This window comes from Pagrus pagrus (assembly GCF_965226575.1).
Source record: "Pagrus pagrus genome assembly, chromosome: 11".
In the NCBI taxonomy this organism is placed as follows: Eukaryota; Metazoa; Chordata; class Actinopteri; order Spariformes; family Sparidae; genus Pagrus; species Pagrus pagrus.
This window is the reverse complement of record NC_140195.1, coordinates 31141919-31286097: the sequence shown is the minus strand read 5'-3', so window position 1 is coordinate 31286097 and position 144179 is coordinate 31141919. Positions and strand designations below refer to the sequence as shown.

Here is a 144179-nt window from a genome sequence, read left to right as displayed (position 1 = left end):
AAACGAATAACTAAGCACATAAAAAACACCTTTGGAGAGTGCATTTAATTTTAAAGGCATACAAACAGATAAGAACAGAAAGCAGAAGAAAGGGGGCAGTTAGCATGTGCAGTGTACAGGACAATGATGTCATAGCGCATGAGATACTGCTTGAGGAATGATTCCTTGGAAGATCTGCTGCTTTGCCACAAAGATGTCACCACAATATAAAAAAACAAAAACAGAAACAGTCAAATAACGACCACGTCAGGACAAATGTTTGTCTTGCTGGTGAGTGAGCAGCACCCTGCTGAGAGTCTGATGGTGAGCATGTATCTGCTGTATCTACATCTACTGAAAGGAACTGTCCAACATGTATGAGCTTTAGAGTAGTACATTCCTGCTAGCGTCACATATTGTTGGAGTGTGTGGTGATAACGTGTCACAGCAATATATCACACAACTTTAAAGCCTCTTTGTTCCCTGGCCTCCCCCACACACACCCACACTCCCCCCTGTACAGACCCATTATCCTGGGCAGCTGGTTTTGGGACCGCCTGGCTGGAGAGGAAGCTGAAAGTAGAGTCTAATTCACTTATTGATTCCTGTCCTGTGTTGCAGGATACTTCCCAGCTTTAATCAGTGGGTGGTTTAGGGTTGGGGTTGGTACTGGGCCACCAGATGTACTTTTTGCAGGTGGGTCACAACAAGTTTGCATTGTTTTCTTGGAGCTGTGTGCTATATTTACTCACAATCTTTGTGTAATGCTACAGCCACTACTTAAAATAAATTATTAATGAACTGATTTCTTTAAAAAAACAAGTATCAGTCATTTGTTTTGGGACTAGCACTGTTTGTTTTTGTTTTTTCTCTTCAGTTAACAAATCACATGAAAAGACCAAAACCAACAATTAATTCATTTTTCCCCTTACTCTTTCTGACTTTCCTTCCTTGTCCTTGTCCATTGGTTCTTTCCAAACAGCCAAGTCGCCAGGATAAAATGCTGGCAGTCAACAATTCTGCAACCACTCTCAAATTCACCTTTGTGTCATATGATAAGTACTATGTTGACATTTCTATAAAAGTATCACTGACGTTTTCAGCAAACGTTACTCAAACAGAAGAAAGCAGTGCATTAGCTTGGGACTCTTTTCAACCACAGATGCACACACATAGTAAGTATTTACAGTAGCAGGACATCGTGTGAGGGGTTGAGTCAAATTAACTGCAGTGTGCGTGTTAATGGGAAGACAAGAACATTCAACCATTCAGTGCAATAGTGTGGGTCACTGATGTGTTTTTAATATTTTTTGGACAACACTGGAGCTTTGTAGCACAGAGGAAGAAGGAATACAGACCAGTAATGATAAAAATACAGAACATTGCCAGATTCTTTTAGGCTTTTGCATGCACCTCAGACCCAGACTGTGGACTGAGTTGTATCAGATATTACAAGTCACTGCTGAATAATCTAAGCTATTTACTATTCACTCAATGCAGGACTCATGGATTTATTAATCTTCAATTACAATGCTGAGAGGATGTCAGATAAAAAGAAGAGCAGGAAACAGAAAGGAACATGCTGTGCAGCTACTGGATAAGAGACACAGCTGGGGAAATCACCTGGGAACATCGACATAACACTGCCTTCTGATTTTCTGTGATGTAGAACTCCGGATTCAAAGGTGACAGTATGTGATGTGCTCTGTAATCGCAGCACTGAGATCAGAAAGGACGCCAAACTAAAACTCTGATATTTGGTCATGTTTGGTCCAATTTACCAGTAGATTTCTGTGTGTATTCTGCTGGTTTAACATTAAAATGAACAGATTAGATTATTAGCTTCAGGTATTGCCTCCCATAAAAAACACACAATCTACATTCATCTAAATAAGAAAAACACACTACCTGCTCACACAGCCTCCCCAGCCTCTCTTTACTGACTTTAGTCTATTCTCATCTGAAAAAAGTCTTCATTTTAACATCCATTTTAAATATTGAACACATTTGTATTGGCTCCACAGGATCCTCAGGACATGCAATATCATGTTTCCATGTTTGTCAATATGTTGTCATTGACTTTCTTTTCATGGTTTTCTGTGTTCTGCCAAGAAAACAAATGTTCCTCAACTGGTAAATAAAGGACTAAGGCAAAACGAGTGCCAACTCTAAGAACTGAAATAACAAAATAGCAAATGAGATTTTACATAGCATTGCTGCCAAAATATTATTTGTTTGGATTTAGAACAAATGTGTAAAACAATGATTCCAGCAGAATATTGAGACTTGTTCCTGTTTAATATAATCTGAGATTAGGGGACCAAACCCACACAACATCCACCACTTCAAAACTCGCGTGCTGTCTGTCTGTGCAAAGGCTTTAAATTAAAACAGAGCATCCAGGTCGGCCCCCAGCAGGACGAAGTCATTCACTGGACACTCAGCACTCACACACACCCCATGACCTCTGAACCCTGCAGCCTCTAATCCCAGAGTTCAACCCTTCAACAGTCATCATTTTATTGATCAAGCGCATGCTGAAAAGACAGATTAACAGGAGAAGAATAGAAGAGAACTGATTAAAATAGAATAGTCATTACCAAGAAGTGTTTTTGTTGTTGCTGGGTTTTTTTTATTATAATACCATTTCTTTATTCCCCTTGACAGAGAAGAGAAGAGAAGAGAAGAGAAGAGAAGAGAAGAGAAGAGAAGAGAAGAGAAGAGGGGTGAATAAATGATAGAAGAAAAAAGCAGAACAGAGGCAGGAAATTGAAACTGTGAATTCAGTTAAATATGCAGCTGAATGTGTACACATCTGCACACACGCACACGCACACGCACACACACACACACACACACACACATGCAACGAAAAGTGTCACAATGTATTCACATACATGAAATCACGATGCAAATCCTCCCCAGCTACACAACAATTTCCCCTCCAGCTCACTTTAGTTTTCAGCATGCAAAGTATTTTGACCGCAGCTCAATCTTCACACCACTCCGACTGGCTCTCATTGATTTCCATGGTGTTAGGTAGAGTGGCAGGGCCTGTGTGGGCCAATGAAAAGAAGGTACACATGTGAAAGACTTGTTATGGCACAAATTATCTCCCCCTGACACACACACAGGCCAACCAACACAGCTGGAGAGAGGCTCCGGCTATAATGGCACCTGAATCCATATGTGGATACACGTGCGTTATGACACAAATGTACACCTGTGTCTCTCTTTCTTGCACTAAATCTAGAATAATTCCAGTTCTCACAAGCTCCACCTAACACACACACACAAACACACACACACACACAAGTATGCAATCAGAGAAATGCAAATCTGATTGTGTGAGCTAACAGCTATATGCAGGTGCGCAAATACCAACATATAATTGACAAATAGTGACACAGACTGACAGTGACACACAATCCCAGCACACATTTACTACAACACACAACAGCTACTGAACTAACAGGTTATAGCTTGCCCCATGCATCAGTAAGTGTGTTATTTTATCGCCTCTTTTCATCCTCTCCCCTCCCATTCTGCTCGGTGACAGGGGGGATATGTGCACCCTACTTTGTTGCCATGGATACCACAAACACCCCACATAGAAAATTCTACACAGAATAACAAGTGGCCAATTGCGTCTGTTTGCTCTCCAACAAACCTGAGGATTAGAGGCATTTTCTTGTCAGAGGCATAAACTATTTTTATGTTTGCAGGGAAAGAGAGCGAGGGGGAGGAGAGGAGAGGAGAAACAGGAAGAAAAAAAGAGGCAAGAGGCACAGATATGAAAAGAGCATACTAATGCTGTGTGGTGACAGGTTTCTCCCTGCTCAGTGAGATGAGAGAGCTCAAGAACAGAGAAGAGAGAAAAAAGGAGGGGAAAAGAGATGCTCTTAAAGAAACTCAGGTGCTCAGGGCACCCTTAACAAATGAAGGGGAACATGACAGAGAGAGGCAGAGAAAGAGGGGGGCACATCATTTCAAGTCCAGTTAACTGGGAGCGCTGACATTTGTAACAGCGGTGAAAAGCAGGGAGATGTTTAGTGGGACAAATTGAAGCTAAATGTTTTGAAAAGCTCTCTGGGTTTTTATTTTTTTGTGTCTCTTTTAGATTAATTGACAAACACTCATCTGATGCCTCCTCCTAATTTCTTCCTCCTGCTCCAAGCCTCGGAGAACATAACCCCAGTGTGCGATGATGTCATTATGATACCATCTGTTTGCTGCAATGGCAGACGCAACATACACACACACACACACACACACACACACACACACACACACACACAAAGACACAAAATAGCCATGGCTCAGATAACATGTAGAGAAAGGGAACCTATGACATTTGCACTGTGTATCAGCCATACACATGTCAGATTCCTGCTGAATGTTTAATGCAGGCTTATTGTAAAGGTGATTGTTGGTACACTACAGGTAGCTCTACATCTCTGATCCAAGTGGAAAGTCCTGCTGTCTCTGTTCGTGCAGTCAGGGGACAGAACTGTCCAAAGACCACATGCTGGAATAACCGTACTATAACACCAGTCTGTCAAGGTCACGACGGGAGGTGCTTCATGTGGATGTCTGTCAATCCCATCCCCCATCTAGACAAGGACTCTGCCTCCCCCCACTACAGTTTTTACAGGTTTATCATTTACTGTTGAGGCCAGCTTGTGCTAGATCCTATATATGACAGAGAATAGTTAAAGCTTGAGAATGGTTAACATGGCAGCTTTATACAGGGCCATAGGTTTGTTTTGTTTTTGTCAGCACATTGTTGCATGTAAGCACTCTTTTTCTATGGAATACGCATACAAACACATGCATCAACAAAAAGCTTCATTTTGCAAAACTGCTGCTTTATGATATATGTAACCAGTAACTAAAACTAATATTCACCCTGTTTATACTCTGTTTTGACCAACTGTCCGCTCTTCTTAGAAAACAACCCAGGATCCTCTATCTTCGTCTTTTGCGGAGGATTATTTGCTGAAAAGAAAATTCAACATTTTCGGGAATATGTGTCTTTGCTTCTTCTTTGAGACTCAGGTGAAGAGATTTAAAAGCACTGTAATGTCTGCACGCTAGGGGCCCAGACACACCAAACCGACATCAAAGAAATAGTGGCGACATTGCGTCGCCTCACATTGCCTGTTTCTCAGCCAGAAATCTTGAATACACTACAAAGACTACAGTCGATGGCATACTAGTTTGTATGTTCTGCACCTGCGTGAGAGGAAATAACTCTATACCACAAGGTGGTGGTAGTCTGTATTCATCATTAAAAAGGCAAACCGGAACTGCTAATCACTAATCACTTATCACTAATACAGCTACTTCTAATCAAGAATATGTCTGACAAAAAGTAAAAAAATATAGAGAAACTGCATTAAATGGGTGAAATCTTGGAAACAACAGTGACAGCCTCAATGGGCTTCACTTCAATTTCTGTTTCTCTTCGTGTGCGCTGATTTGCTGAGCTGAACAGCCAATCAAAGCAATTTCTCTCACTGACAGGCTCCGCCTCAGGCTCTACTTGCTCAATCCACCAAAAAGCGGGCCAACAGTGCGTAACACACCGCAACAACGAGAGCTACAGACACTCATCAAGGGCCGACCTTGTTAGGACCCTTGTCAGGGTGTGTGTCAGCAGGGAGTGTGTGTTCTTCTTTTGTTGAATGGAGATTCCTTAGTGTTTATTTTCATAGGTGTCAATTACATTACCTAGTAAATATAATAAAGATATTGCCAGCAGTCTGCTAACTTAGCTTAGCACAAACACTGGAAACAAGTGGAAACCAGAACCTCTAAAGCTCACTGATAAACACATTGTATCTCATTTGTTTAATCCAGACAGAAAAACAATGGGGCAGTATGTACCAGGCTATTTCCTGGTCAGGACAAGCAACTTCATGAACTTTCTGCATTGGTTGCCTAGCAACTGGTCAAGACCATGAAATAGTCTGGTCCATAATGTAAATCTTTATTAAAAAAGAACCATTTTTTAATGGAAATTCTGCATTATGCCTATGTAATGGGTAATTTTGCTAGGGCCTGAAAATCAGTCTATCCCAGCCATCTGTATCCAAAGCTATGTCTTGGTATCACAAAACAAAACAAAATTATATGCACAAGTAACATGCATGACCAGTATGTACAGGTCATGATGAAGCAATGTTGATTCTGAATTAAATCATGATCAACATTATAAGATCCAATATTGTAATTTAACACGTGTACTGCTGCTCTTACCCGTGTCAGACTAACCGTTTTGGCTTATGCATTACATGTAGACTAACAGCAGGTACAAGTAAAGCCACATGGGCAGAGTGGCGTGCGGCGCATGCATGAGCAGGCAGAACCAACGTAACAAATGAATTTGGAGGGGCGTAATGAGAGACGGCACTGGGCTCTGGCCCGATTTCACAGCCACATCATTAGGGTGAGGCGGCCCAGCCCTTGAATGAACACACATGCTCACACACACACCACTCAGCACAGCGGCCCTGGGAAAGACGAACAAGGTCAGTCGCCATGCTGCAATCTAATGAGAGGTGACAGGTGAGAAGAGACGCTCCAGACTTTACCCATTAAACTTACATTTTTAGGGAGTGTTTGTGTGTTTGTGTGCATGTGCACGCATGTGTTTCTGAATCATAACCATATTATAGATACTGCACACACACACACACACACAAACATACGCAATACCCTCGATGTGACCTTCATGTACTTCCTGGCAGGCAGGTGTTAAGGCTGTAGGGGCTGAGTTGAGTGGCCAACAGGAGATGGTGTTGGGTTATTTATTAGCATTTCCAGGTGTCATAAATGACTCTGTTCACTGCAGGTAACTCAGCACACACACACTGCTGCAGCTTTGTCTGTATTTCTAGTGGAGATAGTGTTAATGTCACGTGTTTTGTTCAGTGATTCAGTGAAGTCCAACTGAAATTAAAAGCATCATCTCTTTTTGAGGTCAAAAGCTGTGTCAAAGGATTCTCCACATTAAATATCTTTGGGCAGATATATGAAATGCTCGAGTCAGTGGGCTGACCCCTGGTAAGGGAACAGACAGACAAAGAAAAAATGGCCTGCAAGCTGTCTAAACTGCAAAGTGACGTTAGCAGTGCACCTTCCCCTGGTGCATGTTTGATGGCTCATTCAACAAGCTAAGGTGCAGGACAAGTTAGAAGTTAGAATAAGAAGCAGACTTTTGGAGTCTGTTGATCTCATCTGGTTATGATGGCAAATTGTCTCACACACATTAATGCATGAGCAGGCTTGGTCTGTGTCCAGATGGCTAACCTTAAAGACAGCAATCCACAGCTGTCCTCTCTGTCGTAACTCTCTTGATGACTAGTAACACGGGACGCATCTGACATTTCTGGTGACAGCCTCGAGCTTTACGAAGAAGCAGGGACGCTTGATAATCACCACTGTGACACCATTAAGGCGACGTTTAGGGACCTCCCTCAGACATATATCTGAAGACGAAAGAGATGAGTGAAAACCCACATCATCATTTTATCTCTGCAGCTAACTGTCATTGTAAAGCTGCCGTCATCGTGGTCACTTACTGTAAGCTGGTTGCAGGAGTATCACTGTCTTCCTAAACAGACACTGACTTACTGCTGTTACTGTCATTGTCCTTTCTCTTTCTCAGCAGAATATCCATAAGTGAAGTCATCCTCTCTTTTTACTCATATCTGACTCATTTCAGATGTTTCTGTTCACACACACAAAGCACCATGCCAGAATAGACTTACTGTGGATCTATGCTTCATAGGTCTCTAAAGAGCTTTTATTATGTGACATTCTCAATTTCAACACTCAAATATGTCCGAGTATAATGATACAATATGTGATGTCCTTGAGGTTCACTCCTCTATGTGAACAGAAATTCTGCACAAAAATCAACCCTGCCTTCCTCTGTTATACGTAGAGTAGTAAAGCAGAACTGTCATAAAAAATCATTTTTAAAGAAAAAATGGGAAATCATGCATGTATGGAGGCTTTAAACAGGGAGGCAATAATATAACACTGTTTTACCAGAGGTGCCCCTGAGTCACTTTCTTATCCTGTTAGTCACTGTTGTAACATCATGTTCCTTTACTAAATTAAATTAAATCAATCACAACATGATCATCAGTTGTCTTAGTGTTTTCAGCCGTCCACTTTTCTATTTCCAACTGAGCCCATAACTATATTAATAACTTATTAAATTGGATTATTACATTACGGGGATGCGTGCATTTATATATGTGAGCACATCATCTTCTCTCTGTTGGATTTGCCCTGCAAATCAAGTTAATCACAGCACTGAAAGCAATAATGAGTGTGGCATGCTACTCAACAAACTAACAAACCCATTAGCTAGTCTGCCTGTCTCCAAATCCAAAACCTTACATTCATTAGACAGTAATTCAGAGCAGAAAATGAGATTGAGATCCTTGATGCTACAGAAAAAGACACCACCATCCAAAAAACCACAACACTGTGATGGCCAAGACAAGATCGAAAAATTTCTAATTTTGTCCATGAAGTGAAATAAGAGTTGATAATTAGTCTGGCATAAGAGGGAGATGCTACAGACACACATAGCAGAATCAGTTTTCAATCCATTCCTCTATCCATCCAATTTAACACAGCTGCAGGAGACTATAGTGCTGTGCACTACTGTATGTGCTTATGTAACTCCAGGAAGCTTGGGTGTAAAAAATGCTGTCATGAATCCATTCTGCAGATTTCTACTCTTTGCTTTGGGGATTTAGGGCACTTTTCCAGTATAACACATCATCATGATCCCTTCCTACAGGTACATGTGACAAAGGAGGCCATCTTAAAGCCACAATGGTGTAAAGTGTCTATAAATCTGTTTTTCTACAGATGTTGTGTGTTTGGAAGCATGCCTAGTACATTCGCTGTATGACATGTGGTTGTCTCCTCACAAATATCAGAGACAACCAGCGCTCCAGACATCCGCGGGAATCAGCAACAGTCATCTCGTCGCACCACTCCATCACTTACTCCACAGCCAACTCCCCCACCACCATCTCCCACTCTACCGTTTTAACTGTCAATCCTTCTCTCCATCAACCCACGCCTCCCTGTCTCCATCAGTCTGTCTGCACTGTTAAACCTTTCAAGCTATCTCGTCATCTCTTCGTGTACCACATTTCTACATCTTTCTTCTCCATCTCTTCTCTTCTCTGCTTTCCTGGCCAGTGGAGGCTGGAGGATGAGGTGAGGGAGGCTGAGAGAGGGCTAAGCAGTTTGGGAGGAGAGGGGTGAAAGAGGAAGTGGGGCAGTGTGACGGTGAATTAGGAGAGGTTTCAATGCCCAAATGTCTCCGAGGGCCATTTCACCAAACTGTAATAACTGTAATGGCCGGGGGTTATGGTAATTTTTCAATTAATCCAAATGAAATGTAATAGGAGCTGTGTAGGCTTGTATGGCGAGAAGCTTACTGGACTTAAAGGGATTTGAATGAAAGAAATAAATAACTATAATACTAATAATCATCAGCATTAATGTCAGCCTAATGAGCATCATCCTCATCTCCATCAAATTAGCACTATAGTTAGAAGGTATTTGATGGAAAGCTGGAATTGAATTTGAACATATTTAACCACTAGGCTGTCCATGGCAGTGCACAGCTTTGGATGTTTTATATTCTCCCTAACCCTAACTTCACCCTGACCCTAACCCTTTTTTTGGCAAAATTTAAATATGACTGAATTTACAGCATTGAAACAAACTCAGTAACCACTTTATCAGGCACACCTGTACAATCTATTGCAGTTCACTAAAACAGCTCTGCCATAAAGTTCACAGAAGAATGAAAATGCAGTAATTATCTGCTCACCCTCATGTTGATGTAAAGTCAGTTCCAAGTGTCTAGAAGCCCCGATATTCCAAATTGATTTGAAAAAACATTATTTACTCCCTTTTTAAAGCAGAATTCCTCACCGTAGCTGCTAGGGTAAAAGCGTTAGCACACACCTTGTCTGAAGTGGGTGCACAAGCTCAACTGGCACGTTGAGGGTGTAAATAATGTCTTTTCAAATCAGATTCGGATCTCAGGGCTTCTGGAGACTCAGATTACACCGGACGAGCTGTATGGAGCCATTTTATGTTATTATTCTAGTTTATATTTATGAATTTAATTTGATAAGTATTGATGTCAGAGTTAAAGGCAGTGTTGTACTGGACTACACTGTACTGTATGTAGCGGTGTTTCCAATTTTGTCTTCCCTATTTACACACATGAAGGGGGCAGAATAACACTATGAAAGAAGCCTGAGGTCTGTTTGCAGAGTAACCTTCAATGAAGGGCTGTTTGAACCGAAAAGTGTAAAATGTTGTGTAATATTTTACAGTTTAACACCCATTACATTCGTATGAGAATTTTTCCTTTTTTTTAAAAAATGTTTCCAGCTTTACATTTGTGTGTTTGTACGGACATTTGTCAGTGTCAGAGGTGCAATATTGTTGTCGTCTTTTTCATAGAAAACATAGAATTTGATTTTAAAAACACCTCTATAACAGTGAAAAATAGGCATTAGACTTCATGGCAGAACAGTTGTATTTGAATTGCAATAGATTCTACAGATCAGTAACTACTAAAGTGGCCACTAAATTAATTTTACTTTGAAATCTTTTTAACGTCCGTCAGTCAAGATCCACTTTTGTACGTCTCATGGACAGTCAGAACAGGTTTAATATTTGGACGTCTGACTAGGACCCCTTTTGGACGTCTGTGAATGTGCAACACAGGTTCGATATTTAAACATCTGGCTAGTGAAACACTTGGACATCTGTGGACATTCAAAATAAGTTTGGTATGTGAACATCTAACTGGGGCCTGTCTTGGACGAGCAACACAGGTAAATATTTAAATGTCTGACTAGGGAACCTATGGGTCAAACATCTGAACATCTGGCCAGGGACCTTCTTGCACATCTGTAGACATGTTCAACAGGTTAACCATCTGAACTTCTACAGCATCTAAAACAGGTTCAACAGCTGAACCAGTCTTATTGCCATTATTGTAAACTAAAACAATGTTTGACAACTAGTAATGTGAAATACATGTTGAATAAAGATAAATAATTAAATTATAGTGAAAATGGCAATTGTGAAATAAAATGGCTATTTGATATTATGCTATTATAGGTTTTACATGAGGGTTGCAAAAAGGCAGACTTTACCAGAAATTTTCCAAGGAATCAGGCATATTTGTTCAATTCCAATAAAAGATTGTAGCTCATACAACCTGGATTATAAAAACTTTAATTTTGAACCCTGTAAGGATGTCACTAGGATGTCAAAAGTGAATGTTAAATAGAGGTCTAAAAAAGAACGTAAAGAATTGGAACTGTCCACAAACAGAGGGGAGATGAGTTTACAGGGAGGTGAAGGGACAGTCAAGGAGAGAGAGAGATGATTCTGAGTGATTGAGAATGCTCTAAAAATAAATGTAAATAAATAATGATCAGTTTGTAAAGGCAGTTTTAGTTTTGTTATTTATTATTTATTAAGCACTGATTCCAATTCAAGTGTGCAGTAGTCAAACATTATTCAGGTTGTTCAAATGTGGATAAAAAAGTCCTAGTCAGATCCCAAAATAAGATAATAGAATGGAAACCTTGGATGCTGAATATTTGTCTTTTTTTAATTACACCACTTGAAAAAAACACAAATTGAGATGCTTCAGTTATATTTCATTTTCAAAGTTAAAAATGTAGTGGTTATATTTCTCAATTAGTTTAGTGTTAGTCTATATAGTTGATTATTAAAATTCTAATAACAACAGCCTTCTTTCCTTCCATAAAATGTTGTCTTTCGCCAGCATGCTCTCTGGTCAGAAGGAGCTCCATCTTTATTGTACATTCACACTCTGCCATAACTCTGACATTCTGCTTGACATTCAGGTAGCATAGCAACATGACAACATGCCCCTACAGCCTGGTGTGAGAATATAGATGCTTTTTGAAAAGGTTGACAAGAGAGAAAGAGAGAGAGCGAGAGAGAAGAGAGGAGGAGGAGGAGGAGGAGGAGGAGGAGGGGTGAAGAAAGAAGCCCTCCACAGATAGGGAGGGCCCTCTGAGCCCTCCACATAAACAATATGTATTTGCTACTTCTTGTTTTCAACCCCACTGTAGAATCCCATTTGAAATTTAAAGCACCTTTTTTGTGTTTGAAAATACCTTAACATGCGATGCCATAAATACTGCCCAGAGGGAGAAGGCTTCAGTTCCCCCTGCCTACTTGCATGTTGTGTTAGTGTGTGTGTGTGTATATATATATATATATATATATATATATATATATATATGAGAAAGGAAAATACATTTTTGCGGTTGTAATATGTAGAGAAAAAACACATAAAGTACCCATAAAACATGTAACACTGGTCAGAGGGGTTATGTAAATGCAGTATTTTTTTCACCACAGAATCTAATTCATAATTCATAAAGATTAAAGATGAATTTCATATGAGGCTGTGCCCTGTTCGATTGGCCCTCCTCCCCATTAGAAATGCTATAGCCCAAAGAGCTTCTCCTTTCTCAATGATTAGAGGGAGACCAGATCCTGTCCCTCCTGACCAAATCAATACATCTCCTGATTTGATCCTGCCTGTTAGCCTCCATTTGCTGGAAGGAAAATCAGCTCAGGATGGAATATCACTGTCTCTGACAACACTCAAGCTCACTATTCACTTGTAAGAATTGGTGAGAAGCTCTTCCCCCTCCTAATCGTAACTATAACTACTCTATTATTACTATTTCATTTAACACTAAGTAGGGTGTATTTCTTTTTTCATTTTACATCTATTTTACAGTTTCCATGTAACAATTATGTAACTTCTGTAACTTGTAACTTGTTTTGTGCTCAATCTAAATGCAGGGTTGTGGTTATTGGTTTCAAAAAAGTGGACATCTTGGAGATGCAGTGTGTTCCAAGACTACATGTGTATGTTGAAAAGTTATCTACTACAATATGTATGTTGTAGAAAAAAATGAATTTATATATTTAAATTTGTAAATGAAAAATAACAATAACAATAAACAAATGAAATCCCCCATGTTCTCACCATGGTTAGGGACCCGTCTTTCAAATGTCTTGCTAGTTGGCTGTGCAGTATAGTTTGTATGCAGCTTCACTCAGTTCTGGATAATTACTAAGTACATTTACAAATTTACTGCAAATGTAAGGTACTTGTACTTTACTTCAGTATTTTCATTTTATCCTACTTTTTACTCTAACTTTACTGCAGATTAGTGGTGGGCAATATATATTATATATCTTTATTGTGATATGAGACTATATATCATCTTAATGACAATGTTGGATCTCGTCATATTGTGATATGTCATATGTCAAGTGTCTTTTCCCAGTTTCTGAACTTACCAGACTGTTCTACTTGTTCTTGTTCTAGTATTTTGTAAAAGTACCAGTAGTCATCCCTACGATACTGTTGCAGTATCAATATCGAAGTAGAGTCCATTTGGTCATAAATATTGTGATATTCGAAATCTTTGATTTCACGCAGTCCTAGCATTTATGAAGTGCTTTTGAGAGGATTTCATAATATAAAGGTATTTATTGTATCAGGATAAAGCCTAAAAATATTGCTCCAAAAATATGTATATAAAGCAGTAAAAATAAAGGGTTAGGACCCCCCAACTGGTCTGAAGATAAATCTGACAGCCCATTCTCAATCCAGATGCGCCAAACACAGTGGCCTGATCAGTGGCCACACTCTTTTAATTATGACGCTCACACTTTGTAGTGAACATCCTTTTTAATGAAAAACAAACAAATCTGGACAGTGGTCACAGGGATGATATGGAGGTCATGGTTCGTGGGGCAGACACCTTCCTTCTTCTGCAGGTGAGCACCTTACCTCCCCATTGTTCTTTAATTTGGAATCCATAGTATATCCACACATCCAATTCAACTTTATTTGAGGGGACACAATGGGCAAGCCTAGCCCTCAGCCATGGTGAAAGTGTAGGATTTTGGAATTACTGGAAAGCTGCATGCTCCCCCTTGTGACAATTCAAAATAAATCAAGAAGTCATAATAGGACTAAGCATTCACTCATGTGAGGATATTCATAATTATCCCAATATTCGATTATCCCAATTATGGAAATTCACCCAAATTAACTTAGTGTTTTTAACCCAATACGCGATAATATCTTTTTTTGTCCCAACCAGGGTAGTGTCCCCCTTAAGCATCATTTCTGGAAGTGCCCATCTAGTGTGGTAGTATAGAGAGTGAGTTCGAGTCTGGGGTCCAGGGTGGGTTGATGGGTCATACAAAGCACTTTCCCCCAAGAGTGGGGTTCGAGGTAAGTGTGACAGGAAAGTGAGTTACATAAATTACCTAATGTAAGTTACATCAATGAGCTTGCGTAAGTTAAATAGTTATTTTAATTTGAAGCGAGATCTTTTCCTAAACCTAACCAAGTAGTTTTTCTGCCTACGACTAAATAATTAATAACTGTCCTGATATGTAATGACAAGTGAGCTATTTGTTAGCAACCTTATTTTGAAAGTCTAACCAGATGTTGCATATGTATTATTGCTAACCTGACTGCGGAGCCATGCAAGAGTGACATTAAAGGGGTAGGTAGAGCATCACAGTTTAAAGTTAAGGCCATTGACCAAGCTGCTGTATTTGACAGGTTGGGAGTGAGAACGAATTGAATCCGAGGGCTCACAAGATGATATCAGACAAAACAACAAATCCTCCAAATCAAGTGTGAAAACACATCATGGGTCTATGCCCCACATGTATACATTGTATGTATACAAGCATCTTGTTTAAACCCCATCTTTTCCTCCTTACAAACCTGACTTAGACCTACATGTTGACTGTAAACCCATTAATGGCTTTCCCATCAAACTTACGATGAACAAAAGAAAAAAGCTAAAAGGCCACAAAAACTGCCTCATCTTCCCAGAAAAGAACAGCAGGCCACTCCAGACTTTATCACTGACTCCATGATGCAATTAGCCATCACGGTGGTGCAGCTGTGGTTCTGCTGATTATATTAAGGAATCACTGATGTCTTTCTGGACAAAACCCTAGAGATTGAGAGAGGGACACTCACACAGCTCTAAAACACAATAATGACAAGTGTCAAAACCCACAACTCTCTTTGGCTCTGCGCTTGGTAGGGTCAGCTGTGAAAAAATGAGAGGCAAGTTTTTTGTTGTTGTTGTTATTGTTGTGGGTAGTTCTTTTTTCTTGCTGTGGTTTTATGGCCCAGGGGTCGTTATCTCTCAAGCACAGGAGAAACCATGAATCGACTTCACACAATGCACATACGCACGCACCACCGCACTTGCAAAACTTCCAGAAGGGACACAGGGGATTGCTGTGAGGAAGCCCCCTGGGGATGAGGTGACTTTTGACATGGACAGCAACATATCATACCCCTGAACACACACACACACACACACACACACACACACACACACACACACACACACACAGATCAAGCGTCACAATCACCATCCTAACCCACCCCTGGGGGGCACAGAAAGACAGGCAGGCAGGGGAGATAAGTACTGAAACCCCTGCCTTTACCACCCCCACCACCACCACCACAACTATCCTTCTCCTCTTCATTCAGCACCCACCCAACCTCCACTTCCCCTTGTTCCCACTGTGTCTGCCCTGTCTAGAGAGCCTCTGCCAAGTAGAGTGTGTGTGTGTTATCTGAACGATCTGTGGTAGTGACACACGCAGAGGTAAAAGCCATTTTGGCCCCTGAAAGCCACTCCATCCACCCCCTTAAAGAGGTCGTGGCCAAAGTTTACAACAATAGGGTTAAAGTAATTAGAAGGGAAATACTCCAAAGAGAGGAAGGGAGGGGGTGAGGAGAGAGTACAAAACAGAGGGGGCCAGAATGGGGAGGTAAATGTAGAAAGGGTGACAAAGAGAGTGGCCACAGAGTTGAACTGTAGATAGACAGAGAGAAAGAATCTGAAGCAGAGAGAGAAAAGGCCCCCGGAGTACTCCTATAACCGTATCTATTCACTGCAGAGGTTGTAAAGATGGAGGAACAATCAAGGTGGAGAGACAATGAAACGATGGCCGGAGGGCAGGGGGAGATCACTCCAAGGCCATGACATGTGAGAGGAAAGGTATTAGAATATTAGATCTGAGTGAGAGCTGTCTCAACAATGGGCCTCATCCATCAGTATTCCCTGACAACTATAAAAGATGCTGCTAAAATAAATCTAATTTGGCAGTTTCTTCAAAGTTGACTTGACAGCACATGTTAAATTGAAAACTTTGAACACATAGTTCTGTGCTTTGCCAATTAACTAAGACTGCTTCTTTGACTAACGTGTTTTAAATCCATTGCCCCAGTTTGTTTTCTCTCAGTGCGACCAGCAGCCTTAGATCAGATCTAATTACAGAAGTCAATCCCAGTCCTATCAGCAGGAAGCGGCTCAGATTAGGACGGACCATATGGCTTCTTGGGGCAACTATGGTCTATGTGTAGCACTATGGGGTGACGTTAAGCACACACACACACACACACACACACTTACAGGAACTTTGGCTCACTCATACCATGAGGACGGATATGTTAGGCAATGCCATCAGCCCAAACACCCTTCACCTCACCCTTGCCTACAGCAACCATTTAAAATGCAAAAAAGTACAAAGACCCTCTCTCGAGCCTGTGTTTGGTTGAGCAGTTCTGAGCTACTGCATGACATGACAGTCCAACGTGGCGGACTCTGTGGAAGAGGACTGCTCCACCTGCAAATATAAAAGGCTAATGCTCAAAGGTAATGACAACACAAGGGTTCTAAGTTTAAGGTGATGATATATAGATAAAAACAATAACGCTTTAATTATTATTCACAATTATAAATAATACATTCCATTTCTGCCACCAGATCTCCCTAAATACTCCGTATATACTGGACCTTTAACATGCTGGTCTCATGTCTCATAAGAATCACGTCTTTGTGAAGTCACATCAGCAGTCCTACTGGGTTGAGCCTGTAACATTTCCATAATGACTACCATGTCATAAGTATGAAATGAATGCTATCAGATTAATGTAGGCCGCAGCAGCGGCCGCAACAAGGTTTACTATAGAGTGACAGATTAAATATGTGTCTTGTTCGCTTATCGAAGCTGCTATAATCAATGTTTTTTATATTAACAATGGCTCAATTGATAATGTGTAATGTGAAATGTATCACTTGTAGTGATGAATCCACAGATCAGACAGGCTGCAGTTCCTCTCAGCTCAACAAAGTTCTTCAGCCTCTTGAAGTCATTGTTTTGTTATTGCATACAGCTTTGATGGATTGGTTCTCTCTCAGCGCTCTCATATGTGTCATTCTTAGATGCAGACAGCTGTCTGTCAAAACTAATGTATACTACTTGCACAGTACAGCAGACACAAATAGTTAACAAATAGCTGGTGAACAAAGTAGAGCAAATTAGCAAATAAAGAGTTGGCATCAAAGTAAAACAAAGCTTTAAGGAGAGCAAGCTTATCAAGTCAACAACAACATGACTCCAAATAAATGCTTATGTTTCTCTGGCTGTAAACATGTACAGTTTGCTAGCATGTCAGTATAACTAGAATGGATGGTGATACAATGTTAATGTTATTTACAGCTTGATGCACTGCCTACAAGTGGCCAAAATTTCAACTACAGTGGCACTCAGTAGAGTGCATACCTTCGTCCCCAAACAGTCTGCTTTAATTCAATCAAAACTAATCCAATATCACATATAATAGCGGACAAAATGCTTGCTCCATATCTGGATCTACACCAAAAGTTAATGGGGTCTATTCTGGGCAGAGATCCATCCTCCATTCAAGCTGAAGTGTACCCGTCTGCAGCCTGCAGAAAGGGACGGAACTAAAGGTCGATTTGTGATTGGCTGGAATTCAATTGTGGGCGTGGCTAAATGTCGCTTGTGATTATTCACGCCAGCCGTCAATCAAATTCAAAAGAAGAAGAAGAAGGAGGTTTCCCGCCCGCCGTAAAAGTCATGAAAATGTCCGGGAAGGGTTTCATATATCGGACATTTTCATGAATTTATAAAACCCGCCCGGACGCCCGGGACAGCAGGCCCGTGCAGAGACCTTTGGAGGGGCAGGTGCTCAAGAAAAAGAAAAAGGCATAGAAACTATATATATATATATATATACACACACATATATATACGTATATATATATATATAGCAGTGATCATAATGATGATGAGAAAAGAAAATGAATTTAAAGTATCAGCTATGTTGGGATTCGAACCCATACTAGAGGATGGTCCTGCTTATCCAGGGAGCTGCTCTACCAGGTGAGCTATATATCAGTCATAACACTGTGATGTGTCTACCGTCTTTAAGAGTTGTCGGCGGTGAAACACCTGGCCCCAACTGACTTTCATCTTGATCGCATCAGCAGGACTGCATCTTCACGCAGCGGTCGCAGTCACCTCGGTCTGACCGTTGTGGCATTTGCCCACATCCCCCTATGGCCAGACCGTCACTACTCCCGTTTCATAGCGTAAATGCAATATTGTTGCTGTAACGTGCGATCTGTCGGATTTTGGGCCGAGCCCGTCTCTCGCTGCGGCGGGGGCACGTCGGGGCACGTCATGGTGGATGATGTTACCAAGGGGAGCCAGGTCATTTCATTTAGGCTGCATAAATTATTATTATTATTTGTTAAATGTTATTCTTTAAGGGCTACTGAGAGGCCTTCACACAAACACACACACACGCAAAAAAATGTTTTTTTAAAATAGCACTGACAAAAGGGCACTTTGGGCATCAAGGGGCAAAGGGGCAGGTGCTTCAGCACCCTCCGCCCCTCCCCCTGCACGTGCCTGCGGGACAGGATGTAAAAAGTGGACATGTCCGGGAGGCAAAAGAGGACGTTGGTCACCTAGATGTTAGCACATTAGCATCCACCAGCTTGTTTACATTTAGGGACTGACCGTGATATAGCCTGCACGTCCAACCGCCGTAATTTAACTAAGATCATAATGTGACACTTATGTTTCACATGTCGTCTTAGTACACTTCAACAGCAGCAAATCTCTTCTATTTCTTCCTCTTCTTTCTCTTTTACGCGGTCAGTCCCTAAATGTAAACAAGCTGGTGGATGCTAATGTGCTAACATCTAGGTGACCAACGTCCTCTTTTGCCCCCCGGACATGTCCACTTTTTACATCCTGTCTGGGGCGTCCAGGCGGGTTTTATAAATTCATGAAAATGTCGGGGAAGGGTTTCATTGTTTTTCATGGGACCATTAAACATACTTGACTGGCACTTTGCACAGAATAAAACTCCGGTATTTTGTTGAGTCTCGGATATAAGCCTACCGGTATGGAACGGCGAATAATATACACGAAGAAGAGCAACTTCCGGTTGGGAGTTCCGGTATGGATGAGCTATGGCGGCGCTCTTGTCCCTGCATACGGGTCATAATAGATCCATGATACGGGTCCCTCTCGCTCCAGAGGGGAGGGCTGGCCGGCCATAACCTCCTTCTTCTTCTTCTTTTGAGTTTGATTGACGGCTGGGGTGACCAATCACAAGCGACATTTGGCCATGCCCACATTCGAATTTCAGCTAATCACTGGCTATGTTGGGCCACGCCCACAATTGGACTCCAGCCAATCACAAATCGACCTTTAGTTCCGCCCCTTTCTGCAGGCTGCAGACGGGTGTACTTCTTCAAGCTTCGTGAAAATCTGCTCAGTAGTTTTTGTGTAGTCATGCTGACAAACCAACGAGCCAACAAACAAACAAGCAAACAAACAAACAAACAAACACTCAATTATAATGTCCTTTGCTTAAAGAAAACAAAATTAATTAAATGAATCAACCAATTCATTAATGTTGAAGAGATTTTTCTCAGGTCAGAGCAGTCAAAATTATTCCTCCTTGCAGTGCGAAAGGGATATATAATATTGAAAAAAAGCTAAAAAATATATAAAATATAAGGAATAAGACTGCTGGGTCTCCCTCCTTATATTTTCATAATTCTGAATATCTAGCAAACATTAAGTCAATGAAAAATAGTTCTGGGGCGTTTTTTCTTCTGCAAAGCACTTGATAACATTCAGTATCTCTCACCGAAACACATTGTGTGTATCTGCAAGGAAGTTGAACGCATTTCCTTCCACCTAAAACAAAGCCAATTCTTAAAAAAACAACAACATGGAATTCAATCCTGCATTATGTTTGCTTGCTAGCAGTCTTCTTCTTCATTGCCTTTGATGGTGCATTGGTATAGGGTTATTTGTGTGTTACCACCAACAACCAACAACTATTAATCAGCAGAATCAAATGAAAAAGCATGAAACCAGTATTACTGGATTGGTGTTATTACAAGATTCAAGATGTTTACTGTCACTCCGATTGTACAAGTACACTCGTGTGAAAATCTTTGAGCTTCGAGACTCCACTACAGAAATGGTAAATAGTAATTAGTAAATAAAATGTATATAATAATAATAATAACAATAACTTAGTTAGTTAACTGATTGGTTGAAGGTGCAGCAGCGGTGAAGGTGGCAGTAAGGTGAATGGTGTACATTCATTTGTCAGATATTGCACTGATAGTTGGATTGTGTTATTTGTTAAGGAGTCTAATGGCCTGAGGAAAAAAGCTGTTCCTCACTCTGCTGCTGTGTGTTCTGTATCTCCTCCTTGGGGGCAGCAGGGAGAACAGGCTGTTGTGGCACTGCTGGTCATAAAGTTCCTGCAGGCTGGGCAGCTCACACCCGATGATATGCTGGGCTGTTCCAACCACCCTCATCAGCACCTTGCGGTCCTTGCTGGTACAGATGCTGTTCCAGGTAATTAAGCTGCCTGTCAGCAGGCTCTCTATGGTGCCCCGGTAGAAGTCCCTGAGGATTTGGGGTCTCAGGCCAAATTATTTGAGGCACCTGAGACCGTAGAGGCGCTGCTGGGCTTTTTTGATGATGTTGGTGAAGTGGCCAGCCCATGTCAGGTGGCCATCAGGTGCAAATCACAACAGCAAATCCGAATCACAACGTCAAGTTAAAAAACACAACAAGTCAGAAAACACAACAGCAAGTCAGAAAACACAATTGCAAGAGATAAAACACAACAGCAAGTTGGAAAGTCTAATGGTGTGTTTTGGTATTCCAGCTAACTTTAAGGCCCTGCTAAATCAGTATCGTCTCAGGGGGGATGTTCCATTTGTTGACAATGAGAGGAGGGGGGAGTACGAATATTTAGTACTTTTGTAATTGTATTTAATACTCAATGATTATGTTAAATCAGTCCTAAAATTGTTCTGAATTTGTTTTCAGTACTAACAAAAAGGATTAATGTTTTATGTACCTCTAGTTTCATGTGAATATGTTGAGTATTTTTATATGTGTACCCCCCTGTCGCACTGTGGTACGTGCGCACAGGAAGCTCCACGTCAGTCTGCATTTGGAGCTGAAACAGACAAGCATGTTAACTGAGTATTCTGCCTCTAAGATGTTTAATGCACGGTACTGTGACTATGTTCTGGAAGAGCAATGTAAGACAGTTGTAATGTATAAAGAGCAAGTCTGTACTGTAAGGCGTTTTAAAGTTATCTCAAAGAGTTAGCAATGCATTGTTTTCAACTGTGTTCCTTTGAAGTGCTGCCGCCGCTTGTTTCAAGTCGCACCTTGAGACTCACAGCATTATGGGAGATGTAGTTTTCCTGTCAGATTTGTATAGAGCAAATGTGAAGTGTATTTTTACTTTGTTAATGTTGTATGTGTGGGTGTGTGAACAGACATAAAGTCATTGTGCTTACACTGTGATGGACTAAACGTGTGTGTGTTTTCTTTTATATTATTTTTTTATGCTTGTACGTTGTACATGTAGAGTTATTGTGTGTCAGAGAGCACTTTGGAGATGCAATCTCATCAACCAACCCCTTACAGGACTTCTACGAAACTATACCAAAACACTTGGAGAGTGGTTTAGATTACTGGATCAGACTCAATAAGGCTATTCATCTTGCTGATGAGTGCCTACAAAGACAGGGGAAAATAGTGGAGGATCCAGGTCATGAAGTGACCGTGATGTTCATTAAACATTGTCCCAGCATATACACAGCCCTCAGAAGTAAACTTCTCAAGAAATGGACTGTTGCAGAGGTTCAGAAACTGATCAGCAAGGGCATGTAAGATACAAAACATAGCAAAAGTTAATGATGACATGGCCCCCAATGCTTGGAGCATGGCACAACAGCCATTTAGTGCTAATCACTCCACAAACATCAACCAGCCTCTCTGAGTAAAATGATCACCCTTATGGAAAAGATTCTTGCTATGCAGGAGCAGAGCCAAAACCAAGCCCAAGCTAGAGTGCAGGTGGATGAGCCTGCTATAACCCTTAGATCGTGTTGAGTCTGTAGAGCCCCAGATCATTTGACCAAGGCCCACTGCTTCAGAGAAGGCTTATGCTTTAAGTTTTATAAAACAGGACACAAGTGAACAAAACAAATGTAACCACATCCCATGTACCAAACCCAGCTTTAAACTAGAGGGCCCACGTCTAAAGGGGGCGGTGTGGGCGCAGAACATGACACAACCACAAAGAACCCTGCAGATGTTAACACTGAAGGTGAGGCTTATTCAAAGCAGTAAGTAATCCACAAAAGAGGAACCACGCCCCAAGTGGTGGCCCCAGATGGAAAATAAATAACAAGGATGATCTTTTCTATGCCCCAGCAGTAGTTGAAGATAAGGTAGAACTCTTAGCTCTTGTAGAAGGCAGGTCCACAACCTGCACACTGAGTGAGTCTGCTGAACGCATCCTCCAGGGTGGCAACATTATTGATGGAAAATCAAGCCAGCCAACAGAAAAAGTTCTGATAGGTTGTGGGGGCAATGAAGCCAAACCTAAATATACTTATGAGTTGAACATAGATCTACTTGGTTGCAAAATGGCCATCTCTTTCCTAGTTGTTCCAGGACAAGTTGATGATATGATAGCAGGATCAATTGTAATGAGACATGTTATGAGACAACGGAAAAAAAGAGTGACTGGTTTTGATATAATGTTTCACAGCCAGCCAGAGAAGATTCTCGAGAACCCCTACTTGATCTGCTGTCCAACATGGATTGCTGGCATGGTGATAAGATACCAAAAACAGTGGGGACTGATGTGCTGAAGCCGTGACACATGCATTTACTTTGGGGAAAACTTAAGGAGGAAGTGCCTGTGTCCGTTGGAAGCACCATAATGGTTGAACCCAGTGAATCTCGGTCTGCACCAAGAAACGTGTTGGTAGCACGCACTGTCTGTCCTTTGTGGGGGGGATAAGTGGAATCCCATGATGATAATCAATCCCCTTGAGTGTCCCATCCTCCTCAACAATAACAAGTTAGTTCAGTTACACCCGTGCCTGGCCCTTGAAGCATTACAGCTTGATGTTGCCAGTGGAGGGTGTCCTGGCAAGGCAATAACAGTTTTGCAGAATGTTACCCAGGCTGAGACACTAGACTCTGAGTCCTCTGAGACGGTAAAAGAAGAGAACATGTTAAAACTGCAGGAATTAGGTTTAATTGAGATAGATGTACAGTCCTGTGAAGTGTCTGACTTCTGGAAAGCAAAACTCGTTGGCCTAGTTTCTCAGTATGAGGGAGCAAGTTGTCCATAGGATTCAACTGAAGGATGAGTGGCCCTTTCAATTGCCTTGTAGAAGGATCCCACCATCCAACTACCAGAAACTGAGCAGACTGTGGACGCAATGGAGGAGAAGGGCATTATTCAAAAATCCAACGGCTTGTGTTGGTTTGGAAACCATCAGGAGAACTCCGGATATGTACTGATTTCAGATGGTAAAACCAGAGAACAGAGAAGGATGCATACCCATTGCCACACCAGGCCAATGCCCTTGCATATTGGGTGGGAACTGCTTCTTCAGTACTACGGATTTAACGTCAGGATTTTAAAGCATTCCAATACATGAGGGTGACCACAGAATAATGTAGTCAAACTTTGGACATCAGAATGATCCCTCCCTTCTCTGTTACCTAGATGACCCCCTTGTGGTTGGAAAAAGTGAGCAAGAGGCACTGGATCGTCTGGAGATGGTATTCTCTCGCCTCAGGGAACATAACCTGAAGTTAGCATGGAAAATGTGCTATTTCCTCAGAGAGTCAGTGAAGTTTTTAGGTCACATTGTAAATGCAGAGGGCATTGCAACCGACCCAGCAAAACTATCAACCATGTGACAGCAGCAGACTTGATGGAGAATGACGGTGAAACACCTTCACCAACAAAGATAAGATCCTCCCTTGGCATGGATCATTACTATTCAACTTCATCGAAGGTCTGTCAGGCATGGCAAAACCATTGTTTGCGCTAACTGCAGGACAGGAAAAAAAGAGGACAAATGGAAAGTCATGTTCCAGCAAGCCAAGACATCTACAGCCCATGGATTGGACTACTGACTATGAGCTGGCAGTTGAGAAGATCAAGAGTGTGGTTACTCAGACTGGCCCACCAAGATTTCAAGAAACCGTTTGCCCTCTCTAACGATGTTTCAATGCATGGGTTGGGGGCAGTTCTTAGTCAAGTGCCTGATGGTGAAAAGAGACCAAGACCCATAGCCTTTGTGAATAAGACATTGTCTAAGTCACAGTCCCGCTACCTGGCTCATAGATTAGAGTTTTTTGCTCTCAAATTGGCTGTATGTGATAAATTTGCACACTGGCTAAAGGGAAACCATTTCATAGTCCTAACTGATAACAACCCCCTCACGTATATCATGACTAAGCCTGAATTAGACACCTGTGAGCAATGATGGACAACTTGCAACTTGCACCCTTTGACTTTGACTTGAAGTACATACCTGGAACACAGAACCTGCTGACCTTCTGAGCCGACAGCCATTGGCCAAAGTCTTGGACGCTGGTGTAGCCCTAGACAATGGAGCTCAGTGTGTAACCTCAGAGCGAATACAAGAGGCATTCCGGTTGTCAATGTCCAGACTAGTAACAGTTACCTGCCCAAAAACCAAGATGGAGGCCAGATTGGAATGTCCAGAGAGGGAGTTAAAGCACTCCTGGAATCCTGTTCAGAGTGGGAGAGTGGCCAGTCAGTACGCAACATCAAGTTTGCCCAGTGTTTTGGCAGTCTGCTGAAGGGGGTGTGCCTGCTCTCCCAGCCTTCTCTGCAGAAGACATTGAAAGGAGTCAAAAGACTGTGTTATAGCTGTGTGAGATTCTTCGTTGAGAGGAAGAGGAGACCCTCAAGTAGGGAGAGAAGCCATGAGACTGCACAAGTTCTAAGGATGCTAAAACATTGGGAAAAGCTTGAGATGACGAATTACATTCTCTACTGGAGATCCAAGGACAGAACTGGTAGGAAAAAGGTATCAGCTAATGTTACCCACCTCACTCATGGCTATCGCTCTCAAAGGAACTTAGGATGAAGCAGGCCATCAGGGCCAGAGTAGGATACTTCATCTGGTGCGCCAAAGATTTTTCAGGTCAGAAAATGGATGGAGAAGTTAAGAAGTATGTCTCTCACTGCAAACGCCAAGTGGTTAGCAAGACCCTTGAGCCAGAGGCCAGGGCACCATTAGAATCGATCAAGACAAGGGCAACCCTCGAGCTTGTTTGCATAGATTTTTGGTCAGCTGAAGGGAAGAACGGAGAGAGTGTCGACATACTTCACGAAGCTAGCCCTTGCATTCCCTTGTCCAAACCAGACTGCCAAGGTGGTTGCACAGAAGTTATGGAATCAGTTCTTCTGTACCTATGGCTTTCCGCTCCTGATCCATTCAGACAAGGGGGCTAATTCTGAGAGCCATTTGATCGCAGAACTGTTACAGGTGTCTGGAATCAAAAAGTCCCACACCACCCCATCTGAACCCATGGGCAAAGGGCACACAGAAAGGTTCAATCATACACATGATCCGCTTCCTTCCAGCAAGAGAAAAAGAGCAATAATATATGTATAACTTCAGTTATTATCTGTTTTTTACCATGTCCGTTACTATCAATCAAAAAGCTACTGTTATATTATTCTCCCTATGATTACTGCTCTGCTCCCTTTTTTTCTCTATTATTTTGTTTGTTGATATTTTATTTATTTCCTTTTTCTTAGTACACGATGTGTGTGTGTATGTATGTATGTGTATATGTATATCTATATGTGTTTGTGTGTATGTATGTATGTATGTATGTATATATACATATGTGTATATATTATTTCGATTATATTATACATTTCTCTTCTCTTTCTTCCACCTTCTTTTCCCCTTTTGATGAATTATTATCAATATTATTATCCTTATTCTTCCTTTTTTAATTTATCATTACTATTATTATCATTATTATTATCATATATATAAAAAGTAAATAAATAAATAAAACATATATATTTTTATTTATTTATTTACTTTTTTGTACCATCCACCCTTTTGTACTGTGGGGTTTTCTCTGGCCCCGGGGGTCTGGGGACTGGGCTAATTCGAGATCTTGAGATAATGACTGTGATATGATAGGCCTGAGATTATAGAGACGCCCGGGACCTTGTAGCTAGTCAGCTATGTAGTTAACGACGACATCAGGCTCACTTAGCTGAAGCCTTGCTAACCGTCTTTTTAGATTATGCACACTTATGTGTATATTATCTGTAATAGCAAGGCATAATGTTATTTCAACCTGTGAAATTAACTCGTTATCACGGGAAAACGGAGGAAATAAATATATGAATGCATGGCCCTTTAGGGCTTCCGTAGTTTTGCAGTAATGTGTAGAAATAGAGATGTTTAGCTGTATACTGCCATGCTTGGCTAGCAAACCTGTTGCTACTAAGCTAGTTAACATACACAGTACAATAGAAGTGCTATGAGACATGCAAAAGGGGTTTGTTTTTTTTGTTAACCACTTAGAAGATACATGAAGCAACCCTTCAGATATATGCAGATATTCTTTGGCTCTGTGTAACTGTTTTCCTGTATATTTGTGACTTATGAAGATACGTAAACAGTGACTTGTTATAATGTAGTCTGAGTAATATTGAAAGGTAATTTTGGAAGTTACTGTAAGGTTATATATTTGGGTGTTTGAGTTAACCTGTGGAAAATGTAAGTGACAGTAACCAAATGAGAGAGAATTGTTTTTGTGTTCTACTGGTCAGTATGTAATTCAAGTGCAGCTGAAAAACGAGGATGCATATGGACATTAATTTTTTTTATTTCATGGTGCTGTTGTTTTCAACACATATATGCTATGCTTTCATGTATATTATCTGAAGATATTGCAATATCTGGCATACTTGAAGATACTGCAACATACCTGATGCTACACTGAGCATACAGCTGCAGGGGTTATGAACACACCCCTCCCTGACACCCAACAGGCCAGGGGGTCAACACAGATCAGTCTCAATAACAGTGGGAAATGTGTCCATGCTGACCGGAAATTATACTAAAGAAGCAGCTTGAAGCAAGAGGGCCCATTTTCCCTCCGCCGGTTTGAACGCAATTGTGTTTGTCCTTCCAGTTTAGTGCTAGCAAGGGGATATATTCAGCAGCCACACCGTAGTTGGACCGAGTTTGCTGCATTCCTACCATAAATTTCACTATAATAACTCAATAACTTCACAAACACACATGTTGAAGCAGGAATCTCATCCGGAATTGGGGAGAATGAGCAGCATCAGCAAACAAGATCAAAGTTTTCCATGATATTTTGCTCAGTTAAATATTGCTAATGGTATTTATTTGTCCCTGTCACATAATGTTGCTTACTGTAGATTAATACTTACATACTACATAGACTCAACAGACCAACAGACTGCAGTGAAGTATCTGATGTGAGGAGCTACATAGGTAACATGTTAGCCTGTGCATTTAGCACAGCATGTAATGTAAACACACTATGTTAATTGTCAGTAAGTAATGAAACAACAGACGATGTGACACATTGATTTCTGAAATGATTTATAATTAAAAAAAAATGAAAAAGAAAAAAAGAGACACAATAAACCCACTGTAGTGACATAGTGTATATAGTGACTTATGAAGTTGAAAAACCTGCACAGTAACCTTAATATATTAATATAGCTACTATGAGGACTGTCCATGGTTTAGAGTAACTTTGATCTTTTACTTGAAGTCTTTACTTGTCAGACTATTATTACCATATTAATGTTTTAAAGTGTTTGTCGACGCTGCGGATGACATGCTTGATTTCCTTTTTAAAATACTGGAGAGAATATTGTATAACTTGTATTGTGATCTGTCAACCAAGTAATAACATTTGACTGTAAAACGTTTTGTGCTGCTTACTACCTGTATCAAAGGATAACTAGCAAAACATCTTCATAGCCAGGATTAAATGAACCAGGCCTTTTAGCCCTCCTTAATGCAACTGTTTCTAAACAGTGAAATTACATTAGACCTTTGTAAAGAACATATTTCTCTGATGTGACAGGACCCTTACTACTACATTTCAAAATGTCAAAACTTTCTTTAAAAATGAAGCACTTTATTCATAGCCAATGAAATGGAAATATAAATTATGTATATCAATTGCACAATGTATCAAAGCCACAACTTTAATGTAAATGTCCAGATCATGTCCTCCATTGAGGTGAAGGGTTTTTTCGGCTGGTAATAGAGCTCTCAGGTCACAGTGCTTGTCCTGATGCATCTTTCTGTAGATACCCAGACTTTTTCTGATGCTGGTTGTCACTTCACTGAGGCACAACACCTGCCAAGCAATAACTTCCTCCTCTGTTGGGTCCAGCAGGAACAGCTGAGCTTCACGTGGTCACTCAGATGATCTGGAAACATGAAAGATTCAGGATTACTTGTAAGATGAAGACACAGCAATATTACCGTTAGTACATCTACTTAAGGCTGCAATAGTTCATTGTAGCTCAAAGTAATCGGAACATATCAGGCCACAAACCTGCGCCTCGGCTGTGAGGCAGATGTCCAGCAGTGTGTGTCTGTGGTGGGTCACTGTCAGACAACATGCCTTGCTGCTGGTAACTGTAGGTATGTGCAGAAAGAGAAATTATACCAGTATCATCTGAAATGTGTAGTAATGGCAAAATCACCACACAGTGCAATAATGTCAATTTAACAGAACACTTGACTTCAACTGTATGTTAACTTGGGATATACCAAAAGCACATAAATAGTGTTTATAACTGTGCAAAAAGCACAATTTGTGCACCTTTGTGTTGGTTTGAATACAATGCGAGACTACAGTATGTGACCAGGAGATGTTACACTGAAACTGCGCAGTATTCAGTATTAGTATTACAGTAACGTGAAGTGTAACACTATCTGTGGAGTAGTTGTATTAGCCTTAGCCTCAAGCTAGTGGGTGTCAATCATACTCAACATTGTCAAGTTAATAAATCCTGCAGTTTGATGATTCTTCTTTCACATGTAGCTATATAGTTACTTCCAATGCCTGTCCATCAAGTACATTTACACACAGCAGCAACAAACACAAACTTACTGGCGAGGATGTGCGGCGGCGAGGCTTCTTACGGTATGCTTCTCCTTCTGTATCATTTCTGGTCAGACCGCACATTTCGGTGTCAGTAACAGGTTATTGACACTGATCTACCCAATCAGATTCAACAAGTAAAAGTCCCACCCTTGCTGGTTGACAAAATTCTGATGTGGTTTCTGGTTAATGTCGTTGTGTTTTGTGAATTTGCAATCGTGGTTTCCAACTTGCAGTTGTGTTTTCTCTCTTGCTGTTGTGTTTTTTAACTTGACGTTCGTATTTGCTGTTGTGATTTGCACCCGTCGGCCACTGTACAGGTCCTCATGGAACTCCCAGGTATTTGAAACTATCCACCCTCTCGACTCCAGTGTTGTTTATGGTTATTGGGGAGTGTGTGCTCCCCCCCTCCTATAATCCAGAATGACCTCCTTGGTCATGGAGACGTTCAAGAAGAGGTGGTTGTCCTGGCACCACTGTTCAAGGGCTGTTATCTTCTCCCTGTGGGAGTCTCATCGCTGCAGGAGATCAACCCCACAACTGCCGTGTCATCCGCAGACTTCACCATGGTGTTTGTAGCAATAATTCATATGCGTGCGAGTGAAACCTTGTGCATGTGTGCAATATCATCAAAATAGAGATCTACTTGTATAAAACTTTGCCCAATAACACTACTAGTGGACATAAAAACCCGAGAGCACCTTTAATGTCATTCTATACTTGTGCACTGTTAGTAATTAATAAAGGGCCAGCAGAACCTCCGCTCATGATGGTAATTAATTAAGACTTCAACCACAAAATAAGTTTAAAAAACCAAGACTGATGCAGTCTGTGAGAACTGCCAAATGTCACACAAGCACTGCATCTCTTTCTGTAGATGCTTGTCATGCCCAAAAAAAGGCCAAAAGGACACCTTTGCTGCCATAACTGTAACATGAAGACAGCAATGTTATGTATTCCATGTCCAAAAAGAAAGTGGATCCAACTCAGTCAGCATCTACCTGTTTGTGTTGAAAATTGACAATCTGCTAACACATCAGGATTTACAAGTCGCTCAGGCCTAATGTAAGTCTAAACAGTCTTCTAAAATGTCTTGGCGGATGTTTTTCTACCTGCAGGTTTAAGTCGTTTTTGACTTACAGAACAAGGTTTTAGTGATAAGCTGTCTCCTTTGGCAACAAGATATGGCAAGGCAGAAACATTGTTCTGCAGGAAAAGTTTGTGGCAAAAACAATGAGTAAACTCTGGCTACGCCTGTTTCAGCCCTGCATTTGCAACAAGGCTAATTAGACCTCAAGGGACTAAATCACATTTTGAGAAGAAAATGAATGATCCTGCACTAATACAATGCAGTGATAACAGAGGGAAAAAACCTAGAGTGAAATGATCAAAACAACAAAAAGACTGATGCAACAGTAGCTAATGCACTTCAGAGAGATAAAACAAGAGAATCCAGTTATTTACAGTCAATGGCAAAGTCCTCGTCATTTGCTAAATGTGTTATTGACAGGCAGTGTTTATATCAAAGAGAAACAGATGCAAAAAGACAAGATAGGAGATCTACATCAATAATAGGAGAAGGGTCGCTGACTCCACACACACGCACAAACGTACACACATATTTTGGGGACATTAGACTTATACCTCTATTACACTGGGCAAAAAACCCACTAACATCTGGCTTTTGTCTTTAATGTGAATGTGTACATGCTCTCCCATGTCAAATGACTCTGCAGTAGTCTCGTTGTTTATCAGCTCAATGAAGACATGACACCCAGGTCGACACACTAATTTGTATTGCTATTCTATGACATATGTTGAAGTCAGGCCGCTGGCTAGTTAATACTTTTCCATCCGTCTCTGTTCAAGCAGCACTTTAACATCATTCAGTCGCCACTGAGTTTGAAAGAGAGACTGAAGTTAAAGATACTTTAAAGTAACTACCGTTACAATGTCATTGGCCTTCATGTCACTGCCCGAACCTTGCCAGCTACCTGATCAGTACTGTACATGTGCAACTCTTAACAGAGATGAGAAAAAAGTGAGATGTCTCACTCCCTGCTACATCCAATGAGAAAGGACTCAATGGCCTATTTTTTGTGGGTTTACCGGATTTAAAAAAAACCTTACCAAAAGCAAACCTTGCCCTAACCCTAACCTCAGCCACTGACACACAAAATGGGGGATGTGGCTTTTGTCCCCAATTGAAAAAAGGCATCCCCAAGTGATTGGTCTAGAGTGCGGCTCAGACTCAGTCTGAACCCGACCGGGTCCCAGAAAGTAGTGGCCGAGCCCGACCCAAACTCAACAGGCATTCTGTTTACATCGACGCAGTTAATGTAGACTGAGGTACTGAGTTTGTATTAACCCGTAACACATTTATTACAATGGTTGCAGCTTGCCTGTTTACCTCTATGACAGACATGTACAGTGTATATGACTATGAAAAGCATCGTTCTATACACACATAAAATAAAAAAATACATATGTATATTTTCTATCTATGGTGATGCATGCAAAGAACTGGAGTAATATCCAGGTAGAGAATATCATTTCTATATTTTTGACCGAACCTGTTAAAACTTTTTTTTAGCCAAAAATGTATCCTTGAAACTAGCCTATGTCAGAAACAACCACATAGACGGAAGGCCAGAAAGAGAAATAGGAAATCATGCTGTGGACTACTGGTGACAATAAGACTTAACTCTAATAAAACACTGTTGTTCTGTTCAAACACTAGAGGTGTAAGTTATAAATCACTTGTTGGTTCAAATCATTTCATGAACGCATCAATTCAAATACATTTCAGTACAGACAACAGTAAGTGAACGCATCACCACTCATACCCGCGCCATGTTCAGGCTCAGTCTTCAGTTCAGTAGTTGCTCATTCAAACTATTTAGTTTAATACAAAATAAAGAGTGTGTGGAAGGCTTTTTAAGGCATGGGATCAGTTTGGAGAGGAAGCCAAGGCAACACATCACTGTAAGGCTTGGTTGCACACACACACACACACACACACACACACACACACAAATTGAAATGGATAAAGACAGGGCAACAGATCTTGCACAGATTAACTTGAAACAAATGCATACAACACAAAAGAATGAACAAACTTTACAGCCAAGTAAGACCTTCAAAATTCTTCTGTGGGTTTGACAACATCTTCTAAGTTGGTGCATTTGGCTGATTAGGCCTTATGCATAAAGTCTGGGCTCTAGACCTTTTCAATATACAGTATGTGATAATGGGATTTATTGCTTCCCCTCATTTCTCCCCTTTTTTATCTGATCCCTCCTCCTGTCCTGCACACCATCCATTTGAAAAGGAAGGCACTGCATTTAAATTATGCAGGCAGTTTACTGTAAGAGTCCACCAGGGAAATCGAAGAAGAGACAGAAAGAGAAAAGGGGAGGAGGGGGTGTTGAACAGAGTTATGGGAAATAGCATAAGTAGGAAGGCAAAGTGCGTCGAGAGATGGGGAAGATAGGGATGGTGGGAAGGCATAGTGGAGTGAGTGAGTGAGTGAGTGAGTGAGTGAGTGAGTGAGTGAGTGAGTGAGTGAGTGATGCTGAAGATGGAGAAGCCATTTGCCAACTCTCTCTCTCTCTCTATCTCTATCTCTCTCTGTCTCTCTCTCTGTCTTTCTCTCTCTCTCTGTCTCTCTCTATCTCTCTCTCTATCTCTCACTGTCTCTCTCTCTCTGTGTCTTTCTCTCTCTGTCTCTGTCTCACTCTCTCTCTCTCATGTTGTTTCTGTAGACCACTCTGACTGCCGCTCTCCTCTCACTGATGGATGACAAACAAGCCCAGGCAATCCATGAATGCTCTTTGTCATAGCCGCAGCAGAGGACTGGCGCACTTGGCTATTTACATGCAAATAGATGCTCAGCCCCCCTCCGTCCCTAACACATACACCTTCCATTGCCCCTCTCTTTTCACAATCATTTTGCCCTGCATTGTGTTTACTTTATTTTAGATGTGTACTTATTGGAGTGTGTGTGTGTGTGTGTGTGTGTGTGTGTGTGTGTGTGTGTGTGTGTGTGTGTATTTGTGAGTGAGTGAGTGAGTGAGTGAGTGAGTAAGTGAGTGAGTGAGTGAGTGAGATGGGCGAGAGCATTAAGGGGTTCCCCCTGACTGCAACCACACATTATACTGCACTGAATGATGAAGCAACCCACAGTCACTACATTATAACATGTGTATTATAATACAAACTATATAGACCCCTGTGCTTTTGCACACTTTATTTTATTATAAATTTAACTTATAGACTACAACCCATAACGGCAAAGCAAAAGCAGGTTTTTACAATTGTAATTTTTCAATTGTATTTATCAAGAAGAAAAAACTTTTATTTGATACTCTGTAGTAGAGATCCACAATGTTTGACCTGACCCAAAACAGACCAGTGGAAATCCTACCCAAACATGGAGCACGTTCATTTTAAAAAAGAGAGTCAGTATTTGAAACATGCTAATCCACCTGGATCAAGCTGTTGCGCGTGTTACGAGCTGACAGAGCGCAAAACTACAGAGGGGCGATGTCATTGATGCTTCGTGCTCACACACAGTCAAAGTTGATGGACACCATCTTGTTGCTACTCTTTACAATCCCCCCAACTCATATTTAAAAAAATGCATTACTGACTTATTTCCTTGGTAGGAATGTGTTCATGTATATGTTTGTGTAGCATGAAGGGACTACAAACTCTCATTTTGGTTATGTGGCCCTGTGTTGTATAATGGCAAATAAATGATCTTGTTACCTTGTTATGGTATCTGATATGAGCCGATATGCAAAAGAATAATAACAATTTAAATCCAGAAAAAAATGACCAAGGCAATTTACAATTATTAAATTCTGGTTTACTGCACTGTAACCTATCTTTGACATGAGTGTTTGATAAGCACAGTGGCCTTATCATTGCAAATAATGAGTGTACGTCAGCTGATATATCAGTGTCTAAATTTTTACTTCTTTATATTGAAATCTGACCCAAAAATCGAGTATAGAAAATATGAATTGTTGGCCAGTTTAATATTTGTGAACCAAATTTCGAAATGTATTTATTTAGTAAGAGTGATTTTTGTGATTTTGTGTTAGTACATGCTTTTTAACACACTTGTTTGTGTATATTCATATAGCATAAATATGATTGCACTTACAGTATACCATGTTCACAATTATTCATTAGCTGTTTATATACCAGTTATGGATGTTTCATATGATGAATAAACACTCAAAATATTGTTTATTTTTTAAAAATGATAGTGTTGTAAACAATGTTGGGAGTAACGTGTTACAAAAGTAAGTTACTTTTAGCAGTAATGGAGTAATATAACACATTACCATTAATATTTCAGTAATATATTACTACAGTTATGTCATGTAACGCATTACAATCCATGTTACCGACCAATGTGAAGCGTTTATTGTTGTTTTTTTAAGAACCCATCCACACCAACGTGATCATGTTAATATAGGCTCTGTGTGTTTAATACAGCAGAGCCTATAATTTCTTTGTTCAGTCTCTGTGTGACTGAAATGAGCCTAATGATGAAGCCTGATCCTCTGAGCGCACTTTAATCTACATTCTTTAATCACATATGTCCATGCAGTCCTTGCTCTGTAGACTAAAATAAAAAGGCATAGAAAAAGAGATTTTTGTCTCATCATGTCATTATAGGCTACATTATAGAAGGTATAGGTCTATTGTGTTTCATATGACTAAGCCTACAATTACAAATATTTATTCCCATCTCATTACATATCAGACTTTGATCCTTTTTCTGCCTGCTCATCCCTGTGTCCAAGGACATTCCTTTATTTAAACAGATCTAGGCTATTTAATTGTTCTATATAGGTTATTTGGGCATTTTGTTGAAAGTAACTTAAAAGTAGTGTAATAAGTTACTCTACGCAAAGAGTAATATTGTAACGTAATATATTACTTTAAAATGAAGGCAACTAGCAATATGTAATATATTGCACTTTGAAAGTAACTTGCCCAACACTGGTTGTAAACTATAAATGCTAAAAAGGGGTTTAAAATGAACTTCACCCAGAAGTCAGAATAAAAGCAGAATTGACGAATCCCTCATGTACAAGCAAGCCAGAGAAAGGAGGAAATAGAAAGCTGCATTCATGGAAATCATAAATGAATCACACACAGGTGTTCATGTCTCCTCCAACAGTCTAGTCTTGGCCTCATAAAAGCTACACTCTGAGCAACTAGCAGCAGCAGTTTAGTGTATCTGCGAATGTAGAGTAAGTGTGTATGCAGCCTTCTTTCCCTGAACATCCTCCTCACTCAAGTTATTTATTAGTTCTGCAACTATTAACAATGATGAAGAGCTTAAAGCAACACTAGGTAGTTTGGACTCATTACTACCCCCGGCTGGTTGAAAAGCGCAATTATCTGTTACTAGTGTCGTAAATACTGTCGCTGTATGAGCATCCCTGGGGAAAATGAATACACGTGAATTTGTTGATGGAGCCGGCGAATCACAAAGCCTCGTTTGGAAACATCAAAAACGTGAAACCTCACTCGAGTGCCAACAACAAGCTAGATTCAGAGATAGCAGTTGGTAGTTTGTTAGCATATAGGCTGCACAGCACATTAGCATGCTAGAATTATTCTCATCTCGAGTTGGTTATAGTGAATGCACCGACTAAGTTACTTCCAAAACACGACGCTTGGGCGTGAATGTGTTTAGTAACGTCTGAAATATAACAATTTTTTTGGGAGTTACTAAATACAATCACAAGTTGTGACGTTGTATTCGGAGTAATAACTACAACCAACTCGGTACGACAACAGTAAGTAGCATGCTAACGTTACCTCCCGATCACACTGTTCAACAATTACGTTGATTATCTGCATGAACTAAGAAATCCGCAACTTTTCAAGACAAGACGTTCATAGTGTTTTAGTAAGTTAGTCATCGTTTACAGTCACTACATGAAAACGTTCAAGCTATCGAAACGGACAGCATTAGCTTATCTCCCGGCTTTTTTACGGTTATAAACTGTGGACAAATAGAGCCCCAATGAACACCACATAACAACAAATCAACTCAAAGTAAAAGTCGGTAAGATAATAAATATGTATATGTAATATATGACTTACAAATCCAGTAGCATCAAGGCTAGGTCACCATCAGTTCTTTCAGCTCGCACCACTGAGTGTAAGCTGGTCCAACATTTATCCGTGTCCGGCTCATGTTATATCACTTTCTCTTTTTCTTTTCTTCACCTCCTCAGACAATACCTTCTTGGCTTTTTTAGCTGGCTTGGCCACGGCGTTGGTTTACAAAAAATCCAAGTAGCTCCTGGCTAAAGCCACCGATGAATAAACGTGTCGTAAAGCAGGTCGCACTAGACTTCTTTACGTCAGGTATGTCCCTACCCGCTCTGGGAAGTTACGCAGTGCGGTTTCTGCTGGCGCGACCCCCCTCAGGCTGCAGGGGCATCACCGTTCATCCTATTAACCGTTATTCTACCACTTAACTGAGTTTAGAAATATTATTTTAAGGTCGAAAAACTACCTAGTGTTGCTTTAACTTGTATCACTTCAGTGACATAAAGAGGGTGTCTATATCTTGCCAGGCCAAAATATAAAAATTACCATATTTTAAATTCGCTAATGACAGTGACAGTGTTACCAGTGTTACCCGACCTAGACTTCAGCATCCCTCTCTGCGAATAAGGGGCCAGACAGGGTCCGCTATTTACTGATGGTGATTATATGATGTCATTTAGAGCAAAAAACCTTTGTCAAAAAAACACGTGGAATGGTTTGTTCGGTGTGAACAAACAAAGGCGGCATAAATGCGAGCCTTTGTTGCAGCGATATTGCGGATTGATCTGTGTGAAAAGGGCTAAAGAGTGGAGAAGGGGGGAACAGCTAATCTGGCACTGCCAATGTAGTCATTTTCATAACATTTTTGAACAGATTAAGCTTGAGGGCCCTGACACACCAAGCCAACATCCAAGAAGTGGCTACAATGAAGACTGACTGTTGCATCACCTCGCATAGCCTGTGTCTTGTCCAAAAAGCTGCACTTGAACACACTGCAAAGACTACAGTCGACCCCAACTAGCTTGTAAGTTCTGGGGTCGCATGAGAGGAAATAACTTTCCATCCCACCAGGTAGCAGTAGTCTGTAGCTGTCAATCAAAAAGGGAACCCAGAAGACTCAAGATTGCAGATATATAAATCATTGTTATGATAAAGCAGCATTTTTTGACGCTTATACAGCCACTTCTAATCAAGAATATGTCTGATAAAAAATTGCAAATGGCCCTGGAGAAGAGGCAGAGGTGGAAAAAGAACGAGAAGCTGCACCGAATGGTTAAAATCATGGTTACTACAGCGACAGGCTCAAGGGGCTTTCCCTTTCTTTTTCCATTTCTGTACTGATTTGCTTAGCTGAACAGCAAATCAGAGGGATTTCTCTCACCAACAGGCCCCGCTGCCAGTTCTACAAGCTCAATTGGCCAAAAAGCCACCAAAAATGACCAACATGGGCCAACGGTGTGGGACACACCGCAACAACTACGTCTACAGACACTCACTGTCACCCCTGACATTGGCCGATGGCTGAGTGTCCGCCTGGTCTGTCAGCCTTTGAAGGTGCTGGTAGGCAGATCTTGTTACCTAGCTATTTCCACATGTTTCCAGTCATTGTGCTAAGCTAAGCTTACCAGCTGTTGCTCGCACTCTAAATGAGAAAGTGAAGTGTATTTCCAAAAATGTTAAAAAGTTAGAAATGCTGAAAAAGTGAAAACATGCAGATACAAAAACAGGAAAGAGTTAGGTCCTCTGTTGCTCCTTTCTTGCCTGCCTCTCCTCCTTCCTTCAAACCATTACTGAGGCACAAACAGGCCATTATGCCAGACAGGCAGACAAGATTTCTCTCTATTTCTCTCCCTCTCTCTCCCTCATATACACTCAAGACACAGCCGTGCTGCTTCCTCTCCCTGTGAATGAAAGAGGAAGTGCAGAGGAGACTGAAGTGTAAAGAGTCCTCTGTCTCCTCCGTCTCTCTCAGACAGGAGTGGCACCACAGCCGACAACAACAACAACAACAACGACAGTGACAAGCGCTGCTGCCGAATTATTCATGAGGGCTGAAGAATGCAACCGCAAAGGAGCTCAGTGTCTACAAAACTCACTCACTCAGCAGCCTGTGTTTTCAAAGCCATCCCGTTCATGAGTTACAACCCAAACTTACACCCTCCAAGAAGAAATTTCCCTCTCAATGGTGCCCACCTGGTCTGAGAAAGGAAGGCACCAAACTAAAGATTTGAGTATCAAAGTGTCTATTCTCTAACTTGACTGAAAAGTTTGCAGTTTGTCACAAGTGGCGCTCTGTTGCAAAACAAGACAACTTTGTGTGACACCTGAGCTCATACAAAGCGTCTGTTAAAACACTATGTGCTGGTGGGAGATGCGTTCCACATCCACAATGAGGACATAAACAAACTTTGTCTCAAGTCACTTTTGACTCTGAGACTTTGGGAAAGTTTGGAAAGAATACTTTTTCACAGAATCTGCATTTCATAAAGAGAAGCCTCTGTTCAAACAAGAACACCTCTTCTCTTTCATGTCTGAAAGACAACTTAGTGTTCCCTACTGTAAAACTGCATTTAGATAACTTGTTATTGATCTCATTATGCTTCAGTGGTGTATTTGTTTGTTGAAGAAAGGTTTCAGTGTTTTGCTGAATGTGCCTTAAAGCCTGGGGCCTTGGTGCAGTCGGCAGGGCAGGACCTTTAATGCTGGCATGTAAGGGCCCTTTTACGCCAGGGCAACGCTGTTGTTGTATACCTGTATACTGCACAGTTAGCACAAGTCAGCTCCTGGTGGCAGCTTTTTCGGCGACTGAGCATGTTGAATTGGCGGCCAAGTCCGACAGTGATTGAAATTCCCTGTTCAAAAAAAAAAATAAAAAATCGGCTGTTCTGCTAAGCAAATCAGAAGAAAAACAGAAAATGAAAGGGAAAGCCCCTTGAGTCTGTCGCTGCGATTTCTATGATTTCATCCATTTAGAGCAGTAGAGATGACATATTATTGTAGGCTAACCCTGAAGGTAGCATCACCATGGTTCTCTCCACAAAAAGTCTATGGGATTTTCGAATTGGATTTTGGGATATCATCGAAAATAAACTCTGTGACAACAAAGCTTATGAAACGTACACGTTTTATTCATCAAGATAATCTTCACCGATGAACACAACGTTTGTGTTTTTCAAAGCGTAAATTAAATCTCTAGCAGTAAAAAGCTAATGTTAGGCTATAAACAGATGACATCACGGTCACATGACTTAAACGTCACCACCACTAAGCGTCTTACTACACAAATACTATACAGGTTTTCTATAAACTGATCAATGTACAAGTTGTAAAGTCAGAGTAAGAATAGTTTGTAACTAAAGTGGGCCTGTAAAGACGGACTAGTGAGTAGATGAGTCTCCGTGTTCGCTGTGATGACGTTTAATGTCCCCGACAACCTCTGTAGTCTCAAAAACTGATTTTAGGGTTTTAGGACTCATGACTACAGCACTCTATCAAAACAGGATTTATTTCTCTTGTGGGGGTGGAGTGATTTCAATATTACCTGCACTGGTCAGAGATTTAATCATGTCCACAGCACGTGTCTGTGATCCCCAGTAATAATTACAACCCCAATTACCTGCAATTCTTCTGTGGACTCGCAGGTCATCCTTAATTCCATTAAGCGGACTTTTGAGAGACCCTGCATTTCAAAACTGTATATAAGGTATATTATAGGCATATCAACATCCAGATAGATTTGCACTAAATTTTCTACGGACAATTTATGTTTCCCAAAGGGAGCATGCTACTGACACAGGTAATCTCCTGACTGCTCTTCATTTATGGTTCTGAGAGAAATTTCTAAAGAACTATGAGATGGATTATCACTAGATTTGGTACCTATTCAAGGTTCAATGTGATTTATTTGTCATTATACAACACAGGGTTGCATAAAGAAATTTAAGTTCGTGTTGGGACCTCACCACATGGTCCTAGCAATAAAGAGGCCAGCATGTAATTTGTGAAAAACATGCGGTCTCCACACACTAGCAAAGCCTGAAAAAAAAAAGAAAAGTGCACCCAAATGCCATAGGTCCTGGTGTTGAGGTTTTTCCAGATTCAGATATCTTCTCTCCCATTGGCTGAGCCATACCTGAATGCACCGCAGTTCTGGCAAACTGCCATGAGGTCAGGGAGTTTGTAACGGCACACAACTTTTCTTTGCTTATTCCCACTGTAACACATTGGCAAAGGAAGCACAAGCTTTCAGTTACTAAAAGGAGCACACAAACGTTTGGACTCTAACTTAACCTAGGCCACGGTCTTCAACCTCCCTGGATAAGCCACAGACTGGAGAGGCTGTCAAACCCAGCCTCTCATCCTTGCAGAAAAGAGGAATTTTCCTTAGAAATAAATGGATCACCGCTTAGCCCTGCTTTCTTGCTGTTTGCCTTTCTTGGTACTCATCACAAGCTGATTTAAACTTTTCCACTGTGTTGCCTCACTTCTCACAATGTCAGTCTCTAACTTAATACCAGTCCATAGGTCCTGAATATAAATCAAACCAATCTGAGTGTCATCTCTCATTCCCTTTAAGAGCCAGGTGCACCAGAGCCTGACACACATTAAAGAGTAACACTCGTTTTCACTGAGGGACAGGGATGTTATCCTCGGCTGCTGGACCCTCTGCCTCACCATTTTTTTTTTTTTTTTTAAACCTTTATTTAATCTCGAGAATCATTGAGAGCAAGCCCTCATTTTCAATGATGTCGAGAGTACAAGTCAGATATTTACAACACAAAATACAAATAAGACAACAACAACACAGCATAAGTTAAAAGAAGGAAAGAACACAGAAGACAGTTTCATCCATTTAAAAAACAATTACATTCATAGACAGAGGAGTTTGTTATCATAGTTTTAAACTGACCCAGAGACACAAGTGTCTGTAGTTTTAATGTTAGTTGTAAATGATTCCAGGTGGATGCTGCAGAGAAACTAAAAGCAGTTCTACCAAATGAGGTGTTTGTCCGTGGAATTTTGAGTGTCAACCAGTTACTTGAGCGAGTTGAGAATGGAGTATGAGACTGATTTAGCAAAGAAGTAATATATGATGGCATTTTTCCAATTAAAGCTTTATAAATAAATAAGAGCCAATGCCTGTCCCGTCTTAAAGCTAGAGGAGCCCAGCCCACCTTCTCATATAAAACACAATGATGAGTCAAATAGCTGTTACCAGTAATGAATCTAATCGCAGAGTGGTAAATGGGGTTCAGGGCAGCAAGTGTGGAGGCAGAGGCATTCCTATAAATGACATCACCATAATCTAAAACAGATAAGAATACGGCTTCTACGATCCGTTTTCTGCTGAACAATGGGAAGTTGGTTCTGTGTCTGTAAAGGAAACCGATTTTTTGTCTTAACTTGTTTGACAGAGTATCAATGGGATATTTGAAAGTGAGTTTTTGATTTAACCAGATACCCAGATATTTATATTCAGAGACTCTTTCAATACTGTGTCCTGTGAGAGTGGTGATAAATAACCCAGGGTCATTAATGTCTTTAACTTTAGAGAATAGCATGTATTTGGTCTTATTTGAGTTGAGAACTAGTTTCAGATGAGATAAGGTATACTGCAATTGATCGAATGCTTGTTGAAGGGTTTGAATGGCTGAATGTGCAGTGTCAGCGGAACAGTACAGAATTGTATTGTCTGCATAAAGATGGGCATTGCAATTTGTTATGTTGGACGTAATGTTATTGATGTATATTGTAAACAAAACAGGTCCCAGTATTGAACCTTGTGGGACTCCCTTTGATAGTGTTAAAAATGTAGAACGGCTGTTTCCTAGAACAACACATTGCTTTCTCTGTGCCAGATAATCTTGAAACCATTTACAGGAGTCAGAGTCAAAACCCACCTCACTTAATCTCCGAAGGAGCAAGGAATGGTCGACAGTATCAAAGGCTTTTGATAGGTCTACAAACAGTGCAGCACAATATTTTTCTTTATCAAGGGAGGATACAATATCATTTGTAACAGAGGTTATAGCAGTGATGGTACTGTGATTGGTTCTGAAGCTGGATTGGCGTGGATTTAAGACCTGGTTATTGTGGAGAAACACTTTAATCTGATTATTAACAGATGATTCTAAAACTTTTGCAAGACAGGACAGTTTAGAAATAGGTCGGTAATTATTAACGTCTGATTTATCCCCACCCTTATGTAATGGGACTACATGTGCAGTTTTCCATGCTTGGGGGAAGGTCTTTGTTAAAATAGAGAGGTTGAATATATGTGTATTTCACAATCGTCTGTCCCATCAACAACTCTGTTTGACTGCATAAGAAAATGTAAACTGATATTTAACTGAGGAGGAGTCCCTCTGTGTGTGCAGATCTCAGTCTGTGGATCAGGCGGTACGGGTCATAAAAAGTATCATCCTGATCACTAACAGGTGGGATGAGAGGGTGAAATACGTCCTTAATGAGGAAAATATTAATGACATTATTTGCAGCGATCCTCCAGCAGCAGAAACCATATGTGTATCTCTACATTAACATGCGCATTTGTGCACAAGGAACAGCTGATAAACTTCATTGATTATTTAAAACTCCTGACTCGTTTCCTCTGGAGAGTTTATAACTACAGCTTTCAGTTTTGCTGATTAAATGGGCCACGATATTTGTTACAGTGACATGAGTGTGTTCATGGAAATGTTTCAAATAACTGAAAGCAACCTCTCAAATCATAAAATGAGTACATGAACGGTGTGAACCCGCCTGTGTAGACGCATCTTACTGTCTCAATAATGCACTCTTTAAATAGCAGGAAACACACTGTGCCTTTGACCTTAGACCAGCTTTTTGTTGGTCTATGATGCCGTCGCTTTCTGCTGCCTCAGGATAGCAATCCGCCATCAGTGCGCCTGACCACACCTCACTTAAAGACCAACACAACCAGGGGCGCACAGGTGGGCACAGGTACATTTGCTATTTACACAATATGGGCGCTGGGCGTGAAAATAACAACTGTGTCAGTCTGAAACTAACAATGACACTTGTGCTGCGCTGTGTGCTGAGCGTAAGATAGAGCGTATGTGTCAGTCTGCCCACCGTGTTCAGATTATGAAAAATAATCCTACATATTTATAGAGCTTTCTTATCTCACAAAAATGTAACTAAAACTTAAATTAAATTTTTATGTATGTTTTTTTTTTTTTTTGGCGGGCCAAATCAAACATCATGGTGGGCCTACTTTGGGCAGCCCTGCTTTAGAAGATATCTACTTGATTTGTCCAACAACGACTGCTGAAGCCTCAAATCAACTTTGGCTGAACTTGGAATTTGTTTGTGCACAGAGCAAGGATGGTGGATTTTGTTCCCAATTTCTTATTTTCGACTCACATTAGGAAGAGATCAATTACTAGCCAGCATGGGCAGGATGGATGACCGAAAACATTTCCATGTTCATTTGGGTGTGTGAGTATTGTACTACAATAGACTTGGAGTCTGCTGTTCCTCTGGATGGAAGGGCTGCATATCTCAGAGTCAAGACCCTGCCACTGTGCACCATGCTAGGGGCATGACTCCCCTGTAGCTCCCTGGATGCCCCATGGGGTTGAATCTGATGAATGTGGGTCACAGGGAGCTCCCTCTCTATATGTGTGTGTATGTTTGAGACAGTCCATACTCAGACAGCCTTTAGGGTAATTAGAAATTGACCTATTTCTCAAAGCAAGCAGTGGAGCGTAAAGAAGACACATAAACACATGAAACATGAACATCCAGCCACACATTAGCATGAAACAACAAACACATACACACAAGCACATGGCTAACAGTTTACATAGACATATCAAAACAGAAAAAGGAAAACAGAATCTCAATCCTCAAATGTCATAATGATTCACACTTTGGGAAAGGAAGCTGTTCCTCTTCACAGATCACGCAGCAAACACAAAAGCACACAGCATATCTAGTGCATATTGTGTAACAGTTACAGTGCCCTGCTGAGCAGCACACTTTCACTGTTTACTGTTACTAACATCCTGCCTCATGTGTCCCAGTGACTGAGCGATGAATACTGCATAGCTTTCCTGAAAGCACAGGCCCCTGTGGAACTAGCAGACAAAGTGTGCGGGTTCCTCTGCAGGTCACTGTGCCACAGTGTCTACGCTCTATATTTACTCTACATGAACCTTACTATTTGTGTGTGTGTGTGTGTGTGTGTGTGTGTGTGTGTGTGTGTGTAAGGGAGGGGAGTGTTTGGATGAGAGAGAGGTGAAATGTTTGTGTTTAAGCAGAAAGCTGATATCTGTGTATGAGTTTGCATGCGCATATTTATTTAAGAATCTGGGTGTGTGTTGATGTGCATATGGGGGGGCACACATGCAGAGTGGATGTTTTGGTGCACATGAAGGTGAACGTGTGCATATGCATGCATGCTGTTATAGGTGTGTTTATGATTGTTTTATGAACCTGGGGATTCAAGTGTATGTGTGTGTCTGTAGCAGAGGTGAAACAATACTCTTTTCCTGCTAATGTCACATGTTTGCCTGCATGAACCAATGCTCAGACTGCATGGAGAATGTATTCAGTGTACCAGAAGAATCATGATGTCTCACACTAGGCAGGGTTGGGGGAAGGGCGTGTGTGTGTGCATACATGTGAGAGAGACAAAGATGACCAAACAGTAGCTACAGACAATATGTGTGCCACATTTCCCATTTCCATGTTGTTAGGGGGGGCTGCAGCTCTTTCAGTGATAATAGCGGGGAGAGCAGACAATGGTGAAGGTGATTCAATAAACAACCCAGATGCTTCATTCTGAAACAGAAAATAAACACACATATACATGTACACACACACACACACACACACACACACACACAATATAGGTGCACAATGAAAACCTCCTTTGCAGAACTTGACATATGGCACACACAATTTCCCTCCCAATTTCAGATCCAACTCCCACAGACGTCCTCGCACGCCGGCAAATTGCCACACCTCCCCCTCAATGCTCCCTCCTCCTCCTGCTCCTCTTTTCTCATCTCCCCATCTCTTCATCCCTCCCTCCCAATTCACTCCTCTTTCTGAAAGTCATCTGCTCGCTAAGCAGTAAGCAACATCGCGGGCAGCTCACAGAAATGAGAGTATACAAATGATTTGTGGCACAGGCGTCCCACTGGCGCCAGCCTAGATGGCTGTGAGGAGGGTGGGGGGGGGTCCAGGGTTGGGGGGATAATGTCACTTTCACCTTGTGTTTCTCTAGCAGGCCCATGATGATCATTTTTCCCCATTTTCATTGCAAATTTGTTTCGGGCAACTGCTAGAGAGGGAAGAGAGAGAGCAAGAGAGCATGAGGGAGAGATGTTGGGTGAGAGCAAGTCCCTTATGTTTTCCTGAGTGGAGGCGCGGGGGTGGGGGGGTGTGGGTGGGGGGGTAAACAAGAGAGAAAGGGGAGGAGGATATATATAAGGGGGGATAGAGCAAAGATGAGAGAGGTGGGGGGCGCATCTGCACAGTGACCTTTTTCTGATCCAATCTCACTGATGAATCCTAATGAAGGATTTAATAAAATCACAGTTTACAATCTGTCTCTGCATCAAAGCGTGCAATCCAATTCAAAACACAGGCCCATCTACATTTCCAATATTGTTGCAAACCCATCAACCCCACCAAGCCCTTCCATGAAAAATAAGTGAGCACATGTTAGTGTACGTGAGTGAGAAACGGAGAGAAAGAAATTGGGCAGGCTGGAGAGTAAGCGGCTGGCACATTTGTTCCAGCTGTAGCCTAATGTCACAACTCGTCATATTCATTTGGCCTCATAATGAGACTAAAGTCAGCAAGGTGCAGCATACATGAGTGGAATGGCCACTGCGGTGAAGTAGACGAGAGTTAAAGACACAAAGGACATGATACTGGGAAAGAGTATAACATGGAAAATCATTTCAAACTTGATAATGTACAGGCTTGCTTTGAGCTCTCTCTCTCTCACACACACACACACACACACACACACACACACACACACACTCTTTCTCTTCATACACATCATCATAAGATTACAGTGACATTTCCATGAAATCAAAAGGGCACACCTGTTACACTGTCAGTAAGCCCCAAGTCTGCAGAGTAAACAAGACAGATGGATAGATCAATGCAACCATTTGGAGAGGGCCGACTGCTATAAAGCAAACCTAAAGAACTGTGGACTACAAACCTGTGAAACTCAGTAAATACTTTGCAATGGTGGCATCTGCTGGTGAGAAGTTATAACAACACTCCATCACAGCCTTCAGCAGGGACCACAGAGAGCCAAATTAACAATTCTACCAAACATGTAAAACAATTATAATTCAGCTGATGTAAAACATGTTTTAAAATGTTCCCCAATAAAAGCAAAGTCATAAACATCAACTTTAGTTTTCTTGTATCATGCAGTCTGTGAACACTGTTTAATGTCTTTGGTCCAGGAGAAGCTTTCTTTAGTCTGATAAAGTAAACTTAATAATGTTTTTTGGGTTATCTCAGTTAAGAATGGCCCTGATAGTCAAAACACAGAAAACATTTCAGAAAACAAAACAACATTTCAGGAAAAGGTGGGACAACATCTCTTGTTTGTGATTGGACCCCTAGTTCCTACCAACAGTTCAATGTCATTTTCTATCTATTGTGTGCGACAATCACTCTCAGTCCTAATTGTTTCAAGCATGCTTTCAGAGTTCCAAGGGACATTTACATTTTTGTGAAATGTGTTTTGTGAAATGTTGAGGTTAAGACTTAACACAGTATGATTTTCAACAGAAAGCCTGCATTACAGACTGGCGGTGCGAGGTTTTGTGGCAGACAGGATATAATAAAAGATGTATGTAATGTAGGATTCTTTTGCTTAACAGCAGCATAATAAGTCAGCAGTCTAATAATCTGGCTTGTCCTGCAAACTAATGATGACAACACCTTGGTGTGGTCACAATTACAACAGACTACACCAGGCCAAACTCAGCTGTTAAAGGTCAAAGAGACACTTTCTACTCATAGAGGCCAGTGCAGCTGTTTTTTCCCCCTTTTAAAAATCTCATGCAGACTTACTCCATCTAGCTCTTATGAATTTACCAACTATATGGCAAAGTGGCAACTTAACTGGCAAAATAAATCTGGAATGAAATGTTGACTCTTTTATGGCAAAGGAGGACGTAGAAAACTGGAAAGCTAACACAGTTCAAGAGTGTGTTTAAAAGATTATTCTAAGCCCACACAAACTTGGCTAGTCTGGGCTCATTAGTCAGAAAAAAAAACTGCACCACCAAGAGCTAAACATAGTAAACTTCTTCTGTTGAATAATATTGTTTGTACCAGGCTGAACTTCCCTCTGTCTGAGAAACCCTTGGCAGTCCATGTTGAAGAACACAGCTAAATTCCCCTCATTAGCATACACATCAGTACTGTCATGTCTAACCTGATCTCTAATCTCATTACTAAATTCAGTTCATCTAAGAAATTCTCTTTTGTAAAAGTTCTTGATTAGCCAAACAGGCATACAGGGAAACTACAATTGCACCGGGCAGAGATATTATTACCAAGATTACAATGCTTCACTGTTGTGATAGGTTATTGATTCCTTGAGTGCACAGGAGGAGCGAAGGCATGATGCTTGGAAACATGGAGACATTGGTTCTTTGGCTCACAAGGAACTCCACCAACACCACACAGCCTTCTTGTAACATCTGCACAATGTGTTAATGAATAACATAACTACATCTGCACTGTCTCCACAAAAATGGGACCAGAGCCATATTACCAATAGCACGGTATAGATCTGTGGTATCTCTGAGGAATAGGTGCATTGATTGGATATGAGATCTAATGTCTGACTGCAGCCTGCATCTGAACAGCTGTAATTTTGCTCTGATTAGACTTCAGATTGCAATTGCTTTCGGTATCGACAACACATGTTAATGAGACTGTTTGTGCCAGAATCCCAATCTACATGAACTGCACTGTGAGCATGTATGGTTTAATACGCATGTTTAGTTGTGGTGGTGTGTGCTGAATATTTGCAAACTGTGTGTGTGTGCGTGCATGTGTGTGCACGTGTGTGTGTGTGTGTGTGTGTGTGTGTGTGTGTGTGTGTGTGTGTGTGTGTGTGTGTGTGTGTGTGTGTGTGTGTGCGTGCGTGCGTGCGTGTGTCTCCAGAAGGCCAGAGTTGATCAGAGTGTGGAGCGACAGCTGTGCTACAAATCAGAGCCCATTTACTGGTGACAGAGTCATTAAAGCCTGCTCATCTCATAAAACACAATGCACATGGTCAAATACCATTCACTCCATTCACGCACATAACTCAGTCTACTGGGCACACACACACAATCACACACAAAGGGGAATGTGCACACACTCTCAGATGCACATGCAAACTCACAATCTCTCACAAAGCTAAACCGAGTGTGTCAATTGGAATGAGTATAGGGGGCGGGTTACTATATGTGTGTGTGTGTGTGTGTGTGTGTGTGTGTGTGTGTGTGTGTGTGTGTGTGCGTGCGTGCGTGCGTGCGTGCGTGCGTGTGTGTGTGTGTGTGTGTGTGAGTGTTGTTTGTGAATCCATAATAAGTGCAGTGATAATGACACAGAGGTAAAGATGGATATTTGCTAAAAGCACAGCAGCAGTAAACACTGTCACACTTTGTCTAAGAGTTGTTTTACGATAAGTGCAGAACACAAAACATATGCTATACCCTCTCCTCTTCCTTTATCTCTCAGTATAGCACAAATACAAAATATATGTAGATTCATGCAAACCTACTGCATGGATAAAATACACATACATTACCTCTTGTTTTTCCCCACACACACACCCCTCTGCTAAATATCTTCACAGATACACTATAATTTCTTCTAACACTGCCAAAGAACCCCCACTGTATAAAGGCCCAGCAAACACACACAGCTACTGTTGAAAAACATAATATAATGCATATTATAAGTGAAGAAGCAAAGGCAGAATGATGTTCACTCATTTCCACTCAGAGCAATGCAATGCAAAATATATTTATGTCATTGCAGTAGACATAATTAATAATTACTGGAAGTTTTTTTGACAATGGCACTATAAAAGATATTATGATATTAAAGAACCTTCTTAAAGACGAAGCACAAAAAAAGTTTTCCTCTGGTTTTTCTTCACTAACACTGACAAGTATTGTACATGATGTTGAAGGACAGCTCGGGTCAGCTTTCCCCTTCACAGATTGATACACTGTGTTAGAAAGGGCCATCTAGGGATTAATGTAGGAAGGCACTGAGGTGTATAATACCACTAAACTAAATCTGATCTGAGGTCAGCTGCTAGATACCCAGAAGGTCATCGGCCATCTGTGACCTTGCAGTAACACCTGGGTTGGGTCAATGCAGCAGTACCATATGGAGAGAAAGTTGTTACAATATTTGTGACAAATGCCTGTTTCATGATCCACAAATAAAATCAAAGTTTAAACTGTGTATGAAAGCTGGGAATACATTTTAATATTCACAAATGTGTCTTCATATCAACAAACAAAATCCCATCCAGCCCAAATAAATGTATAACAATTTTACAAATAAATACTACACAACTTAAACAAGCAATTTATAACATGATGACATGAATTGTGGTTAAAAACATTTAAAAAATGAACTAACATCGTCAACAGAGTGTGAAGAAACAACAGTGTTGACGTTCTGTTAAAGACATTTATGTACTGTTTAGCAGAGACGTCTACTGAAATCATCATGCTAACCAACAAGCCCCAGCCCATTCTGTCCTGTAATACCACTTTGTACCTAAAGAGGCAATAATTTGAAATTCTCATAGTTTCACAGGGGATATCATCAGTTAAGTAGGCTGTCCTTCAATGGGGCCATATGTGCGTACACACTGCTAAAAGCATTTGGTCACATGCGGTCTCAGACTGCCACTAATTGAGGTCTGAGAGATAGGATCTCAAATGCGTCCTCAATACGTCTTGGTGGTTTTGACACCTGTACCTAGAGCTGTCCATGGGTGTTGATCCCAGGTGTGAACAGCCTCTATGTCAGCAAAGATGTGCTAATGAATTTCACAGTGCCACCTTATGGTCTTGAATCTTTTAATCTGTGGATGGATTATGAAACACACATTTGAAACAACTATTGACACTAACTTCACTCTGTAGTGCAGCAGCTTACCATTTTACTGGTTGAGCCTGATCCACCATGAGTTGACTGTGAACAGTATGTATGCTCATAAAGGTAGAGACAAACCTTGCTTGAAATATAAAACCCTGAATGCATACAACTGTGAATTACTGATATACTTTCAGAAAACAAGCAGAGTTGGTCTTTTCTGGCAAAGAGGTAGATACCCAGGCAGTGTTCTGTTACCATAAAGCTCATTACACTTCTACAGCTACTTAGTGGGGAAATTTACAAGGGCCAGATGATGCATGTAGGAATCATTTCCGTAGATGGATGTGCACATTCTAGTTGTACAGTGGAGAAAACATTGTATGATCGCATGTAATTCACAGTAAGGCATCTGTCTTACCTTTCTCAGAGAATTCACGTTCCTTCATGGCCTGGTCACAGTCAGAGCGAGTGAGCACAGCTATTGATGACCTGTTGACCCTGAGATGAACAACTCGGCTATACATCACCATGTGTCTGGAGACAAAACTAAAAAAAATCAGGGTTTCGTTTGTCATCTGCTATTACACAAAGTCATCGCCATGCAAGAAATGGTTCTGTTCGCAATTTTTCAGAATATCAAAACAATGTTCTAGTCAATGTGACTAATGTGGTAAAACAAACTTACACTGCAAAAGTGCTTTGCAGTATTTATAAGCAGCATGAAGCTTTTAATAAATGGTTTATAACACACCATAATTGTTGTAAACGTTGTAAGCAGATATACGTGTTTATATTTATTTGTCAACAACCATAACTGCTGTGGGCACCCGTGAGTAGTGATGTAGAAACAGATAATGAATTACAGTACAGTAGAAGCTGTGACAAACAAAATGCAAAAATATGTCTTCATAGGTTCATAAGTTAAAATTGTTGACCATACATTAATAAACACCTAAATGTCCTTATATCTACTTAAGTACATTATAGTGTTTTTCAAACTATTCATTAAATAGTCATATAGCACAAAGTGTTACTGAATTATCTTGTGTTAAGTTTACATAAGTAAAAAACTTACCTCCTCTGACAAAAGCTTTGAATAAACTCCACCTACAAGTTAGAACCTGACTTCAAAAACTTGTCCCCCAAAAAGTTAAGTGCAACTTTCCTTTATATATTCAATTCAAGCTGTGACTTCCCGAAAACTTTGAAAATAACTGTAGAACTGAACACCCGCCACAATGACAGGACAACAAAAGAAAAATGTTCCTCTTTTCTTAAAGAATGCTGTCGGTGGTTTTGTTGCCACTTAATTCAGGAAGAGTACAAGTCACAATGCTCTCCTTTCAGGGGTGAGAGGGAGAACAAAACAAGGGGGTCACACAAACCCAAATATAGCTTCCGGCTTAAACTCCACTGAGCATGTGCCATGAAAAAGGACATCATACATTTTGAAAAGTAAAAACAGTTTTCTTCAGACATAGAATTAAAATGATCTTTTAGGATTTAAAATAAAAATCACTTTTGTATTGAAAGCTTTTCTTAGTTTATACTAAGACACAAAATGTCTCCTTTCTAACAGACATAACAAAACTAGCCATTGTGGTCAGGCAGGAAAAAGTTTGTTAAATGCAGAGTGTCGTTTGGCAAACTGTTGTGCTCCAGGCAACTCCAGTAGTCCTACACACAGCGCTCCATTGTCCTGCCTTGTGACTCTATAAGTGTATCTCCTCTCAGCATATTCCTTTCACAACACTGTTTTCCTCCATGAGCTGTACCGGTCACACCAAAAGCAATGCAGTGGCAAAGTGTCACAAGACCCACTTTAGGCAAGGTTCAAAATAGAAATAAAAAAGTCATTACAAATGGATATTCCCAGAAAATGTGTGAATGGAGCTATTCTGCATTCATAATGACATCAGATCCACAGCACACATTTGTTCCCAGCCTTTAAAAATACCACAGTAGTCCAGCAAGTAACCCAAATATAAACTCTCACCTGGATTTTGTCCGTTGAAGTTCGTTGGACGCTGGAAGAGGTGAAGACAGGTGGGGAGGCTGCAGTGATTTCCCTAAACAAACAGACACAGGAGAGCACCTGAAATTCAAATGCATGCCAGCATGTAAAATGAAACTCAATCATGTCTCCAAAACCTTCATTTACCTTCATTTGAATAAGGCAAAGGGATGCCAAAGTGCTCTGTGTAAGTTACTGGGGTCCTTGAATGAAATAAACAATAATACAAATAAAATGACTTATTTCATGATCAAATGTGAGTCATGATTTCATTTAACAGACTACAAATCATTCAGGCAAACGCGGCATTCTGTGCTGTTGATATGTAATGAGCAGCATAAATAGAGAACTCACTTTGCAAACATTTACAGTAAACACGAGGTGGTTCTTCTGCTTTCATTTTGACCAAGGCTCTCTCACTGTAGTAGACAATGCCTGCCCCCATGTGGACAGAGGATCTATATGCAGCATCTGGGGGAAAACGAGAAGTATGACTTAGCATCAAATCAGATGAAAGTATCAAAATGCAGAGGAAGTATTCAGATTTGTGTGCCACTGCATGGTTTTGTAGCTTGCAACAGTAACTGAACAGCTACTGAAGATCTTAATTTTTTATTTTATTTTTTCTTTCTGCTTAAAGTAACTAAATAAACTAACTCTCTTTGTTTTCATGACTGAATAAACTGAATAAGCAAACTGACCTTAAAGGACAACACAATTTCACAACCCAAAACTTTTTTTTACTTGTCCTGTGTCCTGGGACCTTATTTTCCTCTGAGAACAGCTTGTTTATTCAGTTATGGTAAAAAATACATATCTCTGAGTTTGTGTTATTACCTCATTAATATTGTAAATATGAAAATTCTTAGTTTGAATTTCTTCTCCAAAACTATGTAGTGTCCCTTTAAGTGATTAACCTAGTGTATGTCTGGATTTCTCCAGTTAATGCAATACATTACTGAGTTTTTCACTGAAACACTGAAGTCAAGTGTTTTGGATTTTTTTCCCCCTTGAAAAAAAAGGTAAAGGTAAAAGGTCAGCTAGATAAGAGTGCAGATTATATGTTACAACAAAATATGTCAGATACTATGAGACTCATTATTCAGCTTATTTGCGCTTGAGTAATCAATCAAACACGTTCTGTAGACAAAGGTTTCAGCTCTGAAATACAGACTGTGGCAAAGAATAACGAAATCATTTGCACTGGCACTGGAGCCATCTTGCCTGTACCGGTCAGGCTGGTTACAGAATTTGGTGTAAACCCAACTGGTGTTAAGACATGAGTCTGAACCCATGTCCCTCTGTTGTCGGAGGACACACCATGCAGGCTGCAGCTGCAGTCCCACAACAGCTTTGCCGATGAACTTCCCCCTGTCAGCCTGACGTTTCAAACGGATCCTCCATGTCTCGTATGTGTTCATCAGCGAGCGAGCATCCCCGAACGTAACTCCACCTTCTCCCCCTATTGGCCACTTTCGCTGCACCTGTTTGACCCACTTGCCAATCACACGCTTTGGTTGGTGTGCTCCAAGATGGCGGCTTCCAGTACTCCGCATCATACATCTTCGCATCTGAAATCTAAATATGAACATCTTCCAGTCGTGTAAACTTGTGAGGAGGCAGACCAGAAGAAGCCGAGCAGGGCTGAGCTGTAGCCAGTGAAACGCGGAAACGGTTTCTCCATGGTTCCTTCGTGCGAGCAGCCGGGTACGGTGTCAGTCTAAAGGGGCTGTGTTGTCCGAGTATGGCCACCGAGAACAGGATCAATTTTTGGAGGAGAAACGCAAAGGTTCCTGGAAGGTGAGTTTTGGTGACTTCTTTTCCTCTTTCTAAACAAAGCAGGGCTACATTTCTTTAGTAAGTCTCAGACTGGTTCTGTGAAGTATTGTTCTATTATTAACAACGGTCCGTACAGAAACATTAGAAAAATAACGTCTTTTAGCTTAAATCAACTCATGATGAAGTATATGTAGGGATAGTATCTTAAGATTGAGCTCCGTGGCTGACTTTAGCGTATAGAGTGTGTCTGTATCGAGCTCCCTCAGGAACAGTCATTGGTTGAGTGTGTTGTGGTTGTGACTCTTAATTTACTCCAGCAGTTGTGAGCTCTCACCGTGTCTGGTGGTGTGTCTTTATAATGGCCTCCAGCTGAGGCAGACACACGTCCATCTCTTCCTCTCTACGCTCAGTCTAGGTGTCAGCTATCACAGTCCGTGCATCGGACGCCATATGCTTTCTCAGTCTGTGCTGAGAGGTGGTGACTCAACAGTAGAGTAGCTGCTGGGAGAGATGAGAGTGAAGGAGACTGCACGGTCTTAATGAGGACTCCTCAAAGTCACCACTTTAGTTCGAGCACAAAGTTACTTACTGAAAAAGTTACGAGTCTACAGCAGCCAGTGAGTAAACTACAGACGTAAACTAAAGATGAACTGGACTGACTGCAACTATTTCAACCACATCTGGGCTTCCTCAGGTAAAAGTAACGAAGTGAACATACACCTCTTTGTATTTGTGATGAAATGACAAGTCATCATGTCCTTATTAGATAAAATGCATGACAATATTCCCCCTGTATCTCTCAATTGGTATCACTTAATATTACATTAGTATTGTCACACTCTTAAGTACACCAATAAGGTTTTGTTTTTGCATCATTTGCTTGTTTTCTACTATATTATATTGTGATTTGGCAAACAAATCAGAAAAGTGTGAACATATTACAATGTCCTTAAACTTTAATAAATCCAGCATAGATGTCCAAAGTCCCAGTTTCCATCACAGACAGACACACATCAGGTGTAATCGGGCTGGCAGAGGTTACTATAGGTCAGTCGGCCTGATATAGCAGCATGCACACAGTGCTTAAACATACAGACATGGAGGACTAAGTTTCAAAGAAGTATGCCAGCCTGCCAGTTTGGTAATATTTCGGGTTTAAAACGGATGAACATGGCAGGCCAAGGGATTTGTAACAGGTCAAATATCATATTTGCGGTAAGACAATGATATAGTCCATTGCAATATTTGGGCAGGACAATATAATAAAAGTGATATCAAATTTTGGATATCCCCCAGGCCTTCTTGTTTATGCTAGCTAGGAAATAATGCTGTGTTGTTTCGTCATTATCTTTCAAATACAGATGTGTTCACTTCTTCACTTTGACCTAATGGAGACATCTGATCACATCAGTCATTTCCACATGGAAAAAAGAAGCCTAGTTTGTCTTTTTTGTTTGTGAATAATTTGGTCTCTATACTTTTCTGTCTCTCTTCATCAGGCTATTATATTATGTTGTATATTACATACATTTACATCAAACATATTAGCATTAGCATAACAGACACACTTATTGCTGTCTGTTAGCTCAGTTTCAGCTCAATTCTCTGATGTCCTGTATTATGTAATATTTGCTGCTAGAGCTATTAGAAGACTGTACTGTAACTTTAGCCATGGTGCAAAAAAAAGTTACTCATGTCAATGTAACGGAGGAAATTGTAACTTGTTACTATCCACCTCTGCAAAGTAGAGTCATATATATATTTTTTTTATTTGTGTGTGTGTGTGTGTGTATGTATATATATATATATATATATATATATATACATTGTTGTCTATAATGTAGACAACAATGTAGCCCCAGTTTGTGGCTCTCATGTGTAACCATTCAGTCAATTTGAGTCACAGCGTCAGTAAGCATTTGTTTCTCTTAAAAAGAAATAATGGCTAAACCCATAAGATCATTTAACAAGACTTTATTCATTTGTGAAAGCATTTATAAAGTCCTGCCTCTTTGAATTAAGAAATATTCCAATCCTCTCTACAACAAAAAAGATTTTTCCATAAATTTGATGTGGAAAATATGAATGTGTTGTTTTTTAGAAGAAAATATGAAATAATACAAGGTAACATACAGACAAATAGAACTCATATTTCTATATACATACTGTACATACAGTATTTTTCTTTGTTCTGTTCTGGATCATATTGTGTAAATAAATGTAAATGTTTCATTTCCAGCTGCAATTTTTGTCTGGACTGTAAATGGGTTCAAAATATCTCTTGTTGTGAAGCAGACACAATTTTTTTCATCCAGATGGGTAGAAGAGTATTTTCAGATTATAGGTTAATTCAACTAATTTAACTCATTAAAATATGTTTTAAAAAGGAAGAAGAGTGTGTGGAATAAAAAAGGTGCTATCTCTTTTGATCATTTGTTTTTAAACTGTCCAGAATGAGTTCAGCACAGTTATAGAGTGCAATGCTGGAACAGTGGATTTCTTTTCAAAAGCTGGCGCCCACATTACCCACAATGCAACTTGAGCGATAACACAAGGGGGAATTTATTAGATTGCTTGCAGCTTCCTCCAGAGCCACAGAAGGCTGTACACTACTTTTTTCCACACATGTAGTAGTACTCCCCAAGGCCTATAAACACATAATATTGGTGGCTACCTATGTCCTATTCACTGTTTTTTAAGCATTGCCAGGTCAGAGTCTTACTGTGACTTGAATGTAATGGTAATATATGAGAGGAACAAGCTTGGGCTAGACTAGTCCCAGCCTGTAGAGCTTGCTCAATAGGCATGGCAATGGATTAAAATGAGCACTTAGGACCTGCAGGCATTGCCATACTCTTTTCTTTTATTCTTCTCACTCCTCACACTTTTGTGGAAAATGGAAACTAATCAGACTCCATTGATAAGACATGACCTATTCATGCTTACGTGTCTTTATTGGCCTGCATGTCTTTATGACTGTGAAGACTCTGAGTGGGTGTCCTGCCCTGACAAGAGAAACTCTAAGGAAAGGGCGTTGCTGACTTTGTCACACTTACTGATCTTAAAGTGTAGTGGATGGAAGGCTGGAAACACAAACACAAACATATATTTGAACAGGAAAGCAAGCAGCTAGCCTTGCTGCCTGTCCTTGAGCCGCTCCTGATAAAACAAGTCTGAAGTAAACAAGAGACTTTGGAACAGACAGATAATCAGCAGGCCCCGTTGTCAGCCACCAGGCTTACTGTCAGTTTATTCATACAAATGAAATGAATTATGCTGACATCTTTTAGCCTCAGGTGTGAGAGGCCACAGTTTGACAAATCCACATGCTAGGAGCGTACCGTTTGTTGATTGATGATATTCATAACATTTTCCTGCTACTTATCTTATACTTATCATGACTGGAATTTGCGCCACAAAATTTTAGATAAACAGTGATATTAGATTTAATGTTAGACCATCATTGTGGTTATGGATGGGCAATCTGGCCATATGGTTGATGTTCCATGTTATTTTAATCACCCTCTATAGAGCCTAAATACATTTGTAAAAATAAAAAATACAATTACATGTTGTTGTTTTTTTTGTAGCCTAGGTATTCAAGATTAATGCATGTCATTAATCACCTGGTGATGAACAATCTGAACAAAGTCCCCCAAAATATACACCTGCACTCGCATGCCCAGTGTATGTGAATGGTTATGTGATACACATTTCAGGTGTTTTACTCTGGATGAAGATTATATCTGAGAAGGTGCTAAAAATCTCCTTTTTGTGTTAAGACACCATTTTCAAAAGTGCCCATGTACGTTCGGACTCCAATCCTTTGATTCCAAGATTGTAACCAATATCAGATTTGTGCTGTTAACACAGGCCAAGATATGCATACTCAATTCAATTCCCACATTGTGTATCCACGATTAGAAGTGAAATTTGAATGAGCATGCATCACTTAATCCAGTAACTGTTTTTTTTGTTTTTTTTTTAAGTCTAAAAGTTTGAATAGGGTGAAGGAGGCTGCTGCTCTTGGATATCTATGATGGAAAGGAGCATTGTTAGCAATTGTGGGTCTGGCCCACATCCCATCCTACAGCTCTTGACTGTGTCTGCTTTAAGTCACCAGAGAGTTGGAAAGAAGCTGAGTATTAAGATTGTCACACCCGCTGAATGTACTGTCCACCACAGGGGGGTGATGAACTCGGCAGCTGTTTAAGCTGTCCTCTAGTTCTGTTCAATACACATTAAACTGCCCAATCTAGATTCAACAGGGTAAGGGTTATTAAATAAAAGGGAGGAACTGAGCTGTTATCTGTAAGTGGAAGGCAGAATGTGAGGCTGTTTGTGTTTCACAACATAGTCCCCACTGTGTTTCAAGTTTTGCAAAATCATTCCAAAGCACTGGTACATCATTGAGACAAGTAAATACCAAGTAAAACCACATTTTCTGGGATCCCAAAACTGGTCTTTAAATAGTCGATAGTCAATAGATGTGGCATGTACAGAGCAACAAAGTCACAATTTACAATTTGCATTGACAGATTATCTGATACAATTTATATAATAAAGTGTGTGGATCTAGGAGGATGACTGAGCAGGCCGAGGCATCGCCAAGTGGTGCCCAATCCACACAACCTCCTCTCCACCATGGAAGAGGGCACAAGATCATTAGCAGTAAAAGAGAAAACATCAGAATGAAGAGGCAACACATTTTACAGAAATACTGATATAAGGAGATAGTAAAACAGAGGAAAGCAATGTTCCAGCAGAGCCTAAGGTATGACGATCCAGATCTGTCAATATGTGAGGCGGCAGGAGCCAGGAGAGAGAGATGTTCCCAGGGATCCATGGTCCACCAGAAGGGAGCCTGAATGAAAAGATAAGATAAGAGGAGAAGGAGGAGGAGAAAGCTATAGAGAGTGGACAGTGAGAGAGTGACACAGCTTGCAGCTTGTAGGAACAGAAAACAGAAATTAGAGAAATGCAGTGTTAATCAGAATAAACACATTGTTTCTCGTCGGCAGGACAATGTGAATTTTAAAACTATAGGTAAGAGACTTATTGAGACTGAGACCGACCCACTGAAGAAGCTAGCAAAGAAAAGTACAGATGTAGTAGCTGCACCCAGTGTGACTTCACCCATAAGTGCAAGTCTTAAAGCCAGCCTCACACAGGCAACAGTTAGCCTATACATGGTGTGATCACCTGCAGATCACGTGCCTTTAATTGCCCCCTGGGGGGACACAAAGTATTTTGAATTGAATTGAGATCCACTCATCATTTACCTTATTTCCTACCTATGGGCCCACTTTTGTTGCATTCTCTTATTAGCGAGCATCACACCAGCACTTTTAAAGTATATGGAGTTGTCGCTTCTTGTCTGTATAGCCCTCTTTTTGTTCACATTGATGTTTGCCTGACAAGACACGTGACCTTAACAACTATTTAAAGACACTCCCACACAGGGTTTAAAGCCTGCAACTCCCCTCCAGTTAGTTAGAACTGAGGAAGCCTCTTGGATGAGAGGTGAAACATCTTCAAGAAACTGCAGAAAAGTCTAGTTGCCTATGAAACAGCACTTAGAATTACCATGACCTGGATAACTGAGAACCTTCATCAACATGGCAATCCAATCAAAAGTTTTTTGGTGGAGTTGGCAAATTTGAGCGTGCAGACAACCTCTCCTTTTCATTTGTATACTACTTATGTATGCAGAGCACAGTGTCTATGGCAGCCATAGCCATTTCCAACTTTGTTACTTTCTCTTCTGTGACCCCTCGTTGGCTGTGTAATAAGTGAGCTGATTTCAAGGGGATTGAGCTACATACTATGACAAATGTGTAAGAAGAGCAACCTGTTCAAGGATAGGACATTAGTCTGCCAACTTTCCTCTGACTCATAAATGACAATTAGATTTGCTGACTATGAGCCAGCTAGGTCAAACACAGTTGGAAGCTGCGTATGTTTTTCTGCACAGAGGTGACAGCATCTCACATGTCATCTTCTACAGTGTACAGCCAGTGTATGGAGCACAGCATCCACCTCTCGACCCACGATTGCGACGCACGTAAGTGCTAAACCCGACCGGACTGCATGGAAACGTGTTACTTACATGGGTGCAGTTTATTGGCTTCACTCTCTTTTTCGACCGTGTTTTGCAGCACATTGTTCCATGCTTCAAGTACTTGAACATGTGTGGATCGCATGCGCCTCTACTGTACCAGTGAGACCCAGTGTTGACATTTACGTTGTTAAACCTATCCTAGAGATTTTATGTGGTTTTTGGTTGGATTTTTAGTTTTCGCTTTTTGTTCCTTTGGTCAATATCATCTCCTAAAGTTCTGTGTATATTGGCTAGCAGTGCTGCCACAAGTGACACCATTAAATTCTGCAATTGTTCTTTTGCTCTCTTTTTCTGTCTTTTTGATCTCTCGACCGGTCCCGTTGCAGTTTTCCCAAAGACACAAATCCCAAGTTCAACAATCACAGGTCTAAAAAGGCCTCTAGCTTCCACGAGTTCGCCCGCAGCACCAACGATGCTTGGGACATCGACGATGAGGATGACGAGGATTTTCTGCCATCTGGCCTGCACTCTACATCCACACAAATCCAGGTATCTACAAGACATGATTTTATCACTGAGCATATACGTGCATTGAGTTGGACTCTAATGAAAGGAGATATTCTGATGTGTTTCCACTCAGCAACAGCAGAATCAGGCTGGTGACACAGAAACTGGGATGTCACACCGACTGGCACCTCCCAGGACAGAAGCTCAAAACTTGCAGGAGGAGGACACAGAGTACGAGCATGTCAACGGCAAGGTCATCAGGTCGAGTAGTGACGCTCACCTCAACACGTCCTCAGGTATGTGGGTTATATGCTGCTGCAGTTCATTCGCCATTAAGAACTACTGAGCAGCTTAGCGCATGATTAATAGTGAAGCTAATTACAGACTTTGTCAAAGGGACCTACCAGTCTCCTGTTAGGGCTAGAGGGATTATATCAGGCCTTTTGTATGAGCCTGACAGGACAGTTTGAAGTCCTGGAAATGTTTCTCCAAATGCTCTTATCCCCATGGGCACTAATGTATTTTTAGTGATACAGAAGGATGACTCTTGTAAAACTAATAGAGTAAAAATTTTACCCTCACACATGACTAATTACTGAGCCCCAGCATCTTTGCTGATGGGTGCCCAGTACCTTGTCATAATCAGTACTGGGCAGTTCCAGTTGGGTATCTCCAACTGCATGAAACTATGTGATCGTGAGGCAGGTTGTTGCTGAAAAACTTTTATTAATTTATAACAGTTATTTCCAGTTATGTGATGCATATACAGCACACTGGTGCATGAGCTGCAAGCATACACGCCAGTAGAACGACATAATAACTTAAAAGTCAGACTAAAGAGCGTATACACAGTGAAAAACAGATCAGAGTTTTTAAGAAGGAAAATGATAAAAAGGTAGGGGGCAATGTGACTCCATTAGAAAATGTATTAATTTAATGGATCGAAGATGCATATGCGAGTAGAAATATTTCACAGTTTTTTTAATTGTATACACTCAAATCTGGAACTAGAAGCTCATTTATTAAAAACAAAACCCTAGACTGCCAAATTCTAGCACAATTCTATTATTTCACACAAATGGACATTATAAATCACATTTTTGAAACCCCATCACTTAGCACACTTTGTTCACCTGGTCTTAGGTCTTTGGTCAACTTTGTTCTTCAAAATGCCACACCCTTATTACCAATAGTACCACTTTTACACCGAAATTAGCGAGTATACGTACGTTTTTTAAACACATGGGAACCCACTAATATTCAACAGCTAACTCCTTGGACTGTGTTTTTTCCCCTTCGGTGACCCATTCATCATAAGCCATAAACAACGGTTACTTTTTAAATATCTTTAACTTCAGTCTCTCTTTCGAACTCGGCACCGACTGAATGTTGTTCGAGCGCTGCTTGACAGAGACGGATTGAAAGATAATAACAAGCCAGCAGCCTTAAATTCATCACGTCTCAGTATTGTGCCTGAAAAGGAGAGTAAATTAGTGTGTTCTCTCAGCTGTTGTGTTCACATCACAGCCAACCGAGCCAGAGACGATAAGTAACCATGATTACTGCAGGGTTAGTTGACCTGGGAGTAAATCCTGATTGTACACGTTCATTTTTTGGCCAGTGTGAAAGGGGTATAGCTTTCATTCACTTCTCACATGTACTCAATTGGCAAAACACTTCAATCCCATCAGAGCATAAAATAGTCCTCAGGTGACCTCCACTGTGTTGCAGCATGTAGAACACAGAGGAAGAGTGAGAGTGAGAGCAAGAGAGGAGGAGGAAGAAGGCATGCTGAGCCAATATTTCTAATGAAATCCTCACAACTTTGGTTTAAACTCTTCAAACAAGTCCCCTCTGGCAGGACAATACATGCACACACCATAAGACTGAAAAACAGCTTCTTACCGAAAGCTGTCAACTGTTGAAAATGTTCTGATGTTGTGCTCCTGATGGCAAACTGCTGCATCTTGCTGCAGCCACACAGTATAGACTAGAGAGTCAAACATGCTGTCTCTTTTACAAGACATATTCCACATCGGTTCAGAGAGGAGGGAAAATGACTCCATGTTTTAACACAACTGTGAATAAACTACTGGTTATAAACCTCTTTTTAAAAATAAAATATTAAATTATGGTTTATCTTTTCAGTATCAGTTGATATATTCGCAGTATTGTGTTACAGGCTGGACACACTGGATGCCTGTGTGCTGCGTGGTGGCTGTGTTACTGAGCTGCTGCTGCTGTTGCTGCTGCTGCTCACTAGGCAGCATGGCAGCTGCGTCGCTGCAGCGTGGCTCCTGCCTGCCCTATCTGTTTACATGGAGTTTGACTTTGATAATTATTAATAAATATGATGAAGCGATTCTCCCCACCGAAAGAGCGAGAGAGCTGAAGGGGAAAAGAGAGAGAGGGAGGGAAGGAGGGAGGGAGGGAGAGAAAGTGAAAGAAAAAAGAAAGTGAAAGAAAAAAACTGCCCCTCACCTGTTGTGTGTATTCTCTTCATGTCTGTGATATATTCTACAGATACAGACATTAAAACTGTGGGTAAACACTGGTACGATGTCTATATGACTGTTTATAGGTCGTTTTCAGGTCGATTTTTGCAACGAACCGCGCACGTGTCGCGGTACAAATAGACAGAAACTCAGAATCTCTAGATGATGCAATGCAGCAGCCACACTTGACACGCGCGTGAGAAGCGTGTCTCATGCATCCAGTGTGAACCTGTTAACATGGAGGCAGAAATGAAAAGCGATTCAGTGTGTCCAGCCTGTTACAGTGTGGCAGCAGTCTTTTTACTGTATGTAACATTGCAACATATTTTGAGACACAGAAAAAACACTATAAATTACAAAAGGAGAACGTGGAAACAAGGATTTCTACATGATTTTATACATTTGAATATGTAGTTTTGCCACATGAAGCTCGAACATGAAAAAGCATTTTGATGGTAGTGTTTTAAATTGATCCCACCACTGTCTCAAGTTTTGGTGGACAGAATCAGTTTTGATATGTCAATGCAATCGTAGCTAACTTTTTTAGGAGTGGTGTAAAACATGTCTCAGTTGCAAGGTTTTGAAGGTTTAATCATTGTTTCAATATTATGGTTCTCTGTTGTTTTCATTAATCCCTTTTGTAAAATCTAAACAACAATATTATTACTATATATTTTTAGATTGTCTCATTTTTTTCTTGTGTGGCCCTCTTCAGTTCGCGCCACACTGCAGAAGCAACACACTCTCCCAGTTCGTCCCATCATCCCACTGGTGGCTCGCATCTCAGACCAGAACGCGTCAGGGGCACCACCCATGACGGTGCGGGAGAAGAGCCGGCTGGACAAATTCAAGCAGTTGCTGGCTAGTTCCAACACTGACCTAGGTAAGAGAGCAACACAGCCACACAGAGCCTGTTTACACGAGGAACCTCATTTATAACTGTTGCTTGAAATGTGTGAATGCCATTTTCTAAGCAGAAATCTGGATGTACACTTCCACTCAATATTTTGGTCATTAGAAGAAAAAAAAAAGTATTTTATTTCTGTATTCAGTTTCGCAGAGCTTCTGATAAACATCTTAACTACTTGCTATCTCCTGGGTGTTAATTGAGGAACCTGTGAGCTATCTGCTAAGCTAGAAATCTCAAACCTCAATGTTCTAGTAAGGGCAGAATAGAAGAAATGAAATTGGCTATCCATAGGCTAGTTGAGCATTGAAAGCATCAGCATATGTGGGTCTTGAAATTAAATATTAAATTAATCAAGGAGTATGGTCTAGACCTGCTCAATTTGGGGTGACTTTTGTTGTGAATTGGCACTTTACAAATACTGACTGACTGACTGTCTGACTGACAGTCCAATAATGGTAGGGCCCTATAAAATCCGTTTTATTTTTTACCAAATTCCGTTTTAATTTTTCCCAAATTCCGTTTTTTCCGTTTTCATTTTGGGGAATCCTGTTTTTTTTTACCTTTTACTCTTATTTTACAACCAAAAACAGTGTGTTTTAATGTAAATGACTAAAATGTACACAAATTACATAGAAATTAACTTAAATTTATTGAGGTGACAAACAACACATTTCCTCAATACTGTACAGTACAGTACATTAAAGTCCATCAAAAACAAGCAGCAAGTAATGAAACTTTAGTTGACTTGTCATAAAACAACCACCAAACATTTTAAACTTCTTCAAAAGTAACTTAAACAGGTTATTTAAGCTGTAGGACTAGTTAGTCCTTGTGAGCTACTCTCTCTTCAAGTTTCCCACCTATCAGAAGCCCTTTTTAGATAGAAAAGGTGGCACATTTGCTCCAAGGTAAGGGCGGCAATCTGCCGCCTTGTCTCTCTAAAAGGGAGGCGTAATATTCCTCCTTTTCCAAAAGCCGCCACTTGGCCGCCAATGGGGTAGGCGTGAACATGTGACGTGAAGTGACAACGAATTTGTCTTCAAAATAAGAGCTTTACATTGCACCCCATTGGATTTTAGAACTGGGTTCTTAGCGGGGGGCTTTTAATTTAAAAGTAGCGACCGTTCGTAGCTTGCCGCTACACACAACAAGCTGATAGCAGCTACTAGCTGTTTAGTTGTGTCTGCTAGCTAGACAGAGCCGTGGGCGGCCGCTTCGCCATGCTTACATTGTTTTGAAGGGGGAGGGGCTCAGTCTGTTGGAGGGGGCTTGTTGTGCCACACAAATTTGCTTCCCACCGTGCAGTTTTCCCCACACATACGTTCCTCTTCCACACGAAAACAGCATTTCAGTGAAATTATGTCAAATTCCGCGTTAAAGGTCAGATTCCATTTTAATCGGCCAATTCCACGATTCCGTGATCGCGGAAATCATAGGGCCCTATAATGGACTGATTGATTGAACAAAAACTACTTTGCTCTGAAACTTGTCTTACTGGCCATTCAATGGAAAAAAAATCTAAAGTCTGATGTGTTTGGATCAAATAAAATAACATTTGTGAGATGCAAAACAAATGAAAAGTTGCTGGAGGAGTGCTGACGCCATTTTTCAGCATGGTGGAGCAAATGTGATAGTCTGGGGTGCTTTGGTGCTGGGAGGGTGGGAGATTTGTACAAGGTTAAAGGGATCTTGCATAAAGAAGGGTATCACTCCAGTTTGCGACAGTATGCCATAAGCTGTGGAAGGAGCGCCAACAGGATGTTGAGACAAAGCACAACTCCAAACTATGAAAAACTATTTAGTATTGGTATTCTGTCAATAATGGAGTGGCTAGCACAGTCACCAGATCTCAACCCTATTGAGCTGTTGTGGGAGCAGCTTGACTGTATGGTATGAACAGTAAGAAGTGCCCATCAAGCCAATCTAACCTATGTTGGTGCTTCAAGAAGTATGCAGCGACATTTCTTCAGATTGCCTTAACAAATTGAATTAGAATGCCAAAAGTCTGCAAGGCTGCAAGGCTGTTACAACGAAAGCAAAGTTTGAAGGACAAAATTATTATTTCAAGTGAACCTCATTATTTCTAACCTTGTAGACATCATGACTTTATTTTCTATATATTTGGCAACTCATTTGATGGATTAAATGTTTGAGTAACATTTTTGGGTGATCCCAAACTTTTGAGCAGCAGTGTATTAAAAAAGAATTGACAAGGAAATGTGTATACATTCATGTCAATTTTGACCCAAATGTACAAATATTTTGGAGACAGGAGAAATTGGCAGATGTTGAGGTGGTGGATTGAAGCAGGGTTGTATATAATGATGCCTCTCTCACATTTAATTTCACTTTCAATCGAATGTTAATTATTATTATTTAGCCATAACTATTCCATAAACACCTTCCAATTGTAAAGGACATAAGCCAACTCTAATCTTAAATCAAAGTCTCAATACTTAATCAGCGCTGTCTCACCATCACAGAGGGGAGGGCTGGACTGTAGCTATGGTTACTAACTGATGTTTTTGTCATCATCAGTTGTAGAAATCCAAGGTTAAATCAAATAGCATTTAAGAATGGCCACGTGGAGAATTCCAAGATGATTTTGATTTTATTAAAGAAAATTGCTTGCTAGCAGGCGAAGGCAATGTTTTATATATCAGAATATTTTATGGTGTACGCACATTTACTCATTTTTATGTACGCAAACCTTGAGTGTGGATTCTAAGCAGAGTTTTATAAACCCTGGAACCCTGGAATTAACATCTGTCCTGGGTTTTCCCACCAAAAGTGTACAGCTCAAAGTTCAGGTATAAATGTCAACAAGCCGCATTGAGGACACATTTGAGTTCCGATCACTCAGACCACAGAGGTGGTGACCACATTGTTTTCATTGTTCTGGGCCACACTGAAGGACCGCCTACTCAACTGACATCCTCTGTGAAACAAGAAGAAGAAGCTAGAACCACAGGCAGAATGGATTACACTGTCATGTTTGGGCTCTCTTAAAATGTCAATGTAAGCAGCAGATGTTTGTAAAGTTACACACTGTTTCAACTAACCAATAACTAATTGAACTAGTAACCGCAATATTCCAAGACTCCTCAAATTTGAGGCATTTGAGGGTTGCTGTGTGAACAGAAACGTAAACTTTGTGTAACAGGGACGACAAATTCTAAATCATCGGTTCCTTCTTCTTAATTCAGCACTAAAACATGAAGTTGTGTGTTTCCTTATAAAAAGTGTCAGTTTGTGGCAGCTTGGCTGTACCAGCCTGTCTGCTCCTGTGTCTAAAGTGCTGAAGTCTTACCTGCCAACATTTAGCAGCTGTTTTAACACACTGTTTATACTGATTTCACCATTTACACTCAATTTACTAAAGAAGAAACATTTTATTGACGCTAAACATGTCACATTTTACAAATACAGTAAACAATAACCAGTATAGGCCACTATTTTGACACCAGTGGAGAAAGTCCCCAGACTCCCTTAAAAATGTCTCAATTTTGTTGTTGAGTTAGGAGAAACTTTATAAATGTTGTGAAACACTGACTATGACAATTCCTAATTATTTGTGCCTTTTTGTAAATTTGGCAAATGTTAAACATGAAGTTTTTTGTTTCTTTGTGTAAAAACAAGTTGTCAGATCACCAAAGGCAGAAGTGAATGCCAGCTATAAGCAGCTTTATTTTATTTATTTTTACACTTTAATAGCATAGAGATGGAGTCATGATTGGATTTGGGCAAACACTACACTCTGTGGAGGTTACAGCCAGCTGAATGTGCTGGAAGTGTCGATAATGTGTGTTTATATCTTGCTCTGTGCTGTTATAGAGGAGCTCCGGAAGCACAGCTGGTCGGGCATACCAAGGGAAGTCCGGCCAATCACATGGAGACTTCTCTCAGTAAGTCTCAGGATGACCTTCAGTTAAGCAATATCCGATGTGATACTTCAATATCTTGAGTTGTTACACAGAATTTGGTCTCAAAGCCTCTTGGAGAGTCCAGGTTAAATTTTTTAGTTTCTAAATGAAATTCCTTTGTAGCAAATGCTCCCATAATTGTCAAAGGCCTTATCCTTACAGGTAACCTGATCTTTTCTCATTTCTCAAATCACTGGCCTGTTTTGTTTTGTCCTCAGAAACGGTCATCGAAAAAAAGCTCCTCCTCACGAGCACTTTCTCCCTGTGTTTTCTCTCCTCTCCTGTGTGTATGACAGGGCTACCTGCCAGCCAACGAGGAGCGCAGAGAACTGGTGCTAAAAAGAAAACGAGAAGAATACTTTGGTTTCATAGAACAGTATTACCACTCCAGAACAGACGACCACTATAAAGACACATACAGACAGGTAATACTACAGTTAATCTAGCAAAATAAGCCTTTAGACTGCTACTACTCATCTATCAGAAATGCAGTAACTCAGTAAACAGTATATGATATTTATGATATTAAAGGAATAATATGATTGGAAACAACATACAAACATGTTATCAGCTATGATTATCCTGAGTAACAATCTTTCTTCCTGTCAGATCCACATCGACATTCCAAGAACCAACCCTCTGATCCCCTTGTTCCAGCAGCCAGTCGTACAAGAGGTGAGAACTGAACTGCTACAGAGCAGCTCAAACATTGTGTATCAGCAGTTCATCAAAAGTGCATGTGGATGAATTGTTTGCTTGTTTTCTCTGTGTGTGGGGTGGGTGTGGGTGGGTGTGGGTGGATGGGTGTGGGTGTGTGTGGGTGCACGCGCACACACTTTATAAGCGTATCTTGGTCTTGTGTCATTTGTAACTGAGAGACAACCACCAAACCACCACCAGACTTACGACTAAGGGGGGACCAAGGTGGAACCCTAACTTTGTTGCATTTAATCTTGCACTGTCAAATCAGCTAACCTACTGCTGCTGACCTATCAGTTAACTTGAAATCTGGATCTGGAAGCCCAAGGCTCCAGACTGTGACTATTTTTGGTCACATTTTGAAATCACTTTTCTAAAAAGTGCGACTACATTTCATAACTGGGTGCACTAGTATGACTTGCAAATAGGCCCCTTATGATTTCATTTTTCAAAAACATCATTGTAAATCATCTCAAACTACAGGAGCAGTGATTCCGCTGGTAACTATTTGCCACTGCCACCACAGCAATTTAAAAAAAAAATCTCAAAAAACAAAACATTCTGTGACATCTGATCTGCTTCCTCAATACATATGCTCTTACTAACTCCCTCCAGGGGTCTGTTGACCCTGATGTCTTTTACACTTGGGACACTTGGAAAAACTTCCTCCAAAATGTCTCAATGTTTTTGTGTGATATAAATCTAATAATGGACTAACACATATGCTAATAAATGGATTAAAAACAAAGCAAAAGTTTTGGAATCGGTCCAGTAGATTGCCTCAGCATGCAGCCAAGTTATCACTTGGGGCAACAAGTGCTTTTTTTTTCACGGACAGGCTGAGGTTGTTATTGTTAGTGTCTGACAACGTCACAGAAACGATTCCTTTGGAGGCAGACCTTTCTGTGAAATAAGAAGATTCTTTTTGTAACCAGAAACACTAGTCTCGCTCTGAAATCTCACAAGGTGAGTTGTTACAGTTGTTGCCTCATCTAGATTGTCAAACTCAGTTCATAGTCAGCCATGATCTTGGAATTGAATTCTTGCTAGCAGTTCCTCAAGGTGAACTCCAGAAGTCCAGAAGTCGTCTTCCTGCAACAACTCACCTGTCGCAAGATTTTAGCGAGACCTCTCCTTGAAGAAGGAGACTTGCATTTCTGGTTACAAAAAACTATTCAGCAAGAGGTCTCTCTCCATTGGAATTGTTTCTGTGATGTTGTCAGACACTTAGAATAACAACCTCAGCCTGTCAGTTACTTAAACAAGCACTTTTAGTGGATGTAACTTTGACAGTTGGAGTTGCGCCATGTGATTACATTGCAGCCATTGCAGCTGTGTCATGGCTGCCAGCTCAGGCGATCTGCTGGACTGTTTCCAAAACTTCTGGTTAGAATGAATCACTTTCACACACAAACATGTAAAAACAGGTTTAAAAATTCACCTTTAATTTCTTCATTTTAATGAATTTCTACACTAATAAACTTGGTTTGCCTTACCTTGCTTAAAGTGACAAGAAATAAAGAATAATAGACACAGGTGAGTGGAATCATTTTGCTTGTCATGATAACTATATTCAAGGTAAAATAAATGTTTTTAGTACACCCATGTGTCCAAACTGGGTTCAAAACAGAGCTTCTTTAGTTTCTTTGACAGGATTCCTGACAGTGTAGTATTCCGACATCGGTTATCTTGGATTACATAGTGCATAGAGTTTTACAACTAAGGATTGTTTTCATTATCTACACATTATTTTTATGATTCATCCTTTACTCTACACAGCCTCAATAAATTGTGAAAATGCTCATCACAATTTTGTGACATCTTAAAATTATTTTGTCAAACCCAAAACCCAAAGACCCTTCATTTACTGTCATAAATAACAAAGGTAAGCTGCTGATTCTTCATTTAACAAGCTGGAACCAGCAAATGTTTGCCATTTTGATTGAAAAAGGACTTAAACAACTAATCGATAATCAAAAGAGTTGGAAACTAATTTTCCCTCAATCAACTAAGCGATTAATCGACTAATGGTTTCAGCTTTAATTGAGACCCTGCTGTAAAAACTGAGTTAAAGCAATTGTGAAATAGTGTAACTCAAAGCAACATACTGTGTGCCACAGACGCTGGAACTGAAAATGAGGAATCACCTTGAGAATGATCTCTGTGGTGTTGGCCTTGTGATATCCTAATAAAATTGGTATACACAATAATCAACCATTTTGTGGTTGTCTTTTATTCCTCAGGTGTTTGAGCGCATCCTCTTTATCTGGGCCATCCGTCACCCAGCCAGCGGTTATGTCCAGGGAATCAATGATCTGGTCACACCCTTCTTCGTGGTCTTCCTGTCTGAGTTTGTCAGTAAGTTACTGGTGGGAAAATTCCTTCATGGAGTCTCATTATGTTCAGACTGGACTAAAATGACTGAAAATGACTGACTCCTTTGTTTTTGTATCTGGTGATCATCTGTTTTATCTTTTTGTCTGTCTGTTTTACAGTGATAACTAGGGCTGTCAGAGTCAGCACTGAAAACTTTTACTTCACTATAGATGTTTTTCATGTTTTCAACATTATAAGTGATTTCTTTTCTTCAATATACCCTACCTCTTATTAATGTGTTTGCCCAATGTGTCAGTGTCAACTCACCTGCATTACATTAATCTCATGTTTAACCTAATGACTCACGTTTTAATGCCTTTGTTCATTGTCTGTGATATGAAAACATCCTATTCCCACTTAGGAAAGTAAAAGTGTGGGTCCTGCTCAGTGCGGGTCCCACAGACGGCTGACAGCCAAATACTTGCGTTTGTTGTTTTTTTAGCCAGCTTCAGTGTCACTGAGCTCTGGAGATGAGAGCATCGGAGCAGCCAACAGACAGGAATTGTGCCCAGCGTCACAGTGTCCTCCTCTTTTTTTTTTCATGTTTTGAGAAAAGAAGCAGTTTGTCTTGCATTTTTGAATGAGACTCATCTATATGAGTCAGGCTATCTGTGTTTCATTCAATGTTACTTGTTCTAGCGGAGGATGTGGAGAACTTTGAAGTGGCAGCACTGCCTCTGGACACCCAGAGGAACATCGAAGCTGACAGCTTCTGGTGCATGAGCAAGCTGCTGGATGGCATACAGGTCTGGTCACACACATACATCTCAATAAACACTTATCCAAACTGTAAATGTGCCAGTTATTGAAAATTATAAATATTGTTTCAGGACAACTACACCTTCGCTCAGCCTGGAATCCAGAACAAAGTGAAAGCTTTAGAGGAGCTGGTCAGCAGGATAGACGGTGGGTGGAGTGTCAGTGGTCATCCATGAGGAGCTTCATGTGTCCAATTGGATTTTAGGTTGCCTGTACTCTGATGTGTGCCTTGCTCATTCCTTTGGGTTGGGCTTGTTCACTGTGAGCTCATACATGTAGAAAGTGATTGACACAATTTTAACAGCTGTCTGTCTGTCTGTTTGTGTGTCTGTCTGTCTGTCTCCAGAGGACATTCACAATCATTTCAAAAAGTATGAGGTGGAGTACCTGCAGTTTGCTTTCCGGTGGATGAACAATCTGCTGATGAGGGAGTTGCCACTTCGTTGTACTATCCGTCTCTGGGACACCTACCAGGTAGTTTACACTGTCATCAAACCTTAACAATAGAGAGTGATCCAGTACAAATTAGCCCCACCTAAACCCTGATTAGAATTCCCTACTGCTTAAAATACTGTCCATTATACAGTATTTGTTACCCCCAGATAAGTGTTGTCAAGAATATTGAAATATGGCCTCTGAATATTTGAAACGGTTTAAATACTTATTTTTTGCAGTATTGATATACCAGCTGCGTTTTTCTGTTTTTTTGCTCTCCTACCTGACAGCGAGTTGACTCATGCACCGCTGTAGTGCTCACATTGCCCCACCTCCTCCAGATGTAAATTAACTTAGATGCTGTTGTTCTTAACACACAGTGCACATATTATAATTATCCTTTAATTAAAAATAAAAAAATGTACTGCTTCAATGTTGTGTCAATTTTCCCCTGTGGTATCAAACATGCTATTGAATATACTCAGATGACATCTGGCACATCTGCATTGTGTTCTGGCAGCAGCATGCTGGAGCTGATTGGATAGATTCTAGACAATGCACGGTGCATTTCTGGAGTGTCCCACCACAGATCTGTTCCATTTCTGATGCTGTGCACAGAAGCAGTGTCACGCTGCACAGGGAGGAAGCCAGGCAGCAGAACGACATAGAGCATCCAGTCAATTTTCAAAATAAAACACCCTTTCCAAACTCAGGATATACAGCACAACAAAGTTTGAAATGACAACAATAAACAAAATTAAAACAGCCAGCAAAAAATAATTTAACTACGTAGCCTACTCACCCATGGTAGAAGCGTAAATATCAAGGAAAATTATGAGATAAACACAATCTGAGCATGTCAACAATATCACACAGGCATGATGCTCCACTTGTGAAATGCTCCTGGTGGGATATGAAGCCACACGGAGGACGTAACAAGACACATGTCATAGAGATGTGTCGAGTAGAATAAGGTATAATTGGCTGAAATATTCTTTTTCTCAGGCGGAAGCAGAGGGTTTCTCCCACTTTCACCTGTACGTCTGTGCTGCTTTCCTCATTGAGTGGCGCAAAGAAATCCTCTCCATGGTAGACTTTCAGGTACTAATGTCTTTGTAGTCATCTTCATTGTTTTCAGCAACTATGTTTATGTCCCACTTTGGTGATCCCTTAACCTTTAGTGTTGCACCATCATCAGGTCAAAATTTCAACTTGTCCAACACAAAAAACCTACAAAACTACTGACATTCTAATAAGCCTCGCCTGTACTTTTTGTTTAGTTTCTATTCAGCAAATGTTAGCAAGCTACCACACTAAATTAAGATGGTGAACATTGTGAAGTTATCATTTTGTGTGTGTGTGTGTGTGTGTGGGTGTGTGTGGGTGTGAATGGGTGAATGAATGGGTGAATGCTGCCTTGTACTGTAAAGTGCTTTGAGTGGTCGCTAAGACTAGGAATAAGACTGTATTTAAGTACAGTCCATTTAGTCCATTTAACATTCGGTATTCAGTAGTGATTAGAGCTTTTAAAGCCTGATGTCATACTGTATATATCTGTGAAATGCAATTTGTACTATATTATTAACCTCCACCTTCCATAATAATGTCCATATCAAGAAGTAACTTTCTGTTGCTCTTTAGGGCCTTCTTATGCTACTGCAGAACCTTCCTACAATCCACTGGGGTAACGAGGAGGTTGGTCTCCTCTTGGCTGAAGCTTACAGACTGAAGTACATGTTTGCAGATGCACCCAGCCACTACAAGAGATAGGCCCAAGGCTGCATCACAGGAAACATAGTATCTTTACTAGACTGTAACTGGATGGAGCCACAGCATCTGAGATGCTCAGGACATTAACTGTTGTATTTGAGGTGACATGGAAGGGACATGTTGAAGAGCAGCTCCAGCACACCTGCAGGATTTTATCTCAGATATCCAAAACTTATCCTGTGAAAATCAAGTCCAGTGGATGTCAGATTGGATTTGAGTTTGTGTTGCACCTTTAGAGCTCAGTGAAAATGAGACTATTTGCAGTCAACATACTGCACTGTATCAAAGGACTGTTACAGTAAATAAACATAGCTATGCCATCTTGGTTTACTTATATTATTTTCGGTCATGCAGTATTGTTTGTCTCTCAAGTGAAATGTACGCTCAGAAGAACTTGGTGTAGCATAACAGGATAATGATTGTTTTTGTGATCAACCTTTTGTGAAAGATGGTATCTACAGATTTTAATTTTTTTTTTTTTTTCGGGGTTGTTCTAGTTGTTGTTTTACAAGCGAAACATATTAGGCAACTACAATACTAGTCTGACACTGTCACGCTGTTATCAATAAGATTTTGATTTCGGGTTACCAAATCTGCACTGTACCATCAACTTATGTAAGTCCTTAGTTTGGCCTTCAATCAGTCAGTTCAAGTGGAACTGGTATTTTTGCTTGCATATAGGAAGGGATGCACATCGGCAAGATATTGGGAACTTTATATTATCCGCTATTTATTGTTATCTGGGAAATTAAAGCAGATAGAGACGATAATATGAGGCCAAACACTGTCCAATACAGTAGGTGATGGTATGGGTAAATGCATAGAAGAAGAAGAAGAAGAACAACAACAACAACAACAACAAGTGCAGCAGGCAGTACATGTTCTACAAGAGTTTCAAGGGAGGGAAAAGTATGGAATATCAAATCATCCGTCTTTGCTTATCACATCTTAGCCTTTCTTACCCTCAGGTGTGCATACACTACTGTGTGGAAACTATTTTTTGAAATATAAAAATGTGAAATGTATCACTTTATCACACTCTGTATGAGAAGCAGGTAATTATCAGTTATCAGTATCAACTGAAAAAAAGCCATATCGTGCACTCTTATGTTTAGGTATAAGACCCAAGTGTAGCAAATAGTAGATACTGTGTTTCATTTGGGGTTGAAAGTGGAGAAACTGATTTGAAGTCAGTTTGCCTTCTTGGTCATCATGGATGTACAATCAGTATATAGAAAATTAGAATTTTACTGCCTCAGAGTAGATGAATGGAAACCTTCTGATTAATGTAGCTTTGAAATTCCATGTTCATATGTGAGCTGAATTGGGTTCAAATTAATTTTAATAAATCGAAATTTTATTTGATTTTCGACAGCTGAATTTCTACTTTGGTTTGAGATTGTAGTGCATATTAACGCTCTTTTAATGGGTACTGAGGGACAGTTAGTCACACCATCCTACTTGAGACAGTCCTGTGGACACAGTGCAGCTCAGAATATATGACAATGCCTTGGTTATGAGCATTTGTAATGTACTCCTGTGTAATGTCTATAAATGCTTTGTTATCATTAATGCTTGGATTTTATATTTGTCTAAGGTTCAGGTTAGGTTTATATTGTGTCTGACTTCCTCAAGTCAGTGACATGATCATGACGTGTATATGTTTGTTACTACTCATCTTCATTCATGACCAGCGCTAATTATAACACAATGTTTGTTTGAATGATATGACAATCATAAGCTTTGGTTTTTTTATTTCCCTACCTTAAGAAGTGTGTCTAAGGTTTTTTATGTGGTCATCTGCTTCACATATGAAAACTGAACCATTCTGAAGTAAATGCTTTGTAAGGCTGTAGCAGAGTTTAAAAGCAGGATTAAATGTGAACTGATTCCTGTAGACTGCAATGGATTGAATGGAGAGCATCTTTCATCTTTATTTTTATTGTGTTTCTTTCTCTATGGCATGTGTTCAGTGAAGTTCCTCTTCTTAAGTTGAGACTGGGAGATAGATCATTTTTATTTTTGGAAAAATACTGACAGTGGTTAATTCATTGTCAGATAAGTCACCTATAATCTTGTGTTGAAACCCATCTGGGACATTTTGAATGTTTATTGTGAGTGTTACAGTATGCCTTTAGCCTTAATGTAGGTTTTCTGCATTCAGGTGCACCAACTGATTGTGTCACTACCGACATGTCATTGTTCAGTCCATGCTGTTTTTATCTCAAGGTCATAAGTCCTCAAAATATATTGATAACTAAAGGCTGACAAAATTTAAAACTACTTGGTTTGTTTCAGAAGTGTTCATGCTATTTTAACAATAATATGCCAAATCTTTATTGGGCCTGTACAATCTGTTTTAGAGTGCTTCAGTAGTCAGTGCTGGTTTCAACCTAAAATTAAGAATACTTCAAATTATTACAGTACCTGCTGTATGTTAACTTTTTGTTTATATTAAACGGTTGTCCTTCATTTTGACATTTGTGTGCGTGTGTACATGGGATATTATATTATCACTGATTTCATACAATGAGACATTTCAATGAAGTCTGAGACTTCATTGAAAATATCTCATGTTGTCACATAAACCTGGAAATAATCAGACAGTTTGAGGATTCAGAAAGTAACTGAAAGTGTCAGAAGTCAAGTTGTCATTCTAAGGAAACAGTGGCTTTGTCAGTGTCAAATCATGGCTAGGCTAAAGGTTTGTGATGGGGCAGTGAATGTAACTTTAAAACACTTTACAGAAACGGGATCAGATGTATCCAAAGCACGATCAGGCAGAGCCAAAGTGAGCACACCCTCAGAACATCAATACATCAAGCTTAGTTCACTGAGAGATATAGAAGCAGCTTCATCACAGAAACAGAATTTACTAAATAAACAAAGAGTCCAGTCAGCCCTGTCAGAAGAAGGCTGTCTTGTAGTGTCTCAGAGGATGAGCAGTGAGTGTTTTTGGTCACTTTACCCTCACTAAATAATTCAAATTGACTGTTCGACCATGTCAAAGGGACAAAAGAAGCAAGAAACGGGCCAGAAAACACAGAAAGACAACGTAAAGTCGCTCCAAACCACAAAGTCGGAGATTGACCACGATCATGCCATGGACACGGTCAGCGGCGGAGTGAAATGAAACCTTGATGAGATAAGTGACTCACCACCACTAACCCCATCTAAAGGAGCTCATACTAGAAAAATGGCTGAACAAAATCCAGCCGTTGCTGATGTGTTAGCGGCAATTCAAGCCCTTCACTCCAGATTTGACAAACAAGAGCAAAAGATAGCAGAGTCAAAACACAGTGATGATTGCTAAGCTCACTAAGTCAATCAAGTTCAACGCTGCAGGGGTGAAGGAATGTAAGAAGATTTCTGTTTTGGAAACCCAGGTATCCATCCTACGCAAAGAAATAAACAAGCTCACAGAGAGGTCAAGAGAACAGGACCAATACAAACGATGTTGGAATTTGAGGATAAAGGCTATAAAGGAGAAGATGGATGGAAACATCAGGCAGGATGTGATATGGCTGCTCAGGGAAATAGCTCCAGAATGGTCCAAAAAAAATGGATAATATAGTATGTGGACATTGTGCATGGCCTGGGGAGGATGGAGGACAACAGAACACGGCAGGTGATTGTACAGTTTACCAAACTTCAGCATAGAGATGGCATATGGAGGATGATCAAGAAGTCGCAGGTCTGTGAGACAGCAGGAATCTGTTTCACCAAGGATTTGACCAAGGAAGACAAGCTGGAAAGAGAGAAACTTTGGCTGCAGAATCTGTAAGTATGAAAAGGCATATTACTTCGGTCCTTTTGGCTTCATAAATGGACGCCCCATTCATGCCAAAAGTGAGAATTAATTCGTCATAGACATGGAAAGATAAAAATAAATACAACTTTAACACCTTAAAGTTGTAATATGCCTTCTCCCAATAAAAAGTGAAGTCAAATATTTAGATATTATAATCACAAAAGACAAAAAGGTTAGAGAAACATCCAATATAGAAAGTAAGATACAGAACAATAGATATATTCTTAACAGTTGGCTTCAAAGAGACTTTATTATTATTATTATTACTATTATTACTATTCTACTAACTAAAATGGAAAGTTTATCTAGACTCATTTATCAAGCCTGTTCACTGGATATACCTGACAAATTAATCAAGAAAATTAATCAAGATAACTTCAACTTTATATGGAATAAGCATCATTATATAAAGAGAAGTGATACAGTGAAATCTGTTGGGCGTCTAAACGTTATTGACTTTGACCCTATGAATGGAACCATCAACTTAAAATGGTTACAAAATGTTATTAGAAAATGTGAAAGCTTTTGGTTTGATTTTCCATCCAAAATATTCAGGAATTTTGGTAGTATAGATTTCTTACTAAGATGTGACTTCGCTTTTTCTAAACACCCTGTCAGCCTATCAGCTTTTCATCAACAAGTTCTCCATTACTGGAAACTCATATACAAGCATAACTTTACACCAACACTGTCCCAGTATGTTATAACAGAAGCATCTTAATTCAGAAAAAATATTTATTTTACAAGGAATGGATGGAGAAAGGTATCTAGTCAATTCTACATTTATTAGATAATTGTGGCATTTTTTTAACACATGATGTTTTCATTGGGAAATACAATCTGGTGTGTACCAACAGACAATATAATGCAGTAATTAAGACAATCCCACAAGCAATGGTTCTTTTTACCAAAGGCATGCTAACCTATTCTGTGGTAATTCTAGTCATAGAGAGATCTAGCTTTTTAGATAGAAAATGTAATAGTAAGTTGTTAAGAACGATCCTACGAAAAGAACATATTTTCCAAGAATTCACCAACAATGCTATGATAAAAATAAGAACTAGCTACCTCTCTGATTCAGTTCCACCTAAGGTAAAAGAAATCCGTTTTAAAGTGATGACTGAGATCTACCCATGTAATGATTTCTTACATCAAAGATTTCATTTAGATTTGAATGTCTGTATTTCAGACATCGAAACCACATCTCTTCTTCTCTTGCAGTTTAATTAGGACCTTTTGGGATGCTTTTCAGTATTGGATATCCACTTAAAAGATGTAAGATATTGGCATATTTGAAAACCAATTAGGCAGATATAATTTTCATACAGGAAACTCGCCTTAATGAGGGAGAGGAGGTCAGATTTAAAACAGGATGGATATTTTTCACAGTTCACTGTCGAGTGCACGTAATGGTGTAATGATTCTGGTTAAAAGGAATATACAGTTTGTGTTATTGAAAGAGGTTAAAGATGCAGAGGGGCGGATGGTATGTGTACAAGCATCAATAGAGGGAGTGAAGGTTATATTATGTAACATCTATGCGCCCAACAAAGGGGATCCATATTTTTTTCATGGTATAAATAAGGTCTTGGGAGACATGGATGGGCATATAATATTAGCAGGAGATTTTAATGAAGTGATGGATCCAATCCTGGATAAAAGCAGGTCTAAGGGTCCATTGAGGACCGAAGATAGAGAGGCAATTCATATGATAAAAGAAGATATGGGACTAACAGATATATGGAGGCTTACTAACCCCCATGGCAGGGAATATACCTTTTTTTCTCACTGTCACAAATCTCATTCCAGAATTGACTTGTTCTTAATTGCAAGTTCCTTGATAAATAGTGTTGTTAGTTGTTACATAAGAACTATTGCCATAACTGATCATGCAGCAGTGGAGTTATGTTTAAAGGTGGAGTTGGAAACAAGTGGGAGGCGGAGGTTGAGGTGGAGAATGAACACCTCATTACTACAGGACAAACCTTTCAAGACATTGTTGGGAGAGGATTTAAAATCTTTTTTTGAAATAAATATTTGAAGCACAGAGGAAATTAAAACTGTTTGGGAAGCATCTAAAGCCTATATAAAGGGGAAGTTGATAGCATATGCTTCTCAAAAGAAAAGAGACAGCCTTAACAAAATCAAAGAATTGGGGAAGAGAATTAAATGAAATTATCTGAGCATTATTCAGAGTCACAATATCAGGAACTTTGTAAGCTGAAATTCCAGCTGCACAAAATTTATAATAAAAAAGTAGCATATGCTCTATTTAGATTAAAAACTGACTTTTATGAGGGTGGGGAGAAAACTGGGAAAATATTAGCTAGACAAGTAAAACAGAGGGACTTTTCGAATACCATCCCAGCCATTAAACAGGGGGATACCCTAGTTACCTCAGTTACAGATGTAAATAAGTCATTTCAACAATTCTATGAGAAACTGTATACATCGACAGTGCTTAGCAGTATCGATCAAAAGGAGCAAGAAATGTTCTTTTCTAACATTGACATGTCTAAACTACTCTTTGACAATGCAGAGAAACTAGAGTCTCCGATAATTGAGGGTGAAATAAGGAAGGCAGTCTCATTAATGAAAAGCGGGAAATCACCGGGTTATAACGGTTTCCCTGCGGAATAGTAGAAAGAGTTTATAGATATTCTTGCTCCAGTTCAGCAGAAGGTTTATCAGGAGGCTTTTGAGAAGGGACAGGTGCCACCTACTTTTAACGAAGCCTTAATATATATATATATAACAGATCCACCTAATTTTTGACCTATCAGCCTGCTCAATCTGGATTGTAAAATACTAACAAAGGTGCTGGCCCTACGCTTACAACAAGTCCTGCCCAACGTTACACATCCTAACCAGGCGGGTTTTATGAAAAATAGATCCTTCACATATAGTATCAGAAAATTGTTACATTTAATGTGGTTGAGCCAGTCCAAAGATGCGCCAGTAGCTGCAATTTCCTTAGATGCCGAAAAGGCCCTTGACAGGGTGGAGTGGGGATTCCTCTTCTCCCCCCTGACGCATCTCGGGTTCGGTCCATGCTTCTCCAGGTGGGTTAAGATATAATATAAGGAGCAAAAGGCTGCAGTGATAACTAATGGGATAATATCACATTTTTTTAGCCTCTCCAGAGGGACCTGTCAAGGCTGTTCTCTGTATTCGTTACTGTTCTTACTTTTTTGGGAATCGTTAGCCGTCAGTATTAGGATGAATGATAACATTAAGGGAGTTGAGGTCAGAGGACAGGAACACAAACTATTGCTTTATGCAGATGATATTTTGGCTGTGGTGACTGACCCACTATTGAACTCAGGAGGGACTGAGATCCCTCAGTAACTGAAACATTTTTTTGCATTATTTTATTTTTCATGCCATGCACTGTAAACTGGATTTTGACTTACATGTAGACAGCCTGTCTGTATTTTTATTTTCATTTGGGTGTTTTGTCACTTGTTTGTCATATGCCATGTCTTGTGATGTCTGTGCCATGATTGGAGGGGTCAGGGGTTTGTGGATGCCATGTACCATCGATCTCTTGTTCACTTTGTTTTCCCTCTCCCATATTTGTTGCTTTTCTAAATGAGATAACACTATATCAAAGATCAATGAAAGTTTGCAAAATGAAAAAAGCCCAACATCTGTATAAATATACACATGCCCTAATTCCTGATTGTTTTTATTATTATTTTATTTCTGTTGTTCATTTTTTATTATTTCATTATCTCATAATTGGAGGTTGTAAACATGTGTATTTGTCTGTTTGTGACTCACGCACAGTTAAACTTATGTGAATATCTATGAACCCGTTCATGATGTGCCTTCTTGACTGTCTGACGTCAGTGTTCAATAAAGTTTAAAAAGAAAAAAAAGAAAAGAAAAAAAAAAGGTTTCACTTTTGCAGCCATGCTAGTGTGTTCTGTGTTAGCCAAACAAAATAATAATGGGACACACCGGCTGAATTTAGCCAGTTGGCAATATAGCCATTGTACCGCGTCTGTCTGAGTGCCAGAGCAGCTGGAAGATGAGCATTTGTAACATGTTAACGCAGCTAGCAACCAGCTAACGTTAGCAAACACGAAGCTACCCTGTGGTCGCGCAGCAAGGTGAGTAGCGTTAATCTTCCTACTACGGTAGCATCGACTGCTCACTAAATTGACCTCTTGCTGACCGGTTGAGATATAACAGCGTTTCTGTGCTGCTGTAAAATGACACCTAGCTACAAATGATTGTAAGTGTTAGCAAAGTAGAGAACAAGCTACCACGAAGGCACGCTTCCCCTTTCCAAATTAAAACTTGACTAATGCTAACTAGCTGTTGACTGTACTTCACTGTCAGGTACCATTCCGTTTAAAGACTTCTTGACAAAACACGGCTAGCCTTTTATTTCAATTCTTATATTTGTGTGATTTCCAGGTTAATGACCCAAACTTCTGCCTCAACCAAAGCAGGAGGAGCTTGGTGAAAGAGGATGGATGGAGTCAGCTGGAGCGCCACCAGGGCCCAGGAGTCGTTCAACCGCCCCACAACCGCCGCAGACACTCTGTCCAAGCTCGCCAGCTTCATTGCACGGTCTGAGACAAAACCACACACAGGAAACCAGAGGCAGCAACCATCCCACCTAGCCACATATGTTTGTCAAGAATGTGGTAAGGGCTTCCCTTATGCCACAGACCTGTTGCACCACCAGGAACAAAAACACACACTACCTAAGCCTCATCGGTGTCCCTCTTGTGGGCAGGAGTTCTCCCTGAGGTCGTCCTTACAGTTACACAAGTGTCCTGCGTGTACAACTCACACCCCAGATCCTAGCAGGCTACAGGACAAGTCACCTCACCGCCAGCCTCACCTCCTGGACAGTAGCCCTTATGCTTGTGCCCCATGTGGAAGAGGCTTCAGCCAGAAGCAGGCTTTGCTGCACCATCAGCAGGCTGGTTGTAGTGAACCACCATCCCCATCAGATATAGTTGATGCTAGTAGCCTTCCAGATGATTCTCCACCAGTATCTGAGGGAGACTCGACCCGCTCAGATTCTTCAGATACACCAGGGTCGGGCAGCAGAACTGTCAAAATGTGCCAATTCTGTTCAAGAATCTTCCGCACAGAGGCTGGACTGCAACGCCATAAACAGACCAACCACGCAGAAGAATGGGTGATGACTTCACTGGGACAAAAGACTGGTGGAGTAGTGACAAAAGGAGAGAATAGAAAGGTGTGTGTAGATCCAATTACTGGGCCAAAGTCTAAAAACAAACTTCTGAGCTGTCGCTCTTGCGACATGGTTTTCAGGAGCACCTCTAAGCTGTACCTGCACAGAAAAGAGAAGCACAGCAGGGAGAAAAATATTATGAGAGAACCAAGGCCAGTCATGAGCAAGCGCAGGAGAGGAGGCACATATCCATGTCAGGTCTGTGGAAAAGTCTTCGTCCATCATTTGTCACTTAGAGCACATTACAAACAGCACACAGACTCAAGCTTCACCATGATCAAAAATACAAGCCAGTCTGTAGGATGTACCACCAAAGACTACAAGTTATCAGAAAATAGACCAAACAAAATAAAAATCAGCCTAGCAGATAACAAGACTGTGAGGGCTGGTCCAGGGAGGCCCGGGAAAGTGGCCATGGTTACTGATCCAGAGAGATGCAGAGAATTGCCAGAAGTGGAGGAGGCAATGGTGGTTGTAGACGACGAGGAGGAGGAGGACGAAGAAGAAGAGGAGGTTGAGAGAGAGTTCCCATGCCCCTCCTGTGCAGAGGTTTTCTCTCTGCAGTCACAGCTAAGGGAGCATGTGGAGCTCCACCAGTCCGCTGTGAAGAGGAGGCAGTGCAGTGTGTGCACAAAGGAAATGGATACCTGCAAATGGCCGGGCTCAAAGAGACACAGGCTGTACCACTGTGTGCCCTGCCAGCAGGGCTTCTCAGCACTGGATTCTTTCCTAGAACACTGTCAGGAGCACCTGCGAGTCAGGGTGGAGGAGGACAGTATCACAGAGGGCTACACACATCAGGCCAGCAAAGCCTGAGATTCACTGTGAATGTCATCAGTGATTGCCTTTTTGCCTTGAAGGATTGGAGAGTGGATAGTCATGAAATCTCTGATATTCTTTTTGATGAACCAGTTCATTGATTGAAGCATTCAGAACATGTTTTTACACCTGTGCTGTTGGTTTAATGTTATCTACACCAATATAAGTGTTAAAGAGAATTGATTGTAAAAGGAGCATACCAGGGGTTTTGCTTGTTTTATATCGCCCTTGTTACTATAAATCACATATGCTTTAATGCCAACCAATTTCTATAGCATACTGTAGTTCTGTTCAGATTTTCAGATGTTCTCTACCTAGCCACCTGTTTCTGTTTCAGTACATTATGTTAATCAGTTTGTGTCCACAAACTGGGGGTGGGGGGGTGGCATGCAAAAACTGTTATGTTTCTTTGATAGAATTTGACATCACTGACACACCATGATTTTGTACAGATTACTTTGATTCCCAAAACATCTGAAGTTAAAGGGACAGTTCACCCAGTAGTCCTATTTATCCATCTAGATTGTTTATGTGCGAGTTGCCGAGTTTTAGAGGTATTGGGCTTAGAGATGTCTGCCTTCTCTCCACTGTAATGGAACTAATGGCTCTCAGCTTGTGGCGCTCAAAGCACAAACAATAGAAAACATTTGAAAAACTCAACAGCAGTGTCTCTCAAGATAATCCACAGACCTTGCTGTGAGCAGTTTCATGTAGGAACTATTTGCTTGGCTTATCACCACGCAAAACTCATTGACAAGAGGCTAGCTAACTAAGCTAGCAAAATGTTACAGCTCAGCTGAGGAGGGCACCATTAATCTTTACATCCTGCGCTGCACCAGCACGAGCCTCTCGTCCATGAGTAGATGCATGCTACTGTGCAGTGTTACAGTCTAGTTGGATAGAAAGAAAATAGTTCCTACATGGAACTGCTCACAATAAGGTCTGTGGTTTAATCATGACTAACAAGGTCATGATTAAGCCACAAGTGGATTCCCTTTCTCAACTCACACCAAAACAATCTAGATAGATAAAAAGCACTAGAGGTAAGGAAAAACGTGTATTTTTTTATTTGGGGCTGAACTCCCCTTTTAAGATGGTCTTAGCCCTTTGACTCTAGGCCATCTGCACATCCATAGCCAAAGCACTGCCAGAGATATGTTGTTAGCTAGAGTCTATTTTTACACCAGACATCTGGAATGCTCTAGCTAACATCAGAAATGTCTTCTGCTGTATTTTAGTTATTTTTCTTGCAGTTTCGGCAATAATTAGTCATAGATTGGTGGAAACTCTGGTGTGTCACTTTTTGGATTGTCACTGGACCTGGCTATCTGCACTGACTTTGTAGCACTGCTCAGAGCACTAGGTGGAAGTTAAGCTCTTTAAGTCCCACGGTATGAATAAAATTACAAGTGTGAAATGTTCTGAGCGTTTGTATGTGCTGTTGAAAACTTCCAACATGTGGTAGTGGTCAATGTCATGATATATAGAATGAACAAACTTTAAATGGCTGTCATTGATGGTAATATCTAATACAATGCCTTTCATTACGGCCTGTCTTTGTAGCTGGCATGATCGGATGATATTACCTAGCTATGCAAACAGATAAACTGGCAGCCCTTCAGTGTGTGAGATGCTTGATAAGTGTGCTTTGGTGAATGAACAAGGATCAACTAGGCTTGGGCGATATTCAACATTTTCTATCATGATATTGTCCCGCCCTAATATCGTGATAGATAGATATTATCGTTTATTGACCTGCCATGTCCTCCCGCTTTCAACCCAAAATATTACCAAACTGGCAGGCTGGCTTACTTCTTTGAAACTAAGTTCTCCATGTCTGTATGTTAAAACACTGCATGCATGCTGCTACATCAGGCCGACTGACCTATAGTAACCTCTGCCAGCCGGGTCTCCTACCTCGTCAAATATCGAAGCAAATTACCTCCACTGCCACAACAGCTCAGCGTGCATTTTCTTTTCAAAAGAAAGGCCTAAGATACAGTAATAGCTGTTCGATATTCATTATCATGAAAAGAATATTGAATATGATGGCATAATATTCAATAATATCTAATATTTGCCCAAGCCTAGGATCAACATGAGTTTTTATGTTTTTCTTTTTTCAAAAACTTTTCCGCTACTGTGAAAGTGTAGTGAAATATTAAATAGTTTTTGAAGCTTCCACTTTTTTGAGGTCTTTTGTAAATTGGTTTATGGCTCTTTATAGGTTACATAATTAAAACTTAATTCTCATGAGGTGTTGTGTAAGTTCTCTTTTTACTGATCTTGTAAATTAAGTCAAGTCATTTATACTCATAAAGTGAGCAGTAAGTTCCTGAACACTTTGTCTGAAATAGCTTTCTCTGCAAAGTTTACCATCTTCTCAGTTTACAATGCTGTTTACATTTGTCTGCTTGCTACATTTGGTAGCATGTTTACAACAATGCAGGTTCTCCCAGTGTTGTAAAAAAGTCGGACTTGAGTAAAAGTAAGATATGGTGTTAAAATATTACTTTAGTAAAAGTCATATGGAGTCATATTTCCATATGGAAAGCACTTGAGGGAACTGATATTAAATGTCAGAAATATTTTTTGCAGTAAATGTATGTATTGAAAGTACATTTAAAAACTATAGATGTTGCATTATATATACATACATATATATGTATATATGTGTGTGTGTGTGTGTGTGTGTGTGTATGTATGTGTATATATGTATATATATATATATATATATATGTGTGTATATATGTGTATATATATATATATATATATATATGTATATATATATATATATATGTATATATATATATATATGTTTATATATACGCACATATATATGTTTATATATATATATATATATATATATATATATATATATGTTTATATATACGCACATATATATGTTTATATATACATATACATACATATAAATAAAATATTCCCCGTTCATTACCAATCCATGTTGCTCTTTCCTCATCAACGTCATCACAGTCAGTTTTGTGTCATGAGTTTTTTTCTCTTGCTTCTTCGATCATGTCGACTTAAAGTTATATTTTTGTAGAAAGTAAGAAAACCTAACTGTCCTTACCTCCTCCGGCCTCGTGGCGGCGATGTGCAAACATAGCAGCATCGAATCACGATGGAAGTCCGCCGGTTAACATCCGGTCCCTCTGCGCACGTTTTCCTTCCGCGGTTCTTTCTGTGAAACCAAAATCATACGAGGAACTTTGTCGGCGTTAAGAAAATAAATACAAAATGAGCAAAGCACACCCACCCGAGCTGAAGAAGTAAGTTGAAGATGTTGTTGAAGTGAACCTGTACACTGTAGTTTGAACGTGCTTCCTATTAGAAGTACGTTCAAACTACGTACCCGTGCAGCGACTGTGCTACATTGTTTGCAGTAGAAACAAGCTAACATTAGCTAACCTGTCTGTCTAGCCAGAGAGATGTATCATCTGTAAGGATCAGTAACATGAGCTAATGTGTCTTTTCCATTTTTTCAGGTTTATGGACAAGAAGCTGTCGTGTGAGTACAGTTAAAAGTTCAAATTCAAATCCACTCTGATTAACATTGATTGTCCACGGCCTTTTTAGAGCAAACAAGAACCTGTTCGATTTCTGTGTGTTAGTACAACTCCTGTTGTACAATGTATAACTAAAACCACGTACTAAACAAAGTACAATATCCAACAACGAAGAAGAAACCATCAAATCAAATCAAAAGGGGCATTTTTCAAGTAGAAACCTCTAAGAACGATTTTTAAAAGGCACGAAAATAAATAATAAATAAATTAATTCAAAATATAACCATGTCCCAACTTAAACGATATAACCTGATTATTTTCCTGCTGCGTTCTTGAGGGTACAGTGGATATAAAAAGTCTTCACACCCCTGTTAAAATGCCAGGTTTTTGTGATGTAAAAAAATTAGACCAAGATAAATAATTTCAGAACTTGTTCCACCTTTAATGTGACCTATGACCTTTACAACTCAATTGAAAAACAAACTGAAATCTTTTAGGGGGGGGGAAAAAAACTAAAATAATGTGGTTGCATAAGTGTGCACACCCTCTTATGACTGGGGTTGTGGCTGTGTTCAGAATTAACCAATCACATTCAAACTCATGTTAAATAGGAGTCACTACTCATCTGCCATCATTTAAAGTGCCTCTGATTAACCTCAAATAAAGTTCAGCTGCTCTAGTAGGCTTTTCCTGACATTTTCCAAAGCAAAAGGTATCAATCAGGAGAAGGGTACAAAAGAATTTCCAAGGCATTAGATATACCATGGAATACAGTGAAGACAGTCATCAAGTGGAGAAAATATGGCGCAACACTGACATTACCAAAAGCTGGACGTCCTCCAAAAATTGAAGTAAAGACAAGAAGAAAACTGGTCAGGGAGGCTGCCAAGAGGCCTACAGCAACATTAAAAGAGCTGCAGGAATATCTGGCAAGTACTGGCTGCGTAGTACATGTGACAACAATCTCCCGTATTCTTCATATGTCTGGGCTATGGGTAGGGTGGCAAGACGGAAGCCTTTTCTTATGAAGAAAAACATCCCAGCTTGGCTAAATTTTGCAAAAACACATTTGAAGTCTCCTAAAAGCATGTGGGAAATTGTGTTATGGTCTGATGAGACCACAGTTGAACTTTTGGCCATAATTCCAAAAGGTGTGTTTGGCACAAAAACAGCACTGTACATAAATCACAGACTATATCCTCTCTCTCGTGTTTGATCAGTTCCCTGTTTAGGAATCCCATTATGTTAAGTTCTCTACGCGTCTGTTAAAAACAAACTCTGCAGTAGACCAGTTCACTTCAGAAGCTGCCATCTCTAGTAAGTGGAGGAACATCCATCAGTACACATTTACATCGAGACAGTGGGCATGCACAGAAAACGCAGCCAGAAAATAATCAGGTTATATTGTTTACATGGGACATGGTTTTATTTTGACTGGTTTCTGAAAAAAGGTTTAAGCTACCCCTCTGCAACCGCTTGAAATGTCATTCAGTTTCGACCTGTTTATTCTAATTGGTGTTCATATGGAGCGGTTTGGGCTTTTACACCGGTTATAATCAGAATATTAGGCTCCATGTAAATGCAGCTAGTGATGTTTTCTTCTTGTCTTTCATCCTCCAGTGAAGTTGAATGGGGGCAGACACGTTCAGGGCATCCTGCGGGGGTTTGACCCCTTTATGAACTTGGTGGTGGATGACTCTCTGGAGATGGGCCCTGGAGGACAACAGAACAGCATCGGCATGGTGGTCAGTACCTTGGCTTTCGTTATTCTGTATTTTCCACACTGTAACAAAAGCCCACAAAATCACTCAATCTACCATGTGGTGCACTACGTTTACATGTACCCTTTTTATTTCGTTAAAATTCTGAGTTTGAAAACTCAGATTCCCACGAATGAATGAAAATGGTAGTGACCATGATGTGTACACTGCTTTATGGAAAAAATAAGTCAGTTGACACCTGACCTTTCAGCGATGGTGCAAAATGATAATGTAGAAGTGTCAGGAATCTCTATTCTCTACTTGCACAATGTAGTGTGACATATGTCGGTTTTACAAACTGCAAGTTTTTTTACTTTCTGTGTCAACTCTACAGTAACATGGTTAACAGTCCATACCGCACATTTTTCGGTATCGGGTTTTTAGCATTTTCAGAGATGAGTTAAAGTGAAGTCACTATGGCGCTTTTATAGGCTGTAGCCCAGCTGGCTACCAAACTGAAAGAAAGCACTGCAGAGTTTATGAGCTATGAGGTTGGACCTTAAATGCTCACTTTCTTAAAGGGGAACTACCGTTTTTTACAACCTGGACCTTATTTCTAGCATAAAATACGATGCTTTACTCACCCAGATAACTTTGGTGTCATTTGGCGTTGTTCGGACGAAATTAGATCCAGTGGAGCGCCGCGTATATCCATATAATACGAGTGTTAGGGGCACTGAAGCGCAGCCTCTATGAGCATTATCTGCCGCGAAACTAGTTCATTTCACCAATATTTTGTTATGATAAAATGATCAAAATATTGGTGAAATGAACTAGTTTCGTGGCAGATAATGCGTTATATAGAGGCTGTGTTTCAGTGCCCCGTCACTCACATTATATGGATATACGCGGCGCTCCACTGGATCTAATTTCGTCCGAACGACTCCAAATGACACCAAAGTTATCTGGGTGAGTAAATGATCATATTTTATGCTAGAAATAAGGTCCAGCTTGTAAAAAACGGTAATTCCCCTTTAAGACAGTGTACGGTAGACATTTTAATTTTTGGCACATCTAGCAAGCACAGTGTCGAGAGTTGCTAATGCTCTGAAAATAGGGCTTAAGTTGGTGCTACACTGAGTGACTAGCTAATGTCTCGACACTTGTATTTTTGCCATTGACCAATTCTGCAAAACTGTCTGATGCCCCAAATCATGTTTTAACAATTGTTTTTAATAAAATATGATGTAAGGGAACTTCACACAGTAATCCACATCATACATTTTGCCTGTGGTTAACATTCTTGGTTATGCCATCATTGAGTAATTTTCTCCAGGGGATCCATAGCTGGCTACTTCTCCCGACTGGCTTTGCTAGAATGTGTCATCACTGAAAGCTGTGACAGTATCAGGGTCCTGCAACTGTCGCATATAAATGGAATGCAGACATTGACTTGCCACAGCCACAGGAAAGGAACCAATATTTTTAACTAAGTATTTGCTGGAAAAAAGACATGCTGTCAAGCCAGCCTGATTGCTTAATATACCTGCTGTGAATGGATATGCCAAGCAAATTTGGGGATAATGCACTATTCAGTATTTTAAATAATGGTTCTATTGGGAAACTATATTATGACTAATTTGAAATTTCCTCTCAATTTTACACCGAAAACCTTTAGGAAGTCTGATTTAAATGCTGTGTGTTAACTCTGTGTGGTCTCATAGGTTATCAGAGGAAACAGCATCATCATGTTGGAGGCCTTGGAGAGAGTATGAGAGAAGAGGAGGCAGCTGCACATGGAGAAAAGAATGACCCACACCTTTTTTACATTCTGTTAACCACCTAGTTCTTTGTGTAGTTGCAAAGCAACTGAGTCTTTGAATTGTAATGATTTTTCTCATGTCTACATCTAATTTCCATTGACAGATGTTTTGAATTGTGTTATCTTGATAATAAATGGTTTTTCTTTGTATTTTTTGTTTGTGCATTCAATTTACAATGTACAGTGTTCTACCACCCTACCACAGGTTATTGCCTGAAGAAACTGACAATGCTTTGTTCATCATGTAACTGAAGCCCATTACTTTTGTTTTTGTGACATGCAGATTAATGACAATATGAACCACTAAATATGAGAATTCAGTCAAATATCTGATCGGTTGGCAATTTATAAACCCATGTTAATTAATTCCCAAGGAGCACCATTCTTATATATTTATATACACTGCTTTAAGAAAAGGGAACACTTTAATCACACATCAGATCTTAATGAACTAATTCTTCAAGTTGAAATTCTTTACTGATGTACATTGTATTATTTATTGCGAACAAAATGATGTAACAGCAGTCAATGGAAACCAAAATCATTAACCCATTGCGGGCTGGATTCAAAATCACACCAAGAATCAAAGTGAATAATTGAAATCACAGGCTGATCCAACTTGTGTGAATTTTATCAATGCAACTCATTATGTGACTCAGTAGTGTGTATGGCCCCTGTGTGTCTGCACTCAGACAACATCTGGACATGCTCCTGATGGGTCACCGGATGGTGTCCTGGGGGATCTCCTGCCAGACCTGGGTCAGGGCATCAGTGAGCTCCTGGAGAGTCTGTGGCTGTACTTGGTAACGTGGGACGCACCAATACATGACATCCCATAGGTGCTTAGTTGGATTTAATTATTAAATTATTGGAGTGGGTAAACTCATGTGGCTCCAACCAGCCTATTTAAGGCTGTTTCATATTGTAAGCAGAGCTATGGCGAGTCAAAGGGGCAGTTATCCATATGATGCAGGGCTGTTTTTATGGGGTAGAGGAGCACACTGGAGTGGACGTCCTCGCTTTAATAACACTGAAATGTCGAAGCAGGGTCGACAGAGGGCGCTATCCAAGAGAGGCACTCCCTCCGCAGGAGGACTTTTATTTTGAAAGCTGATTGCCGTCATCGTGGAGACGCTTCTTTACGTTTTGTGTCGTAGTCGTTTGACGGTATGTGGAAAGTAGCAATGTCGGAGGAGGTTGGGAAGGCGCTACGGTCGGTAGTGGAGCGGGTGAACCAGGCGGCGGCACGACGGCCCAAGGTAACTGCAGCCCGGGAGGCTCCTGTTAAGGTGCACCGCTGCCGTCGCACCATTGTTGAGGTCCGAAAATGTCGTGCTGCGACAGTACGACTCGTTATGTAAGGCTGCCGAACACCTCAACCTTTGGAGGGAGACAGTCGAGCTTGTGGCAGCACTTTCATAACACCGTGGTGCTACACACTGTGGCAGCTCAACGCGTGCGAGCAGGAGCATTATGCTACATAGTGTGTCTGCATGCACGAGGTCGCATAGAAATACTCGCAATCCTGATTTTATGATTGGCATGTTTATAGGTTAATCATTTACACAACCATGCTCTTGACCAACCTCTGCTCACACACTACAGCTCTGGGAGCGATGTCCACTTCTGAAAATGTCATTTTCATCAAGTCATCTTGGTCAAAGCATAAAGGAATGCACAGCATCTGATCAGTCCAATTTCTCTTAGTGGCTCGTTACTTCATGTCCAAATCAGGAGGACTGCATGATGGGTGACAGTATTTAAAGAAAGCAGCAGCCGGAAGAATCTGTGTCATCATTGCTTTACAGGACAGGCCTGAGTCACAGAACAAAAACCCTCAGCTAACATGCTGATCACACACTGAGCTCCTCTGCTGATACATCCACTGATACAGATGAAAAATGAGCCCTTGTTGTCCTTTCTCAGACACTGCCAGCTGTGTCGCCCCGCCTCGTAGCTGTCAGCAAGACAAAACCCCCAGACATGGTTGTGGAGGCCTACAGACAAGGGCAGCGGAACTTTGGAGAAAATTATGTGAGTAAGGAGCACTACTGGTCTACATCATTCCTGACTGTCCATGTGCCACTGTATAAATGTAAAACTGAGAGGAATAAAGGTGTGAATAATGGACAGACTGACCTCATGCTTGATCTTCACACCAGGTTAATGAACTTGTGGAGAAAGCTTCAGATCCTCAGGTAGATTTACGTATTTCATAAGTCACACTTTTTTTTTTCAACCCAGCCTCTGAAAAGTTTTAACAGACTTTTTGTTTCTTCCATCATCTAGATTTTAGACTCCTGTCCAGAAATCAAGTGGCACTTTATCGGCCACCTACAGAAGAATAATGTCAACAAACTTTTGGGTGAGTGTAAACCTTCCTGCTCATGTTGCAATAATATAGATGTAAAAAACAGACCAAGAACCTTGCACTGAGTTTTGCCTTTCTGTTGCTAGGCGTGCCAAACCTGTTCCTTGTGGAGACGGTGGACTCCATGAAACTGGCTGACAAAGTGAACAGCTCATGGCAGCGTGTCAGAGGAGCCAGCACTCAGAGGTTAAAGGTCATGTTGCAGATCAACACCAGTGGAGAAGCGAGTTAGTGTTGTTTTTATGCCTTTGTTCCGCTTTCCTATGAAACATGCTACACACATTCACACACATACACACACACTGTGTGAACAAAGACAATTGTTCACAAACAGCATGTCAAATGTTGGTTGTAGGTAAACATGGCCTTCCACCAGAGGAGACTGTGATCACAGTGAAACACATTGTGTCCCAGTGCGCCGCCCTGCACTTCTCAGGACTCATGACCATCGGTCGCTATGGCTACGACCTCAGCCTGGGCCCCAATCCGGACTTTCAGGTATAAAAGACTTTGATGAAAACAGTGTGGTTTTGGGTGGGCAGCTGTGGCTTCTGATGGGCAGGACAGCATGTTGCATGGCAGCGCTGCAGTCATAGACATGTAAGATGAGAGACGAAATGGTGAAACACTGTCTGTTAAGGTAAATGCAGTCCATTTAACATAATATGTTAGGTCGGGTTCACACCTAAAGGTCCGTGAAAGGTCCGTTTTTTGATCCGAACCAACGCGAGGATGATACATTGTTTCAATTTCGAGTCGGTCCGGTTTGCGTTCACAAAGGCCAAACTCAAGCGGTCCAGAATCTGTAAACAAAACTCACGTGGCCGCAACTTCCTTCTGTTATTGGTCAAACTGTTGAAGCGGGTAGACAGCAAATCTGTACATCAGATCAGCAGCTTACTGTACATCATGGAGCGTCTGCTTATTTTTACATTAGTGCTGATCTGGAGCGTTTACACGCAAACTTTTAATGGACCGTGCATATGAACGCCTCATAGAGCAGTGGGCATTAATAATGTCTTGATCCATGCATTTCGCCAAAGACGCTATGCGATCCAACGATCGTACAGAAGTAGACGACAGGCAATAATGAGGGCCTACCATGACGTTTTTTCTACACAAGCGGGACCAGTGAGGGAAGCAGACAATCACAAACGTGTAAAAATCACAAAGTTGGCTCATCATAAAAGCAGCTCTTGTTTATAGAATCCATGCATCACCTTGAATGAATGAACGAATGAATGCCCCTATACTGTAGACCCCGCCCCCTCCGCTCTGGAGTTCGCTTGATAGCGGACCGAGACCACCTCTACGAGGCGGACCAGGGTGCAGTTGTTTGGTCCGCACCAGAGTTTGAGGCCAGCGCTCACACCGACCCAAACGGACCGCACCATGGGGCAAACGCTCCACAGTTCGGTTTAAGCAGACTAAACAAGGCTGGTGTGAACGCACCCTTAGATCAATAGTATAGTGAACTAAAACAACAAAATCAGAGCATATTTGAAAACAAATACTAAAATGAGTCTGAATACCTCTCAGAACTAAAATAGTTTCAGTTTGAACCTGTCAAACGAAGGCTGGTGTGAAAAGAACAGAAAAGCACATCTCAACTAGAGGTAGACTGACAAATCAGCCAGGTTCATATAAGCTTATTGCAGAATATGTTGATGTTGGTCTGTATGTCAGCCAATGAGTTCAAACAAAATGTAATACAGAACTACAAACTATGTTTGAGGGTTTTTAAAGTGTCTCCATTACATAGAATGTCCACCAGAGAGCGCTGCATAAATTAGCATAAATCATTGGTCACAATTGTTAATGCCTTAAAATCTGAAGGATTTTGGGGCATGCTGAACGCTCACCTGTGAAGCAAGCGGCCCATACTGACGCTTGAGTCCTTGGCAGTGGCTCGGATTTAAATCCGGCCCGTTGCCGTTTGCTGCATGTCATACCCCACTGTCCCTCCTTTCTCCAGTCACCCTCTAAGCGGCCCTATCAAAGGCTAAAAAGCCCAAAAATGATATAAAAAATATTGTCTGTTTATGTCACGTTTTTATGGAAAAAGGTCAGCTCATATATGGTTATCAAAATTTTTAAACCCCAAATATTCTCCATATCAGTGTTGGTCAGTCGGGCTAAAATCTTCACACGTCTCTCCTGTAGATGCTGCTGAGTCGGAGGCAGGAGTTGTGTGACAGTCTGAAGTTACCTCTGGAGGAGGTGGAACTCAGCATGGGTATGTCCACAGACTTTGAACATGCGGTGAGTGTCATTCCTTCTCAAAATGTATAAACTCTTTCTAAGCACAAATAATAATAATGAATAATAATGCATTCCTTGTTTAAAATTTCCATTGGGCAATGTAAAAAACTTGATTTGGAAGTTTTTGTTTGTTTTGAGAGTGCATAAATTCAGATAAGATAATTGAGTGACCAGTATTTAATACCTACACTAGGGTCCGAAAGTCTGAGACGACTTGTATTTTACATTTGTTTCCAATGTTATTAATTAAAAATGATCATATTATTTTAGCAATTTGAGTGAAAAGTTGAATCCGTGAATTTCAGAATATCATTGTATATTGTATGTTGATACACTTGAGCTGGCATGGACTCCACAAGTTAGTGTAAAACCTGCTGACTCACCTCATCCCAGCATGATTTTCCACAAAGCTTCTTGTGATGTCACAGCGTGCCTGGCTTCATCAGTCTTCAAGTGCCCTAATAAATGTTGAATGGGGTTGAGGTCAGGTGACTGTGGAGGACAGTCCATGACACCGAGGACTCCTTGGTCTTCTTTGGACTTCAAGTAGGTCTTACAATTTGTAATGTAAAAAATCCATATTGCATTCAAAACAAATGCAAAACGGAAGCATTTCGATGACTGGTTTCAGACTTTTGGACCTGCTGGATATTCAGATTGGTTAATTTCAGTTTAATTCATTGAAATCCACTAACTTGAGTAATATGTATGTAGTGTTTTGAATATTGGACACTTCACTGTTTTATCTGAATTGATGAATCGTATAAAAAAAAGTTGTGACTGAAAGAAATAATTTTTGACATTTTGCCTTTATTGAAACAGATGGTTGAGACAGGCAAAGTAAAAAAAAAAAAATAAAATAAAGGTGGTTCAATTTCAATAAGCTTGTCATTATTATGGCTGTTATTTGACTCCGTAATCATATGATAAATGTATGTAAGTCAGCATATAATACTCTTGTTGTCTAAGGTGTTCACTGAAAGTTTTCACTGTGCTTACATGTTTGCTCCCATGTGTTGAAGATCGAGGTTGGCGCCACAAACGTGCGGGTGGGTAGTGTTATATTCGGCAACAGGGAGTATCCCAACAGTGCAGCGAACACTCCAAATCCCAGCCCAGCTCCCAGCCCCGCTCCCAGCCCGGAGAAATCCTCCAAGGTGGTGTCAGAAGAGGCTGCCAAGAAAATGCAGCACCTCACCGTGTCTGGACCCTAAGAAGAGCTTCTCCTCTGAAACACCTTTAAGAAAAAAGAAGAAACTCCCTTCACGTGCAACCTGAACAGAGCAGTGAAGCAGATAATTTCCAGAGCCATGTGGAGCTAGGATTGCAAAATTCTTACATAATTTTGAAGTGTATTTGCTTAATCCTCTTCACTTTCTTGTGTGCCCTTCTTGCTTTTTTAAGCATTACAAAGTGGCATTCGGTACAGATCTAGTTTTACCTTTTTTAAAAGTAGTGTGTTACTAACCATAGTGCTCTGACTTCCTTCTCATGGAAACCTCTCCTACATGATTCCTGGATACAAGACAAATGTACAACTGAAAACATGGTGACATTTGGAAGATAGTGAAGATTTGTTGTGCTGATGTAATATTTTCTACCTTTCCAACCCAACATGTGACAGTGCTGAAATGTACTTGACAGTGTACAGTGTCCCACAGATCGTAAGTCCACACAGTACAATGTACTGTTTATGTTGTACGGATGAAACAAAGACTTGATTTAATAAATCATGTATCCCTTTATAATGACGCATAGTATTGTGTTTGATATTGTTTTCGTATGGTGTGTCAAATCTCTATTCTTGATATTAACAGATTCCAGAGTTAACCTGAGGAAAGTGTTTTGTCTTTGTGCAACAGTCACGTGTCCATGCTATGGTGTGGTGCACAGCTGGAGATGAAAGGGAGTGAATCTATGCAAAGTGGTGATGTTGTTTCCGAGTAGATTTCTACACTTGCAGCTATCAAGGTGTCGCCGTGGTTTCGTCAATTAAGTCACAAGGTCAGTGTGTTCTTGTGTCTCCATGGAAAGTGCTTTTATTGTCAGTGATGGAAAAAGATTGATCAGCTGGTAGTTAGACGTGTGGTTGCTGTATTTATGAGACATTTCAGCATTGTTTGGTTTGGAATGTGGCTCTGAGGCAAGCCAAAGCCAAGCAATAAATTTTCTTGTTGAAAATATCTGCCATTTGCTGTGTATTTCTTCCAGTTTGGGCAAAGTGGCACAGGTAACTTTTGTTAAAACCATCAGGAGTCTGGCTTAAGTTTCTTTATTAGGCATATGGAAGTGTCATCTGGAGCACAGGAAAACATATTGATAGTTACAGTGGTTATAGTTAACTTTAATAGTAAACACTATATCAAGAATTGGACTCAAATCTAAACTTAGTAATTAAAAGAATGATAACCCACTGATTCATTGTATTCCCTTCAAATGATTCACCTCAATTAGGAATCACAATTAACAGAATTGGCTAAAGTAAGAAACTGCTGTTGATTAATGGAACCCAAACAGCAAATTTGGCTTAAGCTCAGCAATAAAACACAGGCTACAACTGCTCAATAAATAAGGTCTACAACGCTGATGAAACAAAATACCCGGTGACAATTGAAAAACTTGTATATCATTCACTCAGTGTAAAAGACATTAGAAAATGAACAGGGAAGTCAATACCTGTTATTTACAACATAGAGTGTAATCCTGTTCTCAATACAGAATCACAAACTGTATCTACGCAGCTACCTCTGGTTTAATGTACCGGAAACTTAACTTACAAACTATATACAGTCGGTTACTTTGGCCCTCCATTTTACATTAATGAGCAGTACATAAACACTTTAATATGTGGTTCTAAGAAGATAATACAGCCTATAAAAAGTATACACCCCCTTGGAAGTTTTCCCCTTTTATTGCTTTTATAAATGGAATCATGGTCAATGTAATTTGGCTTTTTTGACAAGAATTTAAAAAAAAACAACAACTTTAATGTCAAAGTGGAAACAGATTTCTACAAAGTAATGTCAATGTAAAAAAAATATGTATATAATGTAAAATAAGTGATTGCATAAATATTCACCTTTTTTTATGTGACTGACCTAATTCAACAGACAACTGGTGCTAGGAGTCACAATTACTGAAATGGAGATCACCTGAGTGCAGTGATTGTAGTATAAAGACACCTGTGTCTGAACTTCCCCCGGAGTTCAGTTAGATCCATCATGGAAATGTGTAAATCTTCCTCGAGCAGGCCGTCCTCACAAACTGAGAGACGTGCAAGGAGGAGACTAGTGAGGGAGGCCACCAAGACACCTATGACTACTCTGAAGGAGGACAACCTGATTCAGTCTGCAACAGAACTACGACTTATTTTCCAGCAAGACAATGACCTGAAGCATACAGCTAAAGCTACACAGAGGTGGTTTAAAGACAACAAGGTGGATGTTCTGGAGTGGCCGAGTCAAAGCCCAGACCTCAATCCAATAGAGAATTTGTGGCTGGACTTGGAAAGGGCCGTTTACACCTGATCCCCGTGCAACCTGACAGAGCCTGAGCAGTTTTACAAAGAATGCAGTAAAATTGCAGTGTCCAGATGTGCAGGCCTGATTGAGACCTATCCACACAGACTCGGGTTCATCAACTAAATACTGACTTGAAGTTATGCAATCACTTATTTTACACTGTATATTTTCAATTAATTCAGATTACTTTGTAGAAATCTGTTTTCATTTAGACATCAAATATTTTTTTTTTGTAAATTCTTGTTTAGAAAAGCCAAATTATATTGACCAGGATTCCATTTATAAAAACAATACAAGAGAGAAAACATCAGGGGACATTTTGAAGTGGTTATTAAATCCTTTACAATATCTGTAACTGCTGTATGAACACACATGAATGATGGACGTTATAAGATTATGAAATATTATTTATTTTATCAACTATGTATTTGTGTTTGTTTTTGAATTTGTTTACAAATAAATATATCCATCACCATCCATCACCATCCATCACACCTGAGCCTAATTCATTAGCTGATGGAGGCTGAAAGCTCTGGAAGAAAACTAGACCTTGAGTTGAGAATTCAGACAGCTACTACATCTGAAATCCAGATGAACCTTGAAGCTCAGCATGTCTTCATGCGATTTGAACACAATTATTATGAACAGCTTTAAACCTCCCTGTGAATGTTCTGTTCTGTTCTGGTGTAGTTAATAAATGCTTTATAACACACTATAGCTGAGTGTTCACAGATCATCACAGCTGGATTACCTCCTTCAAGGTGGTTATGTTGTCATCCTTGTCCGTTGGTTGGTTTGTCAGCAGGATTACACAAAAACTACTGAAACAGCTTTGGTGTCTGACGAAACTTTAGATGCAGATCTAGGATTTTTTTTCTCACTTTCTTTAATTGTGCGATAGAGCATTTTTCAACCTTTTGGTTAAAATAGTGCATGGATCTTGATAAAAATAAGGTATATTTAGTTGGCTACTATTGACGAGCGAGTACAATTTGATCTGGATCCTGGATCTGATGACATAATGTTGAGCAGTTATAGCTGGTTTAAAATTTACAGTAATACAGGGCTGTCAAGTTTGATATTGGATTAGGCTTAATTTAGTTAAAGGGGACTGGTGGGCCTTGGTGGAGGTATACGCTCTGCTGACCGCCATTCTCGTTATACTGTGTTATTAATGACTGTTTATTCAGTGATGAATGCTTCATGGGAGGTTCTAATTGTTCACAAAGATATTAATAACCACTTAAAATGTCCTCATTGCTGCTTACCACTATATTAGTGTGTTACAAAGCATTTATAAAGGGCTTCTATACCTCATATAAATGCAAAATACAATGCTTGAAGTAAACGTTATCAAATAAACATGTAAGGAATCAAGGCCAGGAACATATTTGTGTAGGAAAAATAAAAGTTTGACCACTTGACAAACACAGCTGAAAGCATAAGGTTAGAGGTTACAAAACTTGGAAATTAAACTATGTGCAACACTAGAAATGACAGAAAATTGTCTTCATAAAATCATGTGTTAGTAAACTACTCTGTTATTACTCGTAACAGCTCAAACATTCTCATTCTTATCTACTGCAGTAGTAATTCACTTGGCCTGTTTGACCATAAAATAACCTCAGTTCACTAATGTTGTTTTTGCACAGAAAATTAGAAAAATGACATGTCCAGTATAGTCAAGACACAACACAACACAGCAAGAAGGCAATTGGAATGTTGTGCACTGTCTTGTTGCTAACTGAAAAAACACAATAGCCTAAAACATTTACAAGGATGTTGCCCAGTATTGTCAACTGCCTGTGGGAATCTGCTCCCACCATTTATGGTTAACAATAAAACCACACGTCTCCTCCTGGATGTTTCGGCACTGTGGTTAGGCGTCTCCCCATTTCGGTCAGTCAAGTCTGTCTACTCATGCTTATGTTTCCTGCTCCTGGCCTCAAAGAGGCCTAATGGGACCATTGTCATAAAGATATTACACCAGTTTCTTGGCCTCGAAGAAGCTTTTGAGGTGCTTCATCTGCCAAATGCCGGTGACGATGAGGATAAGTGTCTGAGCGATGGACCACCAAAGAACACGCTGGTTGGTGCTTTCGCTCGTCATGCGAAACCGCTCTTCACGATACTGTAGTGAACAGGATACAACAAAGCAGACTTTAGATCAGTGTAATGGGATAGACAGCAACTGTACCTAATGAAGTACCGGTCCCTCACACACTTGGATGACTGGGAATTTCTACTGACCCTCTGGTAGTTTTGCTCCTTCTGGATCTGTTCGACTTGGTCCAGTAGCTGTCGGACTCGCAGCTGCAGCTCAGTGAGTTTGTCCTTAGCTGCAATTTCAGGATAGTTGTTGGTATGCTCTCCAACCTGAATATCCAGATGAACTCTCTGCAACATTGGAAAAATAGAGTTTTGGAAAATGAAATGCTTGTATTATGTGGGAATTAAAAGTGAGAAAGTTTGATAGAGGTGTTTCAAAAAAAGGTTCAGAAAATCAGGACTTATTGTGAAAAACCTGGAAACAGTTTTAAAAAGCAAACACAAAGTTAACATGATCAGACTAAGTGAAGTCTGGTTTAAGATCGGATGACAGCGATTCACAATAAAAGAACACTGACATATAAAGACAAAGCTGTGTGATGTTTTGATTCACTGCCACTGAGGAGACTATTACAAACCATGTAACAAAGAATACATTGAGGCAAAAATGAACAAACCAGTGCTGTACACGAAGGAGAAGGGTTGCACACCTACAGTGAACTCTTCTTAGCTCCGTTCCTTACAGAGCTCTGCAAGTCATCATGGGTTCAAGTTCTGTGTACGTAATGTGAATTCTGACTTTGACCTCAGAATTCTGAAAAAGAAGTCTGAAATCAAATACATTTTTGACACAAGCCCTTATCCTCTTCTGTATGTATGATACTTTTTTGTTGGGTTTTAAGTTGGTTCATACATTTTTTTCATTTTTCAAGGATGTCCACTTTCTCTTGATCAGGGAGTTGATTATCAGGATCTTCTAAAGATGTATTGAAGCGCCATCTTGTAGGAGGCTTAATATGTTTTTGATGGGGAAACAGGAGCATGATCATTGATCATGATTGAATGACTTGTTTTTTACTAGGATATGTTGGATAAGTGAGTTGCTTACAAGAAAAAAATCCATTCTGGATGAAGATTGATGGAGGGAGAAAAAAAGATGCTTTCTGTGACGGGTTTCCCATTCTTCAACTTTCATGATAACCAAAATCATCCATGTATGTTTTATTTTTTCAGTGGAGGGCCAGTTTCTTGAGCTACCAGAGCTACATGAGCCATTACTTGTGGAGTTGATAACATTACTGAAGTCTCCAGCTATTATGAGATTTGTTGAGTCACATAGTAAGGTAAAAAAGTGGCAGAGAAAGGATGGATCATCATTGTTGGGGCTGTAAATGTTGGCAAGAGTAAGTGTTGTCTGGTTAATAGATGCATTAATGATTATTAACCTTCCATCTGGATCAATAATATATGTGTTATGTACAAATCGAATGTTGTGTTCTCCATTAAATATGATACATTTTCACCAAAATCAGTGAATAAAGTTAGAAGGTTGTGTTTTTGAACAGTAATTATTAGTGAGGTCTGCCCTCATCTAGGCAGGAAGTTTGTCAAATCAGAACTAAGTGGGCTTTTAGGGAGGGGGGCTGAAAGACACAGCAGCTGAACCTGCTCATTTCAGACAGAGTGAAGAGCCAGTATGAGATATATAGGGAATTTTTTAAACTGCGAATCATGTAAAGGTACTCTAGTGGAGTCCCAGAATAAAAATATAGAGCTGGAAATAAGCGTAATAGGTCCATTTTAAATAACACAGCAGCTACACAGGCGTTGTGACTTATTTTTCCTGATTAGACCTCTTGTCATGGCTTTGTGGGTGTTTTCCGGCTGTGCTTCTCCCTCACTCTCCTGTTGAATTTGTTGCACCTGGCACACCTTCATGTTGTTTTTGGTATTTTAAGCCTGATAATCTAATGTCATTTCAGAGAAAATGCTGCCTACCTGAAGCCTGTACAGACATCTAACCAGCTAGAACAACTGTGCAGGACCATTAAAGAGAAGACAAAAGGTAAAAATGCTACAGTTTTGGGTTTGAATTATTTATAGTACGCTTGTCTTGGAATAATGTGCAGATGTGCTTGCTTGAGCCTGACGTTGACCTAGCCTGTGAACTAGCCTGACTAGAGGTCTATGAAGTAGGATTTATGGTTAGCGAGTTAACTTCAGGATTAACTCTGGGTTGTCAGGTCTACCATGGTGGGTCACTTGTTATCGGGGTGCATCACCATGATAACTTATGGTGCACACTTAAAAGGTGCCATTTGTAAGAGAAGTTGATTTTTGAGTCTCATTCCCAACTCATCAAAAACCGACACTTTAGGATTGTTGGACGGGTCATCTACCATCCGAAAGCATCGGTTTCTGACGAGTTGGGAACGAGACTCAAAAGTAATCTTTTCTTACAAATAGCACCTTAAACCGGCTCCAGGGCAAACTATATTGGAGATAACAGATCAACACATATAAATCAAAACCTCCTGACCAATCAATTATCTGGAAAATGTCATCATTGTTCATAGAGGATCCCATGGATCTGGAGCTGTGTGCTGTTTGTGATAGGTGTGCCTCCTCCTGTCTTACTCAGTTCATTATTTTCCTGTTTGCTGCAATCGGCAATGTCAAACCATTTCATTGTGCTATTTAATACCTATATCTTACAACAGAGACAGATGAAGCACTGGAACCCTGTACTTGGTAAGATATTGTGTTTTTATATTTATTAATTATGTGTTGTCAAGTGTGTTTGACATTACAGGGGTTGCAGCTATAAGCATAAGACTGGCATATATACCATAAAAATGCTTCCGAGCAATACATTTATTTAATGGAATGCATAAAGGTAAGAGTATGATCTACTCTTGCCCTAATAATGGGGCAGTGATACAATAAGTCTATTAATTTACACATTCACAGACATTGTCAGACAGTGATATTTTTTTTCATTAGCTGGCCTTCCTGCATTTGGCAGCAGCAACTGTGTTGCTATTAGCCTGGATTATGTGTTTAACCTCTCCTTACTGTTTGGTTAATATTAGTTTGTTCTTCTATACAACACATTCTGCAGTGCAGCCATTAGACCTACCCATCTTTGTGATGGTCAAATGCTGCAAAAACCTTCCTTTTCACGTGAACATGCTCATACTAGAAGTTGAAAACAGGGATTGACTTATTGAGCTGATAACCAGCTTTGTGTGACCGCTTATCACGATTGATAGGGTTAGTGAAGCCAGATGGTGGAAACATGTCCTGGATATGTTGAACTCGGCAGTCTGAAGGGTTATGTTTCCATGGTAACTTCAGACATCAGACTTGTCTAAGACTCACTTTTATGAACCTGATTTAGCGTTAGCCTGGTTACAGGTAATCCTGCTTTATGAAACAGGTCTCATTTTGTACAACATTCAGGACTAATTTGTCAAGAGTCCCAGTGTGAATCCATTGAACATAACAGTATTATCATTAATAATTATCATTTGTGTGAAAGATTTTTTGTTCAGTCTGTTAAAAATCAAAGCAGTGTTCATACCAGTTTCCCTCCTGCAAAGAGAGCCATCTTGGTGGAGTTGGAGTGCAAACAGATCTGATGTTCCCCAGGAGTGTGGGAGGTGAAGGTGAACCGTCCATCTGACCCATACTGACGAGAAAGGATGACCTGGGGGAGATGACAGAGTAAAATCTTTGTAATCTATTCATATATATGTGGCTGTGTTTTATATTACCACTTTCTCTGTCCTTACCTTTGTATCTGGATCCTTGATCTCCACATGCATCCCAAGGCCAGGGGTGGCTGGAAGGAAGGAACTGGTCTGCTTGTCCCATAGCTGAGTCCTGTACTTTCCTTTCAGACAGACAAAGCAGCATAAACACATGGCAGATTACATCCAACAGTGAGCACTGAAAGGTTTATTTATTTTATAACAACCCACCAATTACATGTCTTACATGACATAAACAAGCTAGTAGACATGTTGTCACTTCATACAGTTAACTTGAAAAACATTATAACAAACAGTTGGATTATTATTTTCACATCCATCAGACACAGGGTCACATTTGCATTAATTTGGACTGGAGTCATGTTTCTGGCCAGCTGATGAATGCAAGTGCCATGTTCACTCTCCTATTAGCGCTGTCTTGGTCTCTACTAACTCCCAAGAAAAATAGCTGACTCTTTAGCTACTAAATGCTCCACTATGTTCATCAGCTAGTCGCTAACGGCAATGAGTTTATCCAAGCTTTTATTTTACTGAAAACAGCTGGCTGCTGCAGCCAATGAGAGCGGTGATGGTGGACAAAAAGTTGAAGGACATAAAACTGAATTAGTTGAGGGATGCTAGAGCGCTCAGTAAAATTGACACCTTACCTATCACAATACACGCACTTATCTCGTACCTTGTTTTTCCTTTGTTAATATCAAAACATTCTTTATGGTAGCATTTAAAAAACTAATTTAAGGGATATTTTCAAAATGTTTAATTATGTTATGTGTTTACGTTACGTTTTTTCTTACGTTCCATCAACTGTGAAATATCAATATCAGCATCATTCTCCAAAGTATCCAGAATCAGTCTGACCGTAGACTTACTAGGGCTTAAAGTCATATCACTATATTTTTAGGCCGCTCCGTGATACACAATATAGATCTCGATATTTTGAAATGTCCTCAAAAGAACTTTATAAATGCTAGTTTTGTGCAGCAAAGTCAGATATCACGTTGTTGATCAATATTGATACTGCAATAATATTGTAGGGATAACTATTGGTACTTTCACAAAATATTGATCAATAATCATCAGTTATGTGGATAATATGACTATGTGGGTAAAGACAAGTATTAGAACAAGTAGAACAGTCTGGTAAGTTTTGACAAATGGCCACTACAAACATTCATTAAAGCTGGACATCTCACCATCTTACAAACTGTGGCAGCTGTGGTCACAAGATAGCCTTCAGGGCTTTCAGCCAGAAAGCCTTTCAAACATGTGCTTTATGTAGTAAAGGATCTATTTCACCCCAAACATCACGCTTTCCTAAACCCAACTTGCAGCCTAGTTGTTGGCAACTTAACTGCACACGGTTCTTTCTGTAAATACTTTTGTCTTTTTGCTTATAATATACATATATATATATATATATGTTATTTAAATTTTATTTTCTGGTTGCACTATTTTTTGCACAGTAAACGGAGTGGTTGCAATTTCATTTCCCTGCTGCTGTACTTGAACAATTGCATGTGAAGAATAAATCTTTGAATCTTGAAAACTGAAAACAATATATCCTAAAAACTGAAACACAGCAGCATGAAGTGCCACTGCAAGCTGCTGCTGCTGCCACGATTGGAGTCACTGAGTAGTACAGTACAATGTTGAATACTGCTTATTTACTACAAGTGTTGAACCTCAGTTCACCAATTATTGAGACCTTCAATCGCCAACAGCTGTCATGACGGAAAGGACAGCAAACAATACAACGTTTTCCATTCAATCCTGGCTTTCCATTCCTTAGATATATAATGAGCTAACTCAACTGCTTAAATTGATGCTTTGTGGCGTTTATTACAGTCATCAGTCTGAAAATAAAACATGATGCTATCGCTCCCTGTGGGAATCTATGTGAAATATAAAGAGGCTAGCGTGAAACAGCAGCCACAGAAGCCTCCAGAAAACGTGTGTTAATACGTGAAACCAAGTAACTCGAGTCGTTTCTTCAAACTGACGTGTCTGTTTGTCGTTATTACTGCCAGTGGTAATAACAGTATATTTGCAGCTATTTGCGTGTATTGCTAGTTAGCTACGTCAAGCTAACAACCCCACAACATTTCAGCTTACCAATAACCATGGTCTCGTCCGGGATTTCTTCAATGAAGCATTTTTTCTCCGTCTCTCCTATGTGGAAATACAATGCGTAACTTGGATGAATCCAAGCTAATACTAAAATAACACCAGCAGCAGGGGTAGAGAGCATCATGTCCCTTCTTGCACTTTGCGCACACAGCCAGAGCAGCTTTGGTGCAGCAGTCAGCTACTGCGGAAGGAGGAAGGAAGGGGGTTTCCTGAGGCAGCGGGACTCATGTGCCCTGAGTTTAGCCTCCCAGGCATAACTCGCTTCCAGGCTGGATACCGTGAATATATTGGAAACTGCCCATACCAACCCAGAGTGTTGTTTGTCTTGAAGGTTTCAAAAAAAGAAATTCAACATACCATCACATGAATTTTATCTAGAGTGGAAGTTCATTCTTGCACTGTGATTTGGTTCAAATGAATAACTCACTGGTGATCCCCATCAGCGGTGGAGTTCGCTTATGTAATCAAAAACCTTTTTTAGAAGAATTTTAAGCACCATACAGCAAACAGTCTATGTAATGTTTGGTGTATCCTCAGGCTGGATTCCAGGTCCTTGGTTAACTGACAGGAAGTGCTGACTGAAAGACTGAATTTGGGGCCGAACGAAGTCTCGCGTTTGTGAGCTAACGTTAACAACACTCGCCTCGGCTTTGACAGATAACCTCAACCCATCTGAAACACGCACAGCGAATTACCAGAACTCTGTTAAACTGGGCAAAATGCCTTTCGGAACATATACAGTTTGTTGATTTAGGTCGTTGTTGATATCAGTCAACAAATGCCTCAGATTACCTAGCTACTTGTTGGCTAAATTATCCTAGTTAGCTTAGAAACTAAGCTAAATCGTTAGCTATTTAGCATTAGCCAGCTCTCTAACGTTGGCTAAATAGCAACGCTACTAACAGGTTGTGTAGGTGACAGCTCGGCTGCCTTTAATTCCGGACAACCAAACTGAGAAAGAATAAAAGGGTAAGAGAAGTTTTGTACGTTGGTGGTGTACTTAATACTGATTTGATCCTGTCTCAGTGTGAGGAAGGAAACAACATCGTTGTAAAGTTAACTGTAGTAAATATGAATTGATCAGTCGCTTTTGACTGTGTCAGCGTTTGGAAATGACGAATAGTGGTTTTACTTCTCCTTATGCTGTAAACAAATATACAAAACAAGCTATATGTGTCTCAGTTGATCTCTTTGCCTCATGGTAATTCGGATGACGTAATGTTTTCACCCTGTTCACCGACACCTGAATGTACTGTAGGTAAGAAGGACTGACACTTCCCCATTTACACTAAACACAGAAAAGCTATCAGCAGGCCAGATGGCCTTCTGAGACATGGAATGGAAAAGCATTTTGACGAGAGATTGAACTGAAAGTGAAAGTCGCTACCCCAGGCCGCCTAACGGGGATGATGCGTGGTATGCCATGTGTCGGTATATGATGACTGCGCGTCAGGGTGATGTTAGGTGTAGCAGAAATAAGATTGCGGTCAGGTTAAGCATCTCTGACAACGTTCAAGTTAAGGTCAAGGGAATCGCACAGGGAAACAGACTTCATCACTACATTGTTATGCGTGCAGTGGTGTTGTGTATTGATATGGTTGATGTGTGTATGTATATGTAATTATCTTTACGTTTTTCTATAGGGATGGTGCAGCCCCAACCTGATGGCCCAATGCAGTGGGACATGACAGGAGAGGAGAGTGCAGGGGCCCTCAGGGTTCCACCAGAGTTGGCTGCCAATGAAGTAGTAACCAGGTTGCTGGGCGACAACCAGCAGCTTAGAGGTAGGATGTATTCCAACAAAAGTACGGTATATCTCTGTATTTGATGCTAGAGTGCATTTCTAACAGAATGCTGGTACATAGTACAGAATATGTTCGAGATGTTGACACAATTAATGATGATTTCAAAGGGAAATTTAAAGAAGTTACTGTTAGTAAGATGTATATTTGGGCAAATATAACAGTAAAAGCTTTTATAGTTCCTAATATTAACTTACAACAGTCAGGAAATTAGGTCCTGTGACAGTAAAACACTCTCTAAATGGTATTTCTATGTTGTATTTGCACCTTTTATACAAAGCAATTTTCAGTTTACCTCTCATTCACACACACTCGTACCAATAGCAGCAAGCTCCCATGCACGGCTGGCCATCTGCATCAATTGGGGTTCAGCATTTTGCTCAAGGTCACTGAGCTATGTGGATACCAGAAGATATCCAGAAGGCGTGGATGAATGGAGAGGTGAGGGCTCTTTTCAGAGCTGAAAAAGCTGTATTTCAGTCAGGTGACAAGGAAGCACAGATCAGGACTGAAAGCTGGCATCAAGGAGGAAAGAGGAGACATCAGCAGAGACTGGAAAGGGACCTCAACATGCATATATTTTGCCCAGCAGTATATTTGTTGCTTAAGTAGTTTTACTCATGGAAAGACGTGTATCTGAGTTCTGAAAAAGGGTTTTGTTTGTTTGTTTGTAGAACTGCTTCAGCTCAGTTATGGGGCTTTACTCAAATGAGGGGTCAAACTCAAAACTCACACAAATATGGTGGAAGCTGTTATTGAGCAAAAACAATTACTATAAAAGGCACTGGACAATGAGTGAGTGTCCATTGTGGCCATTTAAAATAGTCATGGTCAACCGACATAAGCTGACTGAGCAGGAGCGCTACCTGCCTGCCTGAGGTGGTGCAACAGTGTGAGCCAGAATATCAATGGACAGAAAAACTGATCTGGTGTTTGTCAATGGAACAGTCACGGGTCAGCCATACCTGACTTTATGTTCATGGATGACAGCGCAACCCCACATGGTGCTCATGTGGTCACCACACACCATGTGGTGTCCCTCACACGGAATAGCCAGCCATGTCGCCCAACCTGAACCCCATAGACCATCTCTGGGACCAGTTGAAGCATTGCATGTATGCCCCTGACCCTCCACCACATGACCTCCAGGAAGTCAGAGTTGCTGTTGTTGCAGAATGGAGCATCATACCGCAGAACAATTTTCAAAGTCTAGTGAGGAGTGTGAGCCAAAGATGTCAGGCTGTCATCGATGCACATGGTGGGAATACCCGTTTTTGACTTTGTGCTAATTATCAAGTGTGGGGTATGTGTCCAGAGTTGGATACTGGATATGCAATAAAAGTCAAATGAAATATGTTCATATCTGTGATGTATCAATCTGCTACCTCGTCTTTGAACGTCACCTTTCTGCCCTCCAGAGGCCTTGCGGCGGAGCAACCTAGCCTTGCGTCAGCGCTGTGAGGAGATGGAGGGATGGCAGCGCAGGACAAGAGAGGAAAGAGAATTTCTCAGCTGCCGTTTCCAGGAGGCCAGGGCCCTGGTGGAGAGGCTGGCCCAGGAGAACCACTCTTTACAGGGCTTGGTGAGCGGACCAGCCTCCTCTTCCAACCACTGCTGCAGCTCCAGCCAGACTGAAGACCTGCAGGGGCGCACAGCGAGGAACGGACCGCTGGATGGACCACAGGCTGGACCACAGGTTGGCTAGTTGATATTCACACTCCTCATCTCGACACATTGTCAGGTGTTTTTACCTTTACATTAGTTAGTTACATTAGTTCCGACATTAAAGGGGGGTTAGCGTGTCCGGAGAAAGATGGTTATTCGTTGAGTGTCATTCGCAGGTTGTCTGGGAATGACACTCAATAATAAATTATAGTGTCTCCAACCAAGCCACTAACCCAAAACATCAGTATTTGACAACCTGGGAATGAGACTGAACAATCAACATCTTTTTCCAGAATCACCCAGCTTTAAATAGCTTCCACTGTTATATTTTATTATCTTTAGCTGGTATACTGTGTGTGTGTGTGTGTGTGTGTGTGTGTGTGTGTGTGTGTGTGTGTGTGTGTTTTCAATATATACTTTCATTAGCTGTGTGGCCTTATTCCATGTTTCTATTGCTGCTGTAATAGTTACAGTAACGTTGCCACATTTTGAAGGACATATGTACTGTGTGGTGATGTGCAAATGTAGCTCATAAGCTAGTCATATTTTAATATAACCTATGGACAGAAATTAGCCTCACTGCTAGTGATTAACATCGGGGCCACAGGATCCATCGCCATTTCAGCCAGTGTGCCACCAGGCCTTTGAGCACTGAGCAGAGCGTCTCTCTCGAGATTCTTTTCCCTGCTAACTATTTTTACGTGCCAGGGCTGAGGAAGAGATTGAAGTGGGAAGAGAAGGAAAAAAGCAAGAGAGGAAGGGAGACAGATATGGTTTTCCTGCTACTACATCTTTTCTTCTACATCCTCTTTTCAGTTACGGTATTACACAAAAACTACAGAACAGATTTCCATGAAACTTGGATGAAGAATGGTCCCAGCCCAGAATAGAGTCCATTAAGTTTTGGTGTGGATCTGGAAAGAGGGACAGATCTTTTTTCTCACTTCTCAGGGAATAATGCAATGGATGCATCTTGACAGAAAACAATGAGTGTATTTATGTGGCCAGTATCTATGAGTGAGTAAAATTTGATGTGGATTCAAGATCTGGTGAGTTTAAATTATGGTGAAGCATGGGTGGTTTAAATTTTTCGAATGATAAAGGGCTATCAAGTTCGTTATGGTTTAGGCTTGACTGAATTGAAGGGACCTGTTGGATCTTGGTGGAGGTAAGTGCTCTGCTGACAGTCACTGTAGTTTACACTCTTCAGAAAAGGTATAAAATAGTGATTTTATCACTACTTAAATAAATGCTGCATGTTATCCAACAGTTTTTGTCAAGCTCCTGCACTATTGAGCTTATTGATGTTGTGTGATCAGGACATCTGAAAAAAATCCTAAATACAGGTTAGTGACGGCAGAGGAGAATGACATTGGCTATACTGATATTAGGAATGCAAATTTTAAACAATTTCTTTAATTAATAGTCAGCTGCCTTATCTGGTCTGGGTTAATTATTACTGATATATTAGGCGTGTCAGATGTTTGTCTATTAGAAAGCTGTTTTAACCACTGACTTGATCAATATTTGAAGAAAATTCAGAGTAGGCTACATCAGGAGTTAACAGATAAAGTAAACAAGTTACCAAACTCATAAACTAAATAACATAATAATTGAGGAGCTTCTGTCTGTCACTATTCAACAACTGGCCCAACAAAAGCCAACCCATATTGAGGCTACTAAATGGCTAAAATGTAATCATATCCATTTGTATAGAATATCTTTTTGTATTTTTTGTATTACAAATTACTTGAATTTGAATTCAATACATTTTTCATACCAGAATGTTGTATTTTATTGTGATATATTTGATAAGCAAGTATTTGCGATTTTGAGGAGATGTATTTGTGGTTAAAATAATTTTAATTGGTTAAAGTCTTAACAGTGATGATTCAATTAATCATTATCATCCTGAATTGACATTTAAAATGAGTGATCACAAAGAAAGGTGGTTTCAGCCACAAAGCAATTGTTATGCAAACATACTTTTATTGTGTTTGTAAAACATGCGAGATGTGGCAAGAGGACTCTAAACTAATAGAATTGCAGAGCTGAAGAGTAGATGCGTGCTCCGCTTCTAAAACGTTTCCACCGGACATTGGAAACACTTCCTTCTGTTGTGTCTTTCAGACTTTAGATCAACGGGAGAGGAAGAGAGTTGAAGAGACAGATCAACACACACAGACCACGCCACCTCGCAGCTTGGTAAGATGAATTAAGCTGTTCACCCTGGATGTGTTTTGATTTCAGTTGATGTATTTGTTAAGTTTTCATCTAACTGGTGTGTTTGTGTTTAGGAATATGCAAGTGTGCATAGCTCGTTGAGTAGTGCCCCTTCTCCCCCCACCTCAATTTCATGGGTATGGGGGGAGATAATGGGCAGGGAGACTGGCCAGGTGAGCCTGCTCACAGCATCGTGCTTTCCAACAATCAGAATGCTGACACTTACTCTCTGGTCGTCACTCTTCTAGTTTATTGCTTTGCCTCACCCTGTCTTTCATTGAATTGAGGTAGTGGTTGGAAATCCTGACTTTCTGCTCTGAGAAATGATATGAGATGGCCTGTGATAAAGGAACTCTGAACAAAATCTGAGACTAATCACCTTCAAATACCTGCTCTAATAATAAAATTGGCACTAGCTATGTTGGGGCAGGGCAGTATAATTCTAGATGTTGTCCATGTTGTTTTTTCATATACTTCCAGGCAGGAACGCTGGCTTGAATGGTAGTTGGACACCAGGAATTTCTGTGCATCTTACTTTGAATGGAGCACAGCATTGACACACACCTCTACTCCACCACTTTATCCCTCTGTCTCCTTTTGTAAACCTCAGTTTCTGTTCTCTTACATCTTGGTGTCTTTCTACTTTTTGCTTGGTGTTGGTCCCCCAGCCCAGGGTGAATGTGCTCCATCTTTATCCATATCCCTCCTGTCATCACTTCTGCCTGCATCCATGCATCCCTGCTTCTTTCACTGTTATGTCTCTCTCCACAGCCTGTGGAAGGTCCAAACGAGTTCCTCCAGTTGCTGAAGAGCCACAAAGAAAAACTGGAGGAAGGGATGAGAGAGCTTAGGAGGAAGAATGAAGAGCTGGAGAGGGAGAGGGAGAGGGAGAGGGACGAAGGAGAGAAGGAGAGAGAGCGAATGCGGCGCTGCATTGACCAGCTACGGGCCAAACTGGCCCAGGCACAGGTAACACTGAAGCAAACACAAACAAATTGTACCCTAGGATTCAATACTGTAATGTCGTACCACAGATGGGCAGGATACATGTAACAAAGTAACAGTAATGACAACAGACAACTTGTGCCTGATTGCTTTTATGAATTATATAAATATGATATTATGATATATAATTAGATATATGAATTTCCTTCATGCCAAAGAGAAAATTAAAAACCCAAGAAAACTAATGAATACATTCTCTTAAATCACACATGTAAGAGCACCTTAAGAATTAATAAACAATTACAATAACAACAATAAAAATAAGCCATATTTCAACTTCAATTTTAGTTTATTTAAAGTACACATGTAAAATTTACATGTAAAGATACACATTCATAAGCACTCACACACACAAGTACCCAGGTAATAGTGTTTAAACAGGGCTCATACAGTGTATCCTTAAAGGTGTTAATTGTAAGAAAAGTTGATTTTTGAGTCTCATTCCCAACTTGTCAGATAATGATTTCTTAGAGATAGCACAGATAGCACCTTTAACCGGATTGACAAAGAGGAGAAGAGTCAGTGATTTGGGTTCCCAGCTGGTGAAGTCAGGCGAGATCATCATCATGAAAACACTTTTGAAAGAAGTTACCAAGTGCTTTACATGGTTGAAGCCAATTACATTATTTCAGGACTGTAATAAAGTAAATACAATCAGACAATTGAAAATGCTAAAATGAATTACCCAGCAACAGTAAAAGATAAAAACAGTAGTATAGCACAACACAATCAAACTAGACAAAATCAATGCACCCTTAGGTCTGGCTCTGGTAAATGTCTGTTATATTAGACTAATTAACTGTGTAATGAATTTGAAATCAACACAAGCATATTTTCCCTAATATGTTTGCTAGATAACATTTTAAATTATTATCAAGAAATATTAAATTGGATTAAAAAAAATATTTTAGAGAACTAATCAACTGACTCCTATTGCTTGTCATGGCTATTGTTTCCCTCTGTTACATATTGTGTGTCACTTATAGATGAGAGTAGAGCTGGACATCACTTTGTGAATCAAATCGTGTTGATTCCATTTCACAATGTTAGCATTCGTGTTGTCAGAATACTGGAACTTCTAACTTTGATAGAATACCGTGAAAAATAGCAATACTCAATACCATGTACCACAGGGAAATATTGATGCAACACTGAGGTCATACAATTTAGCATTTTTATTAAAAGATAAATATAACCATGCTAGTGTGCTGTGTGGTGAAGACAACTGCTTCTCAGGTAAAAGAGCGAGAAAGTGCAGCTGGTGAAGGTGTATCAATAATGTGGAAAATGAGTATTGAAACAGTTTCAAATATTCAGAAACAACATGTATAGATATTTTGATATTTCTGACAACACAAATTCAAATTGATTTCATTATGAAATAGATGCTCACAGAATTGGTGTTGTACAGGGAACCCTCTTACCTGATGCATTATTAAAAATAGTATTGTTTATATTGAGATTGACCCAAAAGCAGTTACATTAATGTACCTTTTCTTTAACATGACCAGCACACTACAACGCAAATACATACACTCAAATGTAGTATAAACACAAATTCCTTTGGTTCTTTGTGCAAAGAGATCTGGCTACTTGAGACACTAATTGCCTCGGTTAATTCATGGAGGGAGCTGCTCCACTGAAAGGCATCACCAAGTCTAAAGGCAGATGTCTGGGGGCATTTCAAAAATTACAGGATCCATCTTTGGACTTTAGGAACTGATCATTCAAAAGAAGATTGTTTTGAATCGGAAAATATATTTTTTCTTTTCAACCCACCCCCGAGATAAGACATTCAGTTGCTTGTTAATGACTTCTCTGTGTACAATAGAAATGTTATGGATATAGATGAAAAACAAGAATAGGCTGCCTTATCTGTGATCTAAAAGACTCATTTGAATGTTTTTACAGTCAAGCAATGTTACTGAGGAGGTTGTTCAGCATCGCTCTGAGGCACAGCACTCGTCTGACTGGTATGACACATTTTCCCTCCTCATACACTATACTTCAGTGCATTGTTTGAAACTAACCGCACTAAACTTTCTGACTAGATTTTCTGTGTCGAGCCAGCTGTTTGTTGTTTGTTTAGTTAATCTTAACTACACTGTGTGTCAGCAGACAGTTCTCCTCTCTGGTATGAGGACACTAATGTTTCTTCTGCTTAATAAAAGCCTGACTTTTTCAGATGTCTTCCTCCCTCTCTTTCTGTTCCCTTTTCCAGCTCTAGCCTGGCTAAACTCACAGAGCAGCTTCAGGCCACACAGGGCAGGTGAGCCCACAGCTCTGTGTGGCTTTCTCTTTCTCACTGTTTGCAGACCTTCTCTCTACAACTCTGTCACTGCTGCTACCTGCCTGTTTTCTATGTTTCAACACATTTTGTTTGCTGCATGTTTGTTTTTCATCTTTTGTTTCCTGGTGGATAAGGCATAATTTAGTTTTCCATCCATTTTCTTTTGTTGTATGTTGTATGATATACAGTACATGACTCAACACCAAGATGTAATATAACAATTAAAAAGTGGTGACACCTCATACTTCTGTTGACAGTTCTACTAAAGTAAAGTAAAGTAAAGTATACGCTCACCTAAAAAGTAAAATTCAGTCATTATCTCCTTCCTCCATTCTAATGGAGGTAGTCCACAAAACGTCTCTGGAGATGGACTAGTCCCCATCTACTCCAGTTGTTTAGGAGAACGCTGCAATGCTGTTTTGTTGTGAAGCTCCAGAAATGAATGTTTTCGCACGAGGGTGAGGAGATGATGACTGAATTTTCGTTGTTGGGTGAACTTATCTTTCAGCTTAACATTAACGTTAGCATCATGAACTGACAGGGCGAGCTGCTTCATAGATGTTCATTCAAAGCTTTTAAGCTTCCTAACTTGAAAAACAACAATGACAGGATGTGCTTAAAAGTTGAAAATGGTGACAACTCTGTTCGCCAGCTGTCTTTAACTTTCCGCTTGCCCACTATTAAGATACCAAGTGGTGTTCCTAGCAAACTCAGAATAACTTTATTATTTTATTATGTGGTGCCTTTTAAGCTATGCTGCCAGAAGGTAATTGTTAAGTACAGTTTTGAGGTACTTCACTTGAGTATGTCCAATTTATGCTTTAAACTAACTTAAAGTACTCTACTGTACTTCAGAGATAAATATTGCACAGTTTACACCCCTACATTTGACAGCTTTAGTTATTATTCAATTTTAACATTAAGATCTACATACTATATGATAGCTTGTAATGCCTTGTTATTGGTAAAACTATAGAAAAAGAAAGTGCAGCACTAAAAATTAGCTGGAGCTTGAAAAAGTACAACATTAAAATGCAGCTTCCATGTCGCATCAGTAATATTGATCCTACAACAGTGATATAAGACTGACCGGGTCCATTTTACGCCCAGCACAAGGGGGGCACAGTGCAGCACTAAGTGTCATTGCTAGGTTCAGACCAACGCAGTTGTCATTTTCATGATATCTTGATCTTTTTCTCATATGCAGTCAAACAGAATTGTTGATGGGACAGATGATTGTGAAACAGCGGACCAGATCCCTGTCCCTCACTGAAAACAAGAAGTACTTTAATTTAATATGTGTCAGGCCAGTATACAGTATACCCACGGAACAAGGTCATATAGATTATTATCATCCAGTCAGAACCCGTTTTCCAACAAGCATATCAAAAAGAAATTGAGACATCAATGGCTTATAATCTTTACGATTTGACAGTCTGAACCTGAGCTGTTCAACAGAGGATTTAAAAGTGATTCAGCAATTTCAAATACTGTATGTTCAATCACAGTGTATATATTTAAATTTAGATTAAAATGTATGCCATTTTACTTATGTCATACAAATGTCATCTTAAAACCCACTTTAGTGATAGATCTGTTGTGTGTGTAGGTATCGTGAGTTGGAGGAGAAGCTTGATTACCTGCAGAAGAGTTCAGCTCAGCGGGACAGAACTGAAGCTCTCCTCAAACAGAAGGACAAGGACTGTGCTCAGGTATGAACTATGAACATATGGCCATAGATCTAAATTTTCAAGTCTGAACTTTGAAAGATTGTTTTTAATGCTAGTGCACCAACTCCTGGAACAAAATACAGTGCCTAATTAAAATCAGTACCTTTTGGCCATTTCAGAAATTTGATCGTAAACCTCCCAACTTCTAGTTGTAACTGTTTTAAATAACTGTATGTTATAAACAATCAATTATTTTAAAAGTGACTATTTTACATAACTGTATTTTTATTTTGCTTTCAATTATTTTATTAGGGATGCATGATATATATTGGTTGGTTCCTGATATTGGAAAATTTATATTGTCTGCTTTTTATTGGTATTGCTGAAATTCTAGCCGATAAAGAGATCTAGTAATATGAAGCCAATAGTAATAATAGAAAAGTGCAGCATTTACAAACTCTGAAACAGTAGGTGGCTGTTTGTACCTTGAAACTGCTGCAACTGCTCCACCTGGGTAGAGCCACGCAGTGTAAACTAAAGAGCCAAATATGTCGCAGCCGGTGTGGATGGGTTTCTGGTGGATTGGGTTTTCTTTTTTCTTTTTTTTTCAGATTCAGAGAACAGCAAAAGTACAACGTGTAACATACGTTGTGCATGGTTCTGAGAGAAGGGGAAGGTTTGAGTGTTACCACAAAAATCTAGAGCTGTGGAATATTAAATCGTCTTTGATCACTACAACAGAACCTTTCTTACCCTCAGGTCAGGTGTGAATAAACCACAGCCTAGGAACTTCTTTATAAATACAAAAATGTGAAATTAGCAGTAATCTGTATCGGCCATCTGAAGCCGGTAATTATCAGTTTGCGATATTGGCTGAAAAAATCCATATCATGCATCCGTATTTTTTACAGCCGCGAGGTTTAAGGGCGTTTTTGTTACTGAATGTTATTTTACGTTATTACATTTTTGTCATGTTTCTGGACATTAAACAATATTTTTTTATTGGCTTTTTACTAGCAAACAGCTTTTAGTCTGACTGTGTTTCCCCTTTTTATTGTTTTTCCTTTTCTTTGTTTTGTCTGACTCTGTCATTGTAAATGAGGGTCACCCCTCAATGATCACTGGAGTATAAACAAAAGTTGAATAATTCATTGACTGAAGTAACAAAGTTACAGATGGTAGCGCTGTAGAAAGCAGCCTTATAATATCAACTGTATTTCCAAAACCTTAAAACTTTTTGTATCTTTTCAGCTGGCTAAGGACTGCGAGGCTCTGAAAGCTCAAGCAACTTCCCTATTAGGAGAACTGAATGAGAGACAGAGCTGCCTGGAAAAAAGTGAGCATGAACGCAAAATGTTGGAAGAAAAGTAAGTCCTGTCAGCATTACAATATAATGTATTTAGATGGTGTGCAAGTGTGCTGATTTGTTTCTTTCTGTTATTCTTGTGGCCAGGCTATGCAGTAAGATGAAGGCCCTGCAGGGGGCAGAGCGTGAGCTGGAGCAGCAGAGGAAGCAGCATAATGTGGCCAAGGACAAGCTGCTGCTGCAGACCCAGAGCCTGGAGCAGGCTCTGAAGACAGAGAGACATGTAGCCACTGAGGAGAAGTGGGTCCAACACATACACACACACACATACTAACACACACATAGCAGTGTCCCATCTGGTTATAAAAAAATCTGCATTATTATGAAATTTAGAAAGATTTATTCCAGAGATTTCTTTTACATGGATTTTTTTTTTTAAATTCACATTGTGTTATATTGTAATATTCATACAACCAAGATCCTGTTTTCACATAATGGTTCCTTCTAGCAGAAAAGTGCTGGCAGTGAGGTTGGGAGCTCTGGGTTGAAGAACTTGTGCGATGAGGGAAAAAAAACGCTACATGTTGGGTTTGATTGACGTTAGCTAAAGCTATGGTAACAGAGGGATGACTACACAGCTAATAATAAGCTTAAAACGAGTGTGATCGAGTACAGCACTCACCAGTAGGGATGCACTGATACCATTTTTTTCAAACCGAGTACGAGTACAGGTATTTTCATTTGTGTACTTGCCGATACCAAGTACCGATACTGATATTTCTACCACAAAAATAACTATTAGGTTACAGATGCACTGAATTGGAAGACAGGATTTATTTTCTTCTCTGCTTGTTACAACAAATGATAATAGATTAAATAAAAATAAATATAAATAATCATCATGTCCTGTGTCAACAAAAGCCTCCACATTGGCACTGTCTTCACATTTGACAAAATGAAATTTGACAAATTAAACAATGAAACTTATTACACAGTTAACGCAGTCAACTTAATAGCCCTATTAAAGTATTGTCTCCAAATTTGTGTCAAACTAAATATAAATTGAACTAGTCACACAGACACGCACAGTCACACAGAGACACACACACACACACACACACACACACACACACACCTGGGATCGAATAGCATTGCAATGCTGTAGAGTGGAAAATCAGAAAATCGCTCAGTCTCCTTTGTAGAAATCTGTGCAGCACAGTGACTGCTGGAATGACGTCTGCGGCCATGGCATCTGAAGAGCTAACCTGTCATGTTGACTCCTCGAAAGGACCCAGAACAGTTAGCGTCTTCTCCAGCAGTGTCCACTGGTGAGCCGCGAGAGTATCACGGAGTCCATATTCTTAGCGAACTCCGTATACTGAGCTTTATGATGCGTCTTCAGATGTTTTATCAAATTACTGGTGTTAAAAGACGTATTCTCCTTTCCTCCCCTCAACACCTTAGCAGCACATAGCTTGCAATCTGCCTTGCTTCTGTCGTCATCCCTTACCTTGAAATAGGTCCACACTGCTGACATGACGCTTGCTTTCCTATGTCGCCAGTTCAACTTTCTCCATGCTGATTCCGGTTCGCTCAACCCTAGACACTGACAAGCCACCCTCTGATCGCGGTTTTCAGTTTCACCAATAAACTGGTATCGGTTTGTGGTATCAGTGAAAGAGCAGCCGCACAAAAAAGCCGGGTCACTTTGAAAAGAGATGTGTTGCCACAGACGCTTTTCCTCGTTGGGAAGAATTGCAAAAAAGATGCTGGCGGTTAGAAAAAAACATTATGTGGATACATATGCATAGACATATCTGTATCAATATTAGCACTGTATTTTCACACCAACTTTATTCGTACCTGTATTGTATTTTAATTCTCCTTGCAGTTTCTTCCTTTTTCTTTCTACTTTAGATTTTTTAAAAGCCTCCTGTGGACAGGTGTTGTAAATTAGCATGGTTGATTGCGTACAGAACCTCCTGTGCGAATAAGATATTTACTTTAAATTAAATTAAATTTAAATTTAAGTAACATTTATTAAACAATAATATTACAATATTACATTACATTACAATACATTAATAATATTTTATGAACTCATCTTCTCATCAAGATTAACAAAATCATTTTTCGTGCAGTCAGTGATGGGGTAATTATTGCTAGGATCTGTTCAGAATTCTTTAATCAACTGAGATTTGGTAAACTGTACTGTATGGTAAAATTCTGTTTCCCATTTTTCCTCATAGAAAGAAACTGACACAACTGCAGCATGCCTACACATGTCTGTTTAGAGACTATGATTCTAAACTGAAGACTGAGGTAAAAGCACATCCAACCATCTTTTTAGTTGTGCTATTTAGCTTATTGGTTCATATCGAAATATTCATCAGTGTGTCTTTGTCTCCCAGGGAGGAGATCTGTGCAGCAGACTAGAGGAGGCAGAAAGAGCACTGGCACTGAAGCAGGACCTGATAGATAAACTGAAGGAGGAGGTGGAGCAACAGAAAGGTTCACTAGAGACTGTTCCTGTCCTCACTGCACAGGTAGTCACACAACAGTTTGATTAGATGTTCTTTATTGTCCACAAAATAATTCATTTTGCTCAGGTGAGCAAAATACAAATAGACACAACAATAGATGACCATAAATATATGAGAGAAATATAACTGTATAAAACATCATTCTAAAAGGGATGGTTACGTGTGTGTGTGTGTGTGTGTGTGTGTGTGTGTGTGTGTGTGTGTGTGTGTATGGCGGTAGAATCGTGTCATAATGCGTGCGCACCTATCAACTGAACGTGTCACACGCGCGTGCTTTGACGCCTGTGCAGCAAGCAGCGCCTGACGTGTAATGTAGTTTCCCCATTGACTTATAATGGTCCCCCGTTCACACGCACGTTCACGCGTATGACTGCTGCACGCCGGTAATCACACGACGCGTAGTGACTACGTGTAACATTCATGCGTTTTTATGCGAACGCACGCATTAACGCTCGCATGAAGATAATTGAACATTTTTGTCACACGCTCACATGTAGGCGGAAATGACGTGCGCAAACTATGTCACGCGTAACAAGATGCTGCGTGCGTATGAAGCAGCGTGCGCACGTCTGTCTGTCACTGTTTGACAAATGTTGTCACGCGTTCACACACGCGTGCGGTCGCAGTTTCTGATGTGCGACCGGAAGTTGATCTGCACCGTGCGCAACACACCGCGTACTTAGACGCCTCGCGTAGTTGGCCTTTTCATTTTATTGAAGTGTTGTCAACCAGGGGAGGCAGCAGTGAGCCACACACTGCTGCCAGAATTATAAAAGAAGAATGAGAAGGAGGAGAAGTATTTTTTTTGTAAAAGCCTGTATGTCTGTATCTCGTATTGGATCGATGGCTCCATCTACTGGATGAACATGGAACACAGAACAACTACGCGAGGCGTCTAAGTACGCGGTGTGTTGCGCACGGTGCAGATCAACTTCCGGTCGCACATCAGAAACTGCGACCGCACGCGTGTGTGAACGCATGACAACATTTGTCAAACAGTGACAGACAGACGCACGCACGCACGCATAACAAAATTCTCATGCGTGCACACACCCGTTGCTGCGCATCTCTGGTTGTTTTGACATTGATATACCTTCATAGTGTGTGTGTATGTGTGTGTGTGGGTGTGTGTGTGTGTGTGTGTGTGTGTGTGTGTGTGTGTGTGTGTGTGAACATGATTGAGTGAGTGAGAGCCAAGTTGTATAGCACTTTTGAATAAAATGCTACATAAAATGTAGCCATTGAATATACCCTACTCTGGTAGGGTATCTTCTGTTCCTAAAATCAGGGTAGGCCTTCCTTTTGGGGGCCCAAAGCACAATTTAGAATGTTATAAGCAGTGTACGCTATATTGCATTAAAGATAAGTACACATATACTGAACATCAAGTCAGTTAACTTTTCCATCCTCTGAGGCACGTTTAAGTTATACACAATCCAGCCTGGAATGAAGGCAAATTGAAACAACAGAATGGTTGTTGTTGAATGAAGTCGTATCTCTTTGTGTCTGCTCAGGCTGAGATCTACAAGGGAGATTTCCTAGCAGAGCGAGAAGCGAGAGAGAAGCTGAACCAGAAGAAAGAGGAGCTGCAGGATCAGCTGACTCAGGCTCTGGCTGAGATTGACAGGCTCAAACAAGAAGCCACATCACGGTAAAAAAAAAAAAAAAAAAAATTAAATGCCATTGCTGATGGAGGGGGCATGTCTCCAGAATGTGGGCGTGTGAACATTCATGCATTGGTCACATTGTCAATCTATCTTGCTGTGTGCTCCAATTGACTGATCAAATCCCTTTTCACATCGTTTCTTATCAAGGGTCACATAGTCCTTGTATGCTGAATTTCTCTCCCTGCCCTCAATCTCATTTGTTAATCAGATGCTGCATCAGCATCTTGAGTTGACATTAGCTGTACTGCAGCTGTCATCAAAGGCATGGCTGTTGGCACATCATCAAGATGGACACTTGTATCTGAAGTCAGAGCTGTATCTATGTTTGTCCCCTACCTGTCAATGAATTGTAAAAAAAAATATTAAAGCTTGATATAAACATGTTTCAGTGCACGTATGGAGCAAATGAAGCTGAGACACCTGGAAGACTTCCCAGCACGGGCCCCACACATTCCACCTCCACAAGGTACATTATCACAACACACGCACACAAACCCAAATGTTCAAAACCAGTTTTTTGAGCCTTTTCCCGCTTCAGTTACATGATATCTACTCTGCTATTCTGTAGGCCTCTCTAAGCTCTCAAGCTCTGCTTAATGATTTCTTTAATGATCAAGATGTTGGAGGGGTGAATCTACAGTGGCCTCATAATTTGCTTCTATCACTATTCAGCCGTCAACGATTGGAATGAAAAACGATTCTCAGTGCATCTCAATATATGGCATCTGCTAATCTACCAATTCTTGGCTGGTTAGCTGTGCTCGCTGTAACAGTTATTCTTTATGGCTGCAGACATTGGTTTTTAGTTTTTAGAAATTGTTGTGAGTCAGAAGTTACACACGGCTCTTTGTTTTTTTTTTTTAATCACTTGCTGCTGATTTCTGCCTCCCTACAACATATCTCCTAACATGAGTAACATTAGCCTAATGTTCGCCCACAATTCAAAGCATGAGAGCAATGTTGTGAAGTAACTTTACAACTTTATTATCCACCCAAGGCCGGACAATCAACACCCAACATAAGCTGCAATCTCTCAATTATGCTGAGTCTGCATTGATGCAGAATCTTCTATGTCCGCATCGCAATGCATCTTATAATATATAATATAATATAACATATATATATAATACTCATATGTTATCTATGTCTTCTTTAAAAGGACTTCACAGTTATTACTTTGGTTCTCTCCATGTCTCCTGTCAGCCATCTTGGTTGTTGTGGTTTTTAATTCTACTTACAACTGTTTGCCACTAGGTTGCCAATTATTATATTTGTTGAGTCCGTATTGTCATATTGTCAGTGGAAGGTGTGTGTGTGTGTGTGTGTGTGTGTGTGTGTGTGTGTGTGTGTGTGTCTTGTAAACAAAAAAGGGGGAAATGTATTGTTTGTGTAATTTTTAAAATGTTATTTTTTCAAGGTTTTTTTTCTGGTAGAAGTCATTTTAAAATGCTATTATTCTCTGTCAACCCTGGTGCAGCTTTCAACACAGCACCCCCTGCCACCTCGTTCCGCAATCAAGGTTTGGTACCAGTCGGTGATCAAGGGGCAGCCGGACCTGAGGAGCTGCCAGATTTATGTTGTCCTAAGTGCCAATACCAGGCTCCAGATATGGACACACTGCAGATACATGTCATGGACTGTATACAGTAACATGAGCATAGCTCAGCACACCATGACACCAACACCCCAAATATATATATATATATATATATATATATATATATATCACACATATATATACACATATACAGTGTAGTTACTTTTTTGACATCCAGATCAAGGCAAACCCTAGAAAAACATGTTTGGTAGTTGCACCTTACTCCCTCTGCCATGAAACCACACATACATTTACCTGAAAACATACCATTGATCATACCATTTTTAAAAAACTGAAAATGTTGAAATCAAGAAATCAAGTGGCAATCAGATGACTGTGAAGACAGCAAGATCAGCAGCACATTTTCCTAGAACTGCTCCACAGATTCACATTCTGCTGTAGCTTTTCCATTTTGCAACTCATTATTTTCTCGCCTGGTACCTGATCTTTTATTTCCCTTCTACCTTCCCCCATTCTTTACTCTGATTTGGGACACTGATGCTCATGTCCATCAGTATTTGTACATGATCCCTGATCTCTTCACCATTTTTTGTCCCTCTTCACTCAAGTGGTAAAGTGGCAACTGAAGAGGTAACTACGTACTGTGGGGCAAGTGTGTATACTTTACCTCATCCATGTTAAAAACATCAGTATTCATTGGGCCCAAGGTGCAAAAAGTGACAATTCAGAGTGGTACTTTCCTCCCAAAGGGGGAAACGTATGACAATGTTAATAACCTAGTGAGCTTTAAATAATAGAGATTATTCAAATATGATTTGGTCATAAATGTTGCTGTCTGCATTACCTCATAACATGTATTATGTATTAGAGATGGATTTACTCTTACTGAAAAAGTAGCCATTCTCTGTGTTCTGTGCCTGTGAACCTTTGACTGCACCACTGCTTTGTCCCTGATGCTAGCCTGACCTTTATCCCAGCATAGCCCTGTTGTGCCCCTTATTCTGTCTTATCTTTACCTGTGGCACCTAGCTATGTATCTATCTCTAAGCACATTGAGGGTCCCTCACAGTTTGTGTGATTATTGTCTGTAACCATAGATCATTTTGGTGCAAAAAATATTGTTTCAAACCATTGAAGATTTACAAAATAAACCAGTTATTCCTTAGCCCTTGTGTGTGTTGTCATGTGTGTACCCTTGGTGTACTTCGTTTATTGTATTTAAAGAAGGGACAATGCACATTAATAAACATGAGCACCAGAGTCTATCATGTAAATGTGCCAGATTTAGCCATACAGGCTAATTTTCAACTGCAGTTCCTGGCAGGTTGATGGCATTGAGAAAACAAATAAAAACACAACACCTAAGCACAAACAAGTCAAATTACACAAATTTCACGACGATGAAAGCTGTCCCTGGCAGGTTGATGGCATATGGAAAACGTAACACAGTCAAGAACAATTTATCACGTGGCATATAGGCACAGATAAAAGCACATCAGCACTTATGCATTTGAAGACGGACAAAAGTACCAAGCACATAAGCACAGACAAAATAGCATAAGTGCAGACAAAAGCACGTGGACATAAGAAGTTAGTAAAGACAGACAATCACTTTATCCCAGGTTATGACAGCATATTTGATTTTCTAATTTTCATACCGTGAAAACTTTTATACACAAGTAAAATACCTGCAAATATGAAAATGTTTTCCCAGTTTGATAAGTCATATTTAATTAAAATTTTTACAACGGTGATATGAATTTGACTTTTTATCCAATGTTTTCAGGGTTTGTGTGTAAACAGTCTCTACTGATTGTAATGCGGTCCTACCTGTCTGTGTCCAGCTGGTAAGACAATAGTTCATGTGTGAAGGAATCATGGCATTGATGTACAACATTAAAGTCAGAGCTGTATCCGTAGTTAAATTATTCCTGATGTGTCTGAAATTTGCCAGATTTGAATTTGTTCACAACTTTTTTAACTTGTGTTTGGAATGTGAATTGCGAATCTATTATTATTCCCAAATATTTAAACTCATGCACCACTGAGAGTCTTCTCCCTTCTACTTTAACATCTGTGTCTGGATCTCTATTTGCAGACTTGGAGAAAAACATACATACAGTTTTATTAATATTGAGTTGCTGGTTTATTAACCAGTTGAGAGCCATTGAAGCCGATAGCTCTTCTGCGGCTTGCCTCTTGTTTTTGGCATGTAGACATATGACCACATGCGGATTAATGCACAGGCTTCCCTAGGCTGCAGCCTAGGGGCCCCACGTGTGGAGGGGTCCTTGAATTGGTCAGATTATTTTTTAGAAATTTAAATACACTTTAATGGAAAAATTCATTGACTTCTATTGGTCCGTGGGGTAATAAACAAACAAAACAGCACTGATTGGGCAGACATGTGTCACCTCATCCAATTAAGCTCATCGATTCGATTTGACCTACCTACATCACCAGCCATTACCTGTCAACCAAAATTTTGCAGCGGCAAAATGTCTGCCAAAAAACCCAGTGGGGCACAGAAGCGAAAAGTGCAGCGGGAGAAAGAAAAAAGGGACAGAGAACTATTAGCGAAGATTCCCAAATTAACAGGATATTTTAAGGCTGCTGGTTGTCGGGGTCAAGAAGATGCGGAGGTGGAGGACGTTGACCGCGACCACCGTGGCTCGTCATCTTCTCAAGCTAGTGAGGAGGGTGAGACAGCGGGCACATCCACTACAGAGCCAGCGGACACAACTGCTTTGACCTCCAGTGTCCAGGGAGTTAGCCACACTATGCTAGCCTCCGCTAATCCCTCCGTGAGTTCATCCCCTGTTGCTGCAGAGTGCGCACAAGACGCCGGCAATCCTGCTAATATTACCTGGAGCTCGGATCCTGCGTGCTGGGAGAAAATTGATGAAGATATGAGGAAATACTGGATTAAGGGGGGGCCCACATAAAAAATAGCCTAGGGGCCCATGACTACCTTAATCCTCCTCTGCATATGACCGTGTCATCAGCATACATCTGACAGGTAACAATAGATGGGCAGACTTCAGGTAGGTCATTAATATGCAAACTAAATAACAGAGGACCCAAAATTTAACCTTGTGGTACACCAACATGACTGTCCAACATTTGTGAAATTTTATGATCCACATGAACACATTGTTTTCTATCTGTTAGATATGATTTTATCCAAGTAACATCAGGTTAAATTATACTTTGATAACTTGGTAATTAATCAGGACTAACCAAATCAAAGGCTTTCATTAAATCAAGAAAAATGGCCCCTACCACTCCTCCCTTATCCAACTTAGTATTAATATTTTCCAAAAGAAAACAATAAGCAGTTTCCGTGGAATGATGTTTACAAAACCCAAATTGCATAGGATGCAATGAGAAGGACCCAGCATTTAAATGAGTTGTTATCTGTTCAGAGACTCATTTTTCTGCTATTTTTGATACTACTGGAAAAATACTGATGGGTCTGTGGTCAACTGATTTTAACACTGGTGTGATTATAGCAGTTTTCCAGGAACTGGGAAACACTCCTTTATTAATGGACCAATTAATATATATATATATATATATATATATATATATATATAGGGATGAGTGCCTCCTTATATTTAACCCTTTAATAAATACCGTGTCCATCCCATAGACACCCTTTGCCCTTGAACCATTGATGGGAGAAATAATCATAGTTATTTTGGAGTTGGTCACTTCTCTAAAAGTCAGAATGGGAGCATCAGTATTTAGAGGGGTGAGAGAGTTCTTAGATCCAGAGAACTTTTGAGATAGAGTGTTTGTAGAATCAATAAAATAAGAATTAAATGCTGTTGCCACTTTACTGGGACCATGGTTCACAATTCCCTCCATATTTAGTTCTATTGTTTTATTGATGGCATTAGATTTCCCTGTTTTGTTTTTTTGTTTTGTTTTTTTAAATTCTGCCAGATTTCTTTGGTACTACCCTTTGCTTCAAGAATAGCATCAATGAAAAATGTTGCTTGTGCCTGTCTGAGCTCTGTTACAACCTTATTTCTCAGTGTGGTAAATAAACGGCTCTCATGAACCACTTTATTCTTGAGGACCATCTTGAGGGCATGGTCCCTTTGTTTCATTAGTGACCATATATTCTCATTTATCCAAGGTATATGGTTTCTTTGCCCTGGTTTGAATTACATTTTTCTCATAAATCTATGTGGTGGTACTGGCAGTAAAATGCTTACAAGCCAGCCCAACCTACATAAAAATACAAACAAAAAACATGTCAATCTAGAGGGGATGCCCAATGTCAGCTACTTGGACAATAAATCAATAACAAATGCCTCTTCACGGGATAATCAAACTGAAATGTGCTCCTAGAAGCACAAGTGAAATAAAATGCTAAAAGTGAAGGTGTATAGGGGCTTGGGTTTCAAGAGGTTCAAGAATAAACAGATTCCTCACTAGAATGATGTGGGGCAGCCAAGAAAACACGATAGGGCCTAAACTGACCAGGGTTTCTGGCTGGCAGTCTCATGAGATGAGGTTCTCATTGGGTCAGGGACGGACTCAGAATGAGAGAGACAGAATCAGAATGATTGGTGGGAGACAGTAAGAGAGAGAATCCAAACATGGCATCTTTTCTTCAAGAACGTCAACATAGTCCTCAGGAAGAAAAGACGCCAGGAAAGCACCCTGAAAGTCTCCCCATGCTTGGAGTCTCTCTCTTACTGTCTCCCACCAATCACGTACAGGACTATGCAGCACAGTTCTCATGGTCGCTAGGATCTCACCATGGGAAAGTATAGTCTCAGAGAGAGGAAGTCACTTTGTCACTTGTACAGTTATTTCAAGTTCCAGCATGAAAAAATAGCAGTTTCATCAATAATTTTATGTACCGGGTGTTCATTCCAATTGATTTTTATTTAATTGCATTGTTAAGATTGGGTGACTCTCTTTTAGGAATTATATACTGATCTGACTTTGTGTAGGTTTTCGGGAATTCGGTTTACGATTCGGGGAAAATCATAATTGTTGTCCTTTTTATTCTCTCAAACTTCATAACAACGGCAATATTTACTACGTGGCAGGGTGGGTGTTACAGCGTGTTTCATGTTTTCAAAGTAATAAACCCATAACAGATAAATGGATCGACTAAAAAATACTTAACAATGATACACCTGACAGTGAGGGCATGTGGTAACGCTTTCCAAACTTCCTGTGCTGCGTCGAGCGGAAGCCCAGACGGAGACTGAAAATCATCAAATCCGCCTTCAAAATAAGACGCTTTCTCCTATATCACTGACTGCGCTATGGGTTTAAACTACCTTTTTCTAATATTGTAGTCATCCAAGTCCTATGTCCAAGTTATCTGGTATATGTATATATTTTATACTCCTAATCATGCATGGACATGTTTTACGCCGAAGGTTCCGACAGGAAGTCGTGTCAGTTTTATTATGGCTAACTGTACGCTAGTCTCTTATTCCAAGAAGCGCTCGCCGGACACACGCTCCATTCATCCTCGCGTCTCTATTTACTGGAGTACGCGACTGGCTTTGTGTAGTGCAGACGTCCTTAGCCAGGTATGTCGGGCTCAACTTCTCCTCCTCCCTCGGCAGAGGCGGTAGGAACCGAGGGGTGTTTTCCCCCCGGATACAAGCCTTTCAAACCCGAAGAGCACGGCCTGGAGCGCGGGTTCCGTCTCACAGCCTTTTCGGACCTGAAGGGATGAGGCTGCAAGGTCCCGCAGGAGGCTCTGCTCAAACTCCTGGCGGGACTGGAGGCGGACCGGGCCGACGGGTCAGGAAAGGCCGGAGACCAAGTATCGGACTTCGGCCAACCGTTGCCCGGACCCCGACTCGGTAAGGAACGAATTCGGAATTAGCATAGTTAGCCATTATGTCCGATATACATCTTGTCAGAAACCCTAATCAATAACGTTAGTTAGCTAGCGTAACTCTTGCTAACGATGCTAGCTTTTGATAAGTCATTTGGCAGCTCGTTTGACAGATGGACAGCTATGTGCGAATCAAAACAGTTTGTCTTTAGTAATCATCAACCATTGGATTTGTTACATAACCTACTTGGCTATAGCTAGTTGTAAGTTACCATTATCGCCAAGTCACATAGTAAGTGCGTTATAGATAGTAGCTAGCTAAGAGTGTTCAAGAAGAGCACACTAGTTCCGTGAGTTGTCAAATTCCCAGACGGTAGATGACTCAGCGCAAATGACTGTGATGCTTTAAGTGCAAAGTTCATGCTCTTAGTCACATTTCTTCCAGTAAAGGAGTTTGGCAATCCCGAGTTAAAGCGAGTTAAATTCCTAACTTCCTGAGTTTACTGCCTTTAGGGCTGTAGCCACCTACAGCACGTGTAGTTACAGAGTGACCACAGACAGAGAAAAGCCTGTACTGTTCATACATTGTAATGCAATCCTATGTAACAGTTCTGTTTGCCTCACTGCCTTTATTAATCACCGCCGCCACAAGCACACACACACGCACCACGAAAGTAGTATTCTCACTATAAAAAACACTGAACACTTTAAACAACTCATATTTATTGTAAGGCTATTGTATTGCATTGACAAACATTGCAACTTTGCCCCCTGGCTGTGGTGTGTTTCCAGGTGTCGGGATGGACTGCTGTGTCATTCCTCTGAGGCATGGAGGACTCTCACTGGTCCAGACCACAGACTTCTTCTACCCCCTGGTAGAGGATCCATACATGATGGTGAGTTACTGGCAGGTGTTTCCCTCTATGAAGCACAACATGCACGTGCACCCTGCCAATGCTCAACATGAACTATCCAGGAAGTAAGCTGTTCAAACACAAATATTTATGGAGACTACGGCCACTGCTAACAATTACTTCAGTAACCAGGAAGTCTACCCAACAAGTGAGTAAAAAGTTAGAAGTTATGTTAAAAAGTAGTAGTAATCATACAACAGAGAAATAAGACAGGTCTCTTCATATGAACAACTTACTTACTTACTGTTTATTGATTGAACTGACTAGGGATAGACTGATTATTGGCCCTAGCTGATTACCGGGGCCAATATTCACATTTTTGCTATTATCAGTATCAGTGATGTTTCTGTCAGATTGCCAATAAAATAAATTAATTTAAAAATGTGCTACTTTGGCTGCCTAGCTTCTCTACAGTGGAAGAGGAGCAACAGCCGCTAACAGCTAACAACAATGATGCTCTCGACCTGGCATTTTGTCAAACTATCCAGGAAGTAACAGCAAATATCTGGCTGTGGTTGGAAGATTGGGATGTCTGTGTTGTAATTACCAAGTGCCATGGGTGGACTGGACCTCCCAGATACCAACTGAGTGCACATTTAAGAGACATAGCTAATTGGGTTAAAAATTATGTTTCTTCATGACAGAAATGTGACATATCAAGAAGGGATCTTTTCCTTATTTGCAGATTAGCGACTTCATTACAAAAGACACGTAATATGAATGTCACACACAGGCTCCAAACCATATCTCTAAATATAGAAAAGATGTTTCTCCGTTATGTCTCAAATATAAAATAGAGATGGAAATCTCACTGACTGTCTCTGGTCTTGTGTTAAAATACAAAAATACTGGAATGATGTCTTATTTGAAATTCAAAAAAATGTAAAAATGGAGTTCAAACTTGACCCGGTTTCACTGCTCTTGAGTCTTTCCAATGGCTGTATAACTGATATGTATAGGGAAAACTCTATAATGTTTAGTGCCAGGAAAAATATCCTACTTCACTGGATTTTGGATAAAGCCCCTTCAATTGATGGCATAAGACAATAATGGAATATATATATCCTTGGACTTTTTGACCTGTCTCCTGCATTCCAAAGTTAATGTTTTAAATAGGACATGGAAACCATTTCTGGGCTAAAGCTCGACTGATAGGACCTTTTACAAACTACTGTTCTCTGCTGAACTTGGCTCTGGTAATTGCCACGCAGGGGAGTACGTCACCATTTTGCATGGAGGATACTCTGAGTCAATCCTCACCATTTGAGGGCCACTTCAAGTATATATAAGTTGACAGGATTTTTATTTAGCTCAACAATTAATGATATCTGCCGATATGAAACTTCACCATCATGATAGACTTTCTGACCATATAGCCCAGGCCTAGTTCCAACCGGATTCACCCATGTCAAACATAATAACTTTAAAGATGTGATAACAATTCTTAAAGGTGTTTGCCTGTTTTGACTAGTTTTTGCTCTCTGTCTTTCTCTCAGGGCAGGATAGCATGTGCTAATGTCCTCAGTGACCTCTACGCCATGGGCATCACAGAGTGTGACAACATGCTGATGCTGCTGAGTGTCAGCCAGAAGATGAATGACAAGGTGTGTTTGTAGGTAGATACCAAGGTCTTGACTTTGCTTTTATTTATTGACGCCACTTTTGTGAGTAAGTATGAGTGAAGTATATATTTTTAACAGATCTTGGACTGGGGGATTTTACATATGTAGTATTTGTCCATTTCTCTAGAGTCTTCTTTCATGATTCAGTATCATCTGTATGTGCATGTACAACACAGGATCGTGAGCGGGTGATGCCGCTGATGATTCAGGGTTTTCGTGATGCAGCAGAGGAGGGAGGGACTTCTGTAACAGGAGGCCAGACAGTGATCAACCCCTGGATCATCGTAGGAGGAGTAGCATCAGTCGTCTGTCAGCCTAATGAGTTCATCATGTGAGTTAAAACTGTTGCTGTGGTCCTGCATCTTTGATAACTGCACATTAGGGCTGAACGATTTATCGTTTTCTGATCGAAATTGCGATTTCAGACGACGCGATCATGTGATCGCCAAAGCTGCAGTTTTTGCAGCGCTCCTGACTGACCCAGGATCTGTTGTGTCAACTATTTTACACATACATGCCATCTCCCTACCGTCTTGCCAAGCTCACCAATCAGAAGCGGCATGCTACTCGTGGACAGGTCACGCTAACCAATCAGTATTAACCTGCTCCTTAACGTGTTCTGAAATGGCTTCAACTGGACCAGAAGTGGAGAAGAAAAACAGCACGTCGGTCATTTGGGAGTATTTCGAGTTTGAGGCTGCAGACGTGCACCAGAAACAGTTACTTGAAAAGCACTTGAAAAATCACGACAGGCGTTTGTATGACGAGTGCATGACGAAAAAGTCAGGTGAAAATGATTCTCAGGCCCACTGTAGCAAACAGACTACAATTACAGCATCTTTTGCCATATATAAATATCCGTATATAAATATCTAATATATAATATCCGTCTGAGATGAAGTATTTAAAATATACTTTATTGTGTACCTACCATGCTTTATGTAGTTAAATTTCAGTTAAAAATTCTTTGGGAAATTATAACACTTACAATTGGAAGATTAATTGATAATAAAAATATTCTTAAATTGCAGCCTTCACAGCACAGAACATCAACATAAAGCTGGAATGCCAGGATATGGGTGTTTCTGTTTACAAATGTGCATGTCATTACTGTCCACTGTTGTTTTGAAGGATTCATTTTTCTGTTCATCAATTTCTTAACCTCATTTCAGCATCCAACAAATATGTCACTTAGTTTGGGGTTGTCAGTTTACTCAATGATATAAAGGGGTCCCTTAAGGAAAAAGGTTGGGAAGGTTGGGGGTATTCACAGGCTGGTAAGACTTTAATAGCACAGTGTGTAGATTGCAGTGGTTGAAGTCTCCTGCAACGATGATAACGGCATCAGAGTGAGCAATTTCCTGAGCGACACTGCCTGCTGGTCATAAGTTAGCGGTGCCTGGCATTTATGGAGGGTTCTAAAACTAATTAGCTAAAAACAAAAGCAGCAATAAGTGTGTGGGGGTTTTTTTTATTCCAGGCCAGATGGTGCTGTACCAGGCGATGTGTTGGTTCTGACTAAACCTCTGGGAACGCAGGTGGCTGTGAATGCTCACCAGTGGCTCGATCAGGTGAGCCACTCTAAAATAATATAATCAATCGATAATAACGGCTGTGAGTGTGTTAAGTAATAATCATGTGTGAAGAAATCATGATAGATGGATAGAAATGTGTGCTTTTCCACATCAGCTGGTTAAATAAGCACATAACAGTTGAAGCACTGAAATGTGAAACCATGAGTGTGAAATGTCAGTAGAGGCTCAGAGGAGCGGATGTACAGTTGGAGGGAGTTCAGATAAAGCTCAAGGCCATATTCTGCAGAGCGCTTCTGTAGAGCCTAATGAATTTTTGGGTCGACGCCACCCTGGACTATCTCTGGTCCTGCAGCAGGCTTTTGTAGCTTTAAATGCAGCTTAATTCACTCAAGGGGCGGACACCTCATTAGCGAGCGTCAGCCAGATTCCTCCAAAGAGAGTTTAAAGCATAGCAATCATCCACTATGTCGCGCACACAAGAGTTCAAAGCATGTCCCCGTAAGAAGAGATAGTCATAATGGAAAACAGCTGTGTCAGTGAAATCCAATGAGGAGTGGAACAAAGAAGAGTGATTGGATGAGTCGTGGGGCTCACCGTCCCGTCTTAGTAGAAGTAGTAGTATAAGGAAAGCATTCAGTATACGACGCCAGATACACTTTTTTACAGGTTTGTGTCTTGTTTGATCTCATGTTCTTATTGCCGGCGATAAAGCATTATCGCACTCAGCTTTGAGGACTCTTTTTTTTATTTCTATTGGTGAGTTTTGAAACTCTGAAAAACCTTTTTGAACAAACAAAGAATAAGAATTTGAGACACGACGACTGTGTTCATATGAACAGTATTTGTAGTGTTGTTATTACATTGACATGTTTCTGTGCTCCCACTCCTCACCCCTCCACCATTATGTGCTCCTCCCTTCTCTGTTTGTATATCCTACCAGCCTGAAAGGTGGAACAAGATCAAGCTAGTCGTCACCAAAGAGGAAGTTAAAGAGGCCTATCAGGAAGCCATGTTCTCCATGGCAACGCTAAACCGGACAGGTACAATACACTTTGTTCACTATGTCCTGAAATTCTGCAGTCATCACTGATCAAGGAAATGCATTTACTGTTTAATTTATAGCTGAGAGATTCTATAAGAGCTTGTTCTGTGTGCCTCCACACCAGTGACTTGAATTACTCTGTCTTGCAGGCTTTCACTTCATTAAGAATAATAATAAATGATTGACTGAACGCCCATATAGCTTGGCTCCACATTTTAGCTTTCTGTCACTTTTTATAGTTATGATACAAAGTTTGTCTGTCAGGACTCATTCATATTGATGTTTTTGTCCCCAGCGGCAGGGCTAATGCACAAGTTCCAGGCCCACGCTGCAACAGATGTGACAGGTTTCGGGTTGCTAGGTCACGCCAACAACCTGGCAGCACAGCAACGAAATGAGGTGGCATTCGTCATCCACAACCTACCAATCCTAGCCAAGATGGCTGCCATCAGTAAAGCCTGTGGAAACCTGTTCAACTTGATTCAGGGCACGTCAGCAGAGACTTCTGGTATGAAAACAGATTAACACACAGAAGTGTTGTCTGTATATCTTTGAATGAACACAGTAATATGTATTGGATAGGGCCATGTGTTAACTGTTTTGAATGTAAAGCTGCAGCACTAGGAAATGTTGGGTTTGCATCAGCAGTGAATTAACACAGCGCTCTACAGATAAAGCCTTTGCTGCATGACTTCCTCTCTCTGCCTCCTGTTCTTGTCTGACTCCTGGCTGCCCTATCAAATGACGACTCCAAGCCCCAAAAACATGACTTAAAAGGGTTCAAGATCAAGATGATATGTTTATTGTACCCTGTAACAAACAAACACATCTGTAGAACCAGATTTGTGGACAAGGTCATCTCTGCAGCACAGTAAAAAAAATTGCAGCTTCTGTGATTTGGATATTGTCCTTGGCCATATTGCAGTTTCATCAAAATCTTAATTAATTGTGCAGCTCTGGTAGTATTAGTATTAGTATTTGATTGTTTGAAAGCGTATAATATTAAGAAAGAGCTTAACTGTCTCCAGACTGTACAGAATGCAGCTGCACGGCTTTTAACTCACTTTTAGCACACATCACCCCTGTTTTAGCTTCCCTGCATTAGTTACCAGTCCATTTTAGAATCAATTCTAAAATTTTGGTCCTTACTTTTAGAGCCCTTCATGGTCAAGCACCCCCTTACATCTCTGACCTGATTAAACTTCATGTACCTGCCCGTACTATGAGGTCGTCAGGTCAGAGATTGTTGGTGGTCCCTCACACCCACTTTAAGACCAGAGGTGATCGGTCCTTTCAGGCAGTGGCACCCAAACTTTGGAATGCCCTGCCTCTCTCTCTAAGATGCTCCGAATCTGTGGACTCTTTCAGGAAACAGCTGAAAACTTTTTTATTTAAGCAGGCTTTTAGTTAATGTCTTAAATTGTTTTATTCATTGTATTTTTATGTTTTTACTGTTGTATTTTATTTTATTGTGAAGCACTTTGTGATTTTTATCTGTGAAAAGTGCTATATAAATAAACCTTACTTACTTACTTATTATAATCACAATGTTGACCTTAAACCCTTCGTCCTCTCCTTTCCTTCAGGTGGGCTACTGGTGTGTCTGCCCAGAGAGCAGGCAGCCAAGTTTTGCTCAGAGATGAAGAGCCAGAGCTCTGGAGCTGGAGGTCAGGGGGCAGCAGGCGGAGCATGGATAATCGGAATTGTAGAGAAAGGCGACCGCCATGCTCGCATCATTGACAAGCCTCGTATTATAGAGGTTCCGCCACGAGGAAGCCAGGCCGCAAATCAGGACAACAGCTCCAACAGCCCTGCTCCTAGCCCCAATTTGTCATAGACACTGCCGCCCCTCTGACACTGGTGTGTGTGTGTGTGTGTGTGTGTGTGTGTGTGTGTGTGTGCGAGTGTGTGTGCGCGCGCGCGAGTGTGTGTGCGTGCATGTGTTTCTGTGGGTTGATGTTGCTGTCCATCTCATCGCCCTTTTTAGTTAAAATGCTAAGAGCACTCAGATTAAAACCATCATCTTTTCCAGTGAATGAGGGAATGGACAGCATCTTTATCCATTTTTGGAAATGGCAGATGGGAAAGCTGCTGAAATGAGGCCTACCTTTCACTTTTTTGTAATCAAATTTAAATTCAGTGTAGCATGCTCTTTCTTAATCCACATGACAAGTGATGTATAATTCATCTGAATGCAAAAAAGGTTTCTTGAAAGAAATACTTTAAATTCTAAGGAGAAAAACATTCCAAATCATTCTTGGCAGCAAAAAAAAAAGATTGTGTGTAAATGTATGTGTGTTTGAGTGTTTTCTAATTTAACTGGGGTGCTTTGCTGTGGGGAGGTGGAACAGAGGTTTTCGTTGACTTTTTGTTTGGGACGTGGATGATTCTAATGTTTCATGTTGGTGAATGTGTCATGTGAAAAAGAAATGGTTCATACTGGCACCTGGCTCTGCCCACACAGCTCTTAGGAAGGCTTGAGCAGCTTCCTTTAGACAGGCTGGGTGGTGTTTAGGATGTCCTTCTATGTCAGCTGATTGGCTGTCCAGCCCCAAGTCCCTCCCACTTTTCCTTTTATGAAGCTCTGCCTTTTAAACCCCAGCCAACAGGGCCAGGTAGAGTGGATGTTTGCCTTTGGATTGGTGTCGGACTTGAGACTGGAGGTCATAAGCTGTCAGCGTTTGTATATCTCCTGCTTTTCACAATCAATAAAACCATCAACTCACACTGACAAACTGTTTGGGTGTTTTGTAAGATTAGTGTGAACAAACTTCAAATGTATGTTTGAGCATAGAAAAATAATGTGATTAAAGAAATCATCTCTGATGACTTCTATTATCACCAGGCAAACCTTTTTTATTGCAAACATGACTTCTTAGCATTAAAAGCATGTGTGGAAAAAATGGCATTAAAGCTTCTATGGCTTCCAGTAAGACATGCCAGTAAGGAAGTGTGCACGATATCAGGGCCCTGGGACACGGTAAGTTAATGGAGTGGCCATTAGTGTTTCATTCCATTTATTTTAGGACATTAATCAACAGTTCTGTAAATGTTCCAGCATTACCCAGTATGTTGTTGATTACACCTGTGCTTTGTTCTGCTATGTCAATATGTCATGAAAAGGGTCTGTAGTAAGTAAGGTTTTTACCTTCCCACATGCAATTTAAGCACAGTGTAAACTAGAATGGCACTCAGAGTGCATACGTTTGCCATGGCCCAACAGTCCCCTTTTGTACACACTCGTAGATGCCAACCACCTGAATAAGTCTGATTCTTTTCATCAAGGTCTATGCATAATTCCCTGAGAATTGTCACTTAGGGACCCTATCTCACAATATTAAAGAAGGTAAGAAAAAAATCCTGAATCAATTCCCTTATCCAGATCCACACCAAAAGTTAATGGGGTCTATTTTAGGCTGAGAACCATCCATCATCCAAGTTTCATGGAAATCAATAAAGTCGTTTTTGTGTAATCCTGCTGACAAACCAACCAACAAATGGATGTGGGTAAAAGTGTAGCCTCCTGGGCGAAGGTATTGTACTTAAAAACAAGATCTGGACAGCATCCCTGGTGCCAGGACCATCAACTTATATGATTGACAACTAACTCATGATTCAATTAGGCTTTTGCCGGTGTAACCATGCTCAGCTACACTTTACTGTAGCTGGCTGGTCCAAACAACCCTTCGACTCTGCGCTGTGTGAAGAATGACAAACAGGAGGCTTGTGTGTCGTTTATGCTGCAGTTTATTATCTAGACAGGAACAGATTATGTACTGGTCAGTCATACAGTCGGCTTGGTAAGGCAGCTCACACAGCACACTACAAAAAGAATAGCAAGTTATTTCAGCACAGAAACTAACTAGCTAACTCAGATAGTACATTAGGCCCTTAAATGAACATTTCCACACATAAAAGTACAGCAACCCACTCATAACACTTATCATAAACCCTTCCATAACCCATAGTGCATACATGTTCATAAAGAAGGGCATATGGTCATTAATACACTTTATTTGTACACTGTGCTGCACTCGACAACTCACCTCGGGCAAGTCTCTCATAACTGGCAACGTTTCCTGCTAGTGCCACCTCTGAGAGAGGGTGCCATGGAGCCAACATTCCTATACAAATACATCCTTATCAAAATGTGGTTATAATGGCAAGTGGAATGATATACCTTACAGAATGTAACACCTCCCTAGGTATTTGTTAAGAGTTTAAAAGTTTACAGCTAATCTGCATGTTTTGATCAGACCTGATTGACAGCACCCAGGCAACAAAACCATCAACCAGAGCTATCCAAAAAATAAAAATCTTAATGATTTCAGGCCAATAGCACTTACATCTGTTATAATAAAATAATTGGAAACAATTCTGGTCTAACATCCCTGCAAGGCAATAAGTAACACACAACATATCTTCATGTTTGCCTATAAGCAAGGTCGCAGTCCAGAAGATGCAATTGTCACACTTGTGCATCTCAACTCCAAATACCTGGACAAACCTAAAACGTGCCTGAGCTCTTTTCATGGACTTTTCATCTGTATTTAAGACCATTCCACCTGATTTACTCCTGTCATAAATTATTCAGCTAGAGATCAATCCAAACCTCCACCACTGGTACAACTTTTTTCTCCCTGGCAGAATACAGCTGGTTATACAGTTATAACTAACATTGGAGCACCTCAAGGCTGCACCAGCTCACCTGTGTTGTTGACACTACACTGCAGTGTACCACCCGTGTGCCCAACCAGTCTCTTCTGAATTACTCAGCTGACTGACGGAGATGACCCCAGACTGTACTAGCGTAATGTTGACTTCATTTTTCATGTGCCAGATTGAATTGAATAATTGAATGAGCGGATGATACATGTACCATAAAGTAATTAGTAATTTTAACAAATTGGATTGATTTATTCTCTATGATTTAGCAAGATTAGGTTTATTTTACTATTATTTTTTCAAATCTTATTTATCGTCCTTTATTTAAACTTAACAAATGTTCATGAGGTAATATTATATTTAGCAACAGATTAATGGTCTATGTCAACAACAATAGATAGCAGCTAGATCACACATGGGCAACATATGACCAGTTCTGACCATCTCAGTTCGGCCTACTACGTCCTCAAAAAAATAAAACCATCTCCAAAAAATCAATAAGAGGCAGCACGTTAATGAATCTCGAAGAGAACAACTACAGTGAGTCTTCATTTCTATCTCGCTTGATTCCAACAAAGGCCGCTGTCCACATTTTGATTGGACAATAGGCCTTAAGTTGACTCTTGTTCACTCACCTCAAATGACAACTTACAATTGTGGTTGTCAAGATGGAGACATGATTGATTAGGCATGAATGCTTCAAAAAAGAGAAACGTTGATTCTGAATGTTAAGTACCAAGTATCCTGATTTTGCTGCAAACTTGTCATCGTGGGACAGAGGTGAAAAAAACAGTCGACCATTCATGAATCAGCAACAAAAGTTAGCTACATGCTGTTATACAAGCTAGCAAAACAGAGCAAGCCTTTCACTGATGGTGAATTTTTGAAAGACTGCATGATGGAGGCAGTCTGCATACTGTGCCCAGACGTCAGTGTGAAAACATCAGTCCGTCTCGTCACACAGTCACGCTCCATGTGGAAGCAATTTATGAAGAATTGGCTGCTAAATTGTCAAAAAAGGCAGCTGACTTTACATATTTTTCCATCGTGCTGACAGTGGGACCCCTAGTTCATTTTCCCATTGTTCTCGAATATGAGATATAGAGGGATTATATCTGTCCATGATTTCAGGATAAATCATTGAGACCCTACCTTTATTGAGATTATTGACCCCAAACAAAGAATCTAGGCAAGATGATGGGGGGACAGTATGAAAACTAGCAAACTTTTTATGTACGAAATCCCTGATTTGTAAATAATGGAAGAAATTACCACTAGTCAGTCCAAACTTTCTGGTTAGTTATTCAAAGCTAGCAAAAGTGTTATCAATATATAGATTCCCGATGCTACTTATTCCCCTGTCATACCAAATTTGGAAGCCGTTGTCTAATAAAGATGGTTGGAAAAGGCGATTGATTACTATAGGTAAGTGAATAGAAATGTTCTGAATACCGAGGGATTTTTTTTAACTGTTCACAATACGTTGTGATTTGGTCACAATTATATTCCCATTAATATTATTTACTAGTGACGGTAAAGACGCACAAGAGCATAACAGGGAGCAAGTGTGGACTGCTTATGGTCATTTCAATCTGCAGCCACGTGGGGTCCATACCATTCCAATCCTTTAGCAAGAGGAAAATAACATATTAATAACATTGCAGCCCAGTTATATGAGCGCAGGTCTGGAAGGGAGACCTAGGTCTTTTGGCCTTTCCATGAATTCCTTCCTTATGCAGGCTGATTTACCATTCCAAATAATGGAAGAGATCTTCTGGTTAAAATGCCTAAAAAATTACTGTGGTATAAAAGTAGGTATCGTTTGGAACAAATATAAGATTTTGGGTACAATACTCATCTTTACAGTGTTTTTTCTTCAAATAAGAGATAACGGTGCAACAGATCATTATCACATAATCATTTAATGTAATTTTTGCACTGTTCTAGAAGACGGGTGAAATTGCTTCTCAGTTGCTTTTAAATTAACTGGTCACTTTTACCCCAAAGTATGTAAAGAAGTCAACTGAAAGTTTAAACGGTAGATTAATAATAATAATAATAATATTAATAATAATAATGCATTTTATTTAAAGGCGCCTTTCAAAGCACTAAAGGACACCACACATAGCAACAAGAGTACATCAAAAAAGAAAATCAGGAAACATTTTAGTGCAACTATGAAAAATAAATAAAGAGCCGGAGTGATGTGTTCAGTAGAGGGAGTTCTGGTGATGATACGAGCAGCTGCGTTCTGGACCAGTTGGAGTTTATGGAGTGATTTCCGAGGTAGACCATGGAGGAGAGAATTACAGTAGTCCAAACAGGAGGTCATCAGGGTGTTTACAAGAATAGCAGTGCAGGTTGGTGTAGGGCAGACCGGGTAACATTATTGATGTGGGCTTCAAAGGTTAAGGTGCCATCCAGGATGACACTCAGGCTCTTTACCTGAGGTGATGGTGGGACAGTGGAATTGTCGATGGACACAGAGAAGGGGTTGTGTTTTGCTAGGGTGGATCTGGTACCAATGAGGAGGACCTCGGTTTTGTCGCTGTTCAGTTTGAGGAAGTTGAGTGAGAACCATGATTATATTTCCAGTAGACAGTTGGATAGAGCTGTGGGTGGCAGAGTGGAGGTAGGCTTGGTGGAAATATAGAGCTGGGTATCGTCAGCATAGCAGTGGAATTGAATATGAAATTTCCTGAGAATGTGTCCAAGGGGCAGAAGATAAATAGTGAACAGGAGGGGGCCAAGGACATAGCCCTGGGGAACACCGCTGGAGACTGGGGAGGAGCCAGATCTTAGGTTCTTTAGTTGAACAAATTGGGTGCGACCAGTGAAGTAGGATTTCAGCCAAGCCAGAGGGATGTCAGTGATTCCAATGGAGGCCACTCAGATTGTGATATTCTTCAGCACTTTTGCTAATAGGGAAGTGATCACTTTTATTAAAATGAAGTTTGTACCCTGATATTTTTCAAAAAAATTCAAAAACTCTTAGGGCCTCAGGTATGGTTATAACGGGGTTAGTAACATATTAATCATCCGTATAAAGTGAGATGGTATGAGTTGGGCCACCGCGTACAATACCCTGTATACTATTATTGCCTCTAAGAGCTATGGAAAGTGGCTCTATAGCAAGAACAAAAAGTAGTGGAGGGGGCCAATTAGGGCCAAATCCAAACTTATTGAGTGTATGTAGGAGATGGTCCCAGTCGACTCTGTCAAATTCCTTTTCAGCATCAAGCCATATCACTGCTTCTGGGGACATGGTATTAGACTTAGCATAGATAACATTAAACAGCCATCTCAAATTGAAATAGGACTGTCTGCCATGAACACACCTAGTTTGGTCATCTGACTGAGATGATATGAGGTAGAAGTGTTACACTCAGTGGTAGGTTGTTGGACCCAAAAGCGGACACA

At 40.3% G+C, this 144179-nt stretch overlaps 8 protein-coding genes across 15 annotated transcripts; 6 read left to right on the top strand and 2 right to left on the bottom strand.

The window, feature by feature from the left end:
- Positions 1 to 28357: 28357 nt before the first annotated feature.
- On the bottom strand, positions 28358 to 54117 carry LOC311265689 (uncharacterized protein). 2 transcript variants are annotated; one of them, XM_084367605.1, is made up of 7 exons: positions 54041 to 54117; positions 53075 to 53191; positions 52868 to 52923; positions 52703 to 52775; positions 51125 to 51252; positions 28942 to 29024; positions 28358 to 28813 (listed from the first exon to the last, which is right to left on the bottom strand). In XM_084367605.1, the coding sequence occupies exons 2-7, from the start codon at positions 53083 to 53085 to the stop codon at positions 28805 to 28807; spliced, it is 360 nt and encodes a 119-aa protein (XP_084223731.1). In that variant the 5' UTR covers positions 53086 to 53191; positions 54041 to 54117; the 3' UTR covers positions 28358 to 28804. The 2 variants fall into 2 exon arrangements, with proteins under 2 accessions (XP_084223731.1, XP_084223732.1); XM_084367606.1 differs by having other exon boundaries at positions 51125 to 51240.
- Positions 54118 to 54253: 136 nt separating this feature from the next.
- tbc1d22b (TBC1 domain family, member 22B) lies at positions 54254 to 76912 on the top strand. Of its 2 annotated transcripts, XM_084367600.1 has the most exons (14): positions 54254 to 54520; positions 60507 to 60563; positions 60947 to 61109; positions 61201 to 61363; positions 64278 to 64445; positions 68307 to 68377; positions 68692 to 68820; positions 69005 to 69070; positions 71338 to 71452; positions 72110 to 72216; positions 72301 to 72376; positions 72576 to 72703; positions 73670 to 73765; positions 74306 to 76912. In XM_084367600.1, the coding sequence occupies exons 1-14, from the start codon at positions 54465 to 54467 to the stop codon at positions 74432 to 74434; spliced, it is 1524 nt and encodes a 507-aa protein (XP_084223726.1). In that variant the 5' UTR covers positions 54254 to 54464; the 3' UTR covers positions 74435 to 76912. The 2 variants fall into 2 exon arrangements, with proteins under 2 accessions (XP_084223726.1, XP_084223727.1); XM_084367601.1 differs by lacking the exon at positions 60507 to 60563 and having other exon boundaries at positions 54256 to 54520.
- Positions 76913 to 82144: 5232 nt separating this feature from the next.
- Positions 82145 to 86538, top strand: LOC311265683 (uncharacterized protein). 3 transcript variants are annotated; one of them, XM_084367598.1, is made up of 2 exons: positions 82145 to 82360; positions 82706 to 86538. In XM_084367598.1, the coding sequence occupies exon 2, from the start codon at positions 82726 to 82728 to the stop codon at positions 84277 to 84279; it is 1554 nt and encodes a 517-aa protein (XP_084223724.1). In that variant the 5' UTR covers positions 82145 to 82360; positions 82706 to 82725; the 3' UTR covers positions 84280 to 86538. The 3 variants fall into 3 exon arrangements, with proteins under 3 accessions (XP_084223724.1, XP_084223723.1, XP_084223722.1); XM_084367597.1 differs by having other exon boundaries at positions 82703 to 86538; XM_084367596.1 differs by having other exon boundaries at positions 82671 to 86538.
- A 900-nt stretch (positions 86539 to 87438) lies between these two features.
- On the top strand, positions 87439 to 91481 carry snrpg (small nuclear ribonucleoprotein polypeptide G). The gene is made up of 4 exons (XM_084367607.1): positions 87439 to 87572; positions 87789 to 87811; positions 89430 to 89554; positions 91234 to 91481. Exons 1-4 carry the CDS (start codon positions 87541 to 87543, stop codon positions 91282 to 91284), a joined length of 231 nt encoding a protein of 76 aa, XP_084223733.1. The 5' UTR covers positions 87439 to 87540; the 3' UTR covers positions 91285 to 91481.
- A 964-nt stretch (positions 91482 to 92445) lies between these two features.
- On the top strand, positions 92446 to 97715 carry plpbp (pyridoxal phosphate binding protein). The gene is made up of 8 exons (XM_084367603.1): positions 92446 to 92590; positions 93258 to 93365; positions 93494 to 93529; positions 93621 to 93696; positions 93789 to 93929; positions 94058 to 94200; positions 95866 to 95964; positions 96987 to 97715. Exons 1-8 carry the CDS (start codon positions 92501 to 92503, stop codon positions 97176 to 97178), a joined length of 885 nt encoding a protein of 294 aa, XP_084223729.1. The 5' UTR covers positions 92446 to 92500; the 3' UTR covers positions 97179 to 97715.
- A 505-nt stretch (positions 97716 to 98220) lies between these two features.
- tmed4 (transmembrane p24 trafficking protein 4) lies at positions 98221 to 107776 on the bottom strand. Its single transcript, XM_084367604.1, has 5 exons — positions 107420 to 107776; positions 105329 to 105429; positions 105118 to 105243; positions 101736 to 101882; positions 98221 to 101616 (listed from the first exon to the last, which is right to left on the bottom strand). Exons 1-5 carry the CDS (start codon positions 107556 to 107558, stop codon positions 101467 to 101469), a joined length of 663 nt encoding a protein of 220 aa, XP_084223730.1. The 5' UTR covers positions 107559 to 107776; the 3' UTR covers positions 98221 to 101466.
- A 72-nt stretch (positions 107777 to 107848) lies between these two features.
- On the top strand, positions 107849 to 126328 carry ikbkg (inhibitor of nuclear factor kappa B kinase regulatory subunit gamma). Of its 4 annotated transcripts, XM_084367592.1 has the most exons (16): positions 107849 to 108403; positions 109078 to 109218; positions 110655 to 110932; positions 113032 to 113106; positions 113199 to 113297; positions 113896 to 114093; positions 116041 to 116102; positions 116351 to 116398; positions 118029 to 118131; positions 119341 to 119456; positions 119543 to 119695; positions 121645 to 121717; positions 121807 to 121941; positions 123453 to 123589; positions 123995 to 124071; positions 125083 to 126328. In XM_084367592.1, the coding sequence occupies exons 2-16, from the start codon at positions 109080 to 109082 to the stop codon at positions 125253 to 125255; spliced, it is 1866 nt and encodes a 621-aa protein (XP_084223718.1). In that variant the 5' UTR covers positions 107849 to 108403; positions 109078 to 109079; the 3' UTR covers positions 125256 to 126328. The 4 variants fall into 4 exon arrangements, with proteins under 4 accessions (XP_084223718.1, XP_084223719.1, XP_084223720.1 ...); XM_084367593.1 differs by lacking the exon at positions 116351 to 116398 and having other exon boundaries at positions 107852 to 108403; XM_084367594.1 differs by lacking the exon at positions 113199 to 113297 and having other exon boundaries at positions 107857 to 108403.
- A 4279-nt stretch (positions 126329 to 130607) lies between these two features.
- On the top strand, positions 130608 to 138821 carry sephs3 (selenophosphate synthetase 3). Its single transcript, XM_084367602.1, has 8 exons — positions 130608 to 131006; positions 131774 to 131877; positions 133392 to 133499; positions 133694 to 133848; positions 134998 to 135088; positions 135993 to 136092; positions 136390 to 136602; positions 137681 to 138821. The coding sequence occupies exons 1-8, from the start codon at positions 130730 to 130732 to the stop codon at positions 137929 to 137931; spliced, it is 1299 nt and encodes a 432-aa protein (XP_084223728.1). The 5' UTR covers positions 130608 to 130729; the 3' UTR covers positions 137932 to 138821.
- Positions 138822 to 144179: the final 5358 nt, after the last annotated feature.

Excerpts from the sequence above, each read along its gene's own strand:
- snrpg (XM_084367607.1), top strand. The coding sequence starts at position 87,541 with ATGAGCAAAGCACACCCACCCGAGCTGAAGAA. Across the intron at positions 87,573-87,788 it reads CACCCACCCGAGCTGAAGAA|GTTTATGGACAAGAAGCTGT; the intron begins GTAAGTTGAAGA and ends CCATTTTTTCAG. Across the intron at positions 89,555-91,233 it reads AGAACAGCATCGGCATGGTG|GTTATCAGAGGAAACAGCAT; the intron begins GTCAGTACCTTG and ends GTGGTCTCATAG.
- plpbp (XM_084367603.1), top strand. The coding sequence starts at position 92,501 with ATGTGGAAAGTAGCAATGTCGGAGGAGGTTGGGAAGGCGCTACGGTCG. Across the intron at positions 93,530-93,620 it reads AGAAAGCTTCAGATCCTCAG|ATTTTAGACTCCTGTCCAGA; the intron begins GTAGATTTACGT and ends TCCATCATCTAG. Across the intron at positions 94,201-95,865 it reads GCCCCAATCCGGACTTTCAG|ATGCTGCTGAGTCGGAGGCA; the intron begins GTATAAAAGACT and ends TCTCTCCTGTAG.
- tbc1d22b (XM_084367600.1), top strand. The coding sequence starts at position 54,465 with ATGGCCACCGAGAACAGGATCAATTTTTGGAGGAGAAACGCAAAGGTT. Across the intron at positions 68,378-68,691 it reads TCACATGGAGACTTCTCTCA|GGCTACCTGCCAGCCAACGA; the intron begins GTAAGTCTCAGG and ends TGTGTATGACAG. Across the intron at positions 73,766-74,305 it reads TCTCCATGGTAGACTTTCAG|GGCCTTCTTATGCTACTGCA; the intron begins GTACTAATGTCT and ends GTTGCTCTTTAG.
- LOC311265683 (XM_084367598.1), top strand. The coding sequence starts at position 82,726 with ATGGATGGAGTCAGCTGGAGCGCCACCAGGGCCCAGGAGTCGTTCAAC.
- LOC311265689 (XM_084367605.1), bottom strand. Across the intron at positions 52,776-52,867 it reads TTTGCCTTATTCAAATGAAG|GGAAATCACTGCAGCCTCCC; the intron begins GTAAATGAAGGT and ends CTGTTTGTTTAG. Across the intron at positions 51,253-52,702 it reads CTTCAACGGACAAAATCCAG|TTTTGTCTCCAGACACATGG; the intron begins GTGAGAGTTTAT and ends GATTTTTTTTAG.
- ikbkg (XM_084367592.1), top strand. The coding sequence starts at position 109,080 with ATGGTGCAGCCCCAACCTGATGGCCCAATGCAGTGGGACATGACAGGA. Across the intron at positions 121,718-121,806 it reads ATTCTAAACTGAAGACTGAG|GGAGGAGATCTGTGCAGCAG; the intron begins GTAAAAGCACAT and ends TTTGTCTCCCAG. Across the intron at positions 121,942-123,452 it reads TTCCTGTCCTCACTGCACAG|GCTGAGATCTACAAGGGAGA; the intron begins GTAGTCACACAA and ends GTGTCTGCTCAG.
- tmed4 (XM_084367604.1), bottom strand. The coding sequence starts at position 107,558 with ATGATGCTCTCTACCCCTGCTGCTGGTGTTATTTTAGTATTAGCTTGG. Across the intron at positions 105,244-105,328 it reads TCAAGGATCCAGATACAAAG|GTCATCCTTTCTCGTCAGTA; the intron begins GTAAGGACAGAG and ends CATCTCCCCCAG. Across the intron at positions 101,617-101,735 it reads AGGAGCAAAACTACCAGAGG|TATCGTGAAGAGCGGTTTCG; the intron begins GTCAGTAGAAAT and ends TGTTCACTACAG.